This window comes from Hypanus sabinus, chromosome 12 (assembly GCF_030144855.1).
Source record: "Hypanus sabinus isolate sHypSab1 chromosome 12, sHypSab1.hap1, whole genome shotgun sequence".
NCBI lineage: Eukaryota > Metazoa > Chordata > Chondrichthyes > Myliobatiformes > Dasyatidae > Hypanus > Hypanus sabinus.
In genome coordinates this window covers 106329390-106473568 of record NC_082717.1, presented here as the reverse complement: position 1 = coordinate 106473568, position 144179 = coordinate 106329390, and the positions used below count along the sequence as shown (strand labels likewise).

The 144179-nt window shown below is 44.2% G+C and overlaps 4 protein-coding genes, 1 long non-coding RNA gene and 1 other non-coding gene across 10 annotated transcripts in view; 3 read left to right on the top strand and 3 right to left on the bottom strand.

Annotated features, from left to right (window-relative positions):
- LOC132403233 (zinc finger protein 721-like) overlaps window positions 1–11545 on the top strand; it is a 23354-nt gene extending 11809 nt beyond the window's left edge. Inside the window, exons 1-3 of one of the 2 annotated variants that reach the window (XM_059986655.1) lie at window positions 1172–1350; window positions 6792–6857; window positions 8306–11545. In XM_059986655.1, coding sequence (XP_059842638.1) covers window positions 8622–10676 — 2055 coding nt within the window. In that variant the 5' untranslated portion in view covers window positions 1172–1350; window positions 6792–6857; window positions 8306–8621 and the 3' untranslated portion in view covers window positions 10677–11545. Of the gene's footprint in view, window positions 1–1171; window positions 1351–6791; window positions 6858–8305 lie in introns of those variants that run through there. The other variant, XM_059986657.1, reaches the window with a different exon arrangement.
- A 14548-nt stretch (window positions 11546–26093) lies between these two features.
- On the top strand, window positions 26094–26167 carry trnat-agu (transfer RNA threonine (anticodon AGU)). Its single transcript has one exon. It is a non-coding gene; the product is annotated as a tRNA-Thr (tRNA).
- A 27011-nt stretch (window positions 26168–53178) lies between these two features.
- Window positions 53179–55933, bottom strand: LOC132403262 (oocyte zinc finger protein XlCOF6.1-like). Its single transcript, XM_059986690.1, has one exon. The coding sequence runs from the start codon at window positions 53672–53674 to the stop codon at window positions 53423–53425; it is 252 nt and encodes an 83-aa protein (XP_059842673.1). The 5' UTR covers window positions 53675–55933; the 3' UTR covers window positions 53179–53422.
- Window positions 55934–68546: 12613 nt separating this feature from the next.
- Window positions 68547–73543, bottom strand: LOC132403267 (uncharacterized). Of its 4 annotated transcripts, none has more exons than XR_009515225.1 (3): window positions 73465–73543; window positions 69319–71946; window positions 68547–69123 (listed from the first exon to the last, which is right to left on the bottom strand). It is a non-coding gene; the product is annotated as an uncharacterized LOC132403267 (long non-coding RNA). The 4 variants fall into 4 exon arrangements; XR_009515224.1 differs by having other exon boundaries at window positions 71666–71946; XR_009515222.1 differs by lacking the exon at window positions 68547–69123 and having other exon boundaries at window positions 70052–72531.
- Window positions 73544–73598: 55 nt separating this feature from the next.
- Window positions 73599–143739, top strand: LOC132402417 (zinc finger protein 585A-like). The gene is made up of 7 exons (XM_059985275.1): window positions 73599–73666; window positions 74663–76509; window positions 76914–76979; window positions 124503–124589; window positions 136075–136108; window positions 137568–137738; window positions 140588–143739. The coding sequence occupies exons 2-7, from the start codon at window positions 75223–75225 to the stop codon at window positions 142036–142038; spliced, it is 3096 nt and encodes a 1031-aa protein (XP_059841258.1). The 5' UTR covers window positions 73599–73666; window positions 74663–75222; the 3' UTR covers window positions 142039–143739.
- LOC132403238 (zinc finger protein 229-like) lies at window positions 101547–106337 on the bottom strand. Its single transcript, XM_059986665.1, has 2 exons — window positions 106311–106337; window positions 101547–104077 (listed from the first exon to the last, which is right to left on the bottom strand). The coding sequence occupies exon 2, from the start codon at window positions 103294–103296 to the stop codon at window positions 101953–101955; it is 1344 nt and encodes a 447-aa protein (XP_059842648.1). The 5' UTR covers window positions 103297–104077; window positions 106311–106337; the 3' UTR covers window positions 101547–101952.
- Window positions 143740–144179: the final 440 nt, after the last annotated feature.

The window sequence follows — 144179 nt, the reverse complement described above, 5'->3', positions numbered from 1 at the left end:
CTCCCCTGCAAATCTTGGTGCTGTAAGTGATGAGCATTGTGAGAGGTTTCACCAGGACATTGCAGTCATGGATAAAAGATACCTGGGCAACTGGAATCCATCAATGCTGGTGAATTATTGTTGAAGCATGAAGCCTCAGACACTGAGTACAAATGAAAATCATTAACAAGATATTTTTAACTTAGTTGTACTATTGCAAAGTATCAGCACCATGATGCAATTAAACATTATATTCAATGAAAGTTAATTTGTTGTTTTTCCAAATTCCTATGTGATACAAGTAGTCTGAAATTATATTTGTGTTCATCTTCAAGCAGTCTATCATCAACAAAAAAAAATTCTGAGAAAGCAACACTTTTGAAAAAATTTGTTGTCCAGTGTAATCTTAGTCTCCATGACATCACACTGCTACAGCGAGGATCAGCACAAGTTGGAGGAACAATTCCTCATCTTCTGACTGCCCGGAGATCAGGTATCCCGAATGACCATCAAATTCTCTGACTGTTACTCAGTTTGCATCCAATGAGCCATTTCTGATTGTCTTCAATCTGTGACTCGGCTCAGTTCGTCTCCCTCTCTCTCCCTGAGTGTTAAAGTCGAATCTGAATAAAACTCGGGAGATCAGCTTCTTATCATCACCACAGTTTATTGTGCACCCTCCTGCAGGAGTTTGAGACCTAGTTGTCGAAGGGAAGGTGCGTAAGTACTGCCACCCTCCGACAAGTAGAGTAACTCAGGTTATAAGGTATATTTATACATAGTAAGTCCCATGCATTACTGTTGCAAGATGTTATTAGAACTGGTATGCCCACCAAGTCTGTTGGTGCAAAACTTACTTAGATAAGAGAGTCCGCTACATCAAAGTCTAATTACAGATGGATGTACTGTCCTGTCCTTATTGGTGAGTCTTCCTCCCCTCCCACTCAAACAAAGGTACAATGTATTTAATATTTATCAAATTCCCAATGTTTCTCTGCAAATTAAAAGGGAACCAGCATAAGCCTGTTTTTTTTTTCTAACTGCTGAAGACAGAGTTCACTTCAGTTCAAAAATTCCTGTTCAGTCCCAATTATTCTTTTAGCCAGAGGTCACACAAGTTCAAAATGATTTTCTTATATCCTCAATTCCTCATTAGTATTATTTCAGGTTCTTGTCATTTCCCACAGCATTACAAAGACCACAGGATACTACATGGCTGATCCGGGAGATTTTCTAATTACTCTGAACCCTCCCCCCAGGAGACTGACGGTGGTGAATTGATCCTCCAATGACAATTACCCAATACGCGCATACGCAATTTTCAGGGACGCTCTGCGACTTTTACGCCTGTGCATCGATCACTTTGACTCGGTAAGAAATGTCTGAGAGCCGCAAGCCATGAACAAAGTTTACGCACACGTTTTTATTGTTACATACACATTTTGTTCCAAACATTTTATATAAATGTTAAATACATCTACAGTATGCAATAATATTTATTCATGCATGTACTTTTTTAAACTGTTGATTTGTATTAGATTCCGTAATCATAATTTACATATTTTTATGACAAAAACAGACAATGCTACAATTATCAGGCTATTAAAGCTGCTATTTACTGCCAGTAGAGATTCTTGTGGATCTCTTTCTTGGCTGGGAGTTGTTGAAAATCTGGCTGATAGGTTGTCAAGGCTGTACGAATTAGCTCCGTCAGGTGTTGATTTGTAAGGATTGCACAATGCTTTGACTTGACAAACTTCAATACAGAGTACAGTGATTCACAGCAGTATGTTGTGCTGAAAATTGAGATGAGTCACACTCTAGTTTTCTTCAGTTTCGGATATTTTATTTTTGAAACTTGTTTCCAGAACTCAATTGTAGACTGGGATTTATGGATCATCTTTAGACCCAGGTCCTCCTGTAATTCCACTAGTTCCGTTTCCACAGCAGATGATTCTGTAACCAGAGGTTCAAGAATTGGACATCCATCATTGACCACATCAACCATGAATGGATTTACAAGAAAGGCAAAGCAGGGCTTCAACTTCTGCAGGTCATCAAACCTGGCTAGGAAATTATCAAGCAGTCCTTGTAATTTATCTTTGTATTCTTCCAGTTTGTGGTTTTATATTTCAATATCAGGGAATGCATTTACTCTCTTACTGAGATTGGGAAAGTGATTGAAGTTACTTGACAATATGTCTCTTTGAAAAATTCTTATTTTATTCTGAAAGCTGAAAATTATCTGAGTAAGATGAAAAACAATCTTATCCTTCCCCTGGAGTGTCATAATGGGGGGCGTTGGGAATGGACCCAAATGCAAGACACAGACACGTAAGTACTAGGAAAAGGACGGGACAAAACTAGGGGACGGGACAGGTCGCAGACTAGGCTAGGGAAGCAGGACCAGGATGAGGGACTGGAAACAAGGAGCCTGGGCATGGACTCCGAGCCCGAGACTGGACAAGGACCCAGAACCTGGGTCTTCACTCAGACTCAGACCCCAGACCAGGCGAAGACGTGACAAGGCCTGGGGTCTTGGAGCTTGAGGCCTGAGGCTTGTAGTGTTGGGGTCTTGAGGCCCGAGGCTTGGGGTCTTGAGGCTTGCATAACTCAGAGGCTGGAAGCTTGGAGACAGACCAGGAACTGTACATCAACATAGAGCCATGACTTCTCCGACAACCCGGGACTCATCTTTAACAAGGCACTAACATGAGACTGGACAGTACATAGACATAGAGCCGGGGCTTATCCTTCAACAAACCAGGGCTCAACTTTCACTCCACACCAAAGTGGGACAGGACCATCCGTTGGGTAACGGCAGAACAGACTGACTTACCCAACGGAGGCAAAGACAGGACAAGACAGATTCCCCCCGCAGAGCAATGACAAAATGGCCTGACTTACCCCACGGGGCGAGGACAGGAAGAGACAAACACCGAAGAACGACAGACAGTTCCAACTCTGTATCGGGGATACTCTGAGTCACAGTTACGGCTAGCAACCTTGACTGGCTACGGAAACAACCGGATACCTACCTAGCTCAGAGTGGTTGACGGCCACCCAGATGGACCGGGAAATGGCCAAATCTGAACAGCAATGACAGCTCTGACAGCAAGGCTCCAAGAAGCAATGTTTCTCCATCCCAGACTAAAGATGGCAAATAGCCATTCTAGCCTTCCACCAGCTGTTTGCTCCCAGGGAAGCTCGACAAGATGAGACCCCACCACATTCAACCCCAGGGCCACTTATATTCGCAGCCCCCAGATGAGCATCAGGTGCTTATGTTAGTCCAACCGAAACAAGGGACAGCCGGAGGACCCAGAGTCTGCAGTCCACAGACTGGACCGTAAACCGGAATGCGGACTGTAGACCGGACCCTGACATGGAGTGCCAAGTTGAGAGTTTTTAGATGATTGATTATGTCAGTAAGGAACATCAGATCTTGCATCCATTCATCATTTTCCAGTTGAGGATAGGATCTTTTCTTTAAGAAAAGTAATAATAGGCTCCAACAGATCTACAAACCTACTCAAGACATTGCTGCTTGACAGCCACCTCACAATGCAGTAGAAAGAGACATCACTGGGTTTATCTTCAAGCTCCAGTTCTTCAATAATATTTTTGAACTGGAGGTGGGTCTTCCCAGTTAAGGGTATGAAATTGACTATTTCAAGGACTGATTTCATAACATCATCATACTTGAAGTATCTGGCTGCTAGGTGTTCACAATGAATAATGCAATGAACAGGGAGAAACTCTGGAAAGCTGGGATCACTTTTCATAAGTGCAATTAATCCTGCATTCTCCCCACCATTGCAGGTGCTCCATCTGTTGCAACACTGACACGTTTATTCCGTGGAACATCAGCATTTGTTAAGGCTCTGTCAAGCGCATTTTTAATGTCAACACCATGAGTTGTTTCTTTTAATGCCACCAAGTCCGACATCTCTTCTTTCACAGTTACATCAGAGGAAACATAACGAAGAAATACCGCCAGCTGTGGGTTGTCTTGTATGTCTGCAGATTCATTAAGAACTAAGCTGAATGCAAGGGAATTCTTTACATCATTTTGCATGTTGCCTGCAACATATAACCATATAACAATCACAGCACGGAAACAGGCCATCTCGGCCCTCCTAGTCCGTGCCGAACTCTTAATCTCACCTAGTCCCACCTACCCGCACTCAGCCCATAACCCTCCACTCCTTTCCTGTCCATATACCTATCCAATTTTACCTTAAATGACACAACTGAACTGGCCTCTACTACTTCTACAGGAAGCTCATTCCATTCTGAGTAAAGAAATACCCCCTCGTGTTTCCCTTAAATTTTTGCCCCCTAACTCTCAAATCATGTCCCCTCGTTTGAATCTCCCCTACTCTCAATGGAAACAGCCTATTCATGTCAACTCCATCTATCCCTCTCAAAATTTTAAGTACCTCGATCAAATCCCCCCTCAACTTTCTACGCTGCAATGAATAGAGACCTAACTTGTTCAACCTTTCTCTGTAACTTAAGTGCTGAAACCCAGGTAACATCCTAGTAAATCGTCTCTGCACTCTCTCTAATTTATTGATATCTTTCCTATAATTCGGTGACCAGAACTATACACAATATTCCAAATTTGGCCTTACCAATGCCTTGTACAATTTTAACATTACATCCCAACTTCTGTACTCAATGCTCTGATTTATAAAGGCCAGCGTTCCAAAAGCCTTCTTCACCACCCTATCTACATGAGACTCCACCTTCAGGGAACTATGCACTGTTATTCCTAGATCTCTCTGTTCCACTGCATTCCTCAATGCCCTACCATTTACCCTGTATGTTCCATTTGGATTATTCCTGCCAAAATGTAGAACCTCACACTTCTCAGCATTAAACTCCATCTGCCAACGTTCAGCCCATTCTTCTAACTGGCATAAATCTCCCTGCAAACTTTGAAAACCCACCTCATTATCCACAACACCTCCTACCTTAGTATCATCGGCAATCAGCAATGATCTGGGAGATACGCCTCTCTGTAGTGTGGCGTGAAACTGGTGTTTGTGCTATCAGTCGCTGAAGTTTTGTGTTATTTAGATCTAACACTGCAACAACTTCAGCTATATTCTTCTTAACAAATTCGCCATCAGAATATGGGTGTTTAGCACAAACAGTATTCCACGACATAACGAAACTAGCTTCAGTCATTGTATTGGCTTCCTTACTGAACGTTGTCAACAGTGTCTGCTGGCTATTTAGAGATGATTTTAACAGTTAATTTGTTTTTCCATAATTCGGATTTACGTGGATAATCAGCCGAAAAGTGTTTGTGACTTGTTTCATAGTGGTGTTTCAAATCACTGGCTTTGTAATGACTGAGTGACACATTGCAGATAAGACACAAAGGTTTACCTCCTTTAACGGTGAATGCAAAATCTTCCTCCCACTGTGGCTTAAAATGTCTGTTTTCATCTTCATATTTTCATTTCTTACAATTTGATGACACCATCTTCCTTCACAAAATTTTCACAGACACTTGTAAACAAAACTTGTATCTGCAGTGTACCAACTAGGTCTGCACAATTCAGCGTCCTGTGTTACACTGCGTTAATGTGCATGACGTGAGTGAGGTCGAACCTAGGCTCACTAACACTTTGAGCGCCAAAGGAAGTAGATCTACGTCTGCACTACTTTTGCCTTCAGCGCAGAAATACGCCAGGTATTTTGAAACTGACGACACATCTATTGTTAGGAGAATTTCAGATGGAGATGAGAAAGCGTACAGGAGAGAGATACACCACTTAGTTGAGTGATGTGGCAGCAACAACCTTGCACTCAATGCCAACAAGACCACAGAGCTGATAGTGGACTTCAGAAAGGGTAGGATGAGGGAACACAAACCAATCCTCAAAGTGGGATCAGAAGTGGAGAGAGTGAGCAATTTCAAGGTCCTGGGTGTCAACATCTGTGAGGATGTAACCTGGTCCCAACATGTCGATGCAGCTATAAAGAAGGTGAGACAGTGGCTATAGTTCATTAGGAGTTTGAGGAGATTCAGCTTGTCACCCAAAACACTCGAAAACTTCTACAGAGCATTCTGACTGGCTATATCACCAACTGGTATGAGGGGTGCTAGTGCACAGGATCAAAGTAAGCTGCAGAGAGATGTAAAATTGGTCAGCTTTACCATGGAAACTAGCCTCTGTAGTATCCAAGACACCCTCAGGAAGGCTGTGTCCATCATTAAGGATCCCCACCACCTAGGACGTGGCCTCTTCACACTGTTACCATCGGGAAGGAGGTACAGAAGCCTGAAGGCACACACTGAATTGAAGGCAATTCAGGAACAGCTTCTTCCCCTCTGCCATCTGATTTCTGAATGGATATTGAACTCATGAACACTACCTCATCATTTGCTCTACTTATTTATATATATAGAATGGGTTTGTTTTGGTCCATATTTATTTATCATGTATTTCATTGCACGACATATGCCGGTGATATTAAATTTGATTTTAGTTGACGAGACTGAGGTTTGGACATACGGATTTGCACTCCACTTTGGCACTTGCTGCTGAGCATGGGGACGGGTGGTGTGACTTTTTGTAAGTCCCTGAGTCAGTGGAAAATATGATCATGGCGTGGTGTACCGCAGATATTCGTTGAAATATGGGAAGCTGTTTAGAGGGAGATCTGAGGTGCCTGGCAGGATATTCTGGCACCTGAGGCATGGGTCGTGTCAGTCCCTGGTGAACTTTTCATTCGAAGCGGGTTTGGGAGTTCGGATCTGATCCCTGTCTCTCTCCCTTCATACTCCGTTACAGTAGGTGGCAGTAATGCTTCTTCCTGAGAGCTGCAAGCCGCCATCAGCACAAAAGAAGAAAGAGGAGGTAAGATCGGGGCTCTGGGCGGGAGTTTCAGCAGCACAGGCGCCCGCATCGCGGCTGAAGGAGAATTGTTGCGAGCTCTGCACACACTGTGTTCCCTTTCAGCCGGGACAGTCCCGGTCCGTCCACCCCACCCCCGTCTCTCTCTCAACCCCACGATCAGTACCCGAGTCCGACTGAAGATTTCTTTTGATTAGCGACGGTGCTGACGCCATTTTGCGGCGCATGCGCATGTTTGGGACCGTGACGAATAGACAGCTATCTAGTTCGTGGGGAATTCTGGGTACAGAGGGAACCATGGGCGTCCTTCCAGTGCTTCACGGCCTGTTCGTGGGAAGCGCAGGCGGAGGGAACGGGAGTGAACGGATTAGGACCTCAGAACAAAAACCTATACTTCTCTGATGAAGATTGAACCCTCCAGTCACTGTAAATGTCAATTAGTGTTGCATGGAAAAAGAACAAAGTCCGTCCATGGGCTTTAATTCTTGAGAATAGACAACAGGTGCAGGAGTAGGCCATTCGGCCCTTCGAGCGAGCACCGCCATTCAATGTGATCATGGCTGATCATCCACAATCAGTACCCCGTTTCTGCCTTCTCCCCATATCCCTTGATTCCACTATCTTTAAGAGCTCTATCTAACTCTCTTGAAAGCATCCAGAGAATTGGCCTCCACTGCCTTCTGAGGCAAAGCATTCCATAGATCTACAACTCTGGGTGAAAAAATTTTTCCTCAACTCCATTCTAAATGGCCTACCCCTTATTCATAAACCGTGGCCTCTGGTTCTGGACTCCCCCAACATCGGGAACATGTTTCCTGCCTCTAGCGTGTCCAATCCCTTAATAATATTATATGTTTCAATTACCTTTGTTCTGCCTCCTCTTGTTCTGGGACATTGTACCTGTGAGAAGGTGTTTTGTATAATTCTCTCGGGGTACGTAATGATATCAAACACCTTTGTCCTGGTTAATGAGTGGCCTGTAGATTTTACACCACTATTGTGTCACACTCCAATGAGAAAGACTACTGCCCTCCCCTTCATATTCATTGGCATTGCTGTGGAGGAGTTCACCACTTTCAGTTACTGGGGGTGGGGGGGTGCGGTCAGAGTAATTGGGAAATCTCCAAGCGCAGCCATGTAATTTCATGTGCTCTTTGTCATGCTGTGGGATATGACTGGAACTTGAAATAGTACTGATGGAGAGAGACAAACTGAGCCAAGTCACAGATTGAAGTCAGGCAGAAATAACCCATTCTGATATAGACAGAAAAACAGAATTTGGTCATCAGTACTGATGTCTGAGCTGTGCCCAGTTAGAAAATGAGGAATTGTTTCTCCAACTTGTGTTGAACCTCACTGTGTGATATCAGAGCTCACCATACAGACTGAAACGTATCTCATCTGAAGTGTCATCCTTCACCCATTGATATCTTGTGTAAATCTTTTTACAGGTTAGAAACAGCAAAGAATGTGTGTAGGGGAATCTCAAACACAACAACAAGGGATTCTCTCATTCAGCCAACCTGCTGAGACCCCAGTGGAGAGAGAGGTCATTCACCTGCTCTGTGTGTAGGAAGAAATTCACTCACTGAGCCAAACTGCAGACTCACCAGTGAGTTCAGAAGGGAGAGAGTGTTCAACTGTTCCGTGCATGGGAAGACATTCACTTGGTGATGTGATCTGCTGACACACGTGTGAATTCACACTGGGGAGAGGGCATACATCTGCTCAGACTGTGGGAGGGAATTCACTCTGTCATCCCATCTAATGGCACATCAGTCAGTTCACACTGGGGAGATGCCGTTCTTTTGCTCAGATTGTGGGAAGGGATTCACTCGGTCATCTCAGCTAAAGGTCCATCAGCGAGTTCACACTGGAGAGAGGCCATTCACCTGCTCAGATTGTGGGAAGGGATTCACTCGGTCATCTCAACTGAAAGCACACCAGCGAGTTCACACAGGAGAGAGGCTGTTTACCTGCTCAGACTGTGGGAAGGGATTTCCTTATTCATCTCATCTGAAGGCACATCAGAGAGTTCACACCGGGGAGATGCCGTTCACCTGCTCAGACTGTGGGAAGGAATTCTCACGATCATCACAGCTGAAGGTACATCAGCGAGTTCACACTGGGGAGAGGCCGTTCACCTGCTCATACTGTGGGAAGAGTTTCTCTCAGTCATCTCATCTGAAGGCACATCACCGAGTTCACACTGGGGAGAGGCCATTCACCTGCACAGACTGTGGGAAGGGATTCACTCTGTCATCCTACCTTCTGGCACACCAGTCAGTTCACACTGGGGAGAGACCGTTCATCTGCACAGACTGTGGGAAGGGATTCACTCGATCATCTCAACTGAAGGTTCATCAGCAAGTTCACACTGGGGAGAGGCCGTTCACCTGCTCTGATTGTGGGAAGGGATTCTCTCGGTCATTTGAACTGAAGTCGCATCAGCGAGTTCACACTGGTGAGAAGCCGTTCACCTGCACAGATTGTGGGAAGAGTTTCTCTCGGTCATCTCATCTGAAGGTACATCAGCGAGTTCACACTGGGGAAAAGACGTTCACCTGCTCATATTGTGGGAAGGGATTCACTCAGTCATCTCAACTGAAAGCACACCAGCGAGTTCACACAGGAGAGAGGCTGTTTACCTGCTCAGACTGTGGGAAAGGATTTCCTTATACATCTCAACTGAAGGCACATCAGCGAGTTCACACTGGGGAGAAGCCGTTCACCTGCTCAGACTGTGGGAAGAGTTTCTCTCAGTCAACTCATCTGAAGGCACATCAGCGAGTTCACACTGGGGAGAGGCCGTTCACCTGCACAGACTGTGGGAAGGGATTCACTCTGTCATCCTACCTTCTGGCACACCAGTCAGTTCACACTGGGGAGAGACCGTTCATCTGCACAGACTGTGGGAAGGGATTCGCTGGGTCATCTCAACTGAAAGCACACCAGCGAGTTCACACAGGAGAGAGGCTGTTTACCTGCTCAGACTGTGGGAAAGAATTTCCTTATTCATCTCAACTGAAGGCACATCAGCGAGTTCACACTGGGGAGAGGCCGTTCACCTGCTCATACTGTGGGAAGAGTTTCTCTCAGTCATCTCATCTGAAGGCACATCACCGAGTTCACACTGGGGAGAGGCCGTTCACCTGCACAGACTGTGGGAAGGGATTCACTCTGTCATCCTACCTTCTGGCACACCAGTCAGTTCACACTGGGGAGAGACCATTCATCTGCACAGACTGTGGGAAGGGATTCGCTCGGTCATGTCAACTGAAGGTCCATCAGCAAGTCCACACTAGGGAGAGGCCATACATCTGCTCTGAGTGTGGGAAGGGATTCTCTCGGTCATTTCAACTGAAGGCGCATCAGCGAGTTCACACTGGGGAGAGGCCTTTCACCTGCTCAGACTGTGGGAAGGGATTCACTCTGTCATCCTACCTTCTGGCGCACCAGTCAGTTCACACTGGGGAGAGACCGTTCATCTGCACAGACTGTGGGAAGGGATTCACTCAATCATTCCACCTTGTGACGCACTACCGAGTTCACACTGGAGAGAGGCCGTTCACCTGCTCAGACTGTGGGAAGGGATTTCCTCAGTCATTTCAACTGAAGGTACATCAGCGAGTTCACACTGGGGAGAGGCCGTTCACTTGCACAGACTGTGGGAAGGGATTCACTCGGTCATCCCACCTTGTGACGCACTACCGAGTTCACACTGGGGAGAGGCCGTTCACCTGCTCTGAATGTGGGAAGGGATTCACTCAATCATCCCACCTTGTGGCACACTACCGGGTTCACACTGGGAAAAAGGTTTAAATAAGCTGCTTCCTGGATGTTTAACCATCACAGTCGCTGAAACCAGATGCAAAGTGACTGTTGGTGTTGAACTCTGCAATTATTGCTGCTGCTCATCACACCCAGTTCTGCACCCTGGTCACTGCGCATGGGAAGAGTTTCTTCTGCTGATGTTCACCTTTAATGGGACTGGAGTCTAATATTCTGGATCTGTGACTAATACATCTACTTTAAACTTTGTCTCAGGTGCTTAGTGAATCTCAACACAGTCAGTGTACAGTAGAGAGTCAACTCAGCCCAGCTGGTCCCTGCCAGAGTTTCTGTTCCATGACAGTCCTTTTAAATTTGTTTCTGTTCACTTCTCGCTCTCCCTGTGGTGAATAGTCACCTCTCTGAGTGAAGAGGTTTCCCTTGAATTCCCTGCATGACTTTCTGCAGACTGACGAAGGAGCTGACTGCAGTTACATCTGACATGTTCTTCATCCCTCAAATCTCTGCGTTGAGGCAGAATGACATTGGTAGTTAGCCCTCTAGTTTAGCAATCAATCGTCTGCTTGTATTTTAAGTTGTCTTTATATGCATAACAATTTAATATGCCTCCAGTAGCTGTACAAAGTATAATTATGAAAGTTTCTTTGTACTTTATCAAGTGAGCAAGTGTTTTCTCATTGGTTGATTTTTACTGAGTATTGCCTAAGTGTTTTCTAATTGGATTATTACTATCTATAGATTTGAATGGAATTTCTTTTATCTTTGGAGTTAGCAGTTTTATGTTTGGTGTTATCTTTACTTTCTCTCTGTTCTTTACGTATTAGACCCCTATCTCAGTTCTGTTCCTGTTCTATCAACTTTGAATAAAACAATCATGAAGGAACAAGTTTTATGCCTTGTTTCTGACTTATAAAAGAACCTCAGATTTAAACACCAAAATCCAGCAGGTATTTGAGACTGGGAACACAGTACTCGAGCATATTCAATACTCAGCAGAAGGGAGGAGGAGGATGGTTTTGTTCTTCACATGGGTGGATATCGATGTAGGGACAGTGATAGGAAATGAAGCTGTGTGGAAATAATTAACAGCAGGGGAAAGAGCACGTGGGTAGGAATGGTCTCCAGTACCCTAGGTGTCTCAATAGCACCAAGCACAAATGGGAAATAATCAGGGAGGTAAGAAGGGAATTGTGATTGTTATTGGTGATTTTAATCTGTTGGTTGATAAAACTAATCAAACTGGCAATGTAGAGTGGAAGGGGAACTGTGGAGTGGTCAGGGATTATTTTGTACAGCAGTATGTTACAGAACCAGCCCAGGAACAGGCTGTTTCACATGTGCTTCTGTGTAATGAGGTGGTATTAATAAGAGATCTTCCGGCAAATGATTTTCAAGGAAGAAGTGAACACAACATGGGAGAATTCCAGTCACAGTTTGAGGCTGAACACTTGGACCCAGAACCAGTGACCTCAGCCTACATAAGGGCAATTACACAGGTGTGAGAGTGGAGTTGTCTTGGGTGGATGGGGTAAGTAGGTTCAGGGACAGGTCAGTGGACGGGCAGTGACAGATGTTCAAACAGCTGGTTCATAACACTCAGCAGACGTTGATCCCAATTGGACAGAGGGATCCAGTAGAAACATGAACCAACCGTGGTCATCCAAGATCATCAAGGTAAATATAGAATCAAAGAGCATAGAAAGAGGTGAGGCCAGAGGACTGAGAACATTTCAGGAACCAGTAGAAAAAGAATAAAACTACCAAGGAAAAGACGGGTGAGCACCTTGCATAATGTAAACATTAAGTTAGAGCCTCATTTCAGACTCCCATGTCTTCCTTTGAATATTTTGAAGTTGCAAAACATAACAAATGGGACCCCCGTACTGCAAGAGGAGTTGATGGGAAAGAGCTTGTCAGAGGGGTTCGGGAAAGTTTTCTCAATCAGTGTGTAGAATTTCCAACTCGAGAGAGAGTGATAATAGATGTCCCACTAGGGAGTGAGCCAGGGCAGATGACAGAGGCTTGTGTAGCAGATCAGTTTGCAGCTAGTGATCATTAGTTTCAAGGTAATGAAGGAAAAGGTTTGGGCTGGTCTTCGGGTTGAAATTCTGCATTGGAGAAAAGCCAATTTTGATGGTAATCAGAAAGAATCTGGCAAGTGAGAGTTTGGAATGCGTTGTTTCCTGCTAAAGGTGTACTTGCAGGTGGGAAAGGGAAATTTTGAGAGCAGAGTTTGTGTACTTATGTCAGTGTAAAAGGCAAGAATAACTGGTTTATGGAACCTAGGTTTTCAAAAGATATTGAGGGTCTGCTTAAGAAAAAGGAAGTGCATTGTAGGAGTAGGCAAGCACGAACAAATGAGGTACTTAAAGAGTATAAGAAATGCCAGAGAATACTCAAGAAGGAAACTGGGAGGGTTAAAAAGAGGCATGAGGTTGCTCGAGCAAACAAGGTGAAGGAGAATCCTTTGGGCTTCTCGCAGACCATGTGGGAGGATAATGCAGAAATTTTAGATGCCCAACCAGACTTAGTTAAAACTTCCTTAGCCACAGGGGATGTTTCAGAGGATTGGAGGATAAGTAATGATGATCTGTTTAACAAAGGCTCTAAGAATAAGCCGTGAAATTATAAGCCAGTGGGTCTGATGTCAGCAGTGGGGAAGTTACTGGAAGGTATTCTAAGGGACTGTATATATAAGTATTTGGATAGACAGGAACTGATTAGGGATAGTCAACATGGTTTTATGCTTGGTTGGTCATGTCTAACCAATTTTATAGAGTTTTTCAAGAAGCTACCTGGACAGTTGAAGGCAAGGCATTGAATGCTGTCTTTATAAACTTTAGCAAGGTCTTTGGAAAAATTCTGCATGGTCAAGGAGGTTTAGTCGCTTGGCATTGAAGATGAGGTAGTAAGTTGGAATAGATGTTGGCTTTGTCTACCTGGAGTGCACTCTGTAACTGTAACACTATATTCAGCATTCTGTTTTCCATTTTATAACCTCAGTGTAATTATATAAAAATGAACTGTTTGGGTGGCAAGAAAATAAAAGCTTTCCATTATAGTTCACTATCCGTGACAATAACAAAACTATTTCAAACCAATTGAGTGCATTGATTTATTCAAGAGTCGAAATTCAGAGGGTCCTGGGCTGGCCAGCTGTTGTCCTGTGTCAGACCCCAAACTAATCCCATCGTCCCACATGTCCCCGCAGTCCAGTGTCAGTCCCCAAACTAATACCACTACCTACTCATTCCCAACATCCATGTCAGTCTGCAAACTAATCCCACTGCCCCACACAGCCCTGTCAGTCCCCAAACTAATACTTCTACCCTAACACTCCCCACAACCCAGTGACAGTCTACAGACAAATCCCACTGCTCCACTCACCCCCCACATCCCAGTGTCAGTCTACAGACAAATCCCACTGCTCCACTCACCCCCCCACAACCCAGTGTCAGTCTACAGACAAATCCCACTGCTCCACTCACCCCCTACAACCCAGTGTCTGTCTACAGACAAATCCCACTGCTCCACTCAGTTCCCACAGCCCTGTGTCAGACCCCAAACTAATACCATTGGCCACTTAATCTCCACAGCCCTGTGTCATTCCCTAAACTAATCCCTCTGCCCCATGCTATCCAACCACCCCATGTCTGTCTCAAAATTAATTGCATTGTCTGGCTCTGTTCTTACAGCCCCGTATCAGACCATAAACCAAACCTACGGACACACGCTGTCATCACAACTTGGGGAAATCCCGAAAGTAATCCCATAACCCGATGTCAGTCCCCAAAATGAATCCCAATGTCCCGCTCTGTGCCCTCAGCCCTATCTCAGTCTGCAAGCTAATGCCGAAGAAGGAGGAGATGCACATCAGGTAGAGGCAGTTTGAGTCAGATGAGGTGTTTAAGGAGTAACACAACCAAATCCAGAAGGTAGAAATCAGGAGGGCTAAAAGAGAACATGGGGTAAATTTTCAGGTGATAAAAAATCTGAATCAGAAATGCCAGAGGGGGTGCAGTGAGGGAGGATTTCACAGAACTCCCACCAGGGAGAACTGGAAAACTTCTCAAAAGCCGCCAGTTCCGTCAGGGGAGTTAGTTGGCAGTGCAGCGGAGCACAGGCGCTGCCCGACCCGCTCAGGCCCTCCGATGCCTCCAGTCAATTTAATCCCTCCCATCATTCTGCCCTATCGATTTGTGGCCTCTTGTACTGTGACGGTGAGGTCTGACACGAGGAAGAGACTCTCCTCCGTCCAGCAACATCGCAGCTTCTGGTCTCCGTATTGAAGTGTACAGTGTACAGTGTATTAAAGTGTTCACTGCGGGAAGTGGCACTGCGCGTGCGTGGCTCCTGCAGCCGAGGAAACGCTTCCAGGCATGGGCTCCACAGCAGAGCTCCGGGCTGGGACCAAGGAGGGAGGCGCTTCCGGCCCGAGAATCTGCAGCGGTGGCTGCTACCCGTCACCTGGCCACCCGCTCCTACCTTCATCCGCATCCAGCGCTTCCCCCTGCAACCGCTATTTCGCAATACCTTAAAATATTAGAGCAGAATTGGGCTATTCGGCCCGCTGAATCTGCTCCGCCATTTGATTAGTATCCATTGTCCTGCCATCTTCCTTTACTTCAAGGTTGAGCCCTTTCATCCATCCAGTGACACTGACCGTCCATCTCCTTTGACAGACTCTGTCAGATGCCATGAATTCCTTCAGCATCATGTCTGGTTGGCCCAGATACCGGCATCTGCAGTCTCCTGTCGGTTGTTGGAGCTTGCTGCTCAGTTTGTAGACAATTTCCGATTGTTTTTCATCAATCCACATTAGTTAGAATGTTATGAACTAGAAACTGGAAGTGAAGGGTTCAGAAGCGGTTCTTAAGAGGAAGGATACCATTGAAAACACCACACCATCCAAACTTAGAAAAGTGATCCCATTACCTCATTATCACTCAATCAACATCTTGTATCGCACTTGACTTCACTGAAAAATTAGAAGGATGCAATTAGCACTTTCATGGGACCTAACAGTTGTTTCCAAGGCTCATTGTAAGCTCAAAAACATGACAAAATCTGCAGATGCTGGAAATCCAAAACAACACCACAAAATGCTGAAGGAACTCTGCGGGTCAGGCAACATCTATGAAAAATAGTCGACATTTCAGGCCAAGACTCTTCTTCAGGACTGGAAAGGAAGAAGAGAAGTCAGAGGAAGAAGGTGGGGGAGGGGAGGACGAAGTACAAGGTGGCAGGTGAGACCAAGAGAGGGGGAGGGGGGCCACAAAAAGCAGGATCTCCCGATGGCCACCCATTTCATTTGTACTTCCCATTCCCATTCTGACCTGTCAGTCCATGGCCTTTTCTACTGCCAGGATGAGGCCACACTCAGGTTGGAGGAGCAACACCTTATATTCTGTCTGGATAGCCTCCAACCTGATGGCATGAGCATTGATTTCTCCAACTTCCAGTGACGGGACACGCCCCCACCCAGTTCACCTTCATTCCTGTTTCCCTCTCTCTCAGATTATCTCTTTACCTGCCCATCACCTCCTCCTGCTGCTCCTTGAAGACAGGGTAGACATAAAACACCTGAAAGAAAATATTGAAAATAGCTTTCACTTAAAAAACTGAGAATTAATTTTCCTAGGCAATGCTCATGAATCATCCCAAATTGGAAATATTTTGCAACTGGTCAGATATTAAGTGGCCACAATGTAAGTTGATGTCTCAGTCAAAACCTTTTGTCTCGCAGCGCGCTATACCAGAATGCACCACAAGCACATTGAATTTGTTCCAACATAAGTTCATGAGCCGTGACAGTGCTTTTGGGTGCACCTCTCATGTCTTCCACCCACTACATGGGCATTTCCCACCATTGGTAGCATCTACATGCAGGCAAGTTCTGTCATCAAAGATTGCCTCTGTCCAGGCTCTCCCTCTTCTCACAGCTACCATCCGGTGGCGGTACCGAAGCCTGCAGGCCCACACCATGAGCTTGAAGAACAGCTACTTCCCTTCAACCACGCGCCAACACAGGGGAGGTGTGTACACATCAATCACTAGTACACACGGGGATGATGTATGGAGGGGTGTGTACACATCAGACACTAGTATACAGAGTGATGCAAGAAAGGGCATGTACACATCAGACTCTACTAAACAGAGGGACAGTGCAGGGAGGTGTGTAAACATCAGACCTAGTACACAGGGGGATGGTGTAGGGAGCTTTGTGTACACGTCACACACTAGTACAGTAGGGGACAATGCAGGGAGGAGTGTATACATCCAACACTAGAACACAAGGGAACAATGTAGGGAGCTGTGTGTGCACATCAGACACTGGTACACAGGGGTATCGTTAAGGATGGGTGTGTACACATTGGATGCTAGAGCACGGGGGATATTTTAGGGAGGGGTGTGTATACGTCAGATAGTAGTACACAGAAGGATGCTGCAGTAAGGTGTGAACATACATCAAAAACTCATACACAGGGTGACAGTGTTGTGACGGGTGTGTAAAAATCAGACTCTAGTACACGGGGGGATGCTGTACTGGGGATGTGCGTACACATCCGACATTAGTACAAAGGGGCTCAGTGTAGGGAAATCTGTGTACTCATCAAACACTAGTACATAGGGTGATAGTGTAGGGGGGTGTGAGAACACATCAAACACTCCTACACAGAGGGTCTGTGTAGGGAGGTATGGGTACACACTAGACACAAGTACACAGGAGGACGTAGGGAGGTGTGTGTACATATCAGGCACTAGTACACGGAGGATGGTGTAGGGGAGCGTATGTACAACACAGGGTGACACAGGAAGAGGAGTGTACACATCAGACACTATTACAGAGAGAGATGGTGCAGAGGGGTATTTAGACATGTGACCTAGTACGCAGGGGCATGATGAAGGGAGTGGTGTGTATACTTCACTCACTAGTATACAGGGGGATGGTTTAGGGACGCCTGTGTACACATCAGCCACTAGTGCACACAAGGATGCCATAGCGAGGTGTTCCTACACGTCAGACACTAGTATACAAGGGTCAGTGTAGAGAGGGATGTGAACACATCAAAAACCTGTACACAGCGGACAGTGTAGGAAGGAGTGTGTAGAAATCAGACACTAGTACATGGGGGCAGTGTAGGGAGTAGTGTGTACACATCAGACAGTAGTACGCAGGGCAATGGTGTGGGGTGGGTGTGTACACATCAGACACTAGTACACGGGGGGAGTGCATAGGAAGGGGTGTGTGCACATCAGATGCTAGTATGCAGGGGGATGGTGTGGGGAGATGTTGTATACAGGTGGACGGTGCAGGGACAGGTGTGTACTCATTGGACACTAGTACACAGGCTGTGGTGTAGGGAGGGGTGCAGAGTGCAATAAAGCACAAACATTGATTGATTAAGAGTTCTGTAACAAATTCAACAGACTTTCCCTTGGTCAGCTCAAAAGGGAAAGCAGAGGTCTTGGATCCTAGTTTCTAGTTGAACCATCCACTAGGTTAGGATATTAAATTTGGAAAAGGAAAGAAAGACAAGAAGAACCCAGGGGAAGATTGGAAAGATTATGTTCACAGTTGCATGCAAAGAAAATGGCCGGACTATGAGAAGTGGATAGAAAGGATTGAGTGTGTAAGCTCATGGACACTAGGGGTGAACTGTGGAATGATATAGTGAAAAGAAATCAAAGAAATTACAAGGAGATAAAAAGCTATTCCAATGGGATGTATGCTGTAAGATACAACAAGTGGAGAGAGAAAAACAGAAACTGGCAGAGGAATTGTGTAAGTATAGGGAAGGGTTAGAGAGAGAGCTGAAAGAGCTGGAGAAAGAGAGGAAGGAAAAGGAAATTATGAGGGAGCAGGGTCAGGTGACTGTGATACATGTGAGTAAGTTTCGGTCTCAGTATGAATCCCGGACAAAAGTCATAGAAGAACCAAAGAGCTTCTGGGCCTCCGTCTTGGAGTTGCAGTATTTTCCTTCTCTCATGAAACCCCTGTTAATACTTCTGAATGGAATGACATTCTCAAGTCATTCAGAAGCTAGGATCCTGATGCTACATTGCAGTGGTGCTTGAGATTGTCTAGGCCATTGCTTGTGGTTCTTCTTCTTACACAAGGAGCAGAATTAGGGCATTCACCCCACTGAGTCTGCCCTGCCATTTCATCATTGCTGATCCCAGATCCCATTCAACCCCATACACCTGCCCTCTCACCATCTCCCTTGATGCCCTGACCAATCAGAAATCTATCAACTTCAGTTTTAAATCTTCCTACAGACTTGGCCTCCACCACAGTCTGTGGCAGAGCATTCCACAGATCCACCCTCCTGGGCTGAAATAAATCCTCCTTACTTACGTTATAAAAGTCACCCCTCACTTTTGAGGCTGTGCCCTCTACTTCTGAATACCCCACCAGAGGAAACATCCCCTCCACATCCACCTTATCTGGTCCTTTCAACATTCAATAAGTTTCAATGAGATCCCCAAACATTCTTCTAAATTCCAGTGAGTACAAGCCCAACGCCACCAAATGCTCTTCATACGTTAACCTCTTCAATCCAGGAATCATTCCCGTGAACCTCCTCTGGACTCTGTCCAATGACAACACATCCTTTCTGAGATATGGGGCCCAAAACTGCTGACAATACTCCAAGTGTGGCCTGACTAGTGTCTTATAAAGGCACAGCATTATCTCCTTGTATTTATATTTTACTCCCCTTGAAATAAATGCCAACATTGTATTTGCCTTCTTTGCCACAGACTCAACCTGTAAATTAATTTTCAGAGAGTTTTGTGTAACGACCCCTAAGTCGTTCTCCACCTCTGATGTTTGAATTTTCTCCCCATTTAGATAACAGTTCGCACTATTGTTCCTTTTAAAAATGCTTTATCATACATTTCCCAACACTGTATTCCATTGCCACTTTCTTGCCCATTCTTCAAATTTGTCTGTCCTGCTGCAATCACATTACTTCCTCAGCACTATCTACCCCTCGACCCATTTTCATATTATCTGCAAACTTTGCTACAAAGCAATAATTCCACAATCTAAATTATTGACAAACAATGGGAAAATAGCAGTCCCGACACTGCCCACTGAGGAATACCACTAGCAGCCAACTAGAAAAGGCCTCTTTTATTCCCACCTACTGCCTCCTGCCTGTCAGCCATCGCTATATCCACGCGCAACTTTCCTGTAACACCGTAGTATTTTATCTTGTTAAGCAGCCTCATGTAAGGCACCTTATCAAATGCCTTCTGAAAATCTTAAGTAAATGAATATTGTTGCGCCTCCTTTGTCCACCCTGCTTCTTCCTTCCTCAAAGAATTCTAACAGATTTGTCAGGCAAGATTTTCCTTTATAGAAACCATGCTGCCTTTGAATAATTTTATCATTAGTCTCCAAGTACCCCAAAACCTCATCCTTAATAATGGACACCAACATTTTCTCAACCACTGATGTTAGGCTAACTAGCCTATAATTTCCTCTCTTTTGTCTTCCTCCCTTCTTAAAGACTGGAGTGACATTTGCAATTTTCCAATTCTCCAGGATCATGCGAGAATCAAGCGATTCTTAAAAGATCATGACCAATGCATCTTCATTTATTAATGTTCAATGGCGGTTGGTAGACCAAAGTGAGATTACTTCCGGCCACTTACTGAGCATTTTACATCAAATACTTTTCCTCCAGAAAGTCATCCACCACTGTCCCATTCACACTTGTGTCACTACAATCCCACAAAGCCTTATACGTATTAAAATCCCCTGACCATTAGTAAACAGATGTCTAGCATTGTCAGGGCACTGGAGCAGGGATCCAATCGCAGACCCAGTACTGTGCACACGGTGATATTAACTGAGTAACAAATCCCGAGGTGCAAAGAAAGTCAGCATCAAAGTTCAGGCAGAGATCAAAACATCCAGAGAAATCCAAAAACCAGAATCGGGAAACAGGCAGAGTCGATATTCAGACGGACAGAGTACAGATACGAATGCCGGAAAGGCTCAGGAAAATTCACTGGCATAATCTGGCAACAAACAGGTGAAAACACAGGACTGAAATACACTGAGCGATAAACAGAGAGGCAGATGATAGGTGGAGCCCAATGAGACAGAAGTGGCAGCAGTACAGGTAATAATGAGAAACAGGTGAGAGATGGAGTACTCAGTGATATGGGGCCAGAGTAGAGTGGGACCAGGGACAGGAGCACATGAGGCATAAAAACAAACAAGAGCACATGGCAATACAAAACAACAGACTGACAGCTAGGGGGAAAACACACAAAAAGACAAAGTTCAACTGGAGGCACTTACAAGCATTCCTTCGTAAGATTACAAAGGGAAAAAATTAGAAAGAAGAAAAAAAGACGTTAACAACACTTCTCTGACCATCAGCTACAAACCACCCGAAACACATCCACATTCAATGTGCCAAGTTCAGAAATAAACATACAATTATTTTAACTGGATTTACTGGATATTCACAAGCATGGAAGTTAACTACACCACTAAACATACAGATGGGGCAACGCAGTGTACCTTATTTGGTGTGTTCATCAACTTGCTGACTACTCCAGAAAATATTCTGGGAAGTGATTTTATTACAAATGTGGGTTTAAGATTTGATCTGATTAATTGAACGATTTTGCAATTTAATGTTGATCGAAAGCATGTCCCTTTAGACATTCCACTCTAAAATGGCATTTCTATAAGGATGAAATAAGGACAGGATGTGTGTATTTGGGGAGATGTAGGTGAAGGCAGAGTAAATGATGGAGGACTCATGGTCCAGAGAAATTATTTTAGATTGCCAGGCAGTATTTGCTAAACATAAACACGACTGTGACAAGATGTAAGGAGAGACCCATATACTGGAAGCAAAATGGATTTCTGAAACAAGTAGAGGTAAAAGTAGAGAAAATTATTCAGAGAGTTCTAGCAAAGGGCGTTTTGTGAAAAATATCATCTACAAATAATTCACCCATGTGGCCAGTTCAAAAATCCAATGGAAGTTGGAGACTCACCATAGACTGAATAAAATTAACCCTTTAACTTCCTCTAGTGCAGACACACCCCGAGACTATGATTAAGCAGAATACTGCAGCAAAGTGTGTCACTGTACCGGATATATGGACAACAGTATACATAGACAGTTTTCCCACAAGGGTTTCAGAACTTGCCTCCATTTTTCATCAATAGTTGGCAAATGGGCTGAACGTTTTCTTTTCCCAGTTCCCAGGAGTTAAATTCATAATGTAGGTGATCTACTGTTACAGAGAGATACTTAAGAGGAGAACATTATTATGAATTACTTAAAGAACTACTGCCACAGTTACAGCAGATGGCTGTGAAAGTTAACCCTAAAAGGGCTCAAATCATGAGGCAGCGAGTTAGTTACCTGGGAGCGGTCGTAACCCCTGGGAGACGAGAGATTGAAAAACAGCGCGTGGGTGCTCTGGCAAAGCTACTTCTCCCCACTGATGTGAGGAGGTTGAGGTCGTTTCTCGGTTTGGTACATTTCCACAGGCCGTTAAAGCGAGAATCGTCAAGTTATCATGAGCCGGAAAATTTCCACATTTCTCCTTCCAGACAGAGCTGCAGAAATATTGTGCGCTAATGCGTTTTATATTTCTCCGGATGTTGCGTTCTCCTCTTATATCGAGGTCGCGGCCTGAGTCAATAGCATTGAACAAGGCGATGCAGCCCCAGCTGGTGCGCACTGCAAGCGTATCTGACACCGACATTCTGCCGAGTGCGATGACCTGGCGTCCGAGATGAAGAGAACTGGAGCGATCGTAACCCCCAAGTTCATATTCATCTGCTTTACTCTAACACCCGGAGGGCAAATACTCGCAAAGCTCAAGCGCTTGCTTCATCCCCATTGCTTGGAAAAGTTCGCAGACGGCAGCACCGCAGAACTTGTCATCAGGAGCTTGTACTGCTGTCAGGAAGCGGAGCGGGACATCGACCCCTGTTATCTGTCAATGGTTCTGAGGGGGAGATGGTTGAGAGCTTTAAACTTTAGGGGTAAGTATCGTTAATAGTCTGGCCTGGTCCAACAGAGTAAACGCTATAACCAATAAGGCACACCAGCGCGACCACTTCCTCTGACTGCAAAGGACATTCGGCGCGCCCTGGTCAACACGCACTGAAGTTGATGCACACAATTCAGAAAGGAGTGCAAACGGAGGAGGCACAGATTGGTGTGCAACCTGCTCTGCTCAAGACCGCAGGAGATTGCAGAAACTTGTGGACAGATCTCTGTCGATCGGGAACACCAGCCCCTCCTCAATGGATACTGTCGACACTTCCTGCTGCCTCCGTAGACCAGCCAGTATTATCAAATTCCCCGACCCCCCGGGCTTTCTCTCCTCTCCCCGTCACATTGCACTAAACACGAACAACTAGGTCCAGTGACACTTTTGCCCCCATCTTATACCTTCAAGGTGAACTCCTGTCCTCGGTACCTGCTTCGTCATGGCCTTTACACGTTATTGTTCACCCTCACTGTAACTGTCGCAGTCACACTAGATCTTGCGTTCTCTTTTTGTTTTCCCTTGCTACCTCAGAGTACTTCTCTTTTAGAATGACCGATACGGATGGCTTGCAACTCTGACTGTGTAATTGTATCTCGTAACATCTGACCACGTACACCAATACCAAAATAGCAATTTCTCTTCCTCTTCCCACCCTGTCTCTTGCAAAAATGCTCTTCCCTTCTCACAGTTACTCCGTCTCCGCCGCATCTGCTCTCAGGGTGAGGCTTTTCATTCCAGGACGAAGGAGATGTCTTCCTTTTTTAAACAAAGGGGCTTCCCTTCTTCCACCATCAACTCTGCTCTCAAACGCATCTCTCCCATTTCCCGCACATCTGCCCTCACCCCATCCACCCGCCACCCCACTCAGGATAGGGTTCCCTTTGTCCTCACCTACTACCCCACTAGCCTCCAGGTCCAACGTATAATTCTCTGTAACTTCCACCACCTCCAACGGGACCCCACTACCAAGCTCATCTTTCCCTTCCCCCCTTTCTGGTTTCCGCAGGGATCGCTCCCTACGCGACTCCGTTGTCCATTCATCCCCCACCCCATCCCTTCCCACTAATCTCCCTCCTGACATTTATCTTTATAAGCGGAACAAGTGCTACACCTGCCCTTACACTTCCTCCCTCACCACCATTCAGGGCCCCAGATAGTCCTTCCAGGTGAGGCGACACTTCACCTGTGAGTCGGCTGGTGTGGTATACTGCGTCTGGAGCTCCCGGTGTGGTCTTTTATATATTGGTGAGACCCGACGCAGACTGGGAGACCGTTTCACTGAAAACCTACGCTCTGTCCGCCAGAGAAAGCAGGATCTCCCAGTGGCCACACGTTTTAATTCCACATCCCATTCTCATTCTGATATGTCTGTCCATGGCCTCCTCTACCGTCAAAATGAATCCAAACTCAGGTTGGAGGAACAACACCTGTTACGTACCCGTGGGTATCTTGTACTCGTCACGTGACAGTGGTGTTGAAGCAAAACTGGACTTAGTGGTCTTGTGATGGTGGAGTGACGTCATTTTCCCGCCAGTAGAGGTCATGTGACAGGTTCTTTTTACAGGGTATAAAAGGAGGACCCCTCCCTGTGAGAAGGAGCAGTTCGTGGCTGGATTACCAGTTTGACTCCATGCCACTGCGTGGTCCAATATTATGACGTAGTTTGGTTGAAAGGTGGAGTTTTATTTAATGCCTAAAGTTTAAAAGGTCATTACCGGCAGTTTCTTTATAATACTGCCAGTTAAAAACCAGTGGAGAGTGAAGATCGGAGTTCGGGAGCTAAAAGATCGAGGAAAGTCGATTTCGCCGGTGAAACAGGTTCGACCTTGTTTGATCCTCATTCGGAAGGAATTCGTTGGCTGTCCCTCGGTTAACTCTTGTGAATAGCAGAAAGGATTGGGGTACAGTTTTGTAAAGGAAAGGTCAGTGCCTTTAAGCCGTTTCATTTTTATCTTCGTAAATCTCCGGGAAAAGTATAGTTCGACTGGGAACCGCAACAACACGACGTGAAAGAAAATTTAAATCGTCTAAAAAATCTCTCCTTAAAAGGACTGTGAGCATTTTGAACTTTTGCAGTACTACTTTGAAGAACTGTTTTTGAAACATCGCTTTAAGAACGCTTTATTCCTTTAAGAACTGTTTAAGCTGCCGCACAGCAGCTGATTTCCGGTTACGTTAATGGTTTATTTACTTTTGGGGTGTTTGTTTTTCAGTGTTTAATAAATGTTTTATTTGTATAAAAAAAAAAACCCTGCCTCACTTATATATTTATTGTTGCTGAATCCGTAACACACCTTATATACCGGCTGGGTAGCCTCCAACCTGATGGCATGAACATTGATTTCTCTAACTTCCGTTAGTGCCTCTCCTCCCCTTCTTACCCCATCCCTGATATATTTAGCTGTTTCTCTCTCTCTCTCCTCTCTCTCTCTCTCTCTCTCTCTCTCTCTCCTCTCTCTCTCTCTCTCTCTCTCTCTCTCTCTCTCTCTCTCTCTCTCTCTCTCTTTCTCTCTCCTCTCTCTCTCTCTCTCTCTCTTTCTCTCTCTCTCTCTCTCTCTCACTCTCTCTCTCCCCCTCCCTCTCTCCCTCTCTCCCTCTCTCCCTCTCCCTCTCCCTCTCCCTCCCCCCCCCCATCAGTCTGCCTGTTCTCCATCTCCCTCTGGTGCTCCCCTCCCCCTTTCTTTCTCCCGAGGCCTCCCGTCCCATGATTCTTTCCCTTCTCCAGCTCTGTATCACTTTCGCCAAACACCTTTCCAGTTCTTAGCTTCATCCCACCCCCTCCGGTCTTCTCCTATAATCTTGCATTTCCCCCTCCCCCTCCTATTTTCAAATCTCTTACTATCTTTCCTTTCAGTTAGTCCTGACGAAGGGTCTCGGCCCGAAACGTCGACAGTACCTCTCCCTATGGATGCTGCCTGGCCTGCTGTGTTCCACCAGCATTTTGTGTGTGTTGACCAAACAGCAATAACGTGCGTGTGGGCGAAATTGATAGAATGCAACCTCAGGAAATGTGTTAATGTTCATCCCCGGGCAGCTGGATCCACCGGACTCGACTATATTCTTCTGCTACTGACGGCCCAAGAAATTACGTTTCGGACCAGTTCTCTTACTCTCCATAGATACTGGCTGATCCACCGACTACCTGCCGTGGAGTCTATTTTCACTTGCGCCTTGCTCGCACACAGATGGCCGTCTCCGTTTAATTCTCCACAGTACGGAGACAGGGAAAACGAGTGAACTGTGGCGAGAGTGGCAGCCTATACTATACATACAGACTATATAAGGATGAGTCGATACCGTCTATTTTATTGTATCTCGTCTTTACAGTCTGAATCTGAAGCCTTTCCCTCGAAGAAATGAAATTAATACAAGTGAACTATCATTGCAGCTGCTGGTCGGCGTGAGGGTTCCGTGGCTTAACTGGTCAAAGCGCCTGTCTAGTAAACAGGAGATTCTGGGTTCAAATCCCAGCGGAGCCTTTGAGGTAAGGGGTGAACTTCAACGTGATGATGGCGGGTTTCAGCAAACACCGTCAAATACGCTGCAGATTACAAACTGTGCTTCAGAAAACGCGATGCTGCACAAAGGAGCGGAACAATAATGCAGTGTAAACGAAAGGCTGGTGGTGTCTGCGGTTCAAGTAGACAAGCTTGTTTACCTTTTATAGCTTTTTATTACGGTGTAGGGCTATTTTATGGTGACAATCGTTTGCAGCGTTCTGCTTTATGAACTTGCCCTGTTCTTACCGAGAAACGATTTCACACTGTGTTTCAAAGATCTTTCCAATCGAACTCCGACTAGTTGGCTGCATATTTCATGAAACCGGAGAGACTGCGTTCCAGAAATGAGTTAGAATACATACCGATGTTACACACAGAAAATGCTGGAGGAACTCTGCAGGCCTGCCAGTATCTATGGAAAAGAGCACAGTGGACGTTTCTGGCCGGGACCCTTCATCAGGATTGGAGAAAAAACGAGATGAGGAGTCAGAGCTAGACGGCGGGGGAGGGGAGGAAGAATCACAAGGTGATGGGTGAAACCGAGAGGGGAGGGATGAAGTAAAGAGCTGAAAAGTTGATTAGTGAAAGAGATACAGGGCTGGAGAAGGAAGCATCTGATAGGAAAGGACAGAAGACCATGGAAGAAAGAGAAAGGGGAGGAGCACCAGAGGGAGGTGAAGGGCAGGTAAGGAGATAAGGTGAGAGAGGGTAAAGGGAATGGGGAATGTTGAAGGGGGAGGCATTACCGGAAGTTCAATAAATCGATCTTCATGTTATCAGGTTGAAGGCTACCCAGATGGAATACAAGGTGTTGCTCCTCCAACTTGCCAGTCGCCTCATCGAGACTGACATATCGGAATGGGAATGGGAAGTGGAATCAAAATGGACGGCCACTGGGCGATCTCACTTCTCCTGGCGGACGGAGCGCAGGTGCTCGGTGAAACGGTCTCCCAAGCTACATCGGGTCTCACCGATATGCAGGAGTCCACACCGGGAGCACCGAACACAGTAAATGACCCCAACAGACCCACAAGTGAAGTATCGACTCACCTGGAAGGACTGTTTCGGGCGCTGAATGATTGTAAGGGAGGAGATGTGGGGGGGGGGGGCGGTGCAGGTGTAGCACTTATTCCGCTTACAAGGATAAGTGCCAGGAGGGAGATCAGGGGGAAGGGACGAATGGACAAGGGAGTCACCCATCAACTTCCCTGCTCTTTACTTTATCCCTCCCCCCTCTCGGTTTCACCCATCACCTTGTGTTTCTTCCTCCCCTCCCCCACCTTCTAGCTCTGACTCCTCATCTTGATTTTTCTTCTGCCCGGAACGTCGACTATACTCTTTTCCGTAGATGCTGCCTGGCCTGCTATGTTCGTCCAGCATTTTGTGTCCGTTGTTTGGAATTCCAACACGTGCAGATTCTCTCTTACATATAGATGTTAAATACTTTGACACCCTCTGCGTTCGATAAGTGGAGGCCACGAACCCCGCGCCTCCACTGCATCCCCCGCCCAGTCTGGAGTGTTCTGCAGTAATAGACGTGACCCTGACACCGATTCTGGATCGTGTCCAAAACATTTCGAAATTCACTTTAATAGTGCAATCAGAATCCTCGTGGAAAAAAATAAGAATACGTTTACAGACGACGGCGGTGATGGGATTCACTGCCGCGTCTTTTATCAATTAGACAATGACTTGAATTAGTTGACCACGTTAATGTTGAGAGTGTTATATCATTGGCGCATGCTTTGAAATATTCTCCCACATCCTGTGCTTGAGGCTCGATGCATCTTCCGTTTTCCAAACCATCCAATATTTCTGCAACTCAGACCCGAGGGAACAGGGTTGCCGCTTCAGACTGCTGGGTGGGTGACGGACGATGGTTTCTCAGATATCAATGCAAGGACGCAAGTTTTCACCAGTTTTCTCAGTACACACCTGGGACATTAATGTTCACATTTACTGCGGATGCAAGGGGTTAAATCACCTTCCATCTACCTATGTTGTCACTTTGAGCGACCTGTGCGCGATGTACAAGGTTTCCATTCCGTCGCCTAACATTGCAAATTACAACAGTCACATTGAGCCGGTTCTCGAATATCTATACTCAGCCCTTCCTGAGATTCTGAATATAGTTTAATACGTGGCCAGGGAGATGCTGTCAGAGGGAGGGGTTCGCCACCATCCTGGCTAATGTACTATCTCCGGAAAGTAACACTGAAGACCTTGGTGCGAGGTTGCAGAACCAGGAGGACACCGTGGATGTTGCGTGCTCTGCTTCACAGCAACATGGCTCACTCCAGCATTCCAGACACCGCGCTCCAGCCCGGGGCCACGGCCTCCGCGGCAGAGACAGGGAGGCAGCGTCAGATAACGGCGTTTAATTCCTTTCGACATAACAGCTCTTTTTCAGACCCGGAACACCGGTGATCAAGTATCATCCATTGTACCTGCCGAGGGAGTTCTGTGCCATCGTCCTGATAGTGGTGTACATTTCAGCCCTGGCAAACGTCGGGAAGACACCGGAGTTGCTGAGCCACGTGATCAGCAGTCACAAGACAGCTCGCCCTCGTAGCTCCTTGATCACCTCGAGGGTCTACAAACAGCCCCCTTGACTCTGACCAACTAAAGTCACGGTAGCTACATTATCACAGTGTCTATACAGTATCCAGCCATGAGGTCCGTCCTCCCGCAGGCAGCCAGCAAACACAGAAACAAAATGGAATGCTTTCAAAGACCACATCAAAAACCCACTGCGGGGAAAAGGAACAAATGGCACAAAGAGGGTCAGCATCAAACCAGGAGTCCGAGAGTTTAGTTCAATTTAGTTTATTTTATAATTTAGTTCAGCACTGCGTCGCGATCTGACCGCAGGCCGCCGCGGCGCCATTTCTCGCCGAAGCGCACCAGTCTGCACCGATCACCCTGTTCAAACTGCTCAGAAACGGCAAAAACGAGCAACCGGGACCCTGAAACACATACAACATGAACCTCAAAGCGCCCCCGCCCCGAGTGAGTCCACAGACACGAGCCTCGCTGATCAATGCTTCCAACGTGGCACCAAAGGCTCCTGCAGAGGAAAGGAAGGGTGGTGAAACGCAGGCAGACGGCGCTGAACACCCAGCCACTCTCTGCTCTCATCCCTATCGACTTCAACCTTGCTCGACACGACGGTCTGATGTAGGCAATATGGAGACGAGAAACGAGCACGGTTCTCTTGGGTGTGGGCGTGACCCAAGATTACGAAGATGGGAACTGTGCACGGAGCTCCCGACGAATGTGTGGCCCAGGACACACGAAGGCGGGAACCATGCATCGTGACCCGGTAACGTTCCGACCCAGGGGATATGGAGACAGGATCTTTGCACAGTGCAGTAGGTGTGGGCCTGACCCAGCGGATACAGAGACGGGGATTTTACATGGTGATCCCAGTGTGCGAATGACACAGAGTCACTGAGACACTGTACTCCCAGGAACGGGCGAGGACGGGTTGGGGGTGGGAGGGATGAACATCGTCCTCGCGGTCTTAGTTCCCACGGGTTATAGACTTGGTGGGGAACTCACCGACAAATAGTTGTTGCAATGACTCAGTATTCGTGTCATTTCACTGAAAAACGAAGACTGCAGGAAGGACCCGTTTTCTTCGTTAATGTTTTGTGGATAGTGGACCCACATTTTCTCCAGTGGGACAAAAACAGAGGGAACTTCGCTGAGTGCTTGGCGCCAGGAACGTGTGATGGGACGGTGTGGAGCGAAATTAACTTGTGTCTGACCTTGAGGACATACGTGACTATTCGATCAGATATATCCTCATTCTAAAAAATTACTGCCCGACTGTACAAGATCGGGGTCCTGGCGCCCGGTCCGAACGGAGAGAGATGGTGCGCTGAGAACTCGGTGCCAGAGGATACAGAGGGTGGGGGGCTGCCGGCACCACGCTACCCGCCGGGTGCATAGAATAAACACGGACATTGCCATTGTCCCCTATCCATTCGTCTCTCCCAGCACGTATCCCGGTATGCGGTCTAAGCGCTACACCTGCCCGTTCATCTCGACCCTCACCTGAATTCGGGCCACCAACCCGTCCTTTCAGGCGAGCCAACAGTTCACCTGCGAATTACTCGGGTTTCTCTGTTGAGTCTGGTGCTGCTGCTGACGCCTTCTCTACAATGGCGATACCCGTCGTAAATTGGGGTCACTCTTCATTGAGTACCTCTGATCTCTCTGCCGGAAGCGAAAATTCCCGGGGGTCAAACATTTTAATTCCAATTCCCTTTCCTGTTCCGGCATGTCGGTCCTTTTGTACCACGATGGGGCCACCACTCAGGGTGGGGGAGCATTACCTGATATCCCATAAGATGTCTCATCTTGGCTGATCCATTTTTCTTTTCGGACCCAATCTCCTGAATTCTCCCCGTCTCCCTTCACGCCCTGACCAATCAAGAATCTAACAGCCACTGCCTTAAATATTCGCAAAAACGGCCTTCACGGCTGCCTGTGGCAAACAATTCCACAGATTCACTACTCTGGCTAATGGAATTCCTCTCACCTCCGTTCCAAAAGGGCTGGTATTGCCCTCCGTACCATTTGTTTAATTGGAGGATTCTGACTCTGCACCTGACAGAGAACGTTGGTGTAGGTGGTATGATAAGCACATGTACAAGGTGAATGGCAAGTGTGAGAAGGGACAGTACCCTGGGATGGCTGTGTCTATGCCAAATGGCATTGGAAAGGTCAGCACTTGCTGAACACTGAATGGCACTTACTGGCCTTTCCTGGCCGTACCCGTGGTACCCCACAGGGTGGCGTAGTTGATCATTTGTACCGTACCCCTGTGCCTTGAATGAACACCTTGCCCATGCTGGTTGGCATAGTAACAGCGCTATTACAGAGGAAGGACGGTTTTCAGTGATAGCTTTTCCCAGCATGATACGGCCAGACTGTCCCCAGAACTGATATCGATGACTTGGATGACCTGCTCACAAGACAGGTGGCGCTTGTACTGCTATTGGTCAAAAATGCCACGTTCCTGACGGGTCGGGAACACTACCCACCTGGCTGATCACATCTGAAAGCCGGTGTTTACGATTAAGTGGGGGATCCGGCTATTACACGCTGGGAGAACGCTGGTGGCCTTTTGGGGTGCAGGTGGGCTGGGGGACCACACTTGGGGGGGGGAGGTGACTTATGGGTTTGCAATATTGGGTATTGTACTCTATTTTATATGTATCTTACTTGGGAGCTCGCGGGGGTCATATTAGTCTGAAGATTGGATTGTCACGGTATCATGGCTTTCAAGGGGCAGGTTGTTAGCTTATTTGGCCGGTCAAAGACGCTTCCGTCGTTAGTCAGGTTAAAAACTTCAGCCCCTCTTCCTACCGGTTAGTTGAAGTGCCACAGCATCTAATGTCTAGTTTCAAGCACATCGGTGGCGTAAAGAGTAATATGTATGAATGCTTCGCTCTCTCTTCCCCTTTGTCCCTGGAATCGTCGGGAAGCAATGTGCCGTGCATTTTGAATATTTAGTTCTGTAGTTCGTGTAACTTGGAGGATCTTAAATACTGATCGAATTTTTTACTGCTTGTAAATAAATGATTACTATTCTTATTCACAGTCAGTATGTGATGCATCATCAATAACTCTCCAAGACATGAGGCGAGATATAGGCTTTTATTGGCTGGAAGAAAGAACAAGCAGCAATTGACCACCATACTACATCCTGGAGACTGAGAGCAGGGCCCAGGCTCCAATCGCCTTTATACCGGGGTCCATGGGAGGAGCCACAGGAGCAGTCAGTGGGGGGCATGTCCAGACAGGTATAAGTAGTTCACCACAGTATGTTTGTCTCTCTGGCCAGGCCTGTGAATCTACTTCAACGCCATAGATGGGCACGACATTGTGGGCCGAAAGGCTTGTAGTGTGCTGTAGTTCTCTAAACAAAAAGATGGCAGATGAATAGCACCACACGCTCCAGACTTCAGTTTCCCCTCACATGGCTGTGTGAATGTGCTACCTCTCTGGGAATTAACTGTTTGTTCGAAATTTACCAGTTGCTTGCCACGGTGCTGATGGAAGACAAGTACTCTACATGCCTGGATTTGTCTTTGTCCTGTCTTGTTAAAACACAATTTGTTCCCCATACTTTTGGGTTTAGGGTGAAATCCGTTTCTACACTGGCTGTGTGGAATCTAGGTTACGGAGAAATCTAGGCATTTTTATTCCGAATATGAAATGCCGATGTTTCAGAGGGAAATAGGCATTTGGGAAGCATTTCGAGAAGCTGTTGATTTGTGTTTTTGTATCGAAATACCCAATGACTAATCAGGTGAGAGTGAGATTTGTGTCTCCCTACATTACAGAATGACAAAGTGGGGGATGCTGATCTGTGGGGGGAGATCCTATAATCCATTCCTTTTGAACTTGCACACCAGAAAAAATGTGTCATGTTTCTGGATCTGTTTAGGTATTCCTAACTACACCACGGAAAGGATGTCACTAATATCGATCCCTTTCGATGACAAGGAAAAAGTGTTGCAAGGCCGAGGCTGAGGACGAAGCCAAGTGCAGGACTCAGGCGCGGAGGCAGAGTCGTGAGGCGTTAGCACCGTCGCGAACGGGGAGCCGGTATCCAGGAGAGTCTTCACACGGAGACAAGGAGAGTATCCAGGAAATGATGCCGAGCTTAGAAGTGACTGTTCTAAGGAATCAGGAAACGAGGTTTACTCACACTCGAGTCGACCGACAAGCTGGCAAAGCTGGGCTGTGCCGCCTGAGTTTTATCCCATGCTCGCTCGCTAACGGGAATCAGCTGTGCTCTAATGGAACTGGGAATGATTGGAAATCAGACGAGGGGATTAAGGCCCAATTAACAGCAATATGGGGAATTGCCAGATGGGCCAAGACAGAAGGACTGTTGAGGAAAATTGTTCAGCTTCTTAGTTCTTGGCATTCTGTTTTGGAGGAAACCGGGAGAGAATAGCCTATTCGTGCCGATGTCGACCCATTGTATAGTAGCAGCCTCAAGGAACCTGAGCCTTAGTATTCCACAGATTCACCACCATCTGGCTAAAGAAAGTCCTCCTTAAAGTCCTCTGTTCTATAAGGATGCCCCGCTATTCTGAGGCAGTGCCCTCTGGTCTTAGATTCTCTCACCACAGTAAACATCCTCTCCGCATCCACTCAATCAAAGCCTTTCACAATTCGATAGGTTTCGATGACGTCTTTTCATTCTTTTGAATTCTAGTGAATGCAGGTCCAGAGCCATCAGACTGTCCTCATATGCCAAGCTATGCAATTTGGAATCATTTTCGTGAACCTCCTTTGAGCCCTCTCCAGTTTTAGCACATCTTTTCTAAGATAAGGGGCCCAAAGCTGTTCACAATACTCCAAGTGAGGCCTCACCAGTGTTTTATAAAGTCTCAACATCACATCGTTGCTAAGATTATTAATTTTGTTTCCTGGAATACAAACGGTTTAATCCATCCAATTAGATGGAAAAAAAATTCAAGGTATTCAACAGAATGAATGCCGATATTATCTTTGCACAAGAAACTCATGTGAGGAAAGAGGATAATCAGCGTTTTTTCAGTTTTTGGTAGGAAAACAATACTATTCGAATTCCCAGGCTAAAGTGAAAGGAATTTCTATTTTTATAGATTCTTCAATATCATTTGTTCACTACGAAACAATTTCGGATCCGAATGGTAGATTTTTGTGAATCACTGGCCTACTCCATAATAAAAAAGTGGTTATGGTTAATGTTTAAGCTCCAAATGTTGACTATCCTGAATTTTTAAACACTTGTTTACACCCCTTCCCAATTTAAAAGAGTATGTTGATAATGGGGGGAGATATTAATTGACGTTTAAATCCTTCAATGGATAGATCAGGCACTAATCAAGTCTAATCAGGCACTTCCGAATAAATTGGCTACCTTTATTAATTCCTTCATGCTTGATTTTGGAATTTCAGAAATTTGGAGGTTTTAACATCCAAAGGATAAAGAGTTTTCATTCTTTTCCCATGTTTATCACAGTTATTCTAGAATTTACTATTTTTTATTGACTCTCGTTTAATTCCCTCTGTTATTGACTGCAATTATGATTCCATTACCATCTCTGATCATGCGCCCCTGAAACTCGCTATTAAATTAATGGATACACCTACTTTTGGACAATGCTGATTCAATTCTGTATTACTACAAGACTCAGACTTTGTGAATTTCATTAAGGAACAGATTGATTTCTTCTTTTCAACAAACTGTACAGAAGAAATTTCCAGTGGGGTTTTAGGGATACTTTTAAAGCATACATCCATGGACAGATTATCTCATATTCTGCTGGACTGAAAAAACGAATTAATAAAGAGATTTGTATATTGGTTGATAAGATTAAAGCAATTGACAAGATATACTCTATTGCTTCTAGTCAGGAGCTTTATTAAAAAAAAAGGTCGTACTTCAAATGGAGCATAGTTTACTTTTAACATCCTCGATTGAAAATCAATTAATTAAGTCTAGAAGTCAGTTTTATATACATTGTGATAAATCTGGTAAACCATTGGCTAGTTAATTGAAATCTGCTTTGCTTAAACGTCAGATTATTAAAATCCGTAAACGAGATGGAACGATGACGGTTGATCATGATGAGATAAACGAATATTTTCAAGAATTTTACACCTCCTTATATCAATCGAAATCTCCTGATGACCCCACTATAATGCACGAATGCTTAAGAAAATTTAATGTTCCAAAATTATCATCCAATGAACGTTTAGTATTAGATGCTCCAATTATGAAACAAGAAATAAAAAATGCTATTTCTTCGATGAATTCGGGTAAAGCACCTGGCCCAGATGGTTATACCGTACATTTTTAAAAATCATTCTCTACTATACTTTCTCCCTGGTAATGTCAAATCTTTAAGGATGCATCATTTATAGGTAAATTACCACAATCTTTTTATGGTGCCTCTATTTCCTTAATTCTTAAAAAAAATAAAGATCCCACTGGATACGCATCATATAGGCCTATATCCTTATTGAATGTAGATTCTAAGATCTTTTCGAAAATAGTGGCAACTAGAATGGAGAATGTATTGCCTGAAATTATTTTGGTTGATCAGACCGGATCTGTTAAAAACAGCTATTCATCCTTTAATATTAGGAGATTTATGAATATTCTTTATTCTCCCTCATCTAGAATTCAAGGGGTCATCTCATTGGATGCCAAGAAAGTGTTTGATGGAGTTGAATGGCTAAATTGATTTAGTATGCTTGAGAAATTAAATTTTAGCCTGCAATTTAAATCTTGGGTTAAATTGATATACTATGCCCCAGGGATTCGCTGCTTACCAATAATAGACAATAGACAATAGTCAATAGGTGCAGGAGTAGGCCAATCGGCCCCTCGAGCCTGCACCACCATTCAATGTGATCATGGCTGATCATCCACAATCAGTACCCCGTTCTTGCCTTCTCCCCATATCCCTTGACTCCACTATCTTTAAGAGCTCTCTCTAACTCTTTCTTGAAAGCATCCAGAGAATTGGCCTCCACTGCCTTCTGAGGCAGAGCATTCCATAGACCAACAACTCTCTGGGTGAAAAGGTTTTTCCCTGACCTCCGTTCTAAATGGCCTGCCAACATGCCATTAGCTTTCTTCACTGCCTGCTGTACCTGCATGCTTACTTTCAGTGACTGATGAACAAGGATAACTAGATCTCGTTGGACTTCCCCTTTTCCTAACTTGACACCATTCAGATAGTAATCTGCCTTCCTGTTCTTGCCACCGTGGATAACCTCACATTTATCCACATTAAACTGCATCTGCCATGCATCTGCCCACTCACCCAAACTGTCCAAGTCACCCTGCATTTTCCTAACATCCTCCTCATATTTCACAATGCCATCCAGCTTTGTGTCATCTGCAAATTTGCTAAAGTTACTTTTAATCCCTTCATCTAAATCATTAATGCATTTTATAAATAGCTGCAGTCCTAGCACCGAGCCTTGCCCCACCCCACTAGTCACTGCCTGCCATTCTGAAAAGGGCCCGTTAATGCCTACTTTTTGTTTCCTGTCTGCCAACCGATTTTCTATCCATGTTAGTACCCTACCCCCAATACCATGCCGACTAGTCTCCAATGTGGGACCTTATCAAAGGCTTTCTGAAAGTCCAGGTACACTACATCCACTGGCTCTCCCTTGTTCATTTTCATAGCTACATCCTCAAAAAATTCCAGAAGATTTGTCATGCATTATTTCCCCTTCGTAAATCCATGCTGACTTGGACCAATCCTGTTACTGCTATCCACATGTGCCACTATTTCATCTTTTATAATTGACTTCAGCATCTTCCCCACCACTGATGTCAGGCTAACTGGTTTATAATTCCCTGTTTTCTCTCTCCTTCCTTTCTTAAAAAGTGAGATAACATTAACATTAATATAAGATCTCCTTATTTTAGTTGTTTCATGGCACTAGGCAAGGTTGTCCTCTTAGCGCATTGTTATTTGATATTGCCATGGAACCTTTAACTGTAGCTATTCATGACTCACCTTCTATGTTTGGCATTTCCCGCGGGAATGTGATACATAAGTTATCATTATACGCAGATGATTTGTTATTATATATTTCGAATCCTGAGAAATCAATTCCTGCTGTTATATCTTTGCTCACTCAGTTTAGTAACTTTTCTGGTTAGAAACTGAATTTTAATAAGAGTGAATTTTTCCCTTTAAATATGCAAGTTCCAGTTTATAGACGTTTACCATTTAGATTGGTTATGGATTATTTTATGTATCTAGGTGTTAGATTACTAAAAAAACATAAGGATTTATTTAATGTCAATTTTTACCTTTAATAGACCAGGTCAAACAATCGCTTACTAAATGGTCCTCACTCTCTATGTCACTGATTAGTCTAATTAATTCTATCAAGATGATTATTTTACCTAATTTTTATATCTTTTCCAAGTGGTACTGATCTTTATTCCTGAATCCTTTTTCAATACTATTGACGCTAAAATTTCATCTTGTATATGGCAGAATTAAAATTCTAGGTTAAGTGAAAAATACTTGCAGAAATCCAAAAAGAACGGTGGCCTGGCACTGCCGAATTTAAGATTTTATTATTGGGCAATTAATATTCGATATTTAATATTTTGACACAAGATGTGGATATTAATTTCAGTCCAGAATGGGTCAACCTTGAATGTAATTCCGCACAAGGATTTTCATCGGTTTCCAACTTAGGAACTTCGCTTCCCTTGCTTCTTTCTAATTCGAATAAACAAATGGTTAATCCAATAATTAAACATACATTACGAATATGGTGTAGTTTCGTAAATTTTTTGGCTTGTATAAATTTATTCTATCAAGCCCTATTATATCCAATTCTTTTCTTTCAACCCTTGGTCGTGGATCAAGCCTTTTTGGTATGGAAAACGAAGGGTGTAATATGTTTTCGTGATTTATTTTTGGATAACTGTTTCATGTCTTTTGAACAGTTGTCTAATAAATATAATTTGCCCAGATCCCATTTTTTTTAGATATTTACAGGTCAGAGATATTTTGAATAAGATGTTACCTACTTTTCCGATTTTATATCTAACTGATATCATGGAAAAAAGATTAGGCTGAAACCTTTATCAAAAGGGTTTAATAGCAATCATTTATGATATGATTATGAAAATACAGTCAGATATATCTGATAAAATTAAAAATGAATGGGAGAAGGAACTTCAACTTTTTTACCTGTAGAGAAATGGGAGAAAATTTTTCAGTTAGTTAACTTTTATTCCATTTGTGCCAAACAAACGTTGATTCAATTTAAAGTGGTGCATAGGGCTCATATGTCTAAAGATAAATTACCTCGTTTTTACTCACATTTAAATCCGATATGTGATGGATGTCATTCTGAGGTAGCCTCTCTGACTCATGTGTTTTGGTCTTGCCCTCTTTTAGAAAAATTTTGAAAAGATAGTTTTGATACATTCTCTACAGTTTTGCACATTGATTTACAACCTCACCCTATTACTGCAATTTTTGGCTTACCAATGATTGATCAGCCCTCTGCAACTCAGCGGATGATTGCATTTGCTACTTTAATGGCTGGAAGATCTATTTTATTGATTGGAAAGAGATGAATCCTCCAACTACATCTCAATGTTTTTCTCAAATCTTATCCTGTTTAAACTTAGAAAAAATTAGAAGTGGTACCTTTGATCCCTCAGTTAAATTTGAAGAAACTTGGAGGCCTTTTATTCCATACTTTCATAGAATGTAATTTGACCTTTTCTGATTCCTTTATATTAATCATTAATTTGAGTAGAGGAGCGGAGTTGATGACACTAATGTTTTTATTTGATATAATACAGTGGTTCCCAACATTTTCTATGCCTTACACCCCTAAGAAATGTTTGATTAATGTTCGCACCCCCTACAAAAGTAATATCACATTTGAAGATGAAAAAGTCTAATTTCTAATTTTTGAACCACAAATTGAACCACATACAGTACTGCGGGTGGACAAATTGAACTTTAAAAAATAAGCTTTTAACTCAGTACATAAAATGCAAATATAAACTGAGCAATTAGATTCGAATTTATTCAGAAAAAAAATTGTAAACAGTAAAATCAATCCCAATTGTGAACATAAAATTCAATGACTTCTTTGCTCCTGCTTCTCATTCATGATTTTGTCAAAATGTGGAACTTCCTTGCTGACTGCGATCCACAGGTCTGCCTGTGGATTCAGGCGATTATTGGATTTTGTCTTGATTGACAAGAGAGAACTGAATCCAGATTCACGCAAGTATGTTGTTGCAAATAGAGTGAGGACATGGAGTGCTCTTCCACCAAGCCTTGGGACAATATGCAGTGCTGCACACCAAAGTCTTGCTTTCAAATTGCATTTCAAGAGCTCGATTTGTCCGCAAATCAATAAGATCTTCCTTCAGCTCTTCATCATCTAACATTTTCTCCAAATTGTAGGAATATGGATTATTGATCCATTCTTCTGAAATCTTCAGGTCTCCAGCAGCAAAATATCCATCAAATGATTCTGACAGCATTTCCAAATGAGCCACAATTTCTTCACACACAGTAGGAGTTACGGATCCAGCATCATCAACCACCTCTTCTAGTGAAGGAAAATTTGAGAGACTGTCTCTTTCCATCCTTTGATGCCAAAGGCGTAACTTTTGTTTGAAGGCATTCAACTTTTCACAAGCCTTCAATATGTTTATCCATTTTCCTTGCAAAGAAACACTCAGGTCATTCCTACCAGTGAAAATGTCAGCTAAGTAAGCCAGCATTTGAGCGAATTCCTGTGATTCCATTGCCCCATTCAGATCACATTCACACTCCTCTAGAAAAACTTTTGATTTCTTCCCACAGTTCAAAGAAACGGGTTAAAGCTTGTCCTCGTGACAACCAACGGACAAAGTGTGGAAAAGCAAAACTGAATGCTCACTTCTCAGATCCTCACAAAATGATTTGAAGATGCGATGGTTCAAAGCAAGCCCCTGATCCAGTTGATGATCTTCACACAAGTATCAATGACTTTCTTCATATTTGGAGGCAACATTTTTGATGCCAAAGCATGCCGATGAAGAAAACAATAGGTAACTTCCAAGTCTGGAATCCCCTTTTTCAACAATTCAGAAAAGCCAGTTTTGTTTCCAAGCATTGCAGGTGCCCCATCGGTGCACACAGAACCAATTACTTTGATATCTAAATCGTGTTTGGCAAAGAAGTCCTTCACCAGCTGCATCACATCCTTTGCAGTTGTGTTTGTTTTCAGATCTTTACGAAACAGGAAATCTTCCTTCACAACACCATCATTGACATACCTCACTAATGTGATGAGTTGACTACAACTGGAGACATCAGTTGACTCATCCAACTGAAGAGATTTTAAGAGGACTAGCTCTGACATCTGAGATGACTTGGTCCAAAATATCTTCACCCAAATCACTGATTTGGTTGTGAATGACATTATTTGATAGGGGCACCTGTTCAAATTTTTTTCTTGCTTCTTTGCCCAGGATAATTGTTGCCATTTCCAGTGCACATGGCTCGATGAGATCTTCTGCAATTGTCTGGGGCTTCTTGGATTTGACTACTTTATATGCCACTTGGTTTGAAGCAAGAAGTAGTGGTTTTTCAACAGAAACAAAACCTAATTCTGGAAGAGTTCCTTGTGAATCAAAATGAGTTCTTTTGATTTTCAACGACCCAGCATCATGTCCTTCAACATCAGCTCCGCCATGCTTGTTCTTGAAGTGGTCTTGAAGCTTGGATGGCTTCAGATTTGAGTTGGAAAACACAACGCTACAAAGAATGCACTGGGGTTTTTGCAAGCATCATTTCCTGTTGTGCACGTGGAACCAAAGTGCCCATAGTCATAATTCCATTTCCTTCTTTTTGACATGATGAATGGTTAATGAAGGGAAAACTATGAGCTAATATGAGAAAAACTATCTGACTAAGTCAGGGATGACCTCTTTACTCAACCAGACACGCCTATAGCAAAGTATCGTGAGAAATACGCTTTCGAATATTATATTACAATGTTATCTGCGGTTAAGCAGATCGTCAGGTGGAAATGCTACGGGGACGCGACGCGAATTATTAGGCTACTCTCTATTGAATTTACACACCTATTTCCGATGATTACTGGAGATATGAATTCCCATCAAAGTCTTCGGTGCTAACCATGATACCTCCTCAACAAACGCAATTCAAAATTATCAACAATTCAAGAAAAAACCCTTTTAAGAGGAAAAAAACCTTTGAAATTCAAAAACTTCTTTAATGCATTGAGACAAATATGAACGAATGACTTCAGCTGCTTATTTATCAAAATGCGGCATTTAAAAATTTTATAATTGAATAATTTACCTACTGTCTGCAGGTTTGGTTTTAACGCGAAGTCGTAACTCGATGGTTGATTCGGGATATATAAATATTTTGGCAGTATGAGATGATTTATAACTCTGAGATGTAACCTTCTAGCTAACCATGATGAGACTCCTCGACTCTGAGGTGTAACTTCCCAGGTAACACTGATGAGAATCCTCAGCGCTGACTCGGGCAGCGGGAGACTGGAGTGAGTTCACATCTCTCTCGACTCGGGCAGCGGGAGACTGGCGTGAGTTCACATCTCTCTCGACTCGGGCAGCGGGAGACTGGAGTGAGTTCACATCTCTCTCGACTCGGGCAGCGGGAGACTGGAATGAGTTCACATCTCTCTCGACTCGGGCAGCGGGAGACTGTAGCGTGCTTGTGACAAACGTTACTACCACTTCTCAAGGCACACTGGCAGCTGGCTGAGTGATGACTCCTGACTCGTCACTCAAGGACACAAGCCACTCTTTGTTGCACCCCATGAAATTCCATCTTGCACCCCCTGGGGGTGCGGGCACCCCAGGTTGGGAACCCCTGGTCTATGCTGTAATGTGCCTCCAAGTACCCTGAGACCTCATCCGTAATAATCGACTCCAACATCTTCTCAGCCTCTCAGGGCAGACTAACTGACTCACAGTTTTTTTTTCTTCTGCCTCCCTCCCTTCTTGAAGAGTGGAGTGACATTTTCAATTTTTTCCATCTGCCGGAACCATTCCAGAATCTAGTGATTCTTGAAAGGTCATTACTAATGGTGCCAGGATCTCTTCAGCCACCTCTTTTAGAACTCTGGGCTGTACACCATCTGTTCCAGGTGACTTACCTACCTTCAGACTTCTCAGTTTCCCAAGAACCTTCTACTAATTATGGTAAGTTCACACACGTCATGGCCTCTGACAGCTGGAACTTCCACCAAACTTCTAGTGTCTTCCATAGCGAAGACTGATGCAAAATACTTATTCAGTCTGTCTGCTATTTTGTTGACACCCAGTACTACCTCTCCAGCATCGTTTTCCAGAAGTCCAATATCCACTCTCGCCTCTCTTTTACACTTTATGTATCCGAGGAAACTTTTGGCATCCTCTTTAATATTCTTGACTAGCTTACTTTTGTATTTCATCTTTAACTTCTTAATGACTTTTGGAATTCTCTTGGTTTTTAAAAGCTTCCCAATCCTCTAACTTCCCTTTAATCTTTGCTTTATTAAATGTGTTATGAATGCACCACAGCTCTGAGGGGCCGAAGGGTGTGGGGGAGCCCACTCCTTTGTGAGAATTGCAAGAGCATTGTTGGGTTGGGTCAGAGGACCCAGGAAATGAGAGAGAGAGACCTGGCCATTGTCTCCTGGAGACCACGTTTGTGGATTGGGGACTATGCTACGTGCAAGCCCTCGGGCAAAATCTCTCTCAACCAGAGAGAGATTGAGAGATTGAGAGAGAGATTGCATCACCCCAACCTGATTGACATCTGAGACCCCGTGAGGAAGTATTAAAGAGGGTCTGGGGGAACAACCCCTTTCAGACGCACCAGAAGAAACGCTAGCGATCCCGCAATAGCGGGAAGCCATTTGAAGGAAGCCACGTGCGTTCGGTTCCCTTGCCTGGGGGCTGGTGGCTGATACCACGGAAAACGACTTGGAACTAACAATCGGGAACCAACTCCCCCGACGCAACGGATTGGCCTCATAAAAGTCCCGGGCAAGTTTAAAACCGTCTCTCTTAAACCCAAATAGCTGCAGCTTGAAAGGACAGTGACTTTTATCTTTCCATTGGACAATACAATATCCCCTAGACAAAAGATAGAGCTATTGCTTAATTGATGATTATTATTATACTTGCGTTTTTAGATTGAGTATCGACGACGTATTTTATCTGAATGTCTGTATTAATCTTATTTTTGTGCCCCTTTATAAATAAAGACTTTTAAAAATAGTACCATCAGACTTCAACGGGCCTTTCTGTCTTTGCTGGTAAGTGACCCAGTTACGGGGTTCGTAACATATGTCTTTGCTTTAGCTTTTATGTTGGCTTTGATTTCTCTTGTTTACCATAGTTGTGTCATCTTTCCTTTAGAATACTTCTTTGTGCTATATATATTCTGCACCTTCTAAATTGCTTCCAGAAATTCCAGCCATTGCTGCTATGCTATCATCCCTGCCAGTGTTCTTTTCCAGTCAATTTTGGTCAACTCCTTTCTCATGCCTCTGTAATTCCCTTTATTCCACTAAAATACCGATGCATCTAATGGTGGAATGGAAATTGTCCTTGAGTATGGTGAAATGTCCTCTTAATTGTTTATAGTTTTCTACCTGAGGGGAGATAGAGAAGAGAGAATAATTGAGGTGGGAGGGTTTGTTGATTATATTGGCTACTGGCCTGAAGCAGCAGACAGTGTAGACTAAGACGGTTAAAGGGAGGCCGGGTTTTGCAAAGGACTGAGCTGCATCTGGTACTCACAGCAGCATCTTGCGGTCTGGCACAGAATACTTGCAGTACTCAGCTGTGATTCACCCTGAAAGGAAATTTTGCATGGTGCATTTGTAGAAACTGGAGGGTCATTGGGGACATTTCAGATGTCCTTAGCTTTTTGAGAGTGTAGAGATAATGGCGAACTTTCTTGGCTGCAGCGTCAGTGCGACTGTCAGTACCTCCAGATGAACATTGTCTTTTTGTGTGATACCCTCCTAGCCGTCAGTCTGTGCTTTGTATTGCCATGTGCTCTTGTTTGTTTTCATGCCCCATGTGCCCCTGTCTCTGCTCCTGCTCTGCTCCAGCCCCTGTATTACTGAGTACTCCGCCTCTCAGCTCTTTCTCATTATTACCTGTTTTGCTGCCACTTCTGTCTCATTGGGCTCCATCTATCATCTGCCTCTCGGTTTATCGCTCAGTGTATTTCAGTCCCGTGTTTTCCCCTGTTTGTTGCCAGATTGTGCCAGTGAGTTTTCCTGAGCCTTTCCAGCATTCGTATCTGTACTCTGTCCGTCTGAATATCAACTCTGCCTGTTTCCTGATTCTGGTTTTTGGATTTCTCTGGATGTTTTGATCTCTGCCTGAACTTTGATGCCGACTTTCTTTGCACCTCGGGATTTATTACTCAATTAATATCACTGTGTGCACAGTACTGGGTCTGTGATTGGACCCCTGCTCCAGTGCTCTGACAGTAACTGGGACCAGAACAAATTGTTGGTGATCATTACAGCTCAGAAGTTGAACCTTTCAACTAATTCCACCTTTTTACAAAATTTTGTGGGCCACATACAAGAATGGATAACACAAATCCTTCCCCTCTAAGATGGAACATCTGAAAGCAGTGGGCAGGGCATTAAGGTGAAGAGTTAGGGGGAAATCTGTGGAAAATAGTTTTCACATCGAGGATGGTGCAGCTTGGAACTTGTTGCCTGGGCAGGTGGTGAGAATAAATACTACTATGCTTAACAAGTATCTAGAGGAGGCCTTGAAATGCCATTGCACAGAGACTACAGATTAAGTGCTGGCAAATTGAATTACATTGGGTACTCAATGTGGGCATGGTGGGCATGGTAAGCAAAATGTCTGTTAATGTGCTGTTTGACTTTGTGAGGTGGGAGAAGCAATTTCCTCTAGAAGGAAGTTTATCATCCTTCCCATGTAGGAGTGTAAAATGCGCTCTGATCTTTAAACCAGCAAATGGTTCAAAGTTTCAAAGGTCCTATTTAATAACCAAAGAACCATATAACAATCACAGCACGGAAACAGGCCATCTCGGCCCTCTTAGTCCGTGCCGAACTCTTAATCTCACCTAGTCCCACCTACCCGCACTCAGCCCATAACCCTCCACTCCTTTCCTGTAATGTCAGAGAAATGTATACAATATACATCCAGAAATGGTTTTCTTTTCTAAACAGAGGAGTGCCCCAAAGAATGAATGACAGTTAAAATGTTAGAACCTCCAAACCGCCCCCAGCTCCCCCCTCCCACGCACAAGTAGCAGCAAGGCAACGATGCCCCCACCATTACCAGCAAAAAAGCATCAGCACCCTTCACTGACCACTCAAGCGTATTACAGTCTTGCAGTACCCTCAAAACTACTCGTTCACCGGTAATTTGACATACCTCACTCCCTCTCCCCCTCCCTCCCGTCCTTAAAGAGCACGACCGGTGTATGGTAATGGTTCTTCTTAAACTGGTGGTGTGGAACCTAAGGCTCCTTCTTTCCCGACGGCAGCAGTGAGAAGTGAACGTGGCATGGATGATGAATGTCCTTGAATATCAAAGCTGCTTTCTCGTGAAAGTGCTCCTGGTAAATGATGGGGAGAACCTTGCCTGTGATGAACTGGGCTGTAAGAAAACACTTTGTGTTGATTTCCTCTGTTCCTGGGCATTGGTGTTACCGCAGTAGGCCATCATGCAGCCATTCAGGATACTCTCCACTGTGCATCTATATAAGATTTAGATGACGTAACAATTATTGTAATTATTGAAAACAGAATAGTATTTTTTACAAGAGATGGGGTGGGAAGAGGTGTAGTGAAGATAACCGCAGGTATCAGTAGGTTTATAAAAGATGAAGGATGATAGTTTGTCTCCAGAGATAGAGACAGCGAGATCGAGAAAGGGGTGGGAAGTGTCAGAAAATAAAAACAAAGTCTTAACTTGTCCATGTTGGCCAAAATCCATTTTCTCAATTCCTTTGCCTCAGCCTCATCTGTTCAGTTTTCTTTCCCAGACATCAGAGAGGTCCTCTTCTTCAATAGCAGGGTTTCCGTTCTTGCACTATTGACGCCGTCCTCACCCGCATCTCCTCCATTTCCCGAACATCCTCGCTCACCCCACCTTCCCATCGCATTAACAGTGATAGAATCGGATCCTATTTGCCTGTACTCGGCCCATCAGTATAAACCTTCACTATCCACATACCTGCCCACTGTCATGTACATTCTGCTATTGTACAAGCCTCACCAGATTTTGCTGTATGCTTGTTTCATATCCCCACCACCTTTTGGGTGAAGAAATTTGTCCCTGAAATTGTTTTAAATTTTCCCCTCTCACCTTAAGTCTACGCCCTCTGGATTTGATTCTCCTTTGCCAAAAATGAAAAGTTTGCACTCCCCTTTCTATATAGTCATAAATTTATGGACTTCAATTTTAAAATCCAACAGAAAGTTTCATAAGATATTGGAGCATTGTAAACAATTCTGGGCCCCCTTATCTCAAAAAGGATAGAAACATAGAAAACCTACAGCCAATACAGGTCCTTCGGTCCACAAAGCTGTGCCAAATGTGTCCTACCTTAGAAATTCCCAAGGGTTACACATAGCCCTCTATTTTTCTGAGCTCCAGGTGCATGTCCAGGACTCTCCTAAAATACCCTCTTGTATCCACCTTCACCACTGTCGCTGGCAGCCCATTCCATGCACTCACCACACTCTGTGTAAAAAACTTTACCCCTGACATCTCCTCTGTACCTACTTCCAAACTCCTAAAAACTGTGCCCTCTCATGCTAGCCATTTTAGCCCTGGGGAAAAAGCCTCTGACTACCCACACGATCAAAGCCTCTCATCATCTTGTACACCTCTATCAGGTCACCTCTCATCTTCCGTTGTTCCAAGGAAAAGAGGTTGAGTTCACTCAACCTATTCTCATAAGGCATGCTCCCCAGTCCAGGCAACATCTTTGTAATTCTCCTCTGCACCCTTTCTATGGCTTCCACATCCTTCCTGTAGTGAGGCGACCAGAACTGAGCACAGTACTCCAAGTGGGGTCTGACCAGGGTCCTATATAGCTGCAACATTACCTCTCGGTTCCTAAACTCAATTCTACGATTGATGAAGGCCAATGCACCGTATGCTTTCTTAACCACAGAGTCAACAAGCGCAGCAGCTTTCAGTGTCTTATGGACTCGGACCCCAAGATCCCTCTGATCTTCCACACTGCCAAGAGACTTACCATTAATACTATATTCTGCCATTGTATTTCTCTTACCAGAATGAACCACCTCACATTTCTCTGGTTTGAACTCCACCTGTCACTTCTTAGCATAGTTTTGCATCCTATCAACATCCTGCTGTAACCTCTGACAGCCCTCCACACTATCCACAACATACATGCTGTGCTGTCATTAGAGAGGGACCAGATAAGGTTCACGAGAATGACCTTGTGAATGAAAGGGTTAATGTATCAGGAGCACGTGATCTGGGCTTCTGCTCACTGGAGTTTAGGATAACGGTGTGGGGAGGATCTTATTGAAACCTATTGAATATTGAAGAGCATAGATAGAATGGACATAGGGGGGATATTTCCCATAGTGGAATAGTCTAGGACCGGGGGCACAGCCACAGAATAGAAGGAGGTCCCTTTAGAACAGAGATGAGGAAAACTTTCTTTAGCCAGAAGGTGCTGAATCTGTGGAACTCATTGGCAAAGGTGGTAGAGGCTGCACCGGCTACAGAAGTTGAAGTGAAGATTTGCCTATCCTGGAAGGACTCTTTGGTGATAGACCTGAATGAAGATGATGGAGGGGCTGAATGGGCGGGTATAGCACACTCTGCTTTCAGAGATGAGTCCGAGCAGGGAGATCAAGGGGAGGAATGAATGAGTGAGGGAATCACGGAAAGTACAGTCCCTGCAGAAAGTGGAGAGTGGAGAGTGTGGCAGTTCATTTCACACTCTCAGAGCCCTCTGAGTCAAGGAGTGCCCCTTTATGCTCCCCTGTTCAACCTTTACTCATGACCTCTAATTGTAGTCTCAACCAACTTCAGTGGAAAAGGCCTGCTTGCATTTACCCTAACTATACTCCTCATAATGTTATAAACTTCTATCATATCACCCCTCAGTATTCCATATTCCAAGGAATAAAGCCCTGTCCTATTCAACCTTCCCTTATAACTCAGGCCCTCCAGTCCTGACAACATTCTTTTAAATTTCCTCTGCATGCTTTCAATTTTATTTACATTTGTCTGACCAAAATTGCACACAATGCTCCAAATTTGGTCTCACCGTTGTCTAATACAACTTCAACATTCCGACTACTGTACTCAATACATTGATCTAATGAAAGCCAGTGTGCCAAAGGGTTTCGTTACGACCCTGTCTGTGATACCACTTTCAACGAATTAGTCATCTGTATTCGCAGATCCCTCAGTTCGGTCACACTCCTCAGTGCTCAACCACTCACCGTGAATGACCTACTCCGGCTAGTCCTCCAAAAATGCAACACCTCGCATTTGTCTGCATTAAATTCCATCTGCCATTTTCCAGCCCAATTTTCCATCTGGTCTCGATCCCACTGCAAGCTTTGATAGTCTTTCTCACTGTCTATTACACGCCAGTGTTGGTGTCGTTTGCAAATTTGCTCGTTCAGTTTACCACATTTTCACCAGATCATTGCTACAGATGACAAACAATAGACCCAGCACCAGCCTTTGGGACGCCCCGCTGATCACAGGCTCCCAGTCATAGAGGCAACCATTGCAAACGATCTCTGGCTTTTCCGCAAAGTCAAGGTCTAATCCTATTCAGTACCTCATCTTGAACGCCAAGTGATTGGACCTCCTTGATCAATCTCCCATGCGGGATTTTGTCAAAGGCCTTGCTAAAGTTCATCCAGCCAATATTCACTGCCTTACCTTGCCCGAATTTGCCCGAATGTCTGAAGAATGGGAAAGAAGTTTAACTGAGAAAATGTTGGGACATGAAGATGGGTTTTCTGCGGACAAAGCAGATGTTGGTTACTCCAGGAGTACTTGCCACACTTTTGGAGCGACCAAGGCACCTTTTTGTGAGAGACAATTCGCCGGTTAGCACCAGCAGAGGCTGAGATTGTTTGGCTGCACTGGCATAAACTGATGGACGTGAAATTCGGTCACGGAGCGGGGGTGGGGGGGGGGGGTGTGGGGGGTGTTGGGGGGGGGGCTGAACTTCCGGAAGAAGGGAGTGGTAGACAGGGAGAGGCGCCCTCTAGTACACAGGAAAGGTCACAAAATGTGGTTGAAGCTGGAGGAGCTGAAGATGGATAAGGTGTCTCAGAGTCAGGCTGGTCTATAACGCGCCGGGAATAGTGCTGCGTCTATCCCCCGGTGAGATATGTCGCTACCATTCACAAATGGATTGGAGGTCCTGACTTCACGGAATTCCTTTGAAAATTGTGTTGTTAATGAAGGGTTGATACGTTTCAAAGTCATGAGGACATGACTATTTTTGGTGGGGGTGAGAGTGTAACGCCCTGGTTAAGATTTTTACTGCGATATTGTAGGCGTTTCATCCAAGCAGTTCTGTTAGAGCAGTCTGTTCTACTTTCACCCTGTTTGGGTTTGAGCTGAGATAAGTGGCTTGTTAAACAACTGAGGAATATGTTGTCAGCCAGTCAGGATAGTGGAGAAGGTTCTGGAGAACGCTGGGTTGAGAGTCTTTGTTAGCGGGAGCTGGGATAAGACAGGGTGGATAAATGGTTGAGGATGCCGTCTTGGTTGCACAAGGTTCCCTGCGCCGTTGAATGACTTCAAGAACCAATATTTCCGTGGGAGACCCGCTTGTTCGAGATGGATTTCGAGCGACATTCTGAAGGTGATGCGTTCTTTCATGCAAACCGAGGACTCAGCTCGTGAGGTGACAGACAAGATCAAGATGAACTTCAACTCATCTGCACATTTGACTGTTCAATAGTAATGAGCCTTTTTGTTTCTCCCCCTTTATTTATTTAATAACTGTTTGCTTTCATTAACATTCTTAAACATACTCCTTTATCAGTTGTATGTAATGTACGATCTGTTCATTGATCAATGTATGATTTCTTGCCGAGAGCAGCAAATTACAGGATTCACACAAACCGGGGTTTGGGTGGGCCACACAACCCAACCTCACGGATTTGGTGGGACGAAAGATGTATCCTGTACATCATAGATGTACGAAGCCGGAGAAAGGTGGGTTCATCACCGCGGTATCTAATGGCTAACAAGCCGGTTTTCCAGAGATGCCCAGAAAACGGGTGGGGAGGGGGAACAAGTCCGGTTGGCCATCTGCAGTTTCTACACTTTCCTCCCACAGGGGCCAAGGGAAGTCCTTGGGATTCTCCTTCACCTCGTTTGCTGGAGCAACCTCGTGTCTTCTTTTTGCTGGTGTTCCTTTTCGCACCTTACGACACAACGGGCATAGCATATGACTGTTTCTTTTACAAGGATGAGTTGCTAGCTCAACGCTCAACCCAGCACGGATGGAAAGCGTACAAGGAGCCAGCCGGATTCGAACTTGGGACCGTTTCCTAACATCTGGTGCTGATGCCACGACACCACTGGCTGGCTCATGACTTCTTTTAGCTCTCTTAATTTTCTTCTTAAATATTTTCTTGCATCTCTTACACCCTTCAAGTAGCTAATTTGTTCATAACTGCCTATACATGTTGTACACCTCCTTCCCTTTCTTAACCATGACCTCAATATCTCTTGAAAACCTAGGTTCCATAACCCGATCATCTTTGTCTTTTATTCTCACAGGAACATATGAACTCTATTCTCAAATTTTCACTTTTGAAGAGTCTCCCACTTACCAAGTACACCTTTGCCAGAAAACAAACTACCCCAAATTCTCACTTGCCAGATCCTTTCTGATATCATTCTAATTGGCTTTTCACCAATTTAGAATCTCAACCGGAGGACCAGACCTGTCCTTTTACCTTGAGACTATTAGCATAATGATCATCACCTACCCCGTCTCATTCCCTAATGGGAGATCTAATATCACTCACTCTCTCTTTGGGACTACTGTGCACTGATTAAGGAAACTTTCCTGAACAGGTCTGACAAACTCTTTCCCATCAAGCCCTTTTACAGAATGGGGGTCACACTTGGTATCTTTTGTAACTTCAGATCGTTCAACTAATTCAAAGGAAGACATGGGGGTCTCAAATACGGGTCCAACATCGAGTTTACGTTAACTGAGATGCTCACTTAGCCTTCGTTTCCTTGATAATTTTATTTTGTTAGCTCTTCTTACTGGTTCCTGAAATGTTCTCAGTCCTCTGGCCTCACCTCTTTCTATGCTCTTTGATTCTATATTTACCTTGATGATCTTGGATGACCACGGTTGGTTCATGTTTCTTCTGGATCCCTCTGTCCAATTGGGATCAATGTCTGCTGAGTGTTATGAACCAGCTGTTTGAACTTCTGCCACCACCCGTCCACTGACCTGTCCCTGGACCTATTTACCCCATCTACCCCGGACAACACCACCCTAACACCTGTGTAATTGTCGTTATGTAGGTTAAGGTCACTGTGGGTCCGAGTGTTCACCCTCAAACTGTGTCTGGATTTCTCCCATGTTGTGTTCACTTCTTCCTTGAAGATCATTTGCCGGAAGATCTCTTATTAATACCACCTCATTACACAGAAGCACATGTGAAACAGCCTGTTCCTGGGCTGATTCTGTAACGTACTGCTGTACAAAATAATCCCTGACCACTCCACAGTTCCTCTTCCACTCTACATTGCCAGTTTGATTAGTTTTATCAACCTACAGATTAAAATCACCAATAACAATCATAATTCCCTTTTTACCTCCCTTATTATTTCCCATTTGTGCTTGTTGCTATTGAGACACCTGGGGTATGGGAGACCATTCCTACCCACGTGCTCTTTCCCCTGCTGTTCATTATTTCCACACAGCTTCATTTCCTATCACTGTCCCTACATCGATATCCACCCATGTGAAGAACAAAACCATCCTCCTCCTCCCTTCTGCTGAGTATTGAATATGCTCGAGTACTGTGTTCCCATCCTCAAATATGTGATGGATTTTGGTGTTTAAATCTGAGGTTCTTTTGTAAGTCAGAAAGGAGGCATAAAACTTGTTGCTTCATGATTGTTTTATTCAAAGTTGGTAGAGGAATAGAACAGCGACAGGGGTCTAATACTTGAAGAACAGAGAGAAAGTAAAGAGGGCACCTAACATAAAACTGTTGCTTTTATACCCAAGATAAGGAAAATTCCATTCAAATCTATAGATAATAATAATCCAACTAGAAACAACTTAATCAATACTCAGTAAAAATCGACCAATGAGAAAACACTTAATAAAGTACAAAGAAACTTCCAGAAACTGTTATGCAATACCAAAGCTACTTAAAATACAAGCAGATAATTAATTGTTAAACTGCAAAGAAAGTAACAATAACAATTAAACAGTTGGACCCAAAGACTCCCGGGCCCTGTGCACTCGATTTGCAGTGATAGGTCGTTCGGATGCTCACGGATTTCTAAGTATGCACAGTGCCATTGAAAGTGCCTCCTCCCTGTCAAATGCCACCAACATTTTTATGAGAACTCAGTAGCCAGTTTAACACTGCAAGCTCCCACAAGCAATAAGCTTAAAGTCAACAGACATTCTTTGTGTCATCAGTCGAAGTCAACCTTTATTTCTGACACTCAGATTCCAAATGTTGCTACCCTGTCATATATGGCCCACCCCCTGCTCCTCATCATGTTCTTACCCCATCTGCCCAGAGCTCCTGCCCTGTGCTGACCCATCTCTGGTTTCTGACCCTGCTCCATTGATCATCATTACTGGCTCCCCAATCTGCTTTGAGACTCTAGGGGACAGTGCCGTATTCTAACAACCCAGCTGTGTGACACACAGCCCTTCAGAAGCAGTGAAAAATGACCCACAATGTTAAAAGAGCAGGGACTAAGGAGGCTGATTACTAATCCCATTCTTCCTTGGCCCAGTGATTTCAGGGATGAAGAATATAACTATAGTCAGCTTATCTTCTTTGTCAGTCTGCAGAAAGTCATGCAGAAAATTCAAGGGAAACCCCTACACCCACAGAGTGGTGACTGTCTGGAACCACAGGGAAGGTGAGAGGCGAACAGCAGGGATGGATTTAAAAGTATTGTTGTGGAACAGAAACACAGGCCGGGACTGAGCTGAGCTGGGCTGAGTTGCCTGCATACTGTACACAAGGTGTGTTGAGATTCACTAGGCACCTGAGACAGAGTTTAAAATAGAACTGATTTATTAGTCACAGATTCAGAACATGAAACTCCAGTCCCAGTAAAGGTGAACATCAGCAGAAGAAACTCCTCCCATGCCCAGTGACCAGGGTTCAGAACTGGATGTGATGAGCAGCAGTAATAATTGCAGAGTTCAACACCAACAGTCACTTTTGAACTTGCATCTGGATTCAGCAACTGTGATGGTTAAACATCCAGAAAGAAGCTTATTAAACCTTTTTCCCAGTGTGAACTCGGTAGTGTTTCACAAGCTTGGATGACCGACAGAATCCCTTTGCCACATTCAGAGCAGGAGAAAGGCAACTCCGCAGTATGAACTATCTGATGTTCCAGCCGGACAATCCTCCTCAGTCCTAGCAGATGAATGGCTTCTCCTCAGTGTGAACTCGGTAGTGCGCCACAAGGGTGGAGGACCGAGTGAAACCCTTCCCACAGTGTGAGCAGATGAACGGCCGCTCCCCAGTGTGAACACGCTGGTGTGCCAGCAGGTCAGAGGATCGAAAGAATCCCTTCCCACAGTCTGAGCAGGTGAACGGTCTCTCCCCAGTGTGAATTGACTGGTGTGCCTGTAGGTGGCTTAATTGAGTGAATCTCTTCACACACATAGAACAAGTGAACAGTAAACACAAAGTGCACTGCAGATTCTGTGGTCAAATCAAGATTACAAACAAGCTGGATGAACTCAGCAGGTCGGGCAGCATCCATTGGAAGAAGCAGTCAACGTTTCGGGTCAAGACACTTCGTCAGGACTAAAGAAGGAGGGGGCAGGGGTCTTATAAAGAAGGTGGGGGGAAGGTGGAAAACCAATCAGAGGAAAGATCAAGGGGTGGGGGAAGGAAAGCAGGGAGGGGATAGGCAGGAGAGGTGAAGAGGGAATCTAAGGAGAAAGCACTATGGGTAGTAGAAGAAGGCAGAGTCATGAGAGGTGATAGTTAGCTAGAAGAGGAGACAGAGTGAAGGTGGGATGGGGGAAGGGAGAAGGGAGAGAATTCGATGTTCATACCAAGGGGCTGGAGACTACCCAGACGGTATATGAGATGTTGTTCCTCCGACCAAAGTTTGGCTTCATCATGGCAGTAGAGGAGGTCATGTATGGACATATCCGAATGGGAATGAGAAGGAGAGTTGAAGTGGGTGGCAACTGGGAGATCCTGTCTGTTGTGGCAACAGGACCCCACCACTAAGGACATCTTTCCCTCTCTACCCCCTCTGCTTTTCGCAGGGATTGTTCCCTCTGCGACTGCCTTGTCCACACGTCCCTTCCCACTGATCTTCCACCTGGCACTTGTCCCTGCAAGCGTAAGTACTACACCTGTCCCTACACCTCATCTCTTACCACTGTTCAGGGTCCCAAACAGTCCTTCCAGGCGAGGCAACACTTCACTTGTGAGTCTGTTGGGGTCATCTATTGCATCCGGTGCTCCCGGTGCAACCTCTATATCGGCGAGACCCGACGCAGATTGGGGGACCGCTTCGTCGAGCACCTACACTCCGTCTTGGGGTGGGGGAAGGGACAATTGGAAACAGGCTCAGGGGATGGGGAAGGAATGAGTCAGGCGTAATACATGGAAGGTCGGGTAAGTGGGTGACCAAGAGACAGCACTGAGGGAAATGAGGAAGGGGTGACCCAGAGAATGGGTGAGTGGGGATTTAGAAGGGGCTTGGGGTGACACAGTGGTAGAAGTTGTTGGGGTTAGAAAGCAGTGGGTGACCTAGAGATGGAGGGGTGGGATGGGAAGAGGGAGATCCTGATTGAGTGAGAATGGGTTGATCAATAAGACAGGGGAGGGCAGAAGAGAGCAACTGAGTGAAGGAGAGGGTGGATAAATCGGTGTGAGACATCAAGGACATGGGGGGGGGGGCGGACCGCCCAGAGAATGGGTGGAGGTGGGCTGAGGGAGGCATCCCAGAGATGCGGTGCAGAGATAAATGAATGACCCAGCAAAGGGGCAGGGGAGAGCGGTGTGGAGCAACCCAAAGACAGGTGAGAGGGGTGACCCAGAGGCAGAGGGAAGTGGCTGACTCTGAGAATGGTAAGGGGTGGGATAGGGAGACCTAAGGAGCAGGTAATGAAAGGTCTTGCCCCGAAACAGTGTGTCAGTTACTCCAGCATCTGCTTCCAAAAACTTATTTTCAACAACAATTAACCATTGTATAGGTACTCATCAGCATTCAGCCCTGAGTCTCATTGGCACTGAGCAGCGTCAATTATAAATGTGTCAAATACCAGTTGTGAAAGGATCTATAAGACAAGGAAAGTTGAGAACCTGTGTCACGTACGGCTCTAGCATAAACACCTTCATTCCGTATGGATACGTCTGAGCTTGGTCTCACTAAACGTTTAGGGATTGGTGTGTGCTTTCACACAGAGCGCGTGTCCAGCGTGTGAGTAAAGTGCAAAACTTCATGTGAGCTCCAACTTTACATGCTCGTGGGTTAACTGTATTGGGCCCTTTTATTTTCTTTTTCCTACTAATTATTCCATAAAGCTGAAATTTGCAAATATACTTTAAAATTTTATGCAGTGTATGACCTACATGCAGACCGACAATTGTGTAACGGGCAGTATTTACACAGCATTAGCTCAAATTGAGGTTTCTTTAATCAGATTATCACAATGTTCCTGTTTGGCCGAACCACAAATCATATCGACTCTCAACGCATATTATTTATGAGTGGTGGCCTTCTCACCGCTGAGTCCCATGACTGTTAGCGGAGCCAGCTAATGGGCCATATTTGCATATGGGCTCAGAGGGGTTTGCATAGACCATAAGATATAGGCCTTTCAGATTCCCAAGAACTTTCTCCCTCGTAATGGTAACATCACACACTTCATGTCCACTGACACCTGGGACTTCCACCATACTGCCCATGACATTTTCATCTATCTTCCCGCTTGTCCCCACCCACCCCACAGCTCCCACCAAAAAAACGTGAACCACATTGTCCGTCACGAATCTCCCTCTGTCGCGCTTTCTCAAACTTTCTTCAGATTCACCATTCTGATTCCTCAACGTTCCTCAGTTGAACATCATAGCCCCTTATCTTTTAGCCAAAATCAAAACATCCTAAAAGCAGAACGCTCTGCTTTTACAGAACTGCTAAAATGAAATACCTACAGCATAGCAATAAAAATCTTAACCAGGGCATTGTCTATATCTCACGGTCAAATACTGTTGAGTTTCAACTACGTAAATCCAAGGATCAGGAACTCATTAATTTCACTTGAATTCATATCAGCGAGTTCACACTTGGGAGAGGCTGTTCCAGATGTGGGAAAGGATTCTCTCGGTCATCCAACCTTGTGAAACACTACTGAGATCACACAAGGAAAAAGGTTTAATAAGCTGCTTCCTGGATGTCTAACCATCAGTCACTGAATCCAGATGCAAGTTCAAAAGTGACTGTCGAGGTTGAACTCTGCAATTATTACTGTTGCTCATCACACCCAGTTCTGCACCCTGGTCACTGGGCATGGGAGGAGTTTCTTCTGCTGATGTTCACCTTTAATGGGACTGGAGTTTACTATTCTGGATCTATGACTAATAAATCAATTCTATTTTAAACTCTGTCTCAGGTGCCTAGTGAATCTACAACAAGGCCAGCGTACAGTCGGTTGTCAACTCAGCCCAGATGGTCCCTGCCAGTGTTTCTGTTCCACAATAATCCTTTTAAATCCATCTCTGCTGTTCACCTCTTGCTCTCCCTTTTGTGATGGGTTCTGAACAATTATCATTTTGGATTAAGAGGTTTCCCTTGAATTTCCTGCATGACTTTCTGCAGACTGACATAGAAGATGAGCTGACTGCAGTTATGTCTGGCACGTTCTTCATCCCTCAAATCTTTGGGACTGAGGAAGAATGACTTTTGCTGTTAACCTCCGTATTCCCTGATCATTTCAATGTTATGGGTCATTGCACTGCTTCTAAGAGGCTATGTCTCATACAGCTGTGTTGTTAGAATACACCACTGTCTTCTAAAGCCTAAAAGCAGTTTGGGGAACCATTATTCAGATGTTTCTTTTTTTTTTACAATATTTTTATTCAGAAGAAAAAAAAACAAGATTTACAGAGTGCAACACATAGATACATCTCAACATAACTTGTGTACATTCAGATATTGTAATAAAATTGATCAAAATGTTATAGCATAACATATAAAGGTATACCACTCTGTAATCAAAAATTTAAAGTCATACATCATAAAAGAAATTTTTATATAAAAAAGTCAACCCCCTACCAACTACCAAAGAAAAAAAGCTGATGGATGACAATGGATAATTGGAAAAAAAAACATATTCACTTAACAAGAGCAGATAAAAAATACATAAAAGTCTGTGCACTGTTAATCTTTATAAATTGGAAAAGTAATTTAGGAAAGGTCCCCAGATATCATAAAAAGATTGTTTCGAATTTAAGACTGAGCAGCAGATCTTTTCTAAATTTAAATAAGACATAATATCACGTACCCATTGAAGATGTGTAGGAGGGGTAGACTCCTTCCATTTAAGCAAGATTGCTCTTCTTGCTAAAAGAGAGGTAAAAACTAAAACCTGTAGGTTAGGAGTATTTAAAGTTATATCTTCATTTGCAATAATACCAAACAAGGTAGTAAAGGGATTTGGGTCAAATTGGACCCTAAAAAGTTGTGAGAAGGTATGGAATACTTCCCGCCAAAACTTTTCAATTGTAGGGCAAACCAAAACATATGAATTAAAGAGGCATCAGCAGAGTTGCATTTATTACAAAGTGGAGAAACATTCGGGTAAAAACTGGACAGCTTCTGTTTAGAAATGTAAGCTCTATGAACCACCTTAAATTGTAGAAGAGAATGACGAGCACAGAAAGATGATTTATTAACCCGTTTAAGAATGTTCTTCCATCTATCATCAGAAATCTGACAATTTAGGTCATCCTCCCAAGCTTTTTTTATTTTATCTAAAAAGTCTTGTCTAGAATCCATCAACAAGTTATAGATACCTGTAATAGAACCATTAACAAAATGTTTTAAATTGAAAAGATCGTCCAGTAGATTTTTATCAGGACCTATCGGAAAAGTAGCTAATTGGAAACATAGAAAATCTCTAATTTGAAGGTATCTGTAAAAATGTGTTTTTGGGAGTGCAGATTTATTTGACAATTGGTCAAATGAAGCAAGAGATCCTGAGATAAACAGGTCCCAAAAACAGTTAATACCTAGTCCATCCCAATCTTTAAAGACTTTGTCAGTCATGGAAGGGATAAAAAAATAATTAAGGAGAATGGGAGATGATAATGAAAAATTCGCTAAAACAAAAATTTTTCTAAATTGAGACCCGATCCTTAAAGTTTGCTTAACAATTATGTTATCTGTTGTTTTATTTGCTGAAAAAGAAGAGTATGATCCAAGAAAAGAGACAATAGTGGAATTTTTTTACAGAATTAACTTGTAAGGAGACCCATGATGAGCAATCTTTACGATAAATATAATAGGACCAGAAAGTAATATTCCTTATATTGGCAGCCCAATAGTAAAACCTAAAATTGGGTAGGGCTAGTCCACCCATCTCTTTATTTCTTTGTAAGTAAACTTTACTTAAACGAGCTTGTTTATTATTCCAAATATAAGAGGTTAAAACTGAATCTAAAGAATCAAAGTATGTCTTAGGAATAAAAATAGGTAAGGCCTGAAAAAGATATAAAAATTTAGGATGAATCTTCATTTTAATCGAATTAATTCGGCCAATTAGGGATAAAGAAAGAGGGGACCATTTAGAAAGCGTCTTTTACACATAATTCAATAAGGGGTTTAAGTTTGCTTTAAATAAATTCTTGAAGTTTTTAGTAATTGTTACACCTAGATATGTAAATTGACTTGTAACAACTTTGAATAGAAATTTGGCACTTGATGACATTAGGTCATTTAAAGGAAATAGCTCACTTTTATGTCGGTTCAGCTTATACCCTGAAAAAGAACTAAACTGGGAGATTAAAGAAAGAACCAAAGGTAAAGAAGTTTCAGTGTTAGAGATAAAAAGTAAAATATCATCAGCGTAAAATGAAATTTTATGAGACATACCTTCCCTTAGTATATCAGAAATGTCCTTAGATTCTCGAGGTGCTATTGCTAAGGGTTCTATAGCTAAAGCAAAAAGTAAAGGACTAAGAGGACAACCTTGTCTAGTTCCCCGCTGTAATTTATAGGGCTTATAAATTTGGGAGTTAGTAATAACCTGAGCAGTAGGAGACAAGTAGATTAATTTAACCCAATGAATAAAATTAGGCCCAAAATTAAACTTTTCTAAGGTCTTAAAAAGATAATTCCACTCAATCCTACCAAAGGCTTTTTCTGCATCTGAGGATAATATACATTCTGATTTTTTTTGGATGGTGAATATATCACATCTAATAACCGATGTATATTAAAATGTGAGTAATGATTTTTAATAAATCCTGTCTGGTCATATGATATAATAGATGGTAGAATATTTTCAAGCCTTCGAGCTAAGATTTTGGATAAAATTTTTGCATCAACATTTAATAAAGAAATCGGTCTGTATGAAGAACATTCAGCTGGATTTTTATTTTTTTTAAAGAATAAAAGAAATAAAAAGCTTCATAAAAAGATTACCTGATTTAAAGGACTCTGATAAAACAGAGGATAAATAAGGTGTAAGTAACGTAGTGAAAGTTTTATAGAACTCCCCAGGAAAGCCATCAGAATGTAAAGCACGTATAGCCTCAGCCACTTCTTCATTGGAAATAGGCTGATCTAACTGTGTTAGACTATCAGCAGACAATGTAGGAATGTTGATATTACTGAAAAAAGCATTCATATAGGTTTCATCTGAAGAAGAGTCAGACTGATACAACTTAAGGTAAAAGTCTTTAAATACGTTGTTAATTTCAGAATGGTCGGATATCTTAGTTCCATTATCTTTAAAAATTTCTGTGATTTGACGATTAACTGTAAAAGATTTTAAGTGATCGGCTAATAAACTACAAGTTCTATCCCTGTGAATGTAAAATTGAGTTTTATCTCTCAATAGCTGTCGTTCAATTGGGTAAGTCAGCAGAAGATTATATTTGGATTGGATTTCAATACGCTTATTATATATACTTGGATCTGGAGATAGGGCATACTTTTGATCAAGATCTTTTAATATCGCTGCTTGGTCAGACCTTTCTTTGTCAGCTTTTTTCTTTATATAGGTAGAGTAAGAGATAATTTCTCCACGAATATATGCTTTAAAAGTATCCCAGACTGTATTACCAGCAGTATCTCCTTTAGAATTTTCTTTAAAGAAAAAAGTAATATGGTTTTCCAAAAACTTTAGAAAATTTTTATCAGATAACAATGATATGTTAAAATACCAACTTCTATTTGGTACAGAGTAAACAGGTAATCTTTAAGCCAGAAGCTCAGGTGCATGATCAGACAAAACAATCTCCTTATAATCACAGGATCGTACCAGTGGAAGCAAGTTTCTATCTATAAAAAAAAATCAATCTGAAAGTACATATGATGAACCTGAGAGAAATATGAATATTCCTTTTCTTGGGGGTGTAAAAAATGCCACACGTCAAGAATACCACATTGAGATAAAAAAAGATTTAAAAGGTAGGACTGATTTATTAGTGACAGGGGTTTTACTTGAAGAGTGGTCTAATATAGGGTCAAACCAAAAATTAAAATCTCCACCCATCACTAAGGAATACCGATTCAAATCAGGCAGAAAAGAGAAAAGACATTCAAAGAACAAGGAGTCATCTGTATTTGGAGCATATACATTCGCAAATACGATTAGTTTATTCTCAAGACTACCCGGACCAACAACAAAGTGCCCGTTTGTATCAGAAATTACATTATGTTGAATAAAGGATACATTCTGATCAAACAGGATAGAGTCGCCTCTCGATCTAGATTGAGAGGGTGAGTGGAAATGTATACCCTTCCATCCTTTGAAAGAATTTAGATGTTTAATGAAGCAGGGTCAGACACCAGAGATGGGTCAGCTCAGGGTAGAATCTGGGGCTCTGGACAGTGGTAGGAGTAACAGCATATGATGAGAAGCAGGGAAACAATGATGTGGCAATGAATGTCAGAGTAGCAACATTTGGAAGATGATAAAAGTAAAGGTTGACTTTGACCGTTGATACAAAGAATAACTTTAGACAATGAGTGCATTGCTTGTGGGAACGTGCTATGTTAACTGGCTACTCAGTTGTCATAAAGACATTGACCAGATTTGTGCCGTTTGGCAGAGAGGAGAGAAAGCTGGGAAACACATTCAATGGCACTGTTCTTACCCAGAAATCTCGGAGCTTCAGAATGGACTATCATTGTGAACTCAGAGTCCGTTGCATCCAACCATTTAATTTTAATTATAATTGTTCTTTGCATTTTATCAAATAATTATCTGCTTGTATTTTAAGAATGTTTTGTACAATAACAGTTTAATATGCCTCACTTGGCTATACAAAGTAGAGTTCTGGAAGCTTCTTTGTACTTTATTAAGTGGGTAAGTGCTTTTTCGTTGGTTGATTTTACTGCAGTATTGATGAGTGCTTTCTAATCGGTTTAGTATCGTTTATAGATCTGAATAGTATTTTTCTTTTCTTTGGGTATAAACGTAGCTGTAATGTTAAACCCTTGTCACTGTTCTGTTCCTGATCATGAATGATTCTGTTCTGATCATGAAGTAACAAATTATTTGCGTCATTCCTGACTTCCAAAGGAACCTTGCATTTAAACACCAAAATCAATTGGCAAAGTTGGCAGGATTTAGAGCTCAGAATAATCCATGAAAAAAGGCGAATTTTTAACATGCAGAAAAAAAGTCAAGAACTTCCTTTTATGTTCCAAATTGAGAAAAAATAATTCTGGCTTTTTCATTAGTTCTGGATTGTGGACTGCCTTACTATTCTTAAAAACAGATTTGTAAAAACAAAATATATGTTGGTAGAACAACATGCAAACCAGTAGAGTGCTGATTAAATCAAGGCATACAAAAAAGCTGGTTCTTGCAGCTTTTTTGTACGTCTTGATTTGACCACAGCATCTGCAGTGTACTTTGTGAGTGCTAATTAAATATGCAAGTCATTAGAACGTCAAAAATTAAACTTGTACAAGCAGTTCAGCACAGATGAAGGACAATTTAAGTTAGATATGGTCCTTGTGGCTAAAGGGATCGGGGGTATGGAGAGAAAGCAGGTACAGGGTTCTGAGTTGGATGATCAGCCATGATCATACTGAATGGCGGTGCAGGTTCGAAGGTCCGAATGGCCTACTCCTGCACCTATTTTCTATGTTTCTATAATCAATCTGTGTAAACTAGTGAATGTGTGGGAAAACATAAATATATGTTAACTGAGGATGGGAGAAAAACAAATTTGGCTTGCAGAGCAACCTGTTAAAATTTGTTTCAAACTTTAAATTTTGAGATCACAAAGTAATATAAAGTACCTATAATTAAAATTGAATCAAAACAATGGCCAAAGTCGTGAAAGCAACTTGGAATTCTTAGCTGAATAAAACATTTGTTTGATAAAGTTAATGGAAAAAGTCCAAATGAAAAATGCCAAAATGTTAAGTTTATTATGAATAAGAAGGCATGTTGAAAAACAGAAAATGGCTGCTGCTGATTTGGAGTTAAGAGCACGTGGTCGGTTTGATCGAATGTACGAGTGAATGCAAGAGTAAAGTCCTTTGCTAATCAAAAGTGAAACTTGTTAAAAACTACAAAAACTGCATAATAGAGACAGTAAAAATTCGTAAGAGCAAGTAATTCAGTCGAAGTCACACACACAAAATGCTGGAGGAACTTGTGTTTGTGTATGTTGCTCAGGACTTTCAGCATCTGCAGAATCTCCTGTGTTTTTAATTGATGTGCATTGTTCGGGGCTTAGAAACTTATAAAAGTAATGTAATCACAACTACAAATGGGCAGTCCTGCTAATGACAATCTAATGCCAGTCCGACAAGGGAAATGCCCACTTCTGAAGCCCCACCGAGGGATTACAGCTCACAATGAACTGTCTCCTTATTCAGCGCCTCATCTGAACTCCAGAGATTTGCAGCCTCTTTTGGACTATCTGAGAACGGGACAGTATCCAAACTCTTGGAGAATTACAGGATTGACATGACATGGACTCCACAGCGGACCCTAGTGACTCAAGTGAGAATGACAGTGAAGAAATAATATACAACGCACTTCAAAATATTCATTAACGCTAGGCTTTGCTGCAAATCCAGAACAAAGATGCGCCCTCTTTACTAAACATGCCAGCAATTCCAATGTTGACTTTATACCTATGATTGACTGTTTATTAATTTCCATAGATGTTCTCTGACCTGCTGAGTTCCTCCAGTGTGTTGCTTTGGATTTCCAGCATCTACAACATTTCTTGTGTTTATAAATATATGATCATCAAATCTCCCTCGTCTTATATTAAGCTGAATTATCTGTGGCAATACTATCAGCAAGATATAGGGAATATCATATCTAACCATATTCATGTCTTATTCTGAGACCTTAAACATAATTATTTGGGATCTTATCATTTTGGTAATGGGGGTAGATTTTTTTAAAAATAAAATACAATCATTCTACTTCATTTCATAATGCAGTCTTTTTTTCTACATGATTGATTTGGAATATGGGATACTGTGATCACATTACTGTGATTTAAATGTAATGTAATTCATATTACTTGTATCCTTACGAACTTTGTATTTACTTCCATGCAATTTATATAATATAATAAAAATATTGAAAGAGGGATCTCATCATCTAATGTGTTTCCCTGCCAAGAGGCATACACACGCCTTGCCTTCACCTCTGGAGTCTAGAAGTAAACAAGACATTTCAGAAGGAGATCATTCTGCATCAATTTTATTCCCATTTTATGGCTTTGCGTGGAGTATCAGAGAGATTAAAAATCTTGCTGCAGCCTTAGAAAGGCTAAACAATGACACTGCTGGAGCCTTGGGAAAAGTAGCAACAGAAATGGTCAGCAGGTGCAAGATAGTTCTTCAAACTCATGTGGCATTAGACCTTTTCTTCGTAGTTACTGGCAAGGGGTGTTGTACTTAACAACATTGCTGTGCAAAAGTTATAGGCATACGAATATATAGCTAGGGTTCCTAAGACGTTTGCACAGTACTGTAGTAATTGTATCTATTGCACTGTACTGCTGCCACAAAAAATCTCATGACGTATGCAAGTGATGATAATCCTGATTCTAATATAGGTCTCCAGTGTAGACTGAGTGGGAAGGGGGCAGGTAGAAGGAAATAATAGTTTGGGAAAAGGGGAAGGACAGAGGAGGGAGTAGAAAGCACCAGAGAGACATTCTGTAATGATCCATTGTTTAGAATCAAATAACCTTTCCTGGCATCTCAGAGCTGAGTGTGTCTGCATCTGCACCACGCTCTGCCCTTGGCAGTCTGTCTCTGCCACGTGTCCTACACCCTATCCCTGGTGCTCCACTTTTGCAAAGGTCTCAGGCACCCTGGCTATATATATTTGCTTAAGATGTCTCCACAGTACTGAACCTGATGAGTTTGAAGACTTACTGTAAAGAATTTGGCTGATTATTTTTGTGAAGAAGCAGCTGAAAACACATCAATTTATTTGCAGTTTGTTGTCTTTTACACACTGATTGTTGTGGGATCTCGAAGATTTTCTGATTCACAGGTTCTTTTCAGAGTCCAAAAATGAATGAAAACTTATTCCTTCAGGATCACTTATGTTAAAGTTTAAACAAAAGAACAGCTTCAGAGCATGTGAAACTAGGCGAAGAGCTGAGAAATGAAGAAGCAAAGGTGGCAATTTTGCCAAACACTTGCACTTCTATACTCCAGATAACACCACATCCCTCAGATAAAAGGACCCAGTCAAGATAAAAGAGCCCACTCTAGACACATAGTCAGCATGTGTCATTTACCCAATGAAAAATTAAGGGTGATAAACCCTTAAGGAAAGAAATTCTGCAGTGTGACTTGAGAGAATTCGAAAGAAGGCTGAAAAGCAGGAACTCCAGGGTGGTTATCTCCGGTTTGCTTCCAGTTCCTCGTGCTGGTGAGGACAGGAACAGGGAGATATGGGATCTCAATGTGAGGCTGAGGAACTGGTGCAGTAAGCAGGGTTTTAGATTCTTAGACCACTGGTTTCTGTTTTGGGGTAGGGATGAATTGTACAATGGAGACCAGTTGCACCTTAAAAGGCGGGGGATTCTGGCTGGCAGGTTTGCCACTGCTACACGGGTGTGTTTAAACTAATAAGTTGGGGGGGGGGACGAACTGGAAATATAAGGATGGAGTTAAAGGGAAAGAGGGAATAAAAAAAAGTTAAGAAAGACAACAGAATTAAGGGGGCAGAAAGCTCAGGAAGGGATTGGAGAGTATGGCCAAGTGCAATGGGCATCGATGTGAGAAGCGAGGGGAGTAATGGATTAAATGTATTATATATGAATGCACGAAGTATAAGAAATAAGGTGGATGAGCTTGAGGCTCAGTTGGAAATCAGCAAGTATGATGTTGTAGGAATAACAGAGACATGGCTGCAAGAGGACCAGGGCTGGGGAATGAATATTCAAGGGTAGACGTCCTATCGAAAGGACAGACAGGTGGGCAGAGGGGGTGGGGTGGCTCCACTGGTGAGGAATGAAATTCAGTCCCTTGAGAAGGGTGACATAGAATCAGGAGATGTAGAGTTAGTATGAATAGAACTGAGAAAGTGTAAGGGCAAAAAGATCCTAATGGGAGTTATCTACAGGCCCCCAAATAGTAGCCTGGATATAGGGTACAAGTTGAATCAAGAGCTAAAATTAGCATGTCGCAAAGGTAATGCTACGGTTGTAATGGGGGATTTCAACATGAAGGTAGACTGGGAAAATCAGGTTGGTACTGGACCCCAAGAAAGAGAGTTTGTGGAGTGCCTCCCAAATGGATTCTTAGAGCAGCTTGTACTGGAGCCGACCAGGGAGAAGGCAATTTTGGATCTAGTGTTGTGTAATGAACTGGATTTGATAAGGGAACCCGAGGTAAGGGAGCCATTAGGAGGTAGTGACCATAATACGGTAAGTTTTAATCTACAATTTGAGAGCAAGAAAGGAAAATCGGAAGAGTCAGTATTACAGTTGAACAAAGGAGACTATGGAACCATGAGGGAGGAGCTAGCCAAAGTTGACTGGAAGGATACCCTAGCAGGGATGACAGTGGAGCAACAATGGCAGGTATTTCTGGGAATAATACAGAAGGTGCAGGATCAGTTCATTCCAAAGAGGAAGAAAGATTCTAAGGGGAGTTGGTGGCAACTGTGGGTGACAAGGGAAGTCAAGGACAGTAAAAAAATAAAAGAAAAGTATAACATAGCAAAGATGAGCGGGAAGCCAGAGGATTGGGAAACTTTTAAAGAGCAACAGAAGATAACTAAAAAGGCAATATGGGGAGAAAAGTTGAGGTATGAAGGTAAGCTAGCCAAGAATATAAAGGAGCAGCGTAAAAGGTTCTTTAGGTATGTGAAGAGGAAAAAATTAGTTCAGACCAAAGTTGGGCCCTTGAAGGCAGAAATGGGTGAATTTATTATGGGGAACAAGGAAATGGCAAGGAAACGAGTTGAACAGGTACTTTGGATCTGTCTTCACTAGGAAAGACACAGACAAGTTCCCAGATGTAATAGTGGCCAAAGGAACTAGGGTAATGGGAGGAATTGAAGGAAATTCACATTAGGCAGAAAAAGGTGTTGGGAAGACTGATGGGACTGAAGGCTGATAAATCCCCAGGGTCTTTTGGTCCGCATCCCAGGGTACTTAAGGTACTTAGAAATCATGGACGCATTGGTAATCATTTTCCAATGTTCTATAGATTCAGGATCAGTTCCTGAGGATTCGAGGGTGGCTAATGTTATCCCACTTTTTAAGAAAGGAGGGAGAGAGAAAACAGGGAATTATAGACCAGTTAGCCTGACATCAATGGTGGGGAAGATGCTGGATCAATTATAAAAGATGAAATAACGGCACATTTGGATAGCAGTAACAGGATCGGTCCAAGTCAGCATGGATTTACGATGGGGAAATCATGCTTGACTAATCTTCTGGAATTTTTTGAGGATGTAACTATGAAAATGGACAAGGGAGAGCCAGTGGATGTAGTGTACCTGGACTTTCAGAAAGCCTTTGATAAGATTCCACATATGAAATTTGTGGGCAAAATTAGAGCACATGGTATTGGGAGTATGGTACTGACATGGATAGAAAATTGGTTGGTAGACAGGAAACAAAGAGTAGGGATTAATGGGTCCCTTTCAGAATGGCAGGCAGTGACTAGTGGGGTACCACAGGGCTTGGTGCCGGGACCGCAGCTATTTACAATATACATTAATGATTTAGATGAAGGGATTAAAAGTAATATTAGCAAATTTGCAGATGACATAAAGCTGGGTGGCAATGTGAAATACGAGGAGGATGTTATGAGAATGCAGGGTGACTTGGACAGGTTGGGTGAGTAGGCAGATGCGTGGCAGATGCAGTTTAATGTGGATAAATGTGAGGTTATCCACTTTGGTGGCAAGAACAGGAAGGCAGAGTACTATCTGAATGGTGTCAAGTTAGGAAAAGGGGAAGTACAACGAGATTTTGGTGTCCTTGTTCATCAGTCACTGAAAGTAAGCATGCAGGTACAGCAGACTGTGAAGAAAGCTAATGGCATGTTGGACTTCATAACAAGGGGAGTTGAGTATAGCAGCAAAGAGGTCCTTCAGCAGTTGTACAGGGCTCTGGTGAGACCACACCTGGAGAATTGTGTTCAGATTTGGTCTCCAAATTTGAGGAAGGACATTCTTGCTATTGAGGGAGTGCAGCGTAGGTTCACGAGGTTGATTCCCGGGATGGCAGGACTGTCATATGTTGAAAGATTGGAGCGACTGGGCTTGTATACACTGGAATTTAGAAGGATCAGAGGGGATCTGATTGAAACATATAAGATTATTAAGAGATTGGACACGCTAGAGGCAGGAAACATGTTCACGATGTTGGGGGAGTCCAGAAGAATAAGGGGTAGGCCATTCAGAATGGAGTTAAGGGAAACCTTTTTCACCCAGAGAATTGTGGATCTGTGGAATGCTCTGCCTCAGAAGACAGTGGAGGTCAGTTCTCTGGATGCTTTCAAGAAAGAGTTAGATAGAGCTCTTAAAGATAGCGGAGTCAAGGGATATGGGGAGAAGGCAGGAACAGGGTACTGATTGTGGATGATCAGCCATGATCACACTGAATAGTGGTGCTGGCTCGAGGGGCCGAATGGCCTATTCCTGCACCTATTGTCTATAAACCATTATGTAACTGCTATATCACCTTCCCACCAGTAGGTGGTGATAAAACACCAAATATTGTGAAAAAATTGCGTTTGTTAAAAATACAAATTGTGCGGCAACTACAGAGTTCATCTTGCATTAATTCAACTAATTTCAAAAGCATTCAAAACAACTGATTCCAACAGTACGGTCTTTCATTGAATCTTTATGGTTATTATTTATTGAATATGCCCACAAGAAAATATATCTCAGGGTTGGATATAAGACCATAAGACAGAGCAGAATTAGGCCATTTCACCCATTGAGTCTGCTCCACCATTTAATCATGGCAGATCCTTTCTCTCCTTTTCAGCCCCATGGTGACAAATCTGTACTTTGATAATAAATTTACTTAGAACTTTGCAGTGACGGCTGGGATTTCTTTGATTCGATTCATTGAAATCTCGGAAGTCGGGGTCACTTAATATTAATATCACAAGTCATATTATTCATGCTAATATGCCTTTTCATAATTTAAATCTTTTTTACAGTTTTAAAATCGATCATTAACAGAATATTTCAAATCACGTAAATGTGCTTATGAATCTGCCTAACCATGACATAAACCTATGAATACTTTGAAGAATATATACTCTTTGATAATGTCATATCCTAAAGTGTTCTTCATTATCTCGATGTCACATAGATACCACAAGTTTTTTTGTGCAGGTATATGGTTTCAGATTTCTGGATCATTGGAATGTTTTCTGAGGAAGGTATGACCTGTTACAATCGGAGATAGAAAAGGCATGTGTTAGAAACGTAGGTTGTGACTAAAGAGAAAATGGCTTGAATCGGTTAGCACTTTAGTGTAAGGGTGTTTATTAGGTCCATCAAAAATTTGTTAAAATAGTAAAAAGAAAAATACCAATATTTACAAAATGATATCTACAAGAAAACACAATAGTAGCTCCATACTTATCCAGTGTGAACTCCCGGCAGCCCCGATCTCTCTCTCACACTGACGGTGATGAGCTCCGTTCATTACGGTTCAGAAAAAGGTCACTGAAGAGATTGTGCAGGTATTACCGAAGACTGATTAAAAACCACTAGATTCTGGAACAGTTCTAGAGGACTGGAAAATGGGAAGTTTTAGTCCAGTCTTTCAGAAGGGAGAAAGGCAAAGAAATGAAATTCCAGGCCAGTTAGCCTGATATCAGTGGTTGGGAAAATGTTAGTGTCCATTATTGAGGATGATGTTTCAGGATACTTAGAGGAGGGGATTGAGGCATACCAGACATAGGGGTAGGTGTAACAGATTGTTCCGGAGTTGGGGGTCGGGGGTGAGTGGCGTTGAGGATCCAGAGGAGGTTCATGAAAATGATTCCAGGACTGAAAGGGGTTAATACAGAAGGAGTATTTCATGGCTTTGGACTGGTACTTGTTTAGAAAAATGAGGGGTTCATCAATATTGAAAGGGTGACAGTGGATATGGAGAGGTTGGTTCCTATAATGGGGGAATCTAGGACCAGGGAGTTCAGCCTCAGAAGGATGTCTATTTGGAACAGGTATGCGGTGGACTTTCTTCAGCCAGAGTGTGGTGTATCTGTGAAATTCATTGCCACAGACAGCTGTGGAGACCAAGTCATTTGCTATATTTAAAGTGGAAGTTGATAGGTTCTTAATTAGTTGGGCCATCAAGGGTTATGGGGAAAGGCAGTGACAAATAATTAAGAGGATAATTAATCAAATACAATGAAATGGCACAGCAGATGTGATGGACTGAATGGTCCATTTCTGCCCCTATGTCTTACGGTTATTCATCACAATTATGACTGATTTATGCTGATTCCAGCTTGTGTTCCACCACCCTTCTCCTCAGGTCTTCACTCCCTTAAATATTTATCTATCTCTACTTCAAATATTCCCAGTGAGCTGGCCTCCCCATCCTCAGGGGCAGAGAATCCCAGAGATTGTTCACTCACACATACAGTCCCAGAAATTTGACCTGGGTCAATGGCTCTCTCAGTGGTGAAGAGAAATAGCCTATCAAGATGTACAACAGATATTCTATCAGGCCCCCTTCTGACTGTCTGTGACTATAAATCCTGGCCAAAATTGTCTTCCCTCTGCTGGTAAATCATCCCAGGAATTTCCCTGCTGAATCTCCTCTGGACTGACTCCAATGTCACTCTCTTTGTTTCTTTCAGGTCAGGGAACAAAACCATGCACAGAATTCCAGATGTGTCCTCACCAGCACCGTCTACAATAGTAACTACACTGCCCCGTTCATAAACTCCACTCCCTGTGCAGTAAGTCTGCCTTCTGAATCACTTGATGTAGAATCACAATGTCAGCATCAGATTTCCTTCCACAGTCTCTGTGTCATCAGCAGACTTGGACATCTCACATCTCCTTCCCTCCTCATGGTCATTAAACAGTGAACAACTGAGGCCAAGAGCCAATCCCTAGGGTACTCCAAGCATTACCTCCTTCCAGTCTGAAATCGACCCACTTATTCCAGCCACTCACAAACACTGGGGGAACTCAGCGGGTCAGGAAGCATCTCTGGGAGGAATGGACAGTTGACAAAATCATTGTGTCACCTTTGCTCATTTAGGAAATCACTTTGTTCAACATCCTGTGGTTCTGACTGTCTGCCACTGAGACCATGTTTGTTTTCTATTCTCTCCAGGTACATATCAACGTACTGAGTAACAAGCGACCAGTGGCAACCACACCACAAAAGTACCACACAGAGTCAATCTCCAAAGAGAAAGAATCATCACCTACTCTTGAGGGTCAATGGCATTGCTGACTCTGAGTTGTGTCCAGATGCCTGAACTGTGTCCAGTAAGAAGATAAAGTGTTCCTCCAAACTGTGATGAGCCTCACTGCAACGGTTTGACATGAGACATCACCATAGAGACTAACATTATCTGAAATGTTGTCCTTCACCCACAGAAGTCCACTGTAAACTTTTTACAAGGTAGAAAAGACAAAGGATTTGTGCATGGGAATCTCAAACACAACAGATCGCCCATTCTGCTGTGTCTGTCTGTTCACCAGCATTTGAAAGCCACTGATCCCTGAATGTGGGGGAGATATTTGGACAACAGCACACCAATTGTAACAAGGAGAACCCAAATACGTGTACATGTCTGTGATCTGAGCTGGTAAATTCCCAGAGAGTTGATAGGAGTGAGATGTCAATCACTGGCTCTCAGTTTGGAAGGGATTCACACAATCATACCAGCAAGTTCACACTGGGGAGAGAACATTCACCTGTACCACGTGTGGGAAAAGATTCATTACACCAACCCACCTTGTGATGCTCCAGTGAGTTTACATTAAGTACAGGTCACACTTCTGTCCTGAGTGAGCAAAGTGATTTACTCAACCATCACATCTGCTGAAACACCAGTAACTTCACATCAGGGAGAAAGTTCGGATAAACTGTATGTTAAATTTTTAACCATCATGGTGATTGAATCCAGTTGCAAGTTCACGACTAATTGTTAATGTCAGATTCTGCAGATATTGTGGCTTCTCATCACACCCAGATCTGCACGCGGAATCGGAGAATTTCCTTCAGTTGATGTTCACCTATAATGCGACCGGAGTTTAATATTATGGATCTGTGACTAATAAATCAGTTCTATTTTAAACAGTGTCTCAGGTGTTTACTGTCCCTGGCACAGGCCTAATGTACGGTAGAGTGGCCACTCAGTCCAACTGGTCCCTTCCTGTGTTCCTGTTCCACATCAGTCCTTTCAAATCCATCCCTGCTGTTCACCTCTCACTCTCCCTGTGATGACAGGGTGCAACTGGGCAGCACTCTGTGAGGGAAGAGGATTCCAGTGTATTTCCTGCATGGTTTTCTCCAGACTGAATAACATGTTGAGCTCACTGTGGTTTTGCACCAGACATTCCTTGTTCCTCAGGCTTATGGGCCAGCACAATGTGTGTGTGGTTAAACTCCTTCTCCCCTCTGTCTTTTCAAAGTCAAGGTCATTTACACTGATTTCAATGGGCTGTGCCTCACACGGCTTGGTTCTTGCAAAACAAAACACCACTCTCTTTTAAAGTATGAGAGCAGACTAGTGGGTGAATCTTCGATGGAGCAGGGTCAGAAACCAAAGGGGGGCCAGCACACAGTCACGACGTTGAGGATCCAGAAAGCTGTGGAGTCTAGAGTTTACCGGGGGGGGGGAGGGGAGAGAGGGGGAATCAGACCAGGAGGATATGGCTACGAATGAAAGATCAGTAACATGTGGAAACTGACTGAAAAACTTTTTATTTGTGCAAAATTCTGGAGAAACAGTGAGTCAGGCAGCATCTATGCACAGGAATGAACAGTAGACATTCTTGGGCCAAGACACTTCCCCATGCCTAGACAGTTTATTCTTCCGCTTCGATGCTGGCTGAGCTGCTGAGTTCCTCCAGGACTTTGTGTGTGTAACTCTGTATTTCCGGCAAGTGCAGAATCTGTTCTACTACACATCTGCATTTGTAAAGTATTGGACATTGACATTTGACAAACGGAACACCAGTTGATATTGAATATATTGTTAGTGGGAGTTTGCTGTGTTAAAGTAGCTGCTGATTTTTCTACATAATAACATTGACTATTTTATTGGCCTTATCCGAGACGGTGATGAGTCTGCATACAGATGGGAGGTGGAACGTCTGGCCCTCCGGTGTGGTCAGAAGCGTCTGGAGCTAAATACGCTCAAGACTGTGGAGATGACAGCGGACTTCAGGAGGAGCTCCCCAACACTCCCCCCACTCACTATACTCAACAGTATTGTGTCTGCTGTGGAGACCTTCAGATTTCTGGGTGTCACAATCTCCCAGGACCTGAGCTGGACACCCAATGCAGACACTCTTATCAAAAAGGCTCAGCAGAGGTTGTATTTCCTACGTCAACTCAGAAAGTACAACCTGCCTCAGGAGCTTATGATTATTTGCACTATTGTTTTGTTTGCTTTTAATTCTGTACAGAGAGAGCTCAGGGAAACCGGCATCAAATTCCCTGGTTCATCATACTTGGCGATAATAAAGGATTCTGATTTAGAGGCTTGCGGCGTGGAAGCGGTTCTTGTAAAACCTGTAACTGCTCACCTGAATTTGTCAGTTTTACCTCGGAAACTCGGCGATTCTGAACTTGCCATCACTGCCCAGGCGATTACATGCGCATGCGTACGGGTACCGGACAATCCCCGGATATGGCGCATGCGTAATAGTTCCGGATGACCCCCCCGGGGGGGGGGCCGGATATCGCGCATGCGCTCAGCGGACACAGGCTCCGGGGAATCGGCGGCAGGTAGGACCGGGGCTCCGGGCGGGAGTTTCACCATCACCGGCGTCCGCACCCCGACTGGGGGACAATTGCTGTGAGATCCGAATACACCGTGGTCCCGGCCTTTCCCGTCTCTCTCAGACCACGATCCGTACCCGGGCCCGGGGAGTTTCGGCTGAGGGAATGGGAGCGGGTCTCTCAGACACTGCCGAGCTCCAGGCGTCTAAATCCAGGCATTAGGAACTCGCGAAAATAAAGATCCAAATGCTTACATAAGCTTTGGCTTTCGGGGTGGGGGAACATATATTTATTCTATCTCTACTTGTTCTGGACCTTTCTGCCGGTTCTCTCTGGGTACATAACTATATCAAATACCTTTGGCCTGGGTAACAAGTGACCTGCAGATTTCACATCACTGAAGTGTCTCTCTCCGATGTGGAAGATTACTGCTCTCCCCTTCATATTCATTGGCATTGCTGAGTTCACCACCGTCTTTCACAGTAGTGATCAGAAAGTCTCCAGGATCAGCTATGTAATGTCGTGTGCTCTTTGTAGCACTTTGGGACATGGCTAGAACTTGAAATAATACCAATGTGCCTTCTGCTTTTTTTTACAGCTGTGCAGGAAGTTTGTAGACAGTCTGAAAACTGTGCAGCACTTGCATTATAAAAGAGAAAATTGCAGCTGTACAGCAAAGGCTTTCTGCATGAGAGCATTTCATGTCTGGTCACACAGCTCAGAGGGCACAGTAAATTATACCATTGGAGAGAGTCAAACTGAGCAAAGTCACAGGCTGAAGATGGGTAGAAATGTTCCATTCTTATACAGACAGGAAGACTGTCAGAGAATTTGATGGTCAGTCCCAATGCTTGATCTGTGCCCAGTTAGAAGACTTCTTCTCCCAACCTGGGTTGAAACTTACTGTTACAATGTGATGTCAGGGCTCACCATCCAAAATACAAAAATTATATTGAAATGTTGTCCTTTACCTATTGATGTCTTGCGTAAATCTTTTTACAGATTGGAAATGGCAAGGAATTTGTGAACAAGAATCCCAACACAAGAACACGTCAGCGTTGCTGTCTCTGCCAGATATTTCCTGTGTAACACTGATATGTCTGTTGTTGATCCCTGGAGATGAAGGTGTATCTCATCCCAGCTGGAAACGTGCTTTGTGTCTGAAATGAAGTTTTCTATTGTAACTCAGTGAAATCCACTGGAACTGGGTACTGAGAGCACACCAGCATTTGTTCATTAGAGAGAAGCTCTTCAACTGCATTGATTGTGCGAGGAATTCACTATGTCTGACATCTGACTTGAAATGAGAGAGAACTGTGGGAAAGGATTCACTCACTCATCCCACCTGCAGAAACACCAGTGAGTTCACACAAGGAGAGGCCATTCACTTGCTTATACTGTGGGAAGGAATTTGCCCAATCATCTCAACCGGAGATATATATCTGTGAGTTCACAGTGGGGAGGGGCAGGCTGTTCACCTGTTCTCTGTGTGGGACGGGATTCACTCGGTCATCCAACCTTGTGACGTACTGCAGTCACACCAGTCAGTTCACACTGGGGAGATGCTGTTCACCTGCTCAGACTGTGGGAAGGGATTCACTAACTCATCTAACCTACAGAGACACCAGTTAGTTCACACAGGAGAGAGGCCGTTCACCTGTTCTTTGTGTGGGAAGGGATTTACTCGGTTATATAGCTTGCAGACACACCAGTCAGTTCACACTGGGGAGAGGCCATTTCCCTGTTCTGTGTGTGGGAAGGGATTTGCTTCATCATCTCAACTGAAGGTACATCAGCGAGTTCGCACTGGGGAGAGGCCATTCACATGTTCTCTGTGTGGGAAGGGATTCACTCAGCCGGTCAGCCTCCAGAGACACCGGTCAGTTCACACTGGAGAGAGGCCGTTCACCTGCTCAGAGTGTGGGAAGAAATTCTCTCAGTCATTTCAACTGAAGGTCCATCAGCGAGTTCACACTGGGGAGAAGCCATTCACCTGTTCAGACTGTGGGAAGGGATTCACTCGGTCATCCCACCTGGAGATACACCAGTCAGTTCACACTGGGGAGAGGCCATTCGCCTGTTCTGTGTGTGGGAAGGGATTCACTTCGTCATCTCAACTGATGGTACATCAGCGTGTTCACACTGGGGAGAGGCCATTCATCTGTTCGGTGTGTGGGAAGGGATTCACTCAGTCTTCCAGTCTACTAAGACACCAGTCAGTTCACACTGGGGAGAGGCCGTTCACCTGCTCAGACTGTGGGAAAGAATTCTCTCAGTCATTTCAGCTGAAGGTACATCAGCGAGTTCACACTGGGGAGAGGCCGTTCACCTGCTTAGACTGTGGGAAGGGATTCACTCGGCCATCCAACCTACAGATACACCAGTCAGTTCACACTGGGGAGAGGCCATTCACCTGCTCAGACTGTGGGAAAGGATTCACTCAGTCATCCAGCCTCCGGACTCACCAGTCAATTCACACTGGTGAGAAGCCGTTTACTTGTTCTGTGTGTGGGAGGGGATTTGCTCGGTCATTTCAGCTGAATGTACATCAGCGCAAACACACTGGGGAGAGGCCATTCACCTGCTCAGACTGTGGGAAAGGATTCTCTCAGTCATCTGATCTGAAAGTACATCAGCGAGTTCACACTGGTGAGAGACCATTCACTTGTGCTGTGTGTGGGAAGGGATTTGCGCAGTCATCTCAACTGAAGGTACATCAGCGAGTTCACACTGGGGAGAGGCCATTCACCTGCTCAGATTGTGGGAAGGGATTCACTCAGTCATCCGGCCTTGTGGTGCACTACCGAATTCACACTGGGGATAAAGTTGAAATAAGCAGCTTACTGGATGTTTAACCATCAAGTTGCTGAATCCAGATGCAAGTTCAAAGGTGACTGTGTTGAACTCTGCAATTATTACTGCTGCTCATCACACCCAGTTCTGCACCCTGACCACTGGGCATGGGAGGAGTTTCTTCTGCTGATGTTCACCTTTAATGGGACTGGAGTTTACTATTCTGCATCTGTGATTAAAAAAATCAGTTCTATTTTAAACTCTGTCTCCGGTGCCAAGTGATTCTACAACACACCCAGTATAGAGTAGGGAGTCAACTCTGCCAGTGTTTCTGTTCCCCAGCCGTCCTTTCAAATCCATCCCTGCTGTTCACCTCTCACTGTCCCTGTGGTGATGGGTTCCAAATAGTCACCATCTGTGGTGAAGAGTTCTCCCTTGTGTTTCCTGCATGGTTCTGCAGACTGAAGAAGACGAACTGGCCACAGTTATGCCTGACATGTTCTCGTCCATTAAATCTCTGGACCAAGTAAGAATGACTTTGTTAGTTAACCTCCGTATTCCCTGTCCATCTCAACTTTATGGGTAATTTTCACTGCTTCTGTATCTGTCTGGTTATTATGGATTGTCCTATCTGTAAAAATAGTTTGGTCATAATATAATTTGTAGGCTTCTGACTCTACAACTGGATCAGGTTTGTATTTATAGTTAGATATGGTGTGTTTTATGAGTTTGTATTTTAAAGCAAGATTTTGGTGAATGATGATTGCCACTTGATTGTACCTGTGTAAATAATCAGATTGAGTGAAACTGCAGGATCCTGTAATGTGCTCAATTGTTTCTTGTTTCTCCTGGCATATTCTGCATTTATCATCTGGAATTTGTTGATCTTTAATTATGTATTTTAGGTAATTTTTTTGTGTTAGTCACCCGTTCCTGTATTTCCACAAGGAACCCCTCTGTTTCTGGGAAGAGGTCTCCCACTTTGAGCCAGGAGTTCAATACTTCCCTGTCAACCTGTAGTATGCTCAGATCATGGGGATATCTTCCATGAAAGGTCATGCTCTTCCACTGGTTAACTTCTTCTGTACTGATAATTTATTCAAAGTTCTGTTAACAAGGGTTATCTCAGTATCAATAACCATTTGGCCATAGAAAGAATCTTTATTTACTGATGAGTACTTTCATCGTCTCAACTAACAAGCATGTGGATTGTCAAAGAATAGAAAAGGTAATAGCCGGTAAAGCAGTCTATGCTGGTCAGGCCTTCCTCTTTTTCCCAATCCAGTCTCTACATGTCCGGCATGGTGCTGCTCATACTCGTAACTGCGATGGTTATTATTCAGAGTTATCGCTGTCTCGCATTCAAAGCCTCTTATTTTTATTCACTTATCATACCAATTCAAATTGTGCAATTCAATCTCGTTGACTTGAGGGAATCTTACTGGCTTGTATCACCTTATTGGCTCTGGTCCAAGCCAGCATCCAATTATTGCTCTCTTCTGCAAGTAATAGTGATAATTTATGTCTCCTTGTTCTAATACAGTTACTAAACCAGTAATCAGCTTGAATCATTCATGGTGGACACTGACCCCACAATTCACAAACCTGCATGTTATATCATACCAAAAAACTGTCATAAGTCAGGTGTTGAATCAGGACCCAACTGCAGGACACTGACATGAGACGGGACAATACACAGACACAGAGCCGGGACTTATCCTCTGACAAGCCAGGACTCATCTATAACTCCAAACCAAGGTGGGTCAGGACCATCCGTTGGGTAACGGCAGAACGGCCTGACCTACCCAACAGAGGCCAAGACAAGACAGATCCCCCCACAGGGCAACGGCTGAATGGCCTGACTTACCCGGCCACTTCTATTCCCAGTTCCAATATGAGCCTCAGGTGTTTCTAGTTAAGTCCGACCGCAGCAAGGGACCGCTGGCAAACCCAGAGTCCACGGACCGGACCACGGACTTTGGACTGAACCACCACAAGAACACCTTACAAATAACTGCTTATTTGAAATGACTCTATTCCAGAAGATTACTTGGAATATCATTGTGTCTACTTTAACATACTGAGCCAGGCAAAACCAGGTCACAAAACGATGGCTAGAGAGCAGCTTCACTCAATATTTCATTTGCTGTGTCAGCGTGTTTCTTAATTACTCTGTGTGTTTATTCCAATGATGGATTATTGCCTTCTCCACAACTTGTCTGCAGTCAAGTGAGGAATCAGTGGAAACTTGGTAGCAACATAGTCCCACAAAGATTGATTGTGAGGGTCTCCTTCATTACCTTGCTGGCTGAGACAAAGTTGATCCTCCAATTGTCAGATCTAAATTCATGCTCACAGTGACAACTTTGTGACTTTCCAAAAGACACTGTTTCCATCCCTTGGTATAACTCGAGGCTGCTGTTGGTCTCACCAATGCAGACAGCAAAAAAGACTCAATACTCACAGACAAAATAGGCAATAAACAGTTTTCTTAAATACTGAAACCACAATTCATACAGTAAGTTGCTTCTTGTCATTTCCTCTGGGTTTTGGTCAGAAAGAGTGAAAATCAGAGAACAGGATTGGAGGTGGCCATTTTGTGAGATTGTCCTTCTAGCCTCCATTTTGTGAACTGTTTAATGAACTGATTCTTGCTCTGGGATAACTTAATCAGACCAATTGAATGTGGACACAAGGAGTCTCAGCTGTTGACCTGCTAACCTGCGACTATTCTCAGACAAGTAGCTATGTATTACGTAAAGTGACAGGTGGGCAGGACTAGGCTCAATGTCTGGATCACCTGGTTTGACTGCTTTCCACCAGTCAAGAGTTGAAAAGAACAAAAGGCACGGGGCTGAGGGCAAAGACCATAGAATAATGCTGGTTGTAGCCTGGACCAGAGTCAATAAGGTGATGGGATGGAACCGCAACATTTGAACTAATATGAAGTGTTTTTTTAAAAGTAAGGAGCTTCAAATGCAAAGGAGTGAAAACTGCAGAGACCAAATATTGTGGATGTGGAGAACCCCACGGACACATGGAAACTGGAGCGGCACCACAGGGAACACATGACCAACGTAAACTCCTTTCCTGGATATTACCTTCTAAATTCTTTGACTGATCATGACGGGGGGTGGTGGGTCAAGGAAACGTAGTAGGTGTGAACATAGGTATTCGGTTGTGTAAATTCATGTACTTTTTAATTGAGACAATAAAGGTACTTGTCAGTAAATACAGATTCTTTCTGATCATTATTACTAAGGGGTAATCCTTATACTATTGGCAACCCTAGTGGTCTCACCCTTGTTAGTAATCTGATTAATCTATCTCTTTCCCAGTACCATTCATAACTAGCATGTGCTAGCAGGTCACTGAAGGATATCCAAGCCTTCTCATGATATTTGCCCATATTGTGAACCCTTTTTGTGGGGTAGGTTAAATTATTTCCATTCTTTTAGTTGCTCATCTAAGACCCAATTTGGTACTTGATGAGCATCGTTGTAATAAATTTGTGTCAATCATGGTGTGCAACCAGTTCGCATGTGTCGCACAGATGTCAGTTTTATACCTTTCCTTAAAAATGAGGTCAATGCGGTCAATAATATGATTTGTTGCATCTTGAAGGGGCTTCTGAAATTTAAGGGTATCCAGAGTTAGTTGGGATATGCCATGACCGATTTGATTGGTTTGTATCTGATCTTGATAATTTCCTCCAGTAATATCCCACATTTTCTGCTGAGGGGACTAGAACATAGAACACAGAAATTTACAGCACGTTACAGGCCCTTCAGCCCACAATGTTGTGCCAACCATGTAACCTACTTTAGAAACTACCTAGAATTACCCTACCACATAGCCCTCTATATGTTTCTAAGCTCCATGTATCTATCTAAGAGTCTCTTGAAAAACCCTATTGTATCGACTTCTACCACCGTCACTGGCAGTGCATTCCACACACACACACACACACACACACACTACTCTCTGTGTGGAAAAACTTACCTTTGACAAACCCCTTGTACCTTAAAAAATACCCCCTCACGTTAGCCATTTCAGCTCTGGAAAAGCCTTAGGTGATCCATACAATCAATGCCTCTCATCATCTTATACACCTCTATCAGGTCACCTCTCATCCTCCGATGCTTGAAGAAGAAAGGGCTAAGTTCACTCAACCTATTCTCACAAGGCATGCTCTCCAATCCAGGGAACATCCTTGTAAATAGCCTCTGCATTTTTTTTGTGGTATCCACATCCTTCCTGTAGTGAGGTGACCAGAACTGGACACAGTACTCCAAGTGGGGTCTGACTAAGGTCTTACATAGCTGTAACATTACCTCACAGCTCTTGAACTCAATCCCATTATTGATGAAGGCCATCAGACCATATGCCTTCCTAACAACACTGTCAACCTGATTTTCTGGTTTTCTCATTCTGTTAACATTCAGGGAATTGACCGTGGTTGTCCCAATGCATAATTTGCTCCCACTAATTCCAATAGTCCTCTCTTCCTTCTCTTTTTAACTGGTTTAAACTCACTTATGCGAGGTTGACACCCAAGAAGATGAGCAATAATTGTCTCATTGTAGGCGAGCACCATTATTTCAGTTAGATTGCCTGCATCTGCTGGTATCCTGGTACCCAAGTGACAAATTTCCCTACATCTTCTAACACTAATCCTACCCCCTTTGTGTTAAGCTGGGTCTCACTACATTTAGGCTCTCGTGTAATTTTGAGGTTGTGAGGTGGTCAGTTTTCTAGTAGTTTTGAAAACTCTGAAAGGGCCGAGGTCCTGACATAAACTCTACCCATGTTCCTTAGTTCCCTTTCCATTCTCCTCTCCCCATGTACCAGATCCTCCTGTGGACAGTTTATAATGATGGAAGCAACCTTTGAGAAATGCTTGATATGGCCATCCCAATCGATTTACCTCTTGTATCAATTACCACTCCACTCAATATTCACATGAGTATCTGAGAACTGTAATCTTACCATGACCCTCGTCACCTGAAGGTTGTTCTCTCAATCAGACCTGAGAACTGACAAATGATTATTCCCTCTGGCATACTTGATAATGTCACCTCTACAATTTTATTGGATAAGAACTGTCCCTTTGTAACTTTTAGAATACCTAAGGTTTTGTTCACACACATCAAACCATCTACCTGAGCATAATACAAATTTGAGTCCTCTATTTCTCCCTTATTAGCCTGTATTACTCAAGTCCATTGAGAAAAATTGTTTTTGATCTCTGAATATTCTCCAAGTGACAACATCATTGTTGACCCATTTGTCTGCTGCAGTGGTTCTGGAGTACAATGGCCCCAGTCATGGTTAATTTCATCACAACAAAATGCATTATTCTCTTAATGTCCGATTAAACCTGTAACAAAAAAGGGTACTTTCTACTCTTATTTTCAGTTTCAATCTTAAATTATTTTAAATCCATATTTTCTATCTGTTTTTCTAGCCCTTACAATCCAGGCTTCCAATTGTCTTTGGACTCAAGTCATTCATCTTTCTTCATTTATTTTCCCTTTTCTTTATTTTCTTGACAAAACCCCTGATTCTCAGGAGGAAGGAACAGAAAAGCTCCCTCTTTGTCAGATCCATCACAACTTCCTTCAAACAGGTGTTCCAACATCAAACATCCAAATCAGCTCTGCCACGTACATCAATTGTCAAGTCTCCGAAAACAGTACCAGCATGTATATCAATTGTTACGTGCTGAAGATTACACCATTCCTATTTCTCCACCATCAATTTCAACTGGTTTGGTTAGGTACCAGGAGAAATCAGTACCCTGTACCTTGATGGACTTGCTTTGTCTGTAATTTCATATGACGCTGCATACCTTGGATTTAAAATTGAGGTGGGTTGGTGTATTCTCATCACTCTTTGCCCTGAGTCTTGAGTCAAAGTAGGCTTTATTCTGTTGTTGTTTCTTTCTCTGATAGGCTGCCACATAATTGGCCTCCACTGTCTCTTCCAAATGTTGTACACACATCAATTCTGTGTTCTGACAAATCTTAATCCTAACAACTCCAGTTATCTTAAATCTCTCAGTCATGAGTTTATTAGAGGTGTAACCTATCGATGATGCATTGTATTCCTTAAGGCAAAACTACCTGCCATGTTGTTCCATGTTATTGCACCATTTGGTGATCTTTTTTTCTGGTTTTATTCATCCTTTCCACAATTCCATTAGATTGTGAACTCTCAGGCGTAAAAAAGTGTCAAGTCATCTTGCATTGTCTGGGCTGTCAAACGTGTGCCCTGATCCGATTCTATGCTCCGAGGTAATCCCCAGTGAATAAACATGTTTTCCAATAAGATTTCTGCAGTGGCTTTGTCCATGTTTGTCTTAGTCAGGAAACCTTTCTTTCACTTGGTGAAAGTATCTACCACTGCAAGAATATATTTGTACCCTCCTGTGGTGGGTGGCCAGGGTGTCCAACGTAATCTACTGGCAAATTAGTTCAACACCCTTCCCCTGGCCTGGTGTGTTGGAGGGCTCCTTTCTTCACATTTCTATCAGGATTATGATGTGCACAGATAAAGCAATTCTTGACACAGTGCTCCACCTCATCCTTTATCCTAAACCACCAGCATTTCTCCTTTATTTTCTCAATGGTACTTACAGCTTCCAGGTGTATCCATAGATCATGGTACCAGTGATCATCTGGTGTCTTCCTGCCTCTGGAGCTTACCTTCACATAGGACTATCATGCACCCGCTTGTGCTCTTCGCATATTTCCGATCCTGTTCCTTCTATCATTTTAAAATATTCTTTATCTTCCTTCTGCTCCTCTATTAAATCCATTACCATAACCTGGTGTTCTCTGCCTTCTCATCTCCCCAATCTGGGGCTGCCATTCCTGCTTTGCTGATTCATCTGCCTTTCTGTTCCTCTCAGGATAATTTAGAGTGGGCTTTCGCCTTTCTTACTCTGTAGTCTTTTCCTTTTGCATCTTTATATATATATATATATATATACTGCATTAGAGCAGCAGAATAAAGGGGCTTCCTGTCAGCTGAAATAAACCCTCTTGCTTCCCACAGAGGCAAATGTTTTGTAAGGCTATTATAAGCATACATACTATCGGAGTGTATGACTGACCCGGGTGGAAGACGTTCTGGATGGTTAACCACTTATACTACAGCTGCCAATTCTGCCTGTATACTCATGGTGTTAGGTCCTGGCCATATTCATCCTCTACATAGGTTCCATACCCAGTTCTCCTCTCACCATCCGGTACTGATGAGGAGCCATCTACAAAAAAAAAGTTTTTTCTTTTTTCCTTTGTGTCTTTGTTCTCAGGCATTATTTTATCTGATCTACTTCTACCCCTCCCATTATGTTTTGATATAAATGGTCCCTTGGGATCATTTGCTATCAGAACTTGACACTCACGTTCATAAGACCATAAGATATAGGAGCAGTGTTAGGCCATTTGGCCCATTGACTGCTCCAACATTTCATCATAGCTGATCCATTTCCCTCTCTGTTACAATCTCCTGCATTCTCCCCATATCCCTTCATGTCTTGACTAATCAAAGATCTATCAACCTCTGCCTTAAATATACACAAAGATTTGGCCTTCATGGTTGCCTGTGGCAACGAATCCCACAGATTCACCACTCTTTGGCTAAAGAAATTCCTTCTCATCTTAGTTCTAAATGGACATCCCTCTATTCAGAGCCTGTGTCCTCTGGTCTTAGACTCCACAGGAAACAACTTCCCTACCTCCACTTTATTGAGGCCTTTCAACATTTAATAGGTTTCAATGAGATCTCTCCGTCATTCTTCTGAATTCCAGTAAGTACAGACCCAGAACCATCAAACACACCTCGTATGATAAACCCTTCAATCCCAGAATTATTTTCATAAACCCGTTTGAACCCTGTCCAATATCATCACATCCATGGTCAGGAACACGTAGTTGGTGTGCACACAAGGTATTTAGTGTATGAATTCACGTACTTGTTTGTTGGGATAATGAAGGTACTGCTCGGTAAATAGAGATATCTCTGTGTGTTATTACAAGGGGCGATTCTTGTAACAGAATTGGCCTGCCTGCTGGTTGGCTCGAGGATAAGTCTTTTCGTTCAGCGGAAGACTCAAGTCAGAACACAGGAGTGAGGTATGGAGAGATCTGGGACTGGGCACTTAGTGGTTACTAACCCAAGATGAAGTATTCAGGAAATTCTGCAAGTCCGAAGGTGTTGAAGTCCCCTGTTTTGATTGGAGGGGATACCTCCAGAAATACATGTTGGACAAGTGGCCAGCCACACCATGAGGAGTTTGTCGTTCACCCTGGCTGTGACGGGAAAACTGTGGCGATGCCCTTAGGAAACTTGCCTAATGGAAGCTGATGGGTAGGAAGTTTAAACAATTACAAAAACCAGTAGTAGTTGGCTGTTTAATTGAGGATTTGATAGAACTACGACGGAATGCTAAGGCAGAATGGCAAAGATTAGAAATGGAAAACAAATGTTGAAGTAAATTAAAAGCCAAGCAAGATGAGTTACAGCAGGAAATCCTAGAATATCAGCAAAAAACAGAAGCCAAGGGAGACAGGTTACGGCAGGGACTCCCAGAAAATTGAAATAAAGCAGATGTGGAGCGAGAGAGGTTAGGAGAGCACAGAAGTCTCCAAAAAGAGGTAGAAACGTTCAGAGAGAGTTGCTGACTTAGAGTTAAAGAGACATACACTTTCTGCATGTGAACCAGTTTCAGCTGAAGTCAGAGAAATTACTTAAAGAAAAAAGTAGACAAGAGGAAGCAGCCGATCTTGCAAAGGATGAAGTGGAAGGACTAAGGAAAAGGTGCAAAGATTTAAAGACAGAGAGAGTGAATACAGGAGATTGAGAGGGGATCTGATTGCAACATATAAGATTATTAAGGGATTGGACAAGATAGAGGCTGGAAATATGTTCCAGATGCTGGGAGAGTCCAGTACCAGAGGGCATGGTTTGAGAATAAGGGGTAGGTCATTTAGGACAGAGTTAAGGAAAAACTTCTTCTCCCAGAGAGTTGTGGGGATCTGGAATGCACTGCCTTGGAAGGCAGTGGAGGCCAATTCTCTGGATGCTTTCAAGAAGGAGCTAGATAGGTATCTTATAGATAGGGGAATCAAGGGATATGGGGACAAGGCAGGAACCGAGTATTGATAGTAGATGATCAGCCATGATCGCAGAATGGCGGTGCAGGCTTGAAGGGCTGAATGGTCTACTTCTGCACCTATTGTCTATTTATAGGCACTGTATATTATGTAGAACCTTTGCCTCCCACCCCAGGAGGGTACAAGTATCTTGTCATGGTAGATTCTTTCACCAAGTCCTACTTGGAAGCCTTCCCAATTAAGACAAACATGGTCAAAGCCATAAGAAAAATCTTTTTGGAAAGGGTCTTCACACACTGGAGATTACCTCAGAGTATAGAATCAGATGAAGGCACACATTTTACATCCCAAATAATGCAAGATGTCATGGGAAGGATCAAACAGAGATTTCATATACCCTATAGACTGCAGTCAATTGGAACTGGAAAGGATGAACCAAACATTAAAACATATGGCAAATATGGTGCAAAAACAGGGCAGGTAGTTTTGCCTTGTGTACTGAAGATAAGAAGGAATACAGTGGTATCATCAACATGTTATACCCCTTATAAACTCTTGGGCAGAAGAGACATGAGAAGGTCTAGGAGTTGTTAGGATTAGACTTGTCTGAACCTAGATGTGATTGTGTTAGAAAAGTGGATACAATAATTGGTAGAGATAGTGAATGAGGCTCAATATGTGGCAGCCCATAAACTATAAAAGACAAGGCAATAGAGTAAAGCTCAGGAGTCAGTCCTAGAGGATTAAGTCCAGGACAAAGCAAACAAAGAATACAGTAACCAACCTCATTTTTAAATCTAAGGTTTGCAGGGCCCTCTGAAATTGTAGTCTTGCAGTCTGAAATTGTAGATGGTACTGACTTCTCCAGTTAAATGTGGATGATACCACATCACCCAGTTGAAAGCAGTGGTGAAGAGCTGGGAATGTTATTATTGTTGTATGTGATGTCCCAATTTTGGAGACTTGACAATCGATGGACATGGTAATCCTGATTTGGAAGATTTGGGGTTGGGACTGCTGTTCCAAAATGGCAACAGATTTTACCAAGGATGAATTTGTCTATTTTCTTATTCTGAGAATCAAGGGAAATTTGTCAAGAAAATAAAGAAAATCGGAAAAAACATATTGGTTCCTGCCTCCCTACCTGGAAATGAATTTGGGTGACAAAAGAAAGATGGATAGCTTGAGAACAAAAACAATTGGGAGCCTGTGTTGGATAGGCTAGAAAATAAGGTCTTAAAATGATTTAAGATTGAAACTTGAAATTGGAAATAAGAGGAGAGATTACACGTGTGTGTAACAGGTTTAATTCAATATGATGAAAATAATGTGAAATTGACAACCTAAGAAGCTGGAACTACAACAGGATCTAGATTCAGTGAGACCCAGCATAACACAATGGGGTAGGATCAGTGTTAGGAGATACAGGGGAAGCTGTCACTTTGGTACCAGGGTACCAGCAAGTGTAGGTAATTTTTAATCTAACTGGAGGTGGACTAGAGTAATGGTGGCACTAAACGGCGACCCCTTTGCTTGCATCTTCGGAAACAGCTCTATTTTCATCTCTAATATCTTTATTTTTCTCTTTCAGGGTTTATTGTTTTGAAGACCCTCACCTGGAGTTACAAGTTGACTTCGGTTCTTTGTGGAAATGGGACCCGCTTTCAGAGTTTCATAAATGACCATTGTTGCTCAGCACGCCAAGGGCTCTGCCTAAGAGTCTGGCTCGGATTTGGAAGACTAGGATCTTGGGTTCTGGAGACGGGCAGATCGAGAGACAGTGTCATGGTAGGAGACCTGTATGTTGTCAGGGGAGTCGAAATATCTACAGCTGTGTGCCTGGAGACCCAAGATCTTTGAGATCTTTGGGCACAGAGCTCAATAAAAGTGTCATAATGGACTTAAAAAAGCATCGTAAACCAGTGAGTTGTTTGTTATGTCTCCCCGCTTGCTGGAAAAACAGAGACCCATCCTTCTCCCTTATTAGGGAGAGAGAAAAAGAGACTGTGGTGTGTTGTATAATGAGTGAAACGTGAAATCTTGGGGGTAACTGTAAGTCTGTGTCTTTGCTATTGCTTTGCTCACGCTTGACTGCTTGGTGGCAGGTGCCAATACTTTTTTTGCCGGTGCAGGGGAGGGGAGGATTGTTGCTTACTGCCGCTTACGCATGGGAGGGAGAGGAGCTGGGGAGGACTTTGGGGTTCTAACATTTAACTATCATTCATTCTTTGGGGCACTCCTTTGTTTTCGTGGATGGTTGTGAAGAAAAAGCATTTCAGGATGTGTATTGTATACATTTCTCTGATATTAAATTGGACCTTTGAACCTTTGAATAATGATGTTTGTCTACAATGAGACAGTTAGTCGCTCATTTTCTTGGGAGACGGCTAAGCAGGAGTGAAGTTAAGTCAGTCAAAAATAGAAAAAGAGAGGACTATTGGAATTGGTGGAAGTAGGTTATGCATCAAGGTTTGCAATAGTCGTTACTTTAGACATAGCAGAGTTAGGAAACCAGAAAATGCATGATTTAACTGGAGAAAGTGATCAGGATCAGATACAGACTGATGCAATTGGTCAGAGTGCATCACAGGTAACTCTGAATTCAGTTAAGTTTCTGAGGCCCCTTCAAGATACCATGAGTTTGATAATTGGCCTCAAGACCTCATTTCTAAGGGAACACATAAAGCTGTGAGCTGTGCATATGCTACTTGGTTGCTTACCATGATTGGCTCTAATATATTACAACTTGATGCAAATGAAGAACCAAATTGGGTATCAGATGAGCAACTAAAACAAGGAGTTGTGGAAAAGTGCCCTTGTGTCATATTAGAAGTCTTGCACTACCCAATAGAGTACTGGGTACAGGTGATGATAGGAAAATTGAATTGGATTGAATTTCAGTTTATTGTTATTTAGAAACCACAAATGCAATGCCAATGCAGTTAAAAAACGAGGCGTTCCTCCAGAATGATATCACAAAAGCACACGACAAAACAGACTACACCAGAAAATCCTCATAATGTTTGGCAATCCCCAAATCCAGAGTCTGGAGAGACTACTGCATATTAATATCACGCTACCATCTTAGTGCGTTCCCTGGAAAGGAGCTCCAAACACACCAGACAAAACAAGACTACCCAGACACACCAAGTCAGGAGACCAACTCTACCACCCAACAAACCAAAAACTAAAGCTACAAGACCTACACGACCTACACAAAACCACATAGTTACATATTGTTATATTTAACATATAGTTACAACAGTGCAGACAATACCATAATTGATTTTAAAAAACAGACCATGGACACAGTAAAATACAGTCCAAAGATGTTAAAAGACAATAAGTTCAAAAGAAACCACCATAGTTTCCACAAGTCCTCAGAGTCCCAATAGACTCGTCATCCGACGCAGGCAGCAGAAGGGAATACCCCTGCTATGGACTTCCAAGGCGCCATCGGACTCAGCCTCGCAGATGAAGCACACAATGAAAGCTCTGCCGGACCCAGCCTCGCAGATGCAACACACAGTGAAAGCGCCCGGACCGCAGCGGATTCCGAGTCCGTTGAACCTCCAAGCCTCTGACCATCCCCTCCGGCACAATCTCTCCGAGCACCATCCTCTGCCAAGTGCACTACGACACCTCCACCACCATTAAAATATTTTTATGTTGGTGTGGTATTACATATTCCACTATATGGAGATAATTTAACCTTCTCATTGTAAAGAGTTCACAATATGGGCAAATATGAAAAGACTTGGATGTTCTTAAGTAACCCAACAACACATGCTATTGTAATGAATGGTACTGGGAAAGAGGTAGATTTATCAAGGATATCTTAAAAGGGGGAAACTACTTGGTTTGTCCAGAAGAGTTGACAAGACAGAAACTTCTGTACTTATGAGAATTGTTTATTGTATGTTTTGCCTATAACTAGTGAGTTCTTCTTACAATATGTATTGGAGGGACAGCAACAGCAGCCACAACCAATGCCAAGGAATAGAAAGAATTTTCTCTGGAAAGTCCTAATGTTGCAATTGGGAGGGTGACTTTAGAGCGTGGCTCAGAAGAGTATCACATGCTGCTGTAATACTAATTTTATGTACCCTGGTAATTGTATTCCTTAATGTACATCAACTGAGAAGGTGGAAGGCTGAAGTAATGGAAAAAGAGAGGATAATTTTTTCATGAAACAGCAGAGATGATTGTCAGTATAAAATGGGTGAGTTTAGTACGTAAATGTTTGTGTTATTTATAAGTGTTGCACACCTACTGAGCTTCCTTGGTAGTCCTATTGGCAGTCAACTGCATGAGAGGAGAATAGTGATCCTGAGATAAATATCATTGGATCAAGATGAGGGAGATATTGGCCAGAAGGACCAGCAGTCCACAAACTAGTGGATTTGGATAAATTAAGGACAGGTGAAGCAGACAAACCAATTGTCTTTGATTCCCTCCATTTTGTGGACTCCAAACTAATTCTTGTTCTGGGATAACCTAATCAGTGCAATTGAATGTGGACACAAAGAGCTTCAGGTAATGACTTGCAGAACCCGAGACCATACTCAGATGAGTAGCTATTTATTATGGAAAGATGCCACACCTGCCAAAGCAGCAATCTGTTAGACTCAGTGTTCTGGTCTCCAAGTGTTATCTCGTTTGGACCAGTTAGACTTGAAAGACACAAACACACAAGGCTGGGTTGGGGTGTGCAGAACCGTGAAACAGCATTGGTTGTAGCACTGGGCTAGAAACAAAAAGAAGGTGACTCAGGTAGGTCAGGTGACCTTGAACCAATGGGATGGAGAGCCATCAGTTCAAATGATGAGGAACGCTATAAGAGTCAGGAACTCCAAATACGTAATAGACCAACTATCGCAGATGCGAGATGCCCCACGAACATTCGAAAAGGGACATTTGAGGAACATGTGGCAAGCAGCAGAAACTCCTTTTCAACTTATATTGTTTCAGTTCTTTGACTGTTTGTGGAAGGTCAGGAACACACAGCTGGTATGCATACAAGGTATTTAGTGTATGAATTCACGTACTTGTTAGTTGAGATAATAAAGGTACTTGTCGGTTAATACAGATCTAGCTGTGCCTCTCTGATCGTTATTACAAGATATGATTCTTGTAACAACACACACACCCAGACACACATATACACACATACCCCACCTATAGAGACTCGTACTCATACCAAACCAAGCATATGCAGTCACCTGCCACACATGAACGTGTCCGACATACACACACAGTAACACACAGACACACACTCAAATGGATGTTGTGCAGAGGCAAATGTAAACTTCATCAGGTCTGGTGGCATTTCTATCCTCAGAACCAATCCCCGTACTCACCGTGTCTCCAGAACTGATCACAATCCATGAGGTCAAACCCATCCCAAAGCCTGAAGTGGAGGTCTGAATCGGGTTTCAAACAGCTGGCATTGGACAGGATTTGGAAATTCCTTTGGTATAAAGTGGGAATTCAGTGAGGGTTTGGTAACTGTAAACACAAAAGATTCTGGGGATGAGCAACACACACAAAATGCTGCAGAAACTCAACAGGTCAGACAGCATCTGTGGATGGGAATAAGTTGTCCACATTTCAGGCTGAGACTTCTCATCATGACGCCGATGAAGGGTCTAACCCAAAATGTCATCTGTTTATTTCACTGCATAGAAAAAGGGACAAATTGGATTATATCATTTGGATTATGTATGGATCCGCTGCAGACTGGAGTACTGTGACTAGTGAGGGGCCTCAGGAGTCAGTGCTGGGCCCTCTGTTATTCATTATTAATGTAATAGATTTGGATGTGAATGTACAAGGCACAGCCAGCAACGTTACTGTTGCCACTAAATTAGTGGGTCTTATTGATAGTGAATTTGGTTACACTGAAATTACAAAGACATCTTGATCAGTCAGGGAGATGGGCTGAGGAATGTCAAATGCTTTTTAATTTAGATCAGTGTGAGGTGACATATCTTAGGCATTCAGACCAAGGCACTGACAAGTGCTGTGGAAGAGACGGATCTGGGAGCACAAGAGCACAGTTCACTGAAAGCGAATGCACAAGCAGACAGAGTGGTGAAAGCAGCTTTTAGCGTGAAGGCCTTCATCATTCAGGGCATCGAGTTCAGGAGCAGGGGCATTCTGTACTTATATTGGTTATTGTTGAGTCTGCTCTTGAAATATTGTGTGCAGTGCTGATCACACTTAACTTCTTACACTACCTTCTCCCACATTGACATCTGTCACATGTCTGGGTAAGTCCAGGCTCAGGCTGAGGGGCCAGGTGCTGACTGTGTGTGGTATCCACCCCATCCTTTGTCCATCTCCCCCTTCTCATTCTCCAACTCACCCTCCCCTCCCACCATTCAGCTCCACCACTCTCTGTCCTTTTCCAAAACCTCTATTCTCATCCCCCTACCATCACTCCTATCATCCCATCATCTCCCTCCATCTTCATTTCCCTTACCCACTCCCTTCTTCCTTTACTCTCCTCACTCCTCACCTTCACTCTCTCAGTCCCCTGCCCTCTTTCCATCATTTCCCCTACCCTACACTTACACCCACCCCACCCCCGCTCTCCACTATCCTGTATCCCTAACTTTTGTAACTTTCCTTCCCAGCCCCGGGGTCTTCCCTTTCCCTAGCACATTCCTCCATCTTACCATATACCCTCCCCACCCTCTACATTCCACTGTCTCCTCACACCCTTCACATCTCCCCTTCCCTTACCCCACTCCAGGGTAGTGTAGAAATATGCATTATAATGCCGATGGACCCTGAGTCCTTCACAAACTGCACTCACAGATGTGTTTCTGGAAAAGACACTGATTAAGCGGACAGCCAGAATACATCCTGTCCTTGAAATTATGTATAAAGGAGTGACTATGTGGTCTGTTTTTCCAAAGCTATCACCAGCTCTTGTGCGGTGCTGGTCTTCCCTTGCTGCAAGGAAAATAAATATGCTGTGGATTCATTCACTCTGAGTTCATTGCTGTTTGTTATGAGATGTAGCGAAAAGGTGCTCAACTGCAGTAATCTCTGGATTGCTGCTGGGCCATGCACCTGTGAGGGTAGGGATATGATAATTTGGTGGGTAAATGTATAGCTGAAGAATTGGTTTGGGGGTCAGGGTTTCAGATTTCAGCTTCACTGGGACCTCTTCTGAGGTATGTATGGCCTGTAGAAAAAGACTTGAACTCAAAGGGGGCCATTATCCCTGTGGACAGGTTTGCAAGAGCTGTTGGGGAGGGTTTAAAGTAATTTGGCAGGGGGATTGGAACTGGAGTCATAGTGATGATGATGGGGCAATTGGTATAGTGTGTGGTGAGGCTATGAAAAAGGATGGGCAGATATTAGGGTAAAATTGCCATCCATAAGGTTGTAGCAAAATCAAAAAGGGCAATGAATAGAGAACTGTAGATGTTATATTTGAATGCAACAGTATATGGAATAAGGTGGATTATCCTGTAGCGCAGTTGGAGATTGCCAGTTATGATGTTGTGGGCATCGCTAAGACATGGCTGAAAGATCGTAGCTTACTGCTTAAAATCCAAGGATACACATTGTATTGAAAGGACAGGCAGGTAGGCAGAGCAGGTGGCATAGCTCTGTTGGTAAAAATTGAAATTAAATCCTTAGATTGAGGTGACATACTATAGGATCGTAAGATGTAAAACCCTTATGTGTAGAATTAAGAAACTACAAGAGTAAAAAGAGCCAGGTGGGAGTTAAATATCTGCCTCCAAAACAGTAGCCAGGAAGTGGGCTACAAATCACAACAGGAGTAGAAAACATATGTCAGAAGGGCAATGTTTAATAGTCTTGGGGGATATTGACAAGCAGGTAGATTGAGAAAATCAATTTGGTGATGGATCCCAAGAGAGGGAATTTGTAGAATGCCTATGAAATGGCTTTTCAGAGCAGCTTGTGTTGAGCCCACCAGGGGATCAGCTATTCTGAATTAGGTGTTGTGTATGTACCAAATTTTATTAGGGCACTTAAAGTATTTGAACTCTTAGATTGCAATGATCATAATATGATATAATTCACTCTATAGTTTGAGAGGGAGAAGTCAAAGTCAGATGCATCAATATTACAGTGGAGTAAAGGGAATTACAGAGGCGTTCACATCTGGAGATCAAGAATGCTACAAGAGGTGCAGGTATGATCTCTGGAAAGGTATTTCTTGGGCAAAGTGATTCCAGACTAGACAAGAATCAATGAGGGTTGCTCAACAGCTGTGGCAGGGTTTGAATGCCATAACCTCCTACAAAGTTAAATTTTGCGACATAGGGAACAGCAGAGCTTTGCTTCCAGGTGAGCTTCAATCCTTACTATGTTCGCTTTGATCACCAGAACAGGAAGGAACCATTGCATACCCCCATTTCTCCCAGTGATCCTTTGGTCTCAGCATCTGAAGATGACATGTGGGCTGCCTTCAAGAGAGTGAATCCAAGGAAAGCATCTAGTACAGATGGAGTACTTGGCTGGGAACTGAAGACCTGCACTGACCAACTGCCTGGTGTATTCACAGATATCTTTAACCTCTTGCTCTGGTGGTGTGTGGTACCCACCTTCTTAAAGCAGGCTTCAATTTTACTGGTGCCCAAGAAAGGCATGGTAACCTGTCTAAATGACTATTGCCCAGTGGCACTCGCATCCAGTGATGAAGTGTTTTGAGAGGCTGGTGTTGAAGCATATCAGCTCCTGTCTGAATAGTGACTTGAATCTTCTCCAATTTGCCTACCGAAGCAACAGGTCTACAACAGATAACTATCTCGTTGGTTCTTCACAAAACCCTGGAACATCTGGACAGCAAAGATGCATACATCAAGATTACAGATCAGCATTTAACACCATCATCCCCTCAAAACTAATCAGTAAACTCCAAGACCTGGGCCTCAATACCCCCTTATGCAATTGTATCCTGGATTTCCTTACATGTAGACCCCAGTCAGTTCAGATTGGCAAAAACATCTCCACAATCTCCCTCAGTACAGGAGCACCACAGGGATGTGTACTTAGTCCCCTGCTCTACTCACTTTACACCTATGACTGTGTGGCTAAGTACAGCTCCAACATCACATACAAGTTTGTTAAAACATCACTGTTGTGGGCTGTATCAAAGGTGGTGATGAATCAGCATACAAGAGGGAGATTGAAAATGTGGCTGAGTGGTTAAATAACAATAACCTCACAGTCAATGTCAATAAGACCAAAGAACTGATTTTAGACTTCAGGAAAGAGAAGCCAGAGGTACATGAACCAGTAATCATTGGAGGATCACAAGTGGAGAGTGTCACTATCTCAGAAGACCTGTTCTGGACCCATCATATGAATATAATTGTGAAGAAATTGTCTGTGAAGAGTCTGTGGAGATTCAACATGTCATCAAAAACCTTGGCAAACTTCTATAGATGTGTGATGGAAAGTGTGAAGACTGGCTGCATTACCGCCTGATTGGGATCACCAAGTGGAAAATGCTTCAAAAGGCAGTGTATGTGGCCCAGTATATCACGGTAAAACCTTCTCAACCATTAAGCACATCTACATGAAACGTTGCCGTAGGAAAGCAACATCCATCATGAAAGATCCTCACCACCCAGGCCATGCTCTCTTCTCAGTGCTGCCGTCAGGTAGAAGATAGAAGTGCCTCAGAACTCACACCACCAGGTTCAAGAACAGTTACTACCCCTCAACCTTCAGGCTCTTGAACAAAAGGGGATAACTACACTCATCTAAGGACTTTTTATCTTATTATTTCAGGTGCGTTATTTATTGCTATTTATTTATATCTGCATTTGCCTAGTTTGTTGTCCATTGATCCTGCTTACAGTTACAGATTCGCTAAGTATGCCCACAGAAGAAAGAATCTCAGGGTTGAACGTGGTGACATGTACAATAAATTTTACTTTGATGCTTCACAACTGTATATTTTAAAGTTCAATGAATCGAAGTTTCTTGCTCATTCCAGAACTTCTACGAGAATCTAGGGATCGAAAACGACAGAGATTCGAGAATTTATGGCACCCAACGAGGGGCCGGTTACTTAATAAAATCAGAATTCATCGTAGAAAGAAAGGAATTTTGGCGCGCATCCAGGAGGTAAGAGACTCCGCCCATTTAACTCCAGAGAAATCGTCTGATTCTGCTTCAGTTTACCCTTTAAAGTGTTTTAGAGTGAGAAGAAAACTGCATATTACTTTGTGGCGGATCCCCACTAAAAACTAACAGGCTAAGAAATAAGCCTGGATAAATTCTTGGGCTGAAAGAATAATCCTGAACGATGTTAAATTTGCGGGCTAAGACGTCTAAAAGTGAGGAGTACGCATTAAAATCGAATTTTAAACAACAGCCAAGTTCAGAAACAAACAACTGAATCTCCAAAATCCGCAGCCGTAAGAGAACAGTTAACTGAGATTTTAAGCGCTTACTTGAATAAAGTATATAAACTTGATACGATTAACCAGAAAGTACGCAGTGAAATCCCAGTGCTGTATAGAGATATAAAAAAAAACTTCTCTGGGAGTTTGCAGCCTTATCAAGTTGAAAAAGTGTAAACATTCCAAACTAGGACAGCTACAAGGTTGACAATTTAATCGTGAACTATAAAAACAGTGTGAATTAGATCAAGCCGCCACTCAGCAAGTGGATAATTTTAACTAATCCGTTGGGGGAGAAGCAAGAAATTGTAACATGCTGAAAGAACAGTGTGGCAAAAATATTAAAAAGTCTAAAATACAAATCTATTTGTTAACTGAATGTATCCCTATCGAGTTACATGATCGTGAAGCGATCTAGTCTGAAACAGAATCGCTGTGCGCAGCCGCGACCTTTGATGGGCGGCTCTGCCAACTCAGTGATGTCAATCATGTTGAAATACAGCCAACACGGACTAGACCGCAGAAACGACGACTGCTTCGGAACTACAAAATGGTTATAACAGCAACTCGACAGAGACCTCTGGTGGTTTCCTTGATAACGACAGCAGTGAGGTACGTAATTGGACTGACACCCAAGTCACAACTTACCCCAGTAACTACGAAGGGAGTAGAAATGTGAGAATGAAAGAATGAAAATATAAATAATGTAAAGAGACATGAGGTTATCGATCCACCACCAGAACCAAGGAAAACCGACAAACTGGATCATGTGTTTAAACAAATTCAACATTCTAAAGAGGGAGGCTTAAATGAATTAAGAACATACACAAATTGCACCCATACGATGCAATTCAAATTTTAGCGACCATGCTGTCTTCTAAACAAACAAGACAGTTGATACTTTGAGTTGAAGATAATACAGGACAGAATTTATCAGATGATAGGGATGCAGTTAAATGTTTGGAACTACAATCCCCAACACAAGATTGATTGGAAGAAAGTGATTGATTTCAAACAAAAAGCTTCAGATGATATTTCTGAATATGAATACTGCTACAAAACAGTTTGGATCAGCTAATCAGGAGTTCAAGCAATAACTGGGGATAGTAAGGGAAGAATCTACACATGGGTCTCTCACGTCCACTTTTACGGATGGTTTGAAACCAGATGTTGCCAAAATGGTGAAGCTAACAAAAGCAAATTGGAGTGAAACTGATGCGAAACGCCAAACAAGTGCAGTGTAATTTTGAAGTCCAAATAAGATTGGTACAGATGAGCTCCACCTGTTAATCAACAGAACTAGTAGAACTGGAGTTCACTGAAATATCTTCATTTACTTATTGGATATAAATGTGTTAAATTCCTACTGGATACAGGAGCAGAACTTACATGCATAAACTGAAGCTATTGCTCAAAAATGCAATGTGCAATTTGCTAGCAACCATAGATATGCACATGGTGCTGGAAGACAGAGAACCGAGTGAATCAAGAGCAAATGAGTTCTCCTTGACCTTGAACTCCACTCTTCAATGCAGGGTGTGCAAAATTACCTGGAATCTCATGCAGTTGGAAAAATCTGTATTAACCAGGCATCTAGTATAGGCACAAAACAGCAATGACTGTGGCCTGCTGGAAATATATCCTGTTAAGTTTACTGGGAAGATGCCACTGAGTACCAGGCATTAGCCTTTAAACAGAACATCTGTAAGCAGCATCATACCTATTGTCAATCAGCTGGAGAAGCTAGCAATTCATGTTAAAACACAGAGTCCGTAAACAGTACAGTCGGGTTTGTCAAGAAGGCGAATGGCATGGAGACTGACACTGGATTCCAGGATCACCCCTGAATATATAGAGAAGTTACCCCTCTGGGGGTAGATCCATCAACTACCTTCAACACCCTGAATGCATCACATCAAAGCCAATGGTTTCTGGTCAGTACTTCTGGCAGCTGAATCTCAAGCATGGTTGGCTTTTACAGTTGATGGTCAACAATACCAGTGGATGAGGCTACCACAGGGACTTCACAGTAGTCCCACTGTCTACCATATGGCATTGAGATAACATCTAAGGGGCATTCTGGGCACTGACTCAATTATCATACATGTAGATGATATCCTGATTGCCTCCGAGACCACAGATTAGCATGAACGAGATGAACTCTATTTGCTCGATAATCAAGCCTTTGAGCAAATTTGGACAAGGCACAATTGGAACAAGAGGAAATGATTTATTTGGGACAGAAACTTTCCCAAGACAAATGAGAAATCAACGAAGATCGTGCAAATTAGCAAAACCACTTACAACAGTCTTGCAACTTTGATCATCTCTGGGTTTGTGCAACTACAACAGAGCAGGGTCGATCCATATTCCGAAATTACTCAACCCCTCACTAGACTGCTAAAAGGCAGCAAGCACTCTGATGACCCTGCAACTGTTAAGAAGAACAGGTGGCAGCTTTTCAAACTTTAAGGCAATATTAAGTACTGCATTGAGATTAGGAATCCCTGATACAGTAAGACCATTTACCTTGTATATCAATGAGAAGCATGGCCACATGACAGCAGTTTTAATTCAAGAACATGAAGTCCAGTTGGGTATTACTCTGCCAAATTAGACAATGTAGCCTTAAGATGGGGTTCACATCCACAATCATTGCAAGCAACCTACCTGGCAGTCATGAATGTTTTTATCATCGTGCTGGATCACTTTAAGTGTTCAATGTTCACAGTTAACGCATAATTTAGTGTGGGTTAGTAAATTTGCTGATGACACAAAGGTTGGGGGTGTTGTGGATAGTGTGGAAGGCTGCCCGAAGTTACAGTGGGACATTGATAGTTTGCAGAACTGGGCTGAGAAGTGGCAGATGGAGTTCAACCCAGATAAGTCTGAGGTGGTTCATTTTGGAAGATCAAATATGATGGTGGAATATAATATTAACCGCAAGACTCTTGGCAGTGTGGAGGATCAGAGGGATCTTGGGGTCCGAGTCCATAGGACACTCAAAGCTGTTATGCAGGTTGACTCTGTGTTTAAGAAAGCATATGATGCATTGGCCTTCATCAATCATGGGATTGAGTTTAAGAGCTGAGAGGTAATGTTGTAGCTATATAGGTCCCTGGTCAGACCCCACTTGGAGTACTGTGCTCAATTCTAGTTGCCTCACTACAGGAAGGACATGGAAACAATAGAAAGGATGCAGAGGAGATTTACAAGGATGTTGCCTGGATTGGGGAGCATGCCTTATGAGAATAGGTTGAGTGAACCCAGCCTTTTCTCCTTGGAGCGAGGGAGGATGAGAGGTAATGTGATGGAAGTATACAAGATAATGAGAGGCATCGATCGTGTAGATAGTCAGAGACTTTTTCCCAGGACTGAAATGGCTAGCATGAGAGGGCACAGCTTTAAGATGCTTGAAAGTAGGTACAGAGGAGATGTCAGGGTTACGTTTTTTACGCAGAGATGGTGAGTGTGTGGAATGGGCTGCCAGCAGTGGTAGAGGCAGAAACAATAGGGTCTTTTAAGAGACTCCTGGATGGATACATGGAGCTTAGAAAAACAGAGGACTATGGGTAAGCCTAGGTAGTTCGAAGGTAAGGACATATTTGGCACAGTTTTGTGGGCCAAAGGGCCTATATTCTGCTGTACGTTTTCTATGTTTCTAATTTACTGACTATGAACAGGGCCTCTCAAGTGACAGCTGCTCAGTGCTGGTGGTGGAAGTGGTCCACTATTCTTGAGGCACCTAATATCATCATTCAATGAGCGAGTCCAGCAAATCCAGCTGCACTTGTCAGTGGACATGGAGGATTATGATGATCATGAATGTACAAGGACAATAACATGCAAATTACCATAAAGAAGTGCCTTTATTGAACCCAGAGCTGATTCTACACACTGCTTGTTCCTCAACCATTGAGGGAGGAATGTGAATGGTTGTTGTCACAGAAAATGAAGTTATGACCTCAGCTATCATGGCTCCTGGTACCTCTGCATATGAAGTAGAACTGAAAGCTTTGATTGAAGCCTGTAAACTAGCAGATAGAAGATCAGTTAACATCCACAGTACCAAGGATTTTTGATATGCTTTCAGAGTCGTCATGTCTTTAGAAATCTGGAGACAAAGAAGATTTCTTACAGCTGTAGGAAATGCAATCAAAATGGCCAACTAGTAGAACTTATGGAGGTCATACAACTACCATGTGTATTGAAAAGTAAGGGTTACTCTAATGGAAAGACATGGAAACAACTTCTGCAAACAAAACTGCAAAAAGAGCACAAGTTAAGCATTAAAGGGAATAGAGGAAAATTGGATAACTGATACTATGGAAAATAAGTTAAACTCTGTATCAGAAGTGAACATACAAGATATTTGAGTAATGCAAGATCAGTGCTCAAATGAGGAAAAGTGGTACTGGATGGAAAATGGTGAGTTGTTAAACAACAATGGAATTTAGCCATTCGACAGTAGTCTATTTGACAACCTATGTCACTACTGAGAGCTCTCAATCTCAGACGCTGATATGCACATTATGGCAGACAGTTTAATTGATTGTTGTACCCAAGTTATTTAGTCTGCTGCTTGAGCTGGCCCATCATTTTGGCAAGGTAATGACAGAAATAGATGTCGTGCGCAAAATAGTTCTTCAGAATCATGTGGCATTAGATCTTTTCTTAGCAGTTGGGGGTGGGGGCAGGAACACGTGCAGTTAAGGGTAAGGAATGTTCCACCTGAATAGTGGCAAACCCTGAAACATAGTTACTCAATATTAAACATCGTAACATTCATATTAATATGCATTAGCATAATCTACATTCTTGTTTGCTTAAAAGTGATTATTACTAGAATAGTCAAAACTCGTATCTATATTCCTAATATATCCAATCATGATTTAATACTATAAGTGCTTTTAAGAGCTTTGATATTATACAATTGAAGTAGTTTTTAATTACTCTGCAATGTAGATACTTCTGTTTTTTCCACCTGTCAACTTCCGGATGTAGTGATTCTAACAGTAAACCTTACAGAATCAAAGGGGGGGCTGCTGGAATCAGTTTTGTTAAATACTTTTTATAAAATATTAGTTGAATTCATGTGAGACTAATATTGTTGTTTTAATCACAGATTTTTTTACTGTTAATTTATATATTTAATAATTATGTACCTTTAACAAACTAGTACTTTTCACAGTATATGGAAGTTTGTCCCCACTTACTGGCAGAAGGTGGTATAGCAGTTACATACACCTTGCATTGTTTAATTGCTGTTGTTAGCACGTGTTAGAATTGTGTTGCCTTTTAATTGGATTATGTAATCGAAGGAAATTTGGTTATCTTGAGTATAGAGATGATAGATTTTTCAAAGGTGCCATCATTTTATTGAATCTCTGCTTTACTTCTCAGCTCATCATTTAGTTTCAAATGCAAAGTTTTAAATCTTTGTTTAAACTTTGAAATAAATGATCGTGAAAATCAAAGTTTCATGCTCATTCCTGAAATTGTAAAAGAACCCAGGATCGAAAATAACCGAGATCTGACAGGAGGAATGGTCACACCACTGTACATCATGTGCACTGCAGAGTCAGCAAGGGGCTGAGACACAAGGTTTAGAATAGGACTGATTTATTTTTGTCGAATCCACAATATTTAACTCCGGTCCAATTAAAGGCCAATGTGATCAGAACAAACCCCTCCCGTGCCCAGTGACCAGGGTTCAGTTCCAGGTGTGATGAACAGAAGGATCTGACACCAACAGTCACTCTTCAACTTGCAATTGGATTCACCAAACATAATGGTTAAAAGTTCAACACAGAGTTATTTAAACTGTCTCCCCTGTGTGAACTCGGTGATTTGTCTGCAGGTGGTTTGGCTGAGTAAACCTCCTTCCTCATACAGCACAGGTGTGAAGTCACCAATATACTATCAGTTGAGATGACTAACGAAATCTCTTCTCACAAGACAGACCAGGCGAATAGTCTCACCCAGTGTGAACTCGCTGGTGTGCCTGCAGATGGGATGATTGAGTGAATCCCTTCCCACAGTCTGAGCAGGTGAATGGCCTCTCACCAGTGTGAACTCGCTGATGTTCCTTCAGTTGGGATGAGGTAGTGAATCCCTTCCCACAGTCTGAACAGGTGAATGGCCTCTCCCCAGTGTGAACACGTTGATGGACCATCAGTTGAGATGAGACAATGAATCCCTTCCCACAGTCTGAGCAGATGAATGGCCTTTCTCCAGTGTGAACTCGCTGATGTACCTTCAGTTGAGATGACTGAGAGAATCCCTTCCCACAATCGAAGCAGGTGAATGGCTTCTCCCCAGTGTGAACTCGCTGGTGTGCCAGTAGTTGAAATGACCGAGAGAATCCCTTCCCACAGTCGAAGCAGGTGAACGGCCTCTCCCCAGTGTGAACTCGCTGGTGTGTCTGTAGGTTGGATGAGTGAGTGAATCCCTTCCCACAGTCTGAGCAGATGAATGGCCTCTCTCCCGTGTGAACTCGCTGATGTACCTTCAGTTCAGATGACTGAGCGAATCCCTTCCCACAGTCTGAGCAGGTGAATGGCCTCTCCCCAGTGTGAATGCGCTGGTGTACTTTCAGTTGAAATGAGCGTGGAAATCCTTTCCCACAGTCTGAACAGGTAAACGGTCTCTCCCCAGTGTGAACTGACTGGTGTCTCTGTAGGTTGGATGACTGAGTGAATCCCTTCCCACACACCGAACACGTGAACGGCCTCTCACCTGTGTGAACTCGCTGGTGTCTCTGTAGTTGAGATGACTGAGTGAATCCCTTCCCACAGACTAAGCAGATGAATGGCATCTCCCCAGTGTGAACTGACTGGTGTGCCAATAGGTCAGATGACCGAGTAAATATTTTTTCACAGTCTGAGCATTTGAATGGCTTCTCCCCAGTGTGAACAGACTGGTGTGTCTGTAGGCTGGATGACTGAGCAAATCCCTTCCCACACACCGAACAGGTGAATGGCCTCTCCCCAGTATGAACTCGCTGATGGACCATCAGTTGAGAGGACAGAGTAAATCCTTTCCCACAATCTGAGCAGGTGAACGGCCTCTCCCCAGTGTGAACTCGCTGGTGTACATTCAGTTGATATGACTGAGAGAATTCCTTCCCACAGTCTGAGCAGGTGAATGGTCTCTCCCCAGTGTGAACTCGCTGATGTATGCTCAGCTCAGATAACTGAGTAAATACTTTCCCACAGTCTGGGCAGGTGAACAGCCTCTCCCCAGTGTGAACTTGCTGATGTACTTTCAGTTGATGTGACCGAGTAAATCCCTTCCCACAATCTGAGCAGATGAATGACATCTCCCCACTGAGAAGTGATGGAATGAGTATGTCAATCACTTTGGATGGTCTGAACAGGTGGAGAGTCTCTCCCTTGTGAGAATTTGCTCCCACTCTCGCAACAAATAAACAGTCCCTCTCCCTTATGCACTCACTGGTGTGTCTATGGGATGGCTGATTGAGTGGATCTCTTCCCAGACATGGAGCTGGTGAACAGCTTGTCACTGTTGCAAATTCTTGGATATATCATCAGCTTGGATAACAGTATGAATCTCTTCCCGCAGTCAGAACAGGTGAACCCTCTCCCTGTGGTGTGAACTTGCTGATGTATCTTCAGGCTGGATGACTGAGTAGATCCCCTCCCACACACAGAGCAGGTGAATGACCTCTCCCCAAGGTGAACTCACTGGTATGTCTGAGGGTCGGCTGAGTGACAGAATGGCTTCCTACACTGAGAGCAGGTGAATGATATCTACCTGCTGTCAACGTCTCAAGTCAGATGTCAGACGCAGTGAATCCCTCGCACAATCAATGCAGTTGAACAAATGCTGCTGCGTTCCCAGCTGGTGTGTACCCGGTTCCAGTGGATTTCACTGAGTTACAACAGAAAACTTCATTTCAGACACAAAACAGGTTTCCAGCTGGGATGAGATATTTCTTCATCTCCAAGGATCAACAACAGATATATCAGTGTTACTGAGGAAATATCCGGTCACTCCTTAAATATCTGGGCAGAGACAGCAACACTGATGTGTTGTTGTGTTTTGAGATTCCTGTACATAAAATCTCTGCTGTTTCTAACCTGTAAAAAGATTTACAAAATACATCAATGGGTGAAGGACAACATTTCGTATGTGATCACTTTAGTCTTTATGGTGAGCTCTGACATCACACTGCAACAGTGAGGTTCAACCCAGGTTGGATGCACAACACCTGATCTTCTGCCTGGGCACAGAGCAGTCATCCATACTGACCATCAAACTTCTGACTCATTTTCTGCCTGTCTGCAATCTGTGACTTGGCTCAGTTTGTTTCTCTCCATTAGTATTATCCGAAGTTTCGGTCAAAGGCCAGATCAAGCTACAAAGACCACCTGCTTTTATATGGCTGATCCTGGTAACTTTACAATTATTCTGAACCCCGCCACCAGCCAGGTGATTGAAGGCGAATGACTCATCAATGGCAATGCCAATTAATACGAAGGGGAGGGCAGCAGTGTTTCTCAATGGAATACTAGTGATGAGAAAGCTACAGGTCACTTGTTACCCAGGACAAAGGTGTTTAGTATCATTATATAACCAGAGACAATGGGTCAAAACATGTTCTCACAGGTAGAAAGGTTCAGAACAAGAGGAGGTAGAACAAAAGTAATTTTAGAATTTTGTTTTTTTTTGATGTAGCTCCACTTGATATTTTTATTGACTAAGTTGGACTCTTCACCCGAGATTAACTTAGAATCACACACAAAAAGCTGGTGGAACACAGCAGGCCAGGCAGCATCTATAGGGAGAAGTACAGTCGACGTTTCGGGCCGAGACCCTTCGTCAGGACTAACTGAAAGAACAGACAATAAGAGATTTGAAAGTGGGAGGGGGAGGGGGAAATCCGAAATGATAGAAGAAGACAAGAGGGGGAGGGATGAAGCTAAGAGCTGGAAAGTTGTTTGGCAAAAGGGATACAGTGCCGGAGAGGAGAGAGGATCGTGGGATGGGAGGCCTTGGGAGAAAGAAAGGGGAGGGGTGCACCAGAGAAAGATGGAGAGCAGGCAAAGTGTGATTGTGAGAGGGACAGAGAGAGGAAAAAAGGGGGGAAATAATAAATAAGGGATGGGTTAAGAAGGGGAGGAAGGGTATTATCGGAAGTTAGACAAATCAGTGTTCATACCATCAGGTTGGAGACGGAAAATAAATTGTTGTTCCTCCAACCTGAGTGTGACTTCATCTCGACAGTAGAGGAGGCCATGGATAGACATATCAGAATGGGAATGGGACTTGGAATTAAAATGGCTACTGGGAGATCCTGCTTTCTCTGGCGGACAGAGCGTAGGTGTTCAGTGTAAGTCTCCCAGTCTGTGTCGGATCTCACCAATATATAGACGGCCACACCAGGAGCACTGGACACTGTATATCACACCAGCCGACTCACAGGTGAAGTGTCACCTCACCTGGACAGACTGTCTGGGGTCCTGAATGGTGGTGAGGGAGGAACTGTAAGGGCAGGTGTAGCACTTGTTCCGCTTACAAGGATAAGTGTCAGGAGGGAGATCAATGGGAAGGGATGGGGGGAATGAATGGACAAGGGAGTCGCGTACAGAGCGATCCCTCTGGAAAGCAGAAAGGGTGGGGGGTGAGGGAAAGATATGCTTGGTGGTGGGATCCCATTGGAGGTGGCAGAAGTTATGGAGAATTATATGTTGGACCAGAGGCTAGTGGGGTGGTAGGTGAGGACAAGGGGAACCCTATCCCTAGTGGGGTGGCAGGAGGATGGGGTGAGGGCAGATGTGCGTGAAAACACATCTCTCCCATTCTACTCTCAAACGCATCTCTCCTATTTAAAGAAAGGGGCATCCCTTTCTCCACCATTAACTCTGCTCTCAAACGCATCTCTCCCATCCCTTCTCACAATTAACTTGGCACTGTATTTTTGTTCCAAATCCGTGATCCATGGATTTTGACAGCTGGAACAATCAGTGTGCTCCCATCCCCTCCGCTTGCATTCCAAACACACACTACAGAGTACAGGTATTGGGGAAGCGCAAGCAGTGGAATCCATGACTGCCTCTATACCCAGAAACCCCCGCGAACGAGAGACCTATCTAGCCATCATGGTCCCACGGGTGCGCATGCGCTACAGAAAAGGCGCTAGCACCTTCGCTCATCTGCATAAATCCGAGCTCCACCGGCACGGGCAGGACTGTGGACCTGAGAGAAACAGATAGAAAGAATCGGGACTATGCCCCGGTGTGACCGGAGCGCGCAGCAATGGTCCCTTAGATGACGTGTGCACATAAACCCCACCCGGAGACCCGTTCCTACCTGCTGTAGATCCTCCAGCGCCTTTTGTCCACTAAGCGCATGCGTGATATTCGGGACCCAGCTGCCACCCTTACGCACGCGCAATATTCGGCACACAGCGGCCACCCTTACGCATGCGCACTATTCGGGACCCAGCTGTCACCCTTACGCATGCGCGATATCTGGGACCCGGCTGCCACCCTTGCGCATGCGCATTTGATGACTGGGTCACCGACGGCGGATCAGCGCTGACCAGCGGACGCAAAATGCCGGCATGTCAGGCATCGTCTATGGAAGAGAACGGTCGACATTCCTGGCCAAGACGCTTCTTCAGGATTGAAAAAGAAGAGGGAAAATGACAGACTAAAAAGGTGGTGGGGGGGGGGCGGTTGAGAAGCTGCCTGGAAGGTGATAGGTGAAGCCAGGTGGGTGAGAAAGGTCAAGGGTTGGAGAAAAAGGAATCTGATAGGAGAGGAGAGTGGACCAGAGGAGAAAAGGGAGGAGGAGGCCCAGGGGAAGTAATAGGCAGGTGGGAGGAAGTAAAAAGTCAGACTGAAGACTAGAAGGAGGGGTTATTTGTTTGTTTGAAGGAGAAATTAATACTGTATCCATACTATTAGCTTGAAGGAGGACTGCCTCACCTTCACGTTGGACGTTCAGGCCCTATACTCTTCTGTCCCCATTAAGAAGGCCTGAACGCTCTCTGCTTCCTTTAAGACTAAAGGACCAGACAATCCCCCACCAGCACCACTCTCCTCCATCAGGCAAAACTGGTCCTCACCCTGTGTGTCTCCTTTGGCTCTTCCCACTTCCTCCAAACTTGATGGGTAGCCGTGGTCACTCACATGTGCCTCAGCTATGCCTGCCTTGGCTATGTAGAACAGTCTTTGCTCGAAGCCTTCCCCGGTTATGTGCCCCAACTCTCTGCTACATTGACAACTGCATTGGTGCTGCTTCATGCACCCATGCTGAGCTCATCAATTTAATCAACTTTGCCTCGAACTTTCACCCTGCTGTTAAATTCACTTGGTCCATTTCTGACACATCCTTCTCCTTACTCAATCTCTCTGTTTCCATCTCAGGAGATAAATTGTTAACAGACATCTTCTTCAAACCTTCTGATATCCACGATTATCTTCTCACCGTATCTCTGGTAAAAGTGCCATTCTCTTTTCTCAGTTTCTTTGCCTCCACTGCATCCGTTCCCATCCAGGACATCAGAGATCAGAGACGACGTCCTCATTTAAAGAACGGATTTCCCTCCCTCCATTATTGATGCTGTCCTCACTCGCACCTCATCCGTTTCCCAAACATCTGGACTCACCCCATCTTCCCACTGCCATAATAGTGATAGAGTCCCTCTTGTCCTTGCTGACCACCCCATCAGTCTCCACATCTAACACATTATCCTTTGCAACTTCCACCATCTCCAAAAGGATCCTATCACTAAACATATCCTTACCCCTCCGCTTTCTTCAGGGATCACTCCCTTCTCCATTCGTCCCTCCCCACTATTCTCCCTCCTGGCCCTAATCCCTGCAAATGGCCTAAGTGCCATACCTGCCCATGCACCTCCCCCCTCACCTCCCTTCAGAGCCCCAAACAGTCCTCCCAGGTGAGTCAACACTTAAACTGTGAATCTTCTGACGTCATGTATTGTGTCCAGTGCTCCCAATGTGGTCTGTTCTGCATTGGCGAGACCTTCGTAAATTGGGGGACCACTCAACCCATGCATGAGAAGCAGGACTTCCTGATGACCAACCATTTTAATTTCAATTCCCATTCCTAATCTGACAAGCCTCCTCTTGTGCCAAGACAGCGCTACCCTCATAGTTTAGGAGCAACACCTTATATTCCGTCTGGGTAGCCTCCAACCCGATGGCATGACTATCGATTTCTCCTTCCAGAAAACAAATCCCACTGCCCTCCCTCTATTACCCACTCAGGGCTCTTTACTTTTTCTCAACCACCTATTACTTCCCCCAGCACCCCTCCCCCTTCCCTTTCTCCTATGGTCCACTCTTCTCTCCTATCAGATATTTTATTCTCCAGCCCTTGACCTTTCTCACCCACCTGTCTTCACCTGTCACCTTCCAGCTAGCCTCCGTCCCCTTCCCCCCATCTTTTTATTCTGGCATCTTCCCCCTTTCTTGTTAGTCCTGAAGAAGAATCTCAGTCTGAAACATTGACTATTTATTCTTTATTATAAATACTGCCTGCCCTGCTGAGTTCCTCCAGCTTTTAGTGTGTGTTGCTTTCAATTTCCAACGTTTGCAGACTTTCTCATGTTTGTTCTGAAATGCGCAGGTTTCTGGGTAAGCGAGGTGCCATAAGACATGATTACAAACATGAGTTCCATGCCACCTACCTCAAAAACACTTAATGTTTTTATATGAGAATCTTAGCAGCTACTTTAACACAGCAAACTCCCACAAACAATATATTCAATATCAAATGGTATTCCACGTGTCAAATGTCAAAGGCCAACCTACTTATAAATGCAGATGTAAAAAAAGCGATTCTGCAGATGCTGTGAGTACAGATCAACACACACACAGTGCTGGAGAAACTCAGCAGGTCAGGCAGCATCTAAGCAGAGGAACAAGCAGTCCAGGCATGGTGAATTTTCTTGGCCTGAAGTAGCACAGGCATCCACTACATTGAGCAAAAGTCTGACCATCTAACTTATTTGTGCACCTGATGATTTTATATACTTTGACAAGTTCACCCTTCGTCCTCCTATGTTCCAGGGAAAACAGTCACAGCTTATCCAGCCTTCCTTTATCACTCAAGCTCTCCAACCCTGGTAACATCATTGAGAATCTTTCCTGCACCCTTTCCAGCTCAGACACCAGAACTGTGCACCGAGTGTGGTCGTACTGCTGATTTGTACAGTTGCAACATTACATCCCAACACTAGTACTCGGTGCCTGACTGATGAGGACAAGTGTTGCATGCACCTTCTTCAGCATCCTGTCAGTCTGTATCACTGCTTTCAGGCAACTATGTTCTAGAACACTTTCTCTGTCTGTTCTGGAACACTCCCCAGGGTCCTAATATTTACTGTGTGAGCCGTGCCCTGGTTTAACTGAGCAAAATGCAACACCTCACACTGTCCAAACCAAATTGCATTTGCCATTTCTTGGCCCACTTCCCCATTTCATCAAGATCCCACTGTAATCTCAGATTATCTTCATTGTGCACTACATCACCAATTTTGGTGTCAGCTGTGAACTTACTGATCAATACTAACCAACTGTTAACATAGATGACAAACAACAGTGGGCCTGCACCGAACTCTGTGGCACAACATGTCAACAAGCTTCCATGATGAGAAATAATCCTCCACCATCAATGTCTATCTCCTACCACTGAGCCAAATTTGTATCCAATTGACTGTCTCACCCTGAATTTCATGTGAATTAAGCTTCTGGACTCTCTGACGGTGGTGTCTGAAAAGAGGATGCTGTCAAGTTGCATGCCATCTTGGACAATGTCTCCCATCCACTCCATAATGTACTGGTTAGACACAGGAGTACATTCAGCCAGAGACTCATTCCACCGAGATGTAACACTGAGCATCATAGGAAGTCGTTCCTACCTGTGGCCATCAAACTTTACAACTCCTCCCTCGGAGTGTCAGACACCCTGTGCCAATAGGCTGGTCCTGGACTTATTTCCACTTGGCATGATTAACTTATTTATATTTAGTTATTTATGGTTTTATATTGCTATATTTCTTCACTATTCTTGGTTGGTGCAGACGTAACGAAACCCAATTTCCCCTCAGGATCAATAAAGTATGTCTGTGTGTCTGTCTGTCAGACCTTTGCAGAGGCATTGCTGAAGTGCAAGTAAACAATCTTGATCTTCTTGTTCAAAAAAAAAACTCAGTTAATTAGACATGATTACCCATGCATAAAGCTATGTCGACTATGTCGAATCGGTCTTTGCCCTTTCATTCCTGGGATCATTCTCATGAACCTTCTCTGGGCCCTCTCCAAGGCCACCACATCTTTTCTTAGACAAAAGCCCAAAACTGTTCACAGTAACCCAAGTGCAATTTGACCAATGTCTTGTAAAGCCTCCATATTGCTTTTGTATTCTAGTCCTCTCAAAATGAATGGTAACACTACATTTGCCTTCAATACCAATGGCTCAAACTGCAAGTTAACCTTTAGGGAGTCCTGCACAAGGACTTCCAAGTCTCTTTACACCTCTGATTTTTGAATTTTCTCCACATTTAGAAAATAATTTCCGTCTTTATGACCAGACACATCCCTACGCTATCTTCCAACTGCCACTTCTTTCCCCATGTCTGCTATCAGTCTTAGACCTTCTACAGCTCCCTCAACACTACCTTCCCTTCTTCCTCAACACTACCTACCCCTCCAAGGCTGTATGTTTAGTGCCCTCCTCCACTGGCTTTAAGCTCATGACTATGTGGCTAAGCACAGCTCCAATGCTGTGTTCAAGTTTCCTCACTGTCGTCAGCCAAATCAAAAGTGGTGATGCATCAGTAGGAGGGAGATTGAAAATCTGGTTGACTGGAGGACCTGTCCTTGGCCCAGACAGTAAGTTCAATGACGAAGAAAGCACTGCAGTGCCTCTACTTCCTTATGAGCTTGTGGAGATTCAGCACAACATTTAAAACTGTGACAAACTTCTGTAGATGTGTAGTGGAGAGTGTACTGACTGGCTGCATCACAGCCTGGTATGGAAACTCCAATACCCTTGAATGGAAAATCCTCCAACAAGATGGTGGATGCTATTGTGTATTTAATATTTCAGTAATATTTGAGTAACCTTGTACATATATGTACATAAATAATTCATTATGGGTTGTATGTACTGTATAAATAAGTGAACTGCATATGTCATTACACTACCACATGATATGGGGGGGGGGGGCTCACTTAAAGTAAACTCCAAGTTAGAATTGCATTTCAGATTCCTGTGTCCTCCATTGAATTAGTTTAATGTTTTGAAGTTACAAAACATAACAGATACATTCCAATCCATCAAAAGTAAAGCCCTCCCCACCACTGAACACATATGAGTTAATATTATTATTATTATATTTATCATTATTATCTATTACTATTGCTAAGTGTGTTTTTAAATGTTGCAGCTGCAATGTAATGATTTCCAACTTGGGAACAATAAAATTATTATTATTATTATTACTATTATTATCATCTACATGAGACATTGTTTCAAGAAAGCAGCATCCACCTTCGGGGCTTCCACCACTTTCTTCTCACAGCTGTCATCAGGAAGAAGGTACAGGAGCCTCAGGACTCAGATCACCAGGTTCAGGAACATTTATTACCCCTCAACCATCAGGCTCTTAAACTAAAGGGGATAACTTCACTCAACTTCACTTGCCCCATCATTGAAATGTTCCCACAATCTGTTTCAATCATTTTTCATCTCATGTTTTTGATATTTCTTTTTCTCTTTCTTTCTTTAGTTCACTCTGGTTGAACACCCATGTAGGACTGTCTTTCACTGACCCGTTGGGGTTATTATTCTATAGATTTATTGACTATGCCCACAAGAAAACAAATCTCAGAGTTGTATGTGGTGATGTGTGTACTTTGATACTAAAATTTACTTCGTTCTTTTGTACTTTGTAATATTTACCTGTCTTCATATCGTCCACAAACTTGGCCACAAAGCCAATCAATTCCTTCATTCAAATCACTGACATACAACATGAAAAGAAGTGGTCCAAACACCGATCCCTGTGGCACACCACTATTCTGCGGCAGCCAACCAGAAAAGGTTTCCCCTATGCCCACACTTTGATTTCTGCCAGTCAGCCAATCTTCTATCCATGCAAGTACCTTTCCTGCATTTTGAACTTTTTGGTATCCCAAGCATCTTTTGGTCAAATCTTCAATCTGTCTATCTATTCCTGGCCACCACACATAGCTCTGGGTGAGACTCTTCATCTTGACTGTCCTTCATGCAGATTCTCTAACACTCTGGAGAAGAGCTTAGAGGGAAGCACATCACGGGATCCATACATCAGCGTTCTTTAACATACCAATAATTGGTCTGGTCTTGCTGAGAACTTTGAAAAAATAAGGTTACCATGAGCTAGCCATTCTTGCATGGTAAGGTCATAGGCTTTTGATAATGTCAGCTCATTCCTTGTTTCTCTTTGTATTTCAAAATTTGTTACTGGCAACTTGTCCACCAGTCCGGTGTGGCACACTTCTGCTGGGTCACAGTATGAAGACTTTGGTTCTTCAGTTGCCAACAGTGGAAGACGTGATGAGCTGTCATTGCTGTGTTGTTTGGTACCCTTGAACTCTATGTCATAAGAGCGGGCTCCTAGGAACAGTACCCAACGTTGTAACTGGGTAGCAGTCATCACTGGAATTCCCTTCCCGGGACTGAAAATGAACACAAGGGACTGGTGATCTGGCTCTGCGAGGTAGTGGTGGAACTTCTTTAATTCTTCGTACTAGACCAGGGGCCTCAAGTCGATTTGTATGTAGTCACGTTCTGCACTCATCAGTGATCTTGAAGCAAATGCACTCAGAGATTCAAATCCATCTTTCATAGTGTGTCCTAAAATGGCACCAATGCCATAGGGGGATGTATCACACACCAAGGCTGAGATGGGTCATAATGGGTGAGCAGTTCATCTCTTGGTCTCATTATTAGTCTCTTTGTTTTCTTGAATGCACTTTCACATATTTTTGACCATACCCACTTTGCCCCTGTTTGCAACAGTGTATTCAGTGGGGGCTGCACGTCGTGGTTTTTCGTGCCTCACAAATGACCAGGAGACGCAGAAGATTCTTCAAGAAGGGTTAAACTTTAATTTGCAAATCAAAGCTGAGACAATCAGTGAGCTCGTCGCTGATTGCCCACCGATCCTCGGACACGGCATTTTTTATAGCAAAATCCTGGTCCAGTTTCACACGTACGTCCCATTGACTTAATCATGTTCCAATCCACATCTCCCAGCTGTCTCTCACCAACACACCATCTTCTACATTCTGAAGATTTCATTCTCCTACTAAATTGGGTACATGCATAGCAAACAGCAAGTTCAAACTACATAATCTACATCAAGGCTGAATACATAGTTTTGGTTACACAGCAAAAGAGTTCAAAGCAAAACATCTCTTTGCTACCTCTCATTACCAACCATTGTCTTCTACATTCAATTGGATACATGCATAGCAAATAGCAAACTTCAAAGCTGACTGCATCGCTTAGCTACCTCTCATTAACATATATTAACACACCATTGTCTTCTATCTTCCTAGCATTTCATCTTGGGTACATGCATAGCAGATAACATTTCTTTAGCTACCTCTCATTAACATACTATTGTCTTCTACATTCCTAAGACTTCATTCTACTAAATTGGGTACATGCATAGCAGACTGACTAGTTACACAGCAAACGATACAAGTTTTATACTCCATAATATTTTTATACTCCAATACTCCAATATATTTCCCCTTTGAGGCCCAGAGGGTCTCACACAGAGAAAGAAGACTAAGAGTCGGCGCACAAAAGCCCCAATAAACTCAAACATTTATTCCCAAATCTCGGGTTAAACTATAATTTTCTGTGCCAAGACCTCAAAGTATTCTCTCCCTGTTACCCTGGGCCGCTGAGCCAAAAACCTGTCCCTTTGTACCTGAGACAGGGAAAAAGACTCAGAAGCCCTTACAATCTACTCCCACACTGTCGTTTTGCTCTTGTCCATCCTGCAGATGTTGTAGGCTGTAACGATACATTTTCGTTGTTTCTTTCTCCACTAAGCTTGCTTCAGTAATTGCCACGAGCATCGGAAATTGTTTGGTTGCAGCACGCACTACCAGAGATTTGAGACAAGGAAGAAAACAGCACAGCACACGCACAGCTCAACAATACAATACCGACAGTTATTGCTACTTTAGTCAGCCATGCTCCCCACCCTCCGAGTCTACTTTCTAACCAATCAAAAAACTGATGTTCAAATCCTGCATTCTGTTTGACCTCCGTCCGCAGATTCTTTAATTTATTCATTGCTTTAGTAAATGATCCTTCTGGGCTAGTATTGTTCGGTATGAAAGTGCAGCATTGTTCTCCAAACATTACACACACACACACCCTTTTTCTGCCAAAAGCCAATCCAGTACTTGTATGTTTTGCCACGCCATCCTGCTAGTTGCATCTAGCTGTTGCCCTAAGGCCTCCAGTGCATCATCAGTGTAGTTGATGAATCTCTGCTGATTATAGTATATATAGTTTATCCATTCAACATTTTTGCTTACCCCTATCACAGGCATAATAGCTTCCCAGCCTGCAGCAATCTCATTTCGTGCCTTGAATTCGTTAGGTATACCTCTCGGCTGCCCTATACTATCAATCCGGATTGTCGGGTCCGGGTCATATTTTCTCTTCCGCCGTAGCGGAGTCCGCTGCTCAGGGAAGTTAGCGTTGGACTGTACTTCAGGGGACATTATAACTTCCTGAAGTAGCATGACACGCGTACATGTTCCTTCCCACCTAAGGGGGAGCGTAGATCTCAGACCTCCTTCCTGTCCACACAGCCACCAAGTGTCTGCTAATGGGATAGTCTGAGAGTCCATTGCACCCTCAGGAGAAGGGGAACCCATCAAGTGTCTTTTACCTGGGGTTATATCCCACGTCTGAGTGCAGTTGCCTCGGAAGTGGCCAACCGGGTGAGTGCCCACCCGCATAAAACATTCATAACTCAGATGGTCCTGCATTATAAGCTGTTGCAGTGTAGGTGTCTGGCTTCTTTTATTTATAGCCCATGGTCTGCTGTAATTGCATTCAGAGGCAAGCTTGCTTTGATCAAACTGCGAGGAACCCTGATATAGCATACACCAATAGGGGCACATCGGTGCATTGTTCAGACAGTTTTGTTAGCAGGGATCTTCATGAAACAAGCCCTAACCGGACCTGGACACTGTCGTTCGCATTGTTTCCTGTGCTCTCTTCGCCACTGCGTGCAAGTGGAGGAGTAATAAGGCATGGGGACTACATGCTGAGTGGGGCTTTCCCTTGAGCACAGCTAACAATTTTGTCTCTTCATCATTCCTGCCGTGTAAGTTGCCCATTGATACCACTGATTAGTCCGTGTCTATAACCATGGCGGGGAGGTAAGTGTCGTACTCCTTTTACTTCTTTTCTGTAGGTTACCAGTCCCATTCATATCTGCCACACTAATGGTTCCCAAGTCTGCACTGGAGTTTGTGGGTGCTCTGTCCCCAGGGGCACAACTGGTCATTCCCAGCTCATCCCCATTATCTGAAGAAGCCCTACTATCCACCACCACATCCTGAGGGTCTTGCGGCCCGTCCGCAGAATCAAAAATCTCCCTTCTAATTGATCAAACTCCTGCGGTGCAGTGTCAGCTTCTTGTTTCCCCTGTCTGTCTCCCGCTAACTGCTCTTCCGCATCACTTACCTCGGACACCTCACCTGATTGCCCTTGTAGGACTGCCCTCGTGCAATGGTTCAGATGGCAACAGGTGGAGCGTCCTTCTATCTGAACTGCGGTGGGTGACGCCTTGGTCACCGTAAAGGGTCCTTCCCTTCTCGGCTCGTTCACTTTCTCCAAAAAACTCGCACGTAAACCTGGTCTCCTGGTTTGATCGGTCCTTCCCCTTGTATGGTCTCCGGCTCTTCCTGTTTTTCCTGGGCATAAATAGACCTATGTATCATAGTTAGCTGCTGCATGTATTGTTTCAATTCTATTTCCAATTGTTCCAAACTAGTTCCCTTATACGGCCCTCTTCGCTGGGGCACTGGCATGGGCCTCCCAGTGAGCATCTCATGCCGTGTCAGGCATGTCATTCGATTAGTTCGCATGCGGTAACTCACCAATGCTAACGGTAAAGCATCGACCCAATTAAGTTTAGTGTCTGCACAAATTTTGTTTAGTTTGACTGTTAGGGTTCCATTAATTCTCTCCACCATGCCCTGCGACTGAGGGTGGTATACACATCCAAATCTTTGCTTTATCCTCAGCGCCTGTTGCACCAGTTTGACCACTTTCTGGATAAAAGCTGAACCATTGTCTGAGCTAACTTCTGTAGGTATTCCAAACCTTGGGATCACTTCATTTGTCAGAAATTTTACCACTGTCTTTGCTCCTTGATCTTTTGAAGGTACCGCCTCCACCCATCTGCTAAATCGATCAATTACTACCAGCATGTATCTGATCTGGTGCTAGCGCCTTCACTCCCTTGGATATTACCCTGCCTAAGTATTCCACTTGTTGCGTGCAAAATTGCAGTTTCTTTCTGGATACTTTATGTCCTCCGTGCGCCAGCTTCTCTAACAGAGATATAGTGTCCTGCTCACACTGTTCCTTGCTGTGGGAGCAAATCAACAGGTCATCCCCATACTGTAACAATGTACTTTCCAATGGCACACCCTCTAGGTCTGCCTTCAATACCTGATTAAAAACGTGTGGTGAATGTTTAAATCCTTGCGGCATTCTGGTTTAGGTATACTGAGCAGCTCTGTAAGTAAATGCAAACAAATACTGACACTGATGGGCTAGAGCGGGGGTCGGCAACCTGCGGCTCCCGAGCCATTTGTGGCTCTTTCACCTCTGTGCTGCGGCTCCCTGTGGCTTTGGGAAATAATTGGTCAGTATTTAATTAAAATGTATTTTATGTTAGTTTGTTAGCTTTTGAAATGTAATTCTAAATTTGAAGATTATGGTGATCTTGTACAATCTAAGTGTGGCGACATCCGAAACGGCTCACAATTAGCCAGCATTCCGGCTAAGGGAGATAGCCTACGGGGGTTTGTGAGTACGCGTCTTTTGCAGCATCTGCGTCCATGGGGGCTGGGTTGAGAGAGGCTTAAAAGCAAGGCTGTTTAGTTCGAATAAAGCTATCTTTGACTGCAGTTTACTGACACCGCTACAACGTGTTTTTATCGCTGGCTGTCCAGACGGAAGGTGCTGAAACGCTTTGTCGCGTGTCTGGAAGAAGTGAAAACTTTCCTGGGCAGCAAAGGGCTCACCTTTCCTGAGCTGGAACAGCCAGAGTGGCTGGAAAAGCTACACTTCATGGTAGACATGACAGCGCACCTGAACACGCTGAACACAGCTCTTCAGGGGTAAGGACGTACAGCCCTGCACATGTTGGAGGATGTTTTGGCATTCGAGCGCAAGTTGACAGTGCTTGCCAGAGATTTACAGAAAGGCACTTTGTCTCACTTCCCCAATTTGAGAGAGTTCAAACAAGGTCACGACATGATAATTTCGGAGTATTTACATTCTGCAATCATCGCAATGCAAACATCGTTTGGGAAACGCTTCTCTGAGTTCAGAGAGGAAAAAAACACATTATCCTTCCCGGTCACTCCCTTAAGCATCGATCCTTCCCTACTGAATACGACTGCATTGGCAGGTGTGAGTCAACCTGATCTTGAGATGGAACTGGCCGACATAGCCGACAAAGACATATGGGTGTCCAAGTTTAGACGCTTGACAGCAGACCTTGAAGATGTTGCCCGTTCTTGCTCAGAAACACAAATGGAGTGATATTGAAAACCTTCCAAAACCGGACAAACTTGTGTTCGAAACATTTATGTAAACATTAAAAAGTATGCGCTTTGAGTCCTGTCGATCTTTGGATCCACATATGTAAGTGAGCAGGTGTTCTCCAACATGAACTTTATTAAAAACAAACATCGCGCATGCCTCACAGATGACAGCTTGCGATCCTGTGTAAAGATGAAGGTGACGTCATACAGCCCTGATGTGCAGACGCTGTGCGCTGAGGTCCAGGAGCAGAAATCCCATTAACCAAGTATGATAAATATTTTAATTGCCTATTATTTTATGTGTATTCATATTTTTTCATTGTTCAGTGAAATAGTCCTTTTATTTTTCAGGCTGACAGCTGGCTGATGTTATTTTTGGTTTGCTGCTGGCGGAAAATTTAAGTTCGGCGTTTTTCATAAATACAAGAAGGACTCAAATAGACATTGAGTATTTTACTTTAAAGTAACTTTCAACCCAACGTCTTTTTTTCGGAGTTCAAAATGTTTTTGTTGCATGCAGAAATGTAATTTCGTTTTCTCTGCAGGAGTTCATCAATTTCATAAATGCAACACATTATAGTTTGTTTATACATAGCATAAAGGCAAAAAAAACGTTGTATGCAGTGTTATTTCATTTTAAATGTCAAACGGGTTTTGCGGCTCCCAGTGTTTTCTTTTCTGTGGGAAACGGGTCCAAGTGGCTCTTTCAGTGGTAAAGGTTGCTGACCCCTGGGCTAGAGGAATGCTGAAGAAAGCCGAACACAAATCAATCACTGAAAAGTAACTTGCTTCTGGTGGAACATTAGTCAAAAGCGTGTGTGGGTTGGGGACTACCGCTGGCCAGTCCTCGACCACAGCATTTACCGCTCGCAAATCATGCACCAATCTCCACTTAGATTTATCTGCTTTTAAGACCGGCAGCAACGGGGTATTGCATGGACGGTTTGTTCTTTTAAGCACTCCTATTTCAAACAACCCCTGCACTGTCGACGCTATTCCCTCTTCCGCTTCTGGTCTTAGAGGGTAATGTGGTCTCCTGGGTGGAATTGCTCCCCTTTTCAGCCTTATTTCCACCGGACTAGCTGTTTTTATTTTCCCTACGTCCGTGTCATGCTGTTACCACAGAATAGACGGCAACTCATCTAACCTTCTATCTTTCTGCTGGCCTCTTTCCTTTCCCAGCAAGGGCATGTGTGGTTGGGGTGTTATTTCGACCTCTCTCACTGTCCCTACCATATCTACACTTACCATTATTTTAATGCAATTGTTGTCTTCTGATATTCACACCTCTGGCGTGATTTTCCTCCACACTGTTACGGTTTCAACACTCTTAACTAAGGGTCCTAAGTCTTTAGACTGATATCCCATGTTTACCAATAAAGTTACGTGGGGCGCGGCCTCCGGTTTCCTGTACCATTTTTCTAAAAAAGGTGTTCCATTTAACTTGTAAAGCTGCCCCCTGCTTTCCAATTATCACAGCCTCCCCTTCCAGGCGCTGCTGGGTACATGCCTCTAGGTGCCATTTCTCCTCTAACTCCCTGTTCTGAGTCAAAAATCACTGTACAATGTAGCTCAGATTTGGGCATTACAGCCCTGGGTAATATAGCCTGCACACCCTTTTTCCATTTCTCCCAGGTTTCCTGAATCTGATCTGCGATGTCTCCTATCCAAAAGACATTAGCCTTCTTGTCTTCTCGCACTATCAATTGAGCCCCTGCTCTTTCCACACTTAGCCCATTTCTGGTGCATTCTAATTTTAATTCCAATTTCAATAAGGATCTCTGCCTAACAAATTAATTGGAGTTCCTTTAAATACTAGCACCGGCAAAACAATTTCTTTATTTCCCATTCTCAACCGCACTGGAGCCGTGCACTGTGTCAACTGTGTTTCCCCGAGAACCCTACCGTCTTAATAAACTTTCCTGACATGCCATAGTGTAAACGGACAACGTCTTTTCATGTGACCTGACTGATTACATTCCCAGCACAATCTCTCTACTTCTCTTTTCCCCTGTTTCCTCACTGGTCCCCTTTGCCCATAGCTTCTCTGTCCCCCTCCTTGGAACTTCCAGTCCTGTCTGGGCTGTTTGAATTTAGTCTGTTCCTGATAGGGCATTTGTGGGAATGCTCCCCCAAAGACATTTATTGGCATGGGGTTTTCCAGCCCTTGTCTTACAGTATGATCGGTTCCCCCATATAGCAGTGCTTTGACCAGTTCAATGGCTGTACTCAGACCGGTGGTTGCTGGCAGCATTTTTTGCTTTTCTCTTTTTCCTTCTTTTTGAGTTCTTCAAGCTGCATTTATATTAACTTTCTTTGCACCTCTTCCTGCTGCTCAGCCAACCTTCGTTTGTCTTTTCGGTATTTCTCAACCGCATGGACTACGTGGTCTCTAAATTATTGTGGGGTCTTTGACGTTAGCCCTACCACTTCCTCCAGTTTGGATTTTACTTGTGGAGGCATTGCATCCAGAATGCTATGCCGGAACAGTGTGGTGATAAATAAGCTATTCTCCACCTCTTGCTCAGTCTCCAGTCTCCACCTTTTCAACTGGTTTTCTACGTAGGCTGCTAGGTTTTCAGTGTCTCCCAGTGGTTCCCCCTTTAAGGCTTTGGGGTCCACTTTGGGTGGATAAAGCTTTCTGAGGGCCTGCCGTACCCTCTGCCTCACTCTGTCAAACCCGTCTCCATCAGTTCTTGGGTCATTTGAGTTTACTATTCCAGCCATTTCCATTAGTTTGTTAAATTTGGAGGTTCCCATCAACCTTATCAACAGTGCCTTCAAATCTCCCATAGCCAATAATCGTCCCGCTGTTTCTTCTTCAAAGGCTCTAATCCATTTCCCTGCCCCTTCATGTAGATTGGGCAGAGTATTTTTCAGCCCTTCTAGGTCCTGGGATCCCCAAGGAATATATTGCACTTGTCCTGATCCTTTTACTAACAACGGCATCATTCTTCCTCCTTCTTCCCAACTGCCCTGGCTCTCCTCCTCGCCTGACTCCCCATCTGTCTCAGGGTATGTCTGTACTGCCTCCCACACAAATGTCTCTGGGGTTCTCTTCTTCCCTCGGTCTCCCTGTGGAGTCCTTCCTTTCTGTCTTAATTCAATACTTGGTTGGCCCCTGGAGTATATTTCGCATCTCTTCTGGCAACCCCCTCTCAGTAACGTATCTGGCTCTCTCTCTACTTCCGCAAGTCGCTCCCCTACCGCCTCCTTCTGCTCTTCTAGGCTTCTGCCTCCTACCTCTTCCCCACAAATTCTCACATCCTCTCTCTCTCCACTTAACTCTTGCTCCTCCAATGAGTCACCTTCTTTTCTAGTCTGTCCGTGTCCGTACACCTGTGGCAGGGACTCCTGATCTTTACTTGTGCTTGATTCCCTTCTCTCTTGTGTTTTTCCAAGACTCTCATCTCCTATCTTTTTTCCACTTCCTCTTGAATGCCTCATCTCTTCCTGCCCTGATGAGCCACTTTCTTTTCTAGTCTGTTTATTTCTACAGTATAACTGATACTCCTCATACTCCTTTTCCTCTTAAGTATTTCATCTGTTCAATCCCTTCTTCCATTTCTCTCTGTACCTGTTCTATCTTCATCTTTTCTGCCTGTATCTCCTTCCATATCGCCGCTTTTTCCTTCTCGTATTGTTTTTTTCCTCCTCATTATCCCAAACTTGGACTTCTCCCTGCATGTTTACTGTTCCCGTCAGCAGGGGGCACTGCTTAGGGGTTCCTTCCTCATTATAAGGAGGGGGTTTTTTCTGTTTCTGTCGCATCCGGGTACGGAGCTGAAGCCAGCTTCTCACTGTACCTTCCTCTTTCTCTAACAGGCTGTTTCTCCAGCACCCTAGTGTCTTCCTCGCTTGTAATCAATATTCTACCTGTCCTCCTCAGCCTTTCTCCCTCCATTCTGAAGAGTTTTAGCACTTCCATTTCTCGTTCTCTTTTCTTAGATTTATCTTTTGATTTGTAATTTTTAATTAGTCCCTCCATTTCTTTGCACAAACTTACATCAAACGTTCCTTCTCTTGGCCACTTTGTGACCAGGTTTTTGGTTCTTTTTTCCCATTTTCTGAAGTTTTTGTGATCTCATTATTAATTAACGGGATTTTTTTGCTCAGAATCTCTACAACCGTTCCTTTACCTGTCATGTTATTCTCTCTTTTTAAGGTATTTCAGAGATTCAGTTTGTTTACTGGATAATATTACTTGCTCTAATTCTACGCCTAGTCTAACACCACATGGACTTTTTCTACATTAAATTCACTCTAATTCTACACACCATGTGGACTTTTTCTTCCTATAACACCACGTGGACCTTCTCTTCCTATAACACCACGTGGACCTTCTCTTCCTATAACACCACGTGGACCTTCTCTTCCTATAACACCACGTGGACCTTCTCTTCCTAGTCTAACACCATGTGGACTTTTTCTTAACTAAACTTACTCTAATTCTATGCCTAGTCTATTCTGTTCTGCCCGTGCAGACCTCTTTTCAGAGCGGTACCCACAGAACTTTCTCTAAACACCTCGCCCGTTCAGACCCTTATCTCATAAGGCGGTATCCACGAGGATTTTCTACTCTAAACACCTCGCCCGTTCAGACCCTTATCTCATAAGGCGGTATCCACGAGGATTTTCTACTCTAAACACCTCGCCCGTTCAGACCCTTATCTCATAAGGCGGTATCCACGAGGATTTTCTACTCTAAACACCTCGCCCGTTCAGACCCTTATCTCATAAGGCGGTATCCACGAGGATTTTCTACTCTAAACACCTCGCCCGTTCAGACCCTTATCTCTTAAGGCGGTATCCGCGAGGATTTACCAACACCACGTGGACTTTTTCTTAACATCTTATAACTTATTTGTACTTACCCCCACTGCAGTGTTCTTGATCAATCCTCTGAGCCTCCTCTGTTAACCCCCAATTCTGCCAGATTCTTTGGACCGGAGAGACCCTTCGGCAGTGGTTCCACACTTCTGAGACTCAAAGACCTCCCCAAAACCAACAGAATTCTTAGTCCAAATTGTCGCAACAAGCGCTTACCTTTTGTTTGGGTGCACCCATAATTCTGTTAGCCTTGTAGGGTCCGGGAGGACTGGGAAGCGTTCCCAATCTGCCGTTTCCTTTCCGCGGGTCTCTATCCGGTCCTGCCGCGGTCGCCAATTATGTTGTGGTTTTTCGTGCCTCACAAATGACCAGGAGACGCAGAAGATTCTTCAAGAAGGGTTAAACTTTAATTTGCAAATCAAAGCTGAGACAGTCATTGAGCTAGTCGCTGATTGCCCACCGATCCCCGGACACAGCATTTTTTATAGCAAAATCCTGGTCCAGTTTCACATGTTCCATGTTTCACATGTTTCACATGATCATGTTCCAATCCACATCTCCCAGCCGTCTCTCACCAACACACCATCTTCTACATTCTGAAGATTTCATTCTCCTACTAAATTGGGTACATGCATAGCAAACAGCAAGTTCAAACTACATAATCTACATCAAGGCTGACTACATAGTTTTGGTTACACAGCAAAGGAGTTCAAAGCAAAACATCTCTTTGTTACCTCTCATTACCACACCATTGTCTTCTACATTCAATTGGATACATGCATAGCAAATAGCAAACTTCAAAGCTGACTACATCTCTTAGCTACCTTTCATTAACATATATTAACACACCATTGTCTTCTATCTTCCTAGCATTTCATCTTGGGGTACATGCTTAGCAGATAACATTTCTTTAGCTACCTCTCATTAACATACTATTGTCTTCTACATTCCCAAGACTTTATTCTACTAAATTGGGTACATGCATAGCAGACTGACTAGTTACAAGTTTTATACTCCATAATATTTTTATACTCCAATACTCCAATACACTGCAGCAAGATTTGGGAGAAATCTGTGGTAGTAGTTTACAAGGTCCAAGTATGACTTGAGTTGTGACACATTTTCCAGTTTGGGTGTCTGTAGCACTGCTTCAGTCTTCTCTAGTGACTTATGTAAGCCATGCTTGTCAATGATATACAATGTCCTGTGTATGTTACTCAAAATGGCCTCTTTGGTTTGTTACAAGTAGGAATGCTTCTTTGTCGGATAAGTATTTCTCTCGCCGTTGTTTCGCTTTAGAATGGCTGATATGGTAATTGTACTCACTTGTTAATCAATGGGGAATGTTATTGTGACTTGTGATGCTGGGAACTTGGGGGAGGGGTTTTCGCAGGTTTTTGGGTGTGAGGAGGAGGCCGAGGAAGGTGGACGTGTGCTGGACTGCTCGTAAGACCACCGAGGTGGTCCCAGGTGCGACGGCCGGATGGGTTGATTGAGCTCCAACGAGTGCACTAAACAGACTGAACTTTGATAAGTTGGCGCCTTTTGTTTTTTTCCTTGTGTATATGTATTTTGTATTGCCTACTACTCTTTTAATTTTAGTAAACTCTTTAAAGTGTATTTCATAACGGTATTGTGGATTTGATACTGTTGGCCGGCGCGAGGCATAAACTTGATTCTCACAGCTCCTGCGTGTACGGGTGGTGGGTTGGTGAGTGGCTGGATCTCCTTTTCCCCTAGACATATATCAGCCTTTTGGGTAAAGTGTTACAATGACATGTCCACCATATGAGATTTCATTCTTGGAAAACTCTCATTTCTCTCTCTTTGCACACAGACCATACTCACTCTGCCTGGTAAACACTTTACCAAGGTTCTGGAGGGGCTCTTCGCCATTTTTGCCAATCGTGGTTATATCATCAAGGTAACGTTGTGTTTGTGGGATATCTTGGAGTACTTGGTCCATTGCTCTTTGCCAAATTGCTGGAGCAGATGCGACACTAAAGATCAAATGATTACAGTGGAACAGTCCCTTGTGAGTGTTGATTGTGAGGAACTTCCTGCTTGACTCCTCAATCTCCATTTGCAGATAATCTCATGACAAGTCAATCTTTGAAAACATCTTCCCACCTGCCGAAGATCTAAAAATGTCTATTTGTGTCACGGTATACTGCATGGTACACGGCACCAGGTTGATGCTTACTTTGAAATCCCCACATATGCGACTGGCTCCAGCACTTCCCTTTCTTGATCACCGGCACAATGGGCATGACCCAATTGCTCCACTCAGCCTTGTAGGGATTTTGAGATGCCTCCAAGCTCTGAAGTTCAGCCTCCACTTTAGGACATAGTGCGTAAGGCACTGGATGTGCTTTATGGAATCCTGGTGTTGCTGTTTCATCCAGTTCAATTCCAGCCTTCATGCCTTTGAGTTTACCAATCTCCTTCTCAAACACCTCATTAGCATTAAGCTGTGCCAATTTCTGGTTAGTGCTACCATTTGGGTTGCCATTACCTGTTGATATCACATTGAGAGCTTTGATTGTGTGCCACCTAGTTGGATTTTTCTCAACTATTCATGTTTGAAAAGTGCTGTTCCTCCACTTTTCAATACATAAAGCTTGAACTATTGTATTTGGCCTCCATATGTCACTTTCACTTTCAGTTTGCCTTTGGGAGACACTTTTTCATCTTAATAGGTCTTCAGCATCACTGAGGTCTTCTTTAATGGTATCTTAGAAAACAGAGTGTTGTAGTCAGTCTCTGAAATCGTAGACAAAGCTGACCCTGTATCCAGTTCCATTTTCAGTTTTGCACCAGACACATCTATTGTGATCCAATGATTTTGTGATCTGCTTCAGTAATACTATACAGTTCTAAACAGGAAAGCTCACCTTTGTCAGACTCTATGTTCTCTGATTCAGTTTCACATTTCGTCACTTTATGTATTTGCTTAGTTTTGTATTTGAAACTTTTCACTTTGTGTTTTTTTTCCTCTTTGGTTCTGCTTTCTGTCTGCCTTGCGTGCTGTCAATGTGACCTTGTCTGTGACACTTACTGCAAACTTTATTTTTGAACCAACAGTTATTTGCATCAAGGGAGGATTTGCCACATCAATAAAATGTTTGGCTTTTTGCACCATTCAGGGCCGTTTTGTACATTTCACATTCTAAACTGCTTTTCTGTAATTCTGCTGCATCTTTTGCTGCAGTCTCTGATGATATCGCAAAGGTCAATGACCGTTCTAAGGTTAGGTCTCTTTTTGTCGGTAGCCTCTTTTGAGTGCTTTGTCTATGCATCCACATACAAGCCTGACCCTTAATGCATCTGAAAGTCCATCTCTAAAGTCACAGTATTGGGAAAGTTTGCGCAGTTCTGCGATGTATTCTTTATTTTTAAAACCTAGACACTAGAATACTACAGCACAATACAGGCCCTTCAGCCCTCAATGTTGTGCTGACCAATTCAGAAATGCTTTCGTTCTTTGACTGGTTCCTTTTGTGAAATTTATATCTTTCAGCTATTACCAGCAGTTTAGGACTCAGGTGATTTTGTAAAATTGCAACAATTTCATCAAACATCTTGCTTGCTGGCTTTTCAGGAGTTACTAAATTGCATAAAAGAGCTGTACGTTTTAGCACCCAATAAGATAAAAAGCATGGTGGCATTCTTTTCCTCATCCACTTTATTCACTTTACAATACAGTTCAATACTGTACTATTAATATATGACCCAGCCTTCATTAGCAGTATCAAATTCATCAACTTTTCCAACTAAGGCCATCGCCACATTATTTTCACTTTAACTTCGTCAGTTATGTGGTTTTTGCAGTGTACAATGCAGTTACTCATGTGTCTCTTTGTCAGCATCCATAACAGCCTTTTCCGTACTATTTAACTCTTTCCTCTCACTGTCCCTCTATTATTTATTGACCTGTAACTGTTGGTGTAGCTGGTGACATTCTCTGACATTCAGGCTCGTATTTGTCACTAGTCTGTTGTGTCTGCAACTACATGCCAATTATATAAAAGCATGCACACGTGAGATGGCTTTAACTTGTGTTTTCACATTGTGGCGAGAGAGAGAGAGGGCAGATCAATATGCATGCGTAGACAACAGCTCAATGGGCATAGATAAGTTATCAGTTGATATGTAGTGCTAAGGGGAGGTATTGCTCTAAAAGAAATACATCCATACATTACAGGTAACTTCCTTCCCCAACTTCTACATGAGGTTTAGCTGCTCCATCCCACCTTATGGTGCACACCCAACTAACCGAGGCCTGGCACCATCACCGTGCATTTGGAGTCCCAGTATGTAACTCCGGATACAGTCAAGGGTTTTCATCGGCACCCTGGACATTATGTTGTGGGTAATGTGGTTGCAGCATGGGCAACTGCTGGACTCCCACACAACCCTGCCCAGGAAACTTTCCAAGGCACAAATCCATGGTCTCTCAAGACTAACGGATGCCTATAAATGTGGTTGGCCTACGAGGAGCAATGGAGCCTTTGTGACATCCTGACCATTAGGGTTGTGAGCAATCCCTGGCAAAGTGACCATTGTGTCCACAGTTGAAACCTTTTCAAGTGATTCAGTATTCATAACAGGTGGAATGCAGGCATTCAAATCTTGTCTTGACCACCCCCTCTACTAAGTGGCGCTGTTGAGGGCCAAGGTGGTTTACCCTGATAATGTACCCTGGATCCCTTCATTCAGCCACAGTGCACCTTGATCTCTTATAGGGATATTATAGAACCCTGTTTCCCCTCATCTTCCTTATCTTCCCTGCATTACTTCCTTTTCCCGTACTCGTATCATCCTTCTGAGAACTGTTGCATACCCTGTGGGTATCTTGTGACTGTCTTATGACCATGATGTAATTGAGTATCTGGTGAGCATGGTCTTGCGATGGTGACGTGATGTAATTTTCCCGCCAGTGTGACATCACGTGATGACATGTTCTCAACAGGTATAAAATGGGAAAGCCTACTGTGATGCAGGAGTTTTCTGTTGAGTTGTCATTTAATTCATCAGTTACTTCATTATGCTGTGTGTTTGTCTCATGATGCAGTTTCATTTTAAAGTGGAGTTTTACTTTCTACTGTAAGGTACAGAATCATTGTGCCAGCAGTTTCGCCAATCGCTGCCTGTTTTGTTCGATGTATCTTTGATTTAGTTTTAAAATCTAAGTATTGGAGAGTGAAGACCTTACCGAAGTACAGGAACCCGAAGGATCAAGTGAAGTTGGTGTCATTCGGTGGTTTAATACAGGATTAACCTTATTGAATCTTCATTCAGAAACAGTGACCTACATCAGAGATAACCCCTGCCTGTAAGAGCAGAAAGGGTTGTGCAGTGTTATTCATCAAGGAAAAGGTCAGTTCCTTTAAGCCGTTTTTATTTCCTTCATCGTGAACCCTTCGGACAAGGCATATTTCAGCTGGGATCAGCAGTAACATTACGTTGTCAAGGGATTCGTTACTTCAGGAAAGTCTCTCCTAATTGACTGTTTTAATCACTTGGTCTTTTGTATTTACCACTTTAAGAACTGTTCCAGAGTTGCCGTGCAGCAGTTAACTTCCAGTTAAGTTAGTCATTTGCATACTACTCACTATTGTTGAGCAGAGTTTGATAAACGTTTATGTTTGTTTATAAAACTTGACTCAATTCTATATTCATTGTGGCCAGACTCATAACAGAACCCATGTTTCAGTGTGTGTGGGATCTGTAGGATCAAGCGTTTCACACAGTCCTCTGCTCTCCTTAGTACCGTGTGATACAGAGGTCCTCAGCCAGTTACTGCTTTGTTACTGAGTCAATATCCGCCTTTCCAAAGTAAAACAATAAATACTTGAGAAAATTGGCCACAACATTGTCATGATTGTAGAAGGGCACTCCCCTTTCCACTGTCTGCACTTATGCAAAGTCTCCACAGGGTCACCTTAATTAGCCCCTTCAGCTTCTAATATAGTCTCCTGTAAATCACTTAGGGTCCCTGGCCTGGTGCCTGTTCCTCCAGCAGGGCTGAGTGTTACACTGAAGTTAGACACAAAATGGTTAACATCCATTCCTCTGCCTCATCTAAACTGTGATCTATTCTGTGCTGCTAAATGTGCTGGAAAAGATCCTGGGGTTGGGGATTGTCCCAGCCCACACTTTGGGATATTCACAGCTATAGCACACAACTGGGCCAAGTCAGAAGGGGTAGAATACCATGTCACAATTGATTCTCGTGGTTCCGGTGTCTCCTGAGCTCTCTCCATTACCATGGGCGGCAGTGGGGCAGAGGACATTGAAGGTTCCACTCATTTTGGAAAAATCCATAAGGAGGTGGCCCACTTCCCCAGTCATCCTCACCATTAAACTATGTCATCTCATATGTTAAACCACCCCAGTCTACATCACCGTCATTGTCAGTCCTTGCAGTCAGTCTCTCCTCTCTGAGCTTGGAGTTGATCTGGTTTAAGCATGGTGTGATCAGCACTGCCTTTCCCCCCAGCTGCTGATTTCTGTCCATAAATCCTGACAGACTTTTCCATTTCTCAACTTCTGTATTCACCTTTTACACTACTCTTCATTTTTATCCTTTTTTTCTTGTTACACATTCACACTGAGTCTGAAACTGACTCGTGTATCAAATTCGCCTGAAATTTCTCCCTCAGAATTTTATTTTCTTTCATCTCTTTCACTCTAACAATTCCCTACACTTACACAATTCCTCTGCCAGTTTCTGTTTTTCTCTCTTCACTTCAATTAGATTTTCCTGCATACATCCCATTATAGCAGCTTTTTTATTCTCTTGGAATTTATTTGATTTCTTTTCACTAACTGGTTTCCACAATGCATCCCCCAGGGTCCCTGACCCTCCACTCTCAAACTTTCCTATCCACTCCTCATAATCAGGCTGCTTTCTTAATATATAACTAAGAAAACAATTTCTCCAATCCTCCAAACCCTCTGGGTTCTCCTTGTCCTTTCCTTTCCCATTTTAATATCCTAATTTAGTGGATGATTCAGCTCGAAACTGGGATCCCACACCTCTATTGTTTCTTTCCAAGTGAACCCCAGGATGCCAAAATATGTTGACCATTTATCAACAAAACTAGGTTAGGAAATTCATTATGCAACTCTTAATTAATTAATGTCATCGTCGTCTGAACCCTTAGTGCCTAGGTAGCACATGGGCCTCTTAATTAATCAAAGCTAATACTAATTGTCTCTGCACAAACAGCAACATAATGTCGGTGACCCAGAGTCAACACTTAGAACACGAATTCTATTATTCCTTTTGTACCAATACTCACTCAGACCACTTCTCCAAGTTATAACACCTGTTACGAACCCTGTAACTGGGTCACTTACCAGCAAAGATAGAGAGGTCCGTTGAAGTCTGATGGTACTGTGGCGGCTCATTTCCTAGCGTATGCGAACCGACTCACAATTAGATAGCCTACGGGGGTTTGCGAGCACAGAGCTTTGGAGCCTCTTCGCCATGGGGGGCCGGTTGACAGAGGCTTAAAAGTGAGGCTGAAGTTTTCGAATAAAGTTTTTCCTTCGACTGCAGTTACCGACTCCGTGTCGTAATTTTAGCGCTGTTTGTAGCACACCGCTACAATTGGTGACCCCGACGGTCCAAACGATTTTTGGACCAGAAATGACCGACGCCGCCTCTGTTCATGCGGTTTCGTTGAAACTGCCGGGTTTCTGGACACAGCGCCCGGACCTATGGTTCCAGCAAGCCGAAGCCCAATTCCACGTTCGCCGGATCACCTCAGAAGACACCCGCTACTACTACGTGGTGGGCTCCCTCGACCAGGACACAGCTGCCCAGGTCGCGGAGTTCGTACAGTCGCCCCCGGCAGACGGCAAGTACACGGAATTCAAAGCCCTGCTCCTCAGGATTTTCGGACTCTCACGGCGCGAGCGGGCTGCCCGTTTACTGCACCTGGATGGCTTGGGCGACAGACCTCCATCGGCTTTAATGAACGAGATGTTGTCTCTGGCCGAGGGACACACAGGCCTCATGTTTGAGCAGGCATTCCTGGAGCAGCTGCCCGAGGACATACGCCTGCTGCTGTCCGACGCGGATTTCAGTGACCCCCGGAAGGTGGCAGCCCGGGCGGACTTGCTGTGGAACGCCAAAAAGGTGAGCGGGGCGTCCATCGCACAGATCTCCCAGCCACGCTCCCGGCAGCAAACCAGTCCAGGCCCGGCCGCAGAGCCCACTAACCCCCGGCCCAATGACCACTGGTGCTTCTACCACCAGCGGTGGGGCGCAGAAGCCCGCCGTTGCCGCCCGCCCTGCAAGTTCCCGGGAAACCCCAGGGCCAGCCGCCGCTGATGGCTACGGCGGCTGGCCATCGGGATAGCCTCCTGTATGTGTGGGATAGCAGGTCGGGACGCCGCTTTTTGGTCGATACTGGGGCTGAGGTCAGCGTTTTACCTCCGACAAGTTACGACACTCGCAGCAGGGCACCGGGTCCCCCCCTGAGGGCCGTGAATGGCAGCACAGTAAGGACCTATGGCACCCGTCAGGTGCAGCTACAGTTCGGCCCCAGCCAGTTCACGTGGGACTTCACACTGGCCGCCGTAGCCCAACCGCTTCTGGGTGCGGATTTTTTGCGAGCTCACAGCCTGCTGGTTGACCTGCCCAGGAAGAGACTGGTACACGCCGAGACCTTTCAGACGTTCTCCCTGGGCGCGGCCCAGTTGCCAGCCCCTCACCTCGGCTCCATCATGCTGTCCGACAACGACTTCACCAGGGTCCTGGCGGAGTTCCCATCGGTTCTGGCACCGCAGTTCACAGCAGCCATGCCCAGGCACGGCGTACAGCACCACATCCCGACACAGGGACCACCCCTCCATGCCCGTGCTCGGCGGCTTCCCCCAGACAAGCTCCGACTGGCGAAGGAGGAGTTCCAGAGAATGGAGGAATTGGGGATCATCCGGCGGTCCGACAGCCCCTGGGCTTCCCCCCTGCACATGGTGCCCAAAGCGACGGGGGGCTGGAGACCGTGCGGCGACTACCGCAGGCTGAACGAGGCTACCACACCGGACCGCTACCCTGTGCCGCACATTCAGGACTTTGCGGCAAACCTGCACGGCGCCCGGATCTTCTCCAAGGTCGACCTTGTCCGAGGGTACCATCAAATCCCGATGCATCCTGACGACGTCCCCAAGACGGCTCTCATCACCCCGTTTGGCCTCTTCGAGTTCCTCCGCATGCCGTTCGGCCTGAAGAATGCCGCACAGACGTTCCAGCGGTTAATGGACGCGGTGGGACGGGACCTGGACTTCGCGTTCATCTATTTGGATGACATCCTCATAGCCAGCGGCAGTCGTCAGGAGCATCTGTCCCACCTCCGTCAACTCTGCGCCCGACTGGGCCCTCATGGCCCGCCTGCGAGGAGCCAACTGGGCGGACGAGCTTCCCTGGGTCCTTCTCGGCATCCGCACAGCGCCCAAGGACGACCTGCACGCCTCGTCGGCCGAGTTGGTATACGGCGCGCCCCTGGCCGTCCCCGGGGAGTTCCTACCAGCCCCGAGGGGGCAAGAGGAAGAACCCGCTGCAGTCCTGGGCAGACTTCGCGAGAAGCTCGGTAACCTGGCCCCCATACCCACTTCACAGCATGGGCGGCACCCGACCTGCGTACCCAAAGACCTACGGAACTGTAAGTTTGTGTTTGTACGAAGGGGCGGGCATCGGCCACCGCTGCAGCGGCCATACGAGGGGCCGTTTACGGTGCTCCGGAACAACGGGTCCACGTTCGTGCTGGACGTTGGGGGGAAGGAGGAGGTTTTCACGGTGGACCGCCTCAAGCCGGCCCATGTGGACCTGGCGCAACCGGCCGAGTTTCCGGCGCCTCGGCGCAGAGGCCGACCTCCCAAGCAGGTTCTGGCCCAGGCTGTGGACATTGGGGGGTGTATCGCCGGTTCTGGGGGGGGGGGGTTATGTGGCGGCTCATTTCCTAGCGTATGCGAACCGACTCACAATTAGATAGCCTACGGGGGTTTGCGAGCACAGAGCTTTGGAGCCTCTTCGCCATGGGGGGCCGGTTGACAGAGGCTTAAAAGTGAGGCTGAAGTTTTCGAATAAAGTTTTTCCTTCGACTGCAGTTACCGACTCCGTGTCGTAATTTTAGCGCTGTTTGTAGCACACCGCTACAGTACTATTTTTAACAGTATTAGTAAAAATACACAAAAATAATATCAATGCAAACATACAGATAATATACGTCATCAATACTAAATCTAAAAGTGCGGGTATAATAATGATCAACAAGAAATAAGCTCTATCGTTGTCTAGGGGATAATGTTTTGTCTGATGGAAATATAAAAGTCACTCACTTCATGCAGGCTGCAGCCTTTGGGGACTGATGGGTTTGCAATGGTTGGGGAGAGAGAGAGTTTTGGGAGAAAAACTTGCCGGCTTTCCTTTTATGATTTCGATCCATCAGAGTCTCGTTGGTGTGGCTGTTCACTTGTGGCCTCTTCTTTAGCTAAGCCGTTCTTCCATGGTGAGCCCGCCAATCCCAGGCAAGGGAAGGACGCACACGAGCCCCCCACCGGCTGTCGTTATTAAACACTGTCACGGGATTTCTAGCGTTTCTCCTGGTGCGTCTAAAGGGGTTATTCCCCAGACCCTCTTTTATCCTTACTCACGGGGTCTCAGATGTCAATCATGTTGGGATGATGCAATCCCTCAACCAGCCCACTCTGGTCGTCCCCTGAGGGGCTTCAATGAATAGTACGGTACTCAATACACAATTCCGTCTCCAAGAGACAATAGCCATTATCAATGGTTTTGTTTCACTGAGGCCAGGACACATTCCAAACCTTGTGGATTCTCTCTCATTTCCTGGGTCCCAGACCCGAATTAATAGCGATCTTGTGATTCTCAAAAAGGAGGAGGCGACTTTGCACCCTTCGACCCCTCAGAGTTGCGGCACATTCGTAACACACCAAAATAGGGGATCTTCCATTGCCCAGATGATCAATCATTCTTCTCCCAATTCCCGGCTTGGGGGGTTCTTCTCTGCAGTTATCACTACCTTGTATCTGAAAATCTCTGCTTTTATATTCATCCCTTACCAGTTCAAATGCTGTATTGCTGTGTTATTGGTGATGAGTCATCTGACCCCGCATTGGATGTAGTCCAAAGGCTACACAGCTTCATGCCTCTGATGACTTCTTTTGAGCCCTTGATTCTGGTTCAAACCAATCCACCAGGTATTCTAGACACTAGGCTGAAATAATGAGATTACTTCTGCAAACTTTCCATTGTACACGATACACAGATTATCTGAGAATGATCTCAGGTTTAGCAGGTCCATAGCAAAAACTCCTTGTGTCTATGTTCAATTGCTCTGATTAGGTTAGCAAGAATTAGTCCAAACAGTTCACATTTTAATTCCACTTCTCATTCACGTTCTGACATGTCCATCCATGGAGTCCTTTACTTTCGCTGTGAGGCCGCACTCGAGCTGGAGGAAGAACGCCTTATATTCTGTCTGGGTAACCTCCAAACTGAAAGCATGAACTTCAATTTCTTAAACTTCTGGTAATGGCCCCCATCCCTCTCCTTCACCATTCCCCTCCCATTTAACTTCTCTCACCTTATCTCCTTGCCTGTCCATTGCCTCCCTCTGGTGCTCCTCCCTCCTCTTCTTTCTTCTGTGGCCTTCTGTCTTCTCCTATCAGACTCCCCTTCTCCAGCCCTGTATCTCTTTCACCGATCAACTTCCCAGCTCTTTACTTCATCCCTCCCCTTTCAGGTTTCACCAATCATCTTGTGTTTCTCTCTTCCCTCCCTCCACCTTTTATATCTACTCCTCAGCTTTTTTTCTGCAGTCTTGCTGAAGGGTCTCAGCTGAAAATGTTGACTGTACTTTTTTTCCATAGTTGTTGCCTGTCCTGTTGAGTTCCTCCAGCACTTTCTGTGTGTTGCACAGAATTCCAGATGTGTCCTCACCAACACTGTGTACAACAGTAACTGCACTGCCCCGTCTCTAAACTCCACTCCCTGTGCAGTAAGTCTGCCTTCTGAACCACTTGATGCAGAATCACAATGTCAGCATCAGATTTCCTTCCACTGTCTCTGTGTCATCAGCAGACTTGGACATCTCACATCTCCTTCCCTCCTCATGGTCATTAAACAGTGAACAACTGAGGCCAAGAGCCGATCCCTAGGGTACTCCAAGCATTACCTCCTTCCAGTCTGAAATCGACCCACTTATTCCAGCCACTCACAAACACTGGGGAAACTCAGCGGGTCAGGAAGCGTCTCTGGGGAGGAGTGGACAGTCGACAAATCATTGTGTCACTTTTGCTCATTTAGGAAATCACTTTGTTCAACATCCTGTGGTTCTGACTGTCTGCCACTGAGACCATGTTTGTTTTCTATTCTCTCCAGGTACATATGAATGTACTGAGTAACAAGCGACCAGTGGCAACCACACCACAAAAGTACCACACAGAGTCAATCTCCAAAGAGAAAGAATCATCACCTACTCTTGAGGGTCAATGGCATTGCTGACTCTGAGTTGTGTCCAGATGCCTGAACTGTGTCCAGTGAGAAGATAAAGTGTTCCTCCAAACTGTGATGAGCCTCACTGCAATGGTTTGACATGAGACATCACCATAGGGACTAACATTATCTGAAATGTTGTCCTTCACCCACAGAAGTCCACTGTAAACTTCTTACAAGGTAGAAAAGACAAAGGATTTGTGCATGGGAATCTCAAACACAACAGATCGCCCATTCTGCTGTGTCTGTCTGTTCACCAGCAGTTGAAAGCCACGGATCCCTGAATGTGGAGGAGGAGCTGCTTGGACAACAGCACACCAATTGTAACAAGGAGAACCCAAATACGTGTACATGTCCGTGATCTGAGCTGGTAAATTCCCAGAGAGTTGATAGGAGTGAGATGTCAATCACTGGCTCTCAGTTTGCAAGGGATTCACACAATCATACCAGCAAGTTCACACTGGGGAGAGGACATTCACCTGTACCACGTGTGGGAAAAGATTTATTACACCAACCCACCTTGTGATGCTCCAGGGAGTTTACATTAAGTACAGGTCACACTTCTGTCCTGAGTGAGCAAAGTGATTTACTCAACCATCACAGCTGCTGAAACACCAGCAACTTCACATCAGGGAGAAAGTTCAAATAAACTGTATGGTAAATTTTTAACCATCATGGTGGCTGAATCCAGTTACAAATTCATGACTGATTGTTAATGTCAGATTATGAGAATATTCTGTGTTCTCATCACACCCAGTTCTGTACCCTGGTCACTGGGCATGGGTGGAGTTTCTTCTGCTGCTGTTCACCTTTAATGAGACCGGAGTTTCATATTCTGGATCAGTGACAAATAATTCAGCTCTGTTTTGAACTCTCACAGGTTTTCACTGTCCCTGGCACAGGCCTAATGTGCAGTAAGTCAAGTCAAGTCAGGTCACTTTTATTGTCATTTCAACCATCGCTGCTGTGTACAGTACATAGTAAAAATTAGACAACGTTTTTTCAGGACCATGGTGTTACATTACACAGTACAAAAACTAGATTGAACTACGTGAAAAACAACACAGAGAGAAAAAAAAACTACACTAGACTTCAGACCTACCCAGGACTGCATAAAGTGCACAAAAACAGTGCAGGCAATACATTAAATAATAAACAGGACAATAGAGCAGTAAGGTGTCTGTCCAGGCTTTGGGTATTGAGGAGTCTGATAGCTTGGGGGAAGAAACTGTTACATAGTCTGGTTGTGAGAGCCCGAATGCTTCGGTGCCTTTTCCCAGACAACAGGAGGGAGAAGAGTTTGTATGAGGGGTGTATGGGGTCCTTCATAATGTTGCTTGCTTTGCGGGTGTAGCGTGTAGTGTAAATGCCCGTGATGGCGGGAAGAGAGACCCGGATGATCTTCTCAGCTGACCTCACTATCCGCTGCAGGGTCTTGCGATCCAAGATGGTGCAATTTCCGAACCAGGTAGTGATGCAGCTGCTCAGGATGCTCTCAGGTCAGTAGAGAGGCCACTCGGTCCAACTGGTCCCTGCTGCCTGTGTTCCTGTTCCATATCAGTATTTTTAAATCCATCCCTGCTGTTCACCTCTCTCCCTCCCTGTGTTGACAGGTTACAACTGGTCACCACAGTGGGGGAAGAGGATTCCAGTGTATTTCCTGCTTGATTTTCTCCAGACTGAATAACAGGTGAGCTTACTGTGTTTTTGCCCCAGACGTTCCTTGTTCCTCAGGGTTATGGGCCAAAGCAGAATGTTTTGTGTGGTTAAACTCCTCCCGCCCCCCCCCCAACGTTATGGGCAATTTTTACTGATTTCAAGAGCTGTGCCTCACACAGCTTGGTCGTTGCAACACACCACTCTCTTCTAAAGTATGAGATCAGAATGGTGGACAAATCTTCAACGGAGCAGAGTCAGAAACCAAGGGGGGGGGGGCAGCACAAATCAGGACATTGGGACCCAGAAAGTATTGGGGTCTAGAGTTTACGGGGAGGAGGAGGAGCAGGGAATCAGACTAGGAGGATATGGCTACAAATGAAAGATCAGCAACATGTGGAAACTAATTGACTTAAAAAATGCTGGTTATAGCTGTAAAATTCTGGAGGAACTCAGTGAGCCAGGGAGCAACAATAGATAAGAATAAACTGTCGACGTTTTGGGCCAAGACATCTCCCCATGCCTAGAGAGTTTATCCTTCTCCTTAAATACAGCCTGAGCTGCCGAGTTTCTGCCGCACTTTGTGTGTTGTTTCCAGTATCTGCAGAATCTGTTCGGCTTTGCTGTATATCTGCATTTGGACGTGGATTGGATTTCGACACACGGAATCCCTGTTGATATTGAATACATGGTTTGTGGGAGTTCGTTGTGTTAAAGCAGCTGCTTTTGAGACTATGGCGAGGAAACGACGCTCGCTGAAGAAACTCCCCGATTCGGCATTCGCCGTCAGAGCCCAGGCGATCAAACGCGCATGCGTAACGGTACCGGACGCTGCCCGGATATCGCGCATGCGCTCAGCGGACACAGGCTCCGGGGAATCGGCGGCAGGTAGGACCGGGGCTCCGGGCGGGAGTTTCACCATCACCGGCGTCCGCACCCCGACTGGGGGACAATTGCTGTGAGATCCGAATACACCGTGGTCCCGGCCTTTCCCGTCTCTCTCAGACCACGATCCGTACCCGGGCCCGGGGAGTTTCGGCTGAGGGAATGGGAGCGGGTCTCTCAGACACTGCCGAGCTCCAGGCGTCTAAATCCAGGCATTAGGAACTCGTTGGGGGGAAAAAAAAGAACAAACTCTATAAGCTTTGGTTCTTGTGAAAATCACCTTTGTTTTACCTTCCACAAACAAGAGAAAATCTGCAGGTGCTGGGAATCCCAGCAGCACACACAAAATGCTGGGGGAACTCAGCAGGCCAGGGAGCGTCAATGGAAAAGAGTAGAGTCGATGTTTCGGGCCGAGATCTTTCAGCAGCACTGTTCATGACGAAAGGGCTCGGTCTGAAAAGTCGACCATACTCTTCCAAAGATGCAGCCTGGCTTGCTGAGTTCTTCTAGCATGGATTCAAATTCACTTGGTCCATCTCGGACACTTCTCTCCCCTTTCTCGATCTCTCAGTCTCCATCTCTGGAGATAGACTGTCCACTGACATCTTCTATAAACCCACTGACTCCCATAACTACTTTGATTATACCTCTTCCCACCCTGCCAAATGTAAAAATGCTATTCCCTATTCCCAGTTCCTCCGTCTCCACTGCATCTGCTTCAAGGATGAGGCTTTCGGTTCCAGGACATCCCAAATGTCCTCTTTCTTTAAGAATCGTGGTTTCCCTTCTGCCGTCATCAATGATGCCCTCACCCGCATCTCCTCCATTTCCCGCACTTCGGCCCTCACCCTATCCTCCCGTCACCACAACAGGGACCGTGTTCTCCTTGTCCTCACCTACCACCCCACCAGCCTCCGGATCCAGCATATTATCCTCTGCAACTTCTGCCACCTTCAACAGGACCCCACCACTAAGGACATCTTTCCCTCTCTACCCCTCTCTGCTTTTCGTAGGGATTGTTCCCTCCGCGACTGCCTGGTCCACACGTCCCTCCCCACAGATCTCCCACCTTGCACTTAGCCCTGCAAGCATAAATGCTACACCTGTCCTTACACCTCCCCCCTTACCACCATTCAGGGCCCCAAACAGTCCTTCCAGATGAGGTAACACTTGTGAGTCTGTTGGGGTAATCTATTGCATCCAGTGCAGCCTCCTCTACATCGGCGAGGCTCGACGTAGATTGAGGGACCGCTTCGTCAAGCACCTAGGCTCCGTCCGCCACAACAGACAGGATCTCCCAGTTGCCACTCACTTCAACTCTCCTTCACATTCCCATTCGGATATGTCCATACGTGGCCACCTCTACTGCCATGATGAGGCCAAACTCAGGTTGGAGGAACAACGTCTCATATACCGTCTGGGTAGTCTCCAGCCCCTTGGCATGAACATCGAATTCTCCAACTTCCGGTAATTCCCTCCCTCTCCCTTCCCCCATCCTACCTTCACTCTGTCTCCTCTTCTAGCTGCCTATCACCTCTCATGACTCTGCCTTCTTCTACTACCCATAGTACTTTCCTCTTACATTCCTTCTTCACCTCTCCAGCCTATCCCCTCCCTGCTTCCCCTCCCCCACCCCTTGATCTTTCCTCTGATTGGTTTCCCACGCTCCCCCCACCTCCTCCTTTAGTCCTGACGAAGGGTCTCGACCCGAAACGTTGACTGCTTCTTTCAACGGATGCTGCCCGACCTGCTGAGTTCATCCAGCTTTTTTGTACATCTTCTAGCATTTTGCGTGTGCTTATTCTCTCTTGTTCTAGATCTTTTATCGATGAGAATGTTTAGTACCAATTTTCTGCGTACATAATGATATCAAGCACCTTTGTCCTGCGTTACAAATGAGCTGCAGCTTTCACATCACTGAAGTGCCACACTCCAGTGAGAAAGACTACTGCCCTCCCCTTCATATTCACAGGCATTGCATTGCTGAGTTCACAATTATCAATCACTCTGTGTGTAGGGAGAGGTCACATCTCTTTGTAGCACTTTGGGACATGACCAAAACATGAAATAATAATTAATCTGCTTTTTTTAAACTGCTGTACAGCCTGCACAGAAAATTTGTACACAGCCTGAAAACTGTGCAGTTCTTTAAATTAATATTATATAAACAAAATTCCAGCCTCACAGCTTTCTGTGTGAGAGCATTTCACTTACTGTCTGGTCCCACAGCTTAGAAGGAATTAGAAAATCAAACTGCGCCAAGTCACAGATTGAAAATGGGTAGAAATGTCCCATTCTTTTACAGGCAAGAAGGCTGTCAGATGATGGCCAGCCCTGATGCCCAGTTAGAAGGTGACTTTTGTTTCACAACTTGGGTTGAGTTTTGCTGTAACGGTGTGGTGTCAGAGCTCAGCATAAAGGCTAAAATTTATCTCATCTGAAATGTTGTCCTTCATCCTTTGATGTCTTTCATAAATCTTTTTACAGGTTGGAAACAGCAAAGAATTTGTGAACAGGAATCCCAAAAATAACACACGTCATGTGCTGGCTCTATCCAGATATTTCCTTTGTAACACCAATAAGTATAAGAAGTATCTCATCCCAGCTGGTAACGTCCTTTGTGTGTGAGATGACTTCAGCTGCATTGATTGTGCAAGGGATTCTCTATGTCTGACTTCGGACTTGATGCATTGCGAGAGAATTCATAAAGAACTGTGGGAAGGAATTCACACACTCATTCCACCTGCAGAGACACTAACAAGTTCACATTGGGGAGAGGCCATTCACCTGCTCAGACTGTGGGAAGGGATTCACTCAGTATGACCTTGTGACACTGTAGTCACATCAGTGAGTTCACACTTGGGAGATGCTGTACACCTGTTCAGACTGTGGGAAGGGATTCTCTCAGTCATCTCAACTGAAGGTACACCAGCGAGTTCACACAGGAGAGAAGCCATTCTCCTGCTTAGACTGTGGGAAGGGATTCACTCAGTCTGCTGACCTGCTGGCACATCAGTCAGTTCACACTGGGGAGAGGCCGTTCACCTGCTTAAATTGTGGGAAGGGATTCACTCACTCATCCAACCTCAAGAGACATCAGCGAGTTCACACAGGAGAGAGGCCGTTCACCTGCTCTGTGTGTGGGAAGGGATTCACTCAGTCATCCAGCCTACAGACACACCAGCGAGTTCACACTGGGGAGAGGCCATTCACCTGCTCAGACTGTGGAAAGGGATTCTCTCAGTCATCTGACCTGAAGGTGCATCAGCGAGTTCACACTGGGGAGAGGCCGTTCACCTGTTCTGTGTGCGGGAAGGGATTTACTCGTTCATCCCACCTACAGATACATCAGTCAGGTCACACTAGGGAGAGGCCATTCATCTGCTCGTACTGTGGGAAAGGATTCTCTCAGTCATCTGATCTGAAGGTACATCAACGAGTTCACACTGGGGAGAAGCCATTCACCTGTTCAGACTGTGGGAAGAGATTCAGTCGGTCATCTCACCTGCAGATACACCAGTCAGTTCACACTGGGGAGAGGCCATTTACCTGTTCAGACTGTGGGAAGGGATTCACTCAATCATCACACCTGCTGGCACACCAGTCTGTTCACACTGGGGAGCGACCATTCACCTGCTCAGACTGTGGGAAGGGATTCAGTCGGTCATCCCATCTGCAGATACACCAGTCAGTTCACACTGGGGAGAGGCCGTTCCTCTGCTTAGACTGTGGGAAGGGATTCACTCAGTCATCACACCTACTGGCACACCAGTCAGTTCACACTGGGGAGAGGCCATTCACCTGCTCAGTCTGTGGGAAGGGATTCACTCAGTCATCACATCTACTGGCACACCAGTCAGTTCACACTGGAGAGAGGCCATTCACTTGCCCAAACTGTGGGAAAGGATTCACACGGTCATCTAGTCTCAAGACACACCAGTCAATTCACACTGGGGAAAGGCCATTCACCTGCTCTGTGTGTGGGAAAGGATTTGCTCGGTCAACTCAACTGGACACACATCAGCGAGTGCACTCGAGGGAGAGGCCATTCACCTGCTCAGACTGTGGGAAGGGATTCGCTCAGTCATCTGACCTGAAGGTACATCAGCGAGTTCACACTGGGGAGAAGCCATTCATGTGCTCAGACTGTGGGAAGGGATTTGCTCAGTCATCTCAACTGAAGGTTCATCAGCGAGTTCACACTGGGGAGAAACCATTCACCTGCTTCGATTGTGGGAAGGGATTCACTCAGTTATCTCAACTGAAGGTACATCAGCGAGTTCACACTGGGGATAAAGTTTAATTGAGCTGCATGCTCAATATTTAACCATCACAGTTGCCGAATCCAGAGACAAGTTCTAAAGTGACTTTTTCATTTTTTTTGAGATACAGTGAGGGCATGCCTTTCTGGCCCTTCGATTCACACTGTTGAACGATCCCCTGATTTAACTCTAGCCTAATCATAGGACAATTTAGAACGACTGGACAAGGGAGAGCCAGTGGCTGTAGTGTACCTGGACTTCCAGAAAGCTTTTGATGAAGTCCCACATAGGAGATTAGTGGGCAAAATTAGGGCAGAGTACTGACATGGATTGAAAATTGGCTGGCTGACAGGAAAACAGAGTAGCGATTAATGGGTCCCTTTCGGAATGGCAGGCTGTGACCAGTGGGGTACCACAAGGTTTGGTGTGGGGACCGCAGCTGTTTACAATATACATTAATAATTTAGATGAAGGGATTAAAAGTAACATTAGTAAATTTGCTGATGACACAAAGCTGGGTGGCAGTGTGAAATGTCAGGAGGATGTTATGAGAATGCAGGGTGACTTGGACAGGTTGGGTGAGTGGGCAAATGTATGGCAGATGCAGTTTAATGTGGATAAATGTGAGGTTATCCACTTTGGTGGCAAGAACAGGAAGGCAGATTACTATCTAAATGGAGTCAAGTTAGGAAAAGGGGAAGTACAACGAGATCTAGGTGTTCTTGTACATCAGTCAATGAAAGCAAGTATGCAGGTACAACAGGCAGTGAAGAAAGCTAATGGCATGCTGGCCTTTATATCAAGAGGAATTGAGTATGGGAGTAAAGAGGTCCTTCTGCAGCTGTACAGGGCCCTGGTGAGACCCCACCTGGAGTATTGTGTGCAGTTTTGGTCTCCAAATTTGAGGAAGGACATTCTTGCTATTGAGGGAGTGCAGTGTAGGTTCACAAGGTTAATTCCCGGAATGGCGGGACTGTCATATGTTGAAAGATTGGAGCAACTGGGCTTGTATACACTGGAATTTAGAAGGATGAGAGGGGATCTGATTGAAACATATAACATTATTAAGGGATTGGACACGCTGGAGGCAGGAAGCATGTTCCCGCTGATGGGTGAGTCCAGAACTAGAGGCCACAGTTTAACAATAAGGGGTAGGCCATTTAGAACTGAGATGCGGAAAAACTTTTTCACCCAGAGAGTGGTGGATGTGTGGAATGCTCTGCCCCAGAAGGCAGTGGAGGCCAAGTCTCTGGACGCATTCAAGAGAGAGTTAGGTAGAGCTCTTATAGGTAGCGGGGTCAAGGAATATGGGGGGAGGGCAGGAACGGGGTACTGATTGTGTATGATCAGCCATGATCACAGTGAATGGTGGTGCTGGCTAGAAGGGCCGAATGGTCTACTCCTGCACCTACTGTCTATTGTCTATTGACTCATTAACCTACCAACCAATACATCTTTGAACTGTGGAAGGAAACCAGAGCACCTGTAGGAAATCCAGGTGGCTAACAGCGAGAATGTACAAAACTCCTTACTTGCAGTGGTGCGAATTGAGCCCAGGTTGCCTGCACTGTAAAGTGTTGTGCTAACTACTACGCTACCATGCTGAATTCTGCAATTATTGCTGCTGTTCATCGCACCCTGGTCATTGGGCACGGGAGAAGTTTCTTCTGCTGATGTTCACAGTAATGGAACCGGAGCTTAATATTCTGGATTTGTGACAAATAAATCAGTTCTGTTTTAAACTCTGTCTCAGGTATTGAGTGAATCCACAACACATCCACTGTACAGAAGGGAGTCAACTCAGCCCAGCTGGTCTTAGCTAGTGTTTCTATACTATGACAGACTTAAAATCCATTCCTGCTGTTCACCTCTCACTCTCCCTATGGTGATGGGTTCTAAACAGTCACTATTCTGTGGTGAAGAGTTCTCCCTTGAATTTGCTTTATGACTCTGCAGACTGAAAGAAAGGATGAGCTGACTGCAGTTATGTCTGACATGTTCTCGTGCATGAAATCTCTGGGCTGAGTAAAAATGACATTGATATTTAACCTCCATATTTCCTACCCATTTGAACGTTTTGGGTAATTTCTGCTGTTTATATATCTGGCTGATTATTATAGATCGTCCTATCTGTAGAAATGGATCAGTCATAACATAATTTGTAGGCTTCTGACTCTAAAAC

Coding starts and splice junctions, on each gene's coding strand:
- LOC132403262 (XM_059986690.1), bottom strand. CDS start 53,674: ATGTGTGTGAAGAGATTCACTCAATTAAGCCACCTACAGGCACACCAG.
- LOC132402417 (XM_059985275.1), top strand. CDS start 75,223: ATGCTGTTCACCTGCTCAGACTGTGGGAAGGGATTCACTAACTCATCT. Junction 76,510..76,913: donor AAATAAGCAGCTTACTGGAT/GTTTAACCATCA, acceptor ATGGTTCTGCAG/ACTGAAGAAGACGAACTGGC. Junction 76,980..124,502: donor CCATTAAATCTCTGGACCAA/GTAAGAATGACT, acceptor CTTTGCACACAG/ACCATACTCACTCTGCCTGG.
- LOC132403238 (XM_059986665.1), bottom strand. CDS start 103,296: ATGTCATTCATCTGCTCAGATTGTGGGAAGGGATTTACTCGGTCACAT.